This window comes from Budorcas taxicolor, chromosome 8 (assembly GCF_023091745.1).
Source record: "Budorcas taxicolor isolate Tak-1 chromosome 8, Takin1.1, whole genome shotgun sequence".
In the NCBI taxonomy this organism is placed as follows: domain Eukaryota; kingdom Metazoa; phylum Chordata; class Mammalia; order Artiodactyla; family Bovidae; genus Budorcas; species Budorcas taxicolor.
The window spans coordinates 77,741,871-77,884,341 of NC_068917.1; the positions used below are offsets into that span (position 1 = coordinate 77,741,871).

At 44.8% G+C, this 142,471-nt stretch overlaps 5 protein-coding genes across 12 annotated transcripts in view; 3 read left to right on the forward strand and 2 right to left on the reverse strand.

The window, feature by feature from the left end:
- Positions 1-4,876: 4,876 nt before the first annotated feature.
- Positions 4,877-12,216, forward strand: SPINK4 (serine peptidase inhibitor Kazal type 4). Its single transcript, XM_052645404.1, has 4 exons — positions 4,877-4,937; positions 9,637-9,677; positions 10,489-10,601; positions 12,171-12,216. Exons 1-4 carry the CDS (start codon positions 4,877-4,879, stop codon positions 12,214-12,216), a joined length of 261 nt encoding a protein of 86 aa, XP_052501364.1.
- Positions 12,217-19,361: 7,145 nt separating this feature from the next.
- Positions 19,362-31,608, reverse strand: BAG1 (BAG cochaperone 1). The gene is made up of 8 exons (XM_052644542.1): positions 31,514-31,608; positions 30,833-31,395; positions 28,845-28,973; positions 27,494-27,576; positions 25,868-25,981; positions 23,177-23,284; positions 22,052-22,114; positions 19,362-21,563 (listed from the first exon to the last, which is right to left on the reverse strand). Exons 1-8 carry the CDS (start codon positions 31,606-31,608, stop codon positions 21,474-21,476), a joined length of 1,245 nt encoding a protein of 414 aa, XP_052500502.1. The 3' UTR covers positions 19,362-21,473.
- Positions 31,609-31,610: 2 nt separating this feature from the next.
- On the forward strand, positions 31,611-45,201 carry CHMP5 (charged multivesicular body protein 5). Its single transcript, XM_052644614.1, has 8 exons — positions 31,611-31,769; positions 32,576-32,680; positions 34,093-34,139; positions 36,492-36,585; positions 36,720-36,791; positions 41,357-41,465; positions 43,269-43,381; positions 44,517-45,201. The coding sequence occupies exons 1-8, from the start codon at positions 31,701-31,703 to the stop codon at positions 44,565-44,567; spliced, it is 660 nt and encodes a 219-aa protein (XP_052500574.1). The 5' UTR covers positions 31,611-31,700; the 3' UTR covers positions 44,568-45,201.
- Positions 45,202-54,380: 9,179 nt separating this feature from the next.
- NFX1 (nuclear transcription factor, X-box binding 1) lies at positions 54,381-118,026 on the forward strand. Of its 5 annotated transcripts, none has more exons than XM_052644610.1 (25): positions 54,419-54,479; positions 57,219-57,284; positions 57,969-58,967; positions 68,158-68,316; positions 69,669-69,746; positions 73,314-73,419; positions 76,143-76,214; positions 77,792-77,931; positions 81,113-81,212; positions 81,296-81,513; positions 86,914-87,011; positions 90,500-90,572; positions 94,932-95,014; positions 96,029-96,137; positions 100,913-101,032; positions 103,266-103,345; positions 105,625-105,855; positions 106,717-106,790; positions 107,580-107,681; positions 108,385-108,426; positions 113,618-113,716; positions 114,309-114,375; positions 115,761-115,906; positions 116,587-116,688; positions 117,709-118,026. In XM_052644610.1, exons 1-25 carry the CDS (start codon positions 54,455-54,457, stop codon positions 117,779-117,781), a joined length of 3,462 nt encoding a protein of 1,153 aa, XP_052500570.1. In that variant the 5' UTR covers positions 54,419-54,454; the 3' UTR covers positions 117,782-118,026. The 5 variants fall into 5 exon arrangements, with proteins under 5 accessions (XP_052500571.1, XP_052500572.1, XP_052500573.1 ...); XM_052644609.1 differs by having other exon boundaries at positions 54,437-54,479; positions 57,219-57,299; XM_052644611.1 differs by lacking the exon at positions 57,219-57,284 and having other exon boundaries at positions 54,381-54,479.
- Positions 118,027-129,676: 11,650 nt separating this feature from the next.
- AQP7 (aquaporin 7) overlaps positions 129,677-142,471 on the reverse strand; it is a 16,949-nt gene continuing 4,154 nt past the window's right edge. For 2 of the 4 annotated variants that reach the window (XM_052644825.1, XM_052644824.1), the window contains exons 3-9: positions 141,826-141,970; positions 140,360-140,477; positions 132,212-132,335; positions 131,703-131,840; positions 131,377-131,495; positions 130,960-131,177; positions 129,677-130,571 (exon numbers count right to left, since the gene is read on the reverse strand). In XM_052644825.1, the coding sequence (XP_052500785.1) occupies positions 130,322-130,571; positions 130,960-131,177; positions 131,377-131,495; positions 131,703-131,840; positions 132,212-132,335; positions 140,360-140,477; positions 141,826-141,866 (1,008 nt within the window). In that variant the 5' untranslated portion in view covers positions 141,867-141,970 and the 3' untranslated portion in view covers positions 129,677-130,321. The remainder of the gene's footprint in view (positions 130,572-130,959; positions 131,178-131,376; positions 131,496-131,702; positions 131,841-132,211; positions 132,336-140,359; positions 140,478-141,825; positions 141,971-142,471) is intronic. The other 2 variants (XM_052644826.1, XM_052644827.1) reach the window with 1 other exon arrangement.

The window sequence follows — 142,471 nt, forward strand, 5'->3', positions numbered from 1 at the left end:
AATGGTTATCAGTGGAGAGAGGGAAAGTGGGGGTAGGGGATTAAGGGGTACAAACTACTTGGATAAAATAAAGAGGCTGTGAGGATATATTGTATAGCACAGGGAAGATAGCCAACATTTTATAATAACTGTAAGTGAAGTATAGACTAAAAATTATGAAGCACTATGTTGTACACCTGCAACTTATATAACATTCTACATTATCTATACCTCAATAAAAAAATAAATTAAAAAAATCAAACCTTAAAAAAATCCAACAGTGAAACTTCTCCCCATCACTGGAGGATGAATGACTCCTTTGTAGGGCTGCTGAAGGAAGGCCTGAGTGGAAAAGGGGAGCGGACCCAGATGACCTTTAAAGTTTCTCTATTTTTACGAGATGACGTTCTTACATTAGGACAGGAAATCGTGGTTAAATATTTGCTCTGCCCAGCTAGTGATGGAAGAACAGCTGCCACCTGTCCCTCCATCTCTGAGACATACCTGAGAAGGGGCAGTAGGAGCTCAAAGCTGAGTTATGGACCTCGGGTTGGGCTTAGTTGCAGATGGAGGTTTCCATCAGTCTGTAGAGGTGACTGTCTGGCTGCCTGTGACCCCCAAAGGGGCTATTCTTGAACAAGAGTCCTTCGCATTGGTTCACTTAACTATTTTTTTCATCAGATTGGGTTAATTTTAATAGAAATACAATTAATAATACAAGAGTAGCCATTTTAAATTTGTTTCTGATCTTATAGTACTACTATGTTAGGATGAAAGACTATGGGGATAATAAATATGTTTGAAGCATCCCTACCATATCAGGCTTACTATGGGGAAATGTTTCTTTAACATTAGGATTCCTTCTTGGTATCTCTTCTCACAGGACTTGTTCTTTCATTGGAGTTACTCGCTTTAATTAAGAATTATAAGACGACACAGTGGGTATCATCACACTGAGAGGCAAATGACTGAAGTTTTTATAGACTTTTGTGTGGTAGGATGATGATGGCAAGCTCTAGCTTAATTTAGTAGATAAAACAGTTCTATTTCTTAATCATTTAATTTTTTGCAACCCATCTGTAGGATTAAAACCATTCAAAATAAAAAGGTCTTTAAAAAAAAGAAAACAACCTAAAACTTTGATTCATATATTTCAGGTTGGGGCTCCACACGCATAGTTTAAAGTTCTCCCCAGGGACATTTATTTGGCAGATGGAGCTGAAATCACTGATCTAAATGAATTAGAGGAATGTATATGTAAATAAAATTTAGTTATTCTTTTTATAAATCAGAAATTCCTTGAAAACAGATAAGCAAATATCTTATTCATAAATCCTGTATTGGGCTGGCCAACAAGTCCCTTTGGTTTTTAAGTAAAAATAAAAGACACATTGTTCATTTCACCAAGAACTTTATCGAACAACATATTCACTGTTTTGTTCCACTAGCTTCTGTCATTTTTTTAGGCAACTTCGTAATTTCATCTTCCCAAAACTTTTATCTTTTTGATCAAAGAACTGTTCCAGGTGCCTTTTACAATCTTTCAGGAAATTGACATTTTTTTCTATTAAAAGAATTTTGTAAAGACCAAAATAAATAGAAATTCAAAGTTGCAATGTCTGGTGAATATGGCAGATGAACCAGAACTTCTCCACCAGGCTGTAACAGTTTTTGCCTGATCATCAAAGAGATTTGCAGTCTGGCGGTACCCTGATGGAAGATTATGCTTTTTCTCCTGACGAATTCCGGATGCTTTCCATCCAGTGCTGCTTTCAGTTGGTCTAATTGTATGTGCTCAGTCTCTCAGTCGTGTCCAGCTCTCTGTGCCCCTGTGGACTGTAGCCCACCAGGCTCCTCTGTCCATGGAATTTTCCAGGCAAGAAGACTGGAGTGGGGTGCCACTTCCTACTCCAGGGGATCTCCTTGACTCAGGGATCAAACCTGAGTCTCTTGTGTCTTCTGCAGTTGTTGGAATTAATCATTTAGTTTTCCGGAAGAAGCTCATTATAGAGGACTCCCTTCCAATCCCACCATATATACATCATCACCCGCTTTGAATGAAGACAGGCCTTTGGTGTGGTTGGTGGTGGTTCATTTCGCTTGCTGAATGATCTCTTCCATTCCACATTATTGTACAGTATCCACTTTTAACTGCCTGTCACAATTTGTTTTAAAAACAGAACGTTTTCCTGATGTTTAAGTAAAGAGAGCTACATGGAGAAATACTGTCAAGAAGGTTTTTTCTCTTAACTAACGTATGTGGAACCCAAACATCAAAGCAGTTAACATAACCAAGCTGGTGCAAATTCATCACTTGATTTGGATATTTTGAGTATACTGGCTATCTGCCTTGTGGCACAAGATGACTTCAATTAATGTCTCGATTTAATTGCTATCAACTTCTACCCTTACTGTGGAGGGGTAAATTTCCAGTGAGAAATCTCCAGCATGGAACTTCCCAAACTACTTTTGTTTGATAAGTCACAATACCCTCTCCATACAAATATTTTTTGCATTTCAGTTGCATTTTTATCTTTCTTGAAATAATTGAGCAAATAGTATGCCAAAAATGTTCCTGTTTTTCTCCATCTTCAATATTAAAATGGCTGCACAAAAACTCACCTATTTGATAAGTTACTTTTTTAATGCAGGTTGATATGACAGCTGCCACAATACAATCTAACAAAATTGTTTTGAATGAAATTAAAGACAACTAGGCACTACTAAAGCTGGCTGGTGACTCAAGATGGTAAAGAATCTGCCTGCAGTGCAGGAGACCCAGGTTCAATTCCTGGGTTGGGAAGATCCCTTGGAGAAGGGAATGGCAACCCACTCCAGTATTCTTGTCTGGAGAATTCAATGGACAGAAAAGCCTGGCAGGTTACAATCCATGCATGGGTCACGGAGAGTTGGACATGGCTGAGTGACTAGCAGTGAAGTGAATGAAAGCCAGCTTAAGAGAAAACTGGAACAAATGTTTTGGCCAACCCAATATAAGTATGGAGAACTTATAGGGGAATTCCCTGGTGGTCTAGTGGTTAGAAATGGGCTTCCTGGGAAGAATTCTCAGTGGTAAAGAATCTGCCTGCCAATGCAGAAGGCTTGGGTTTGATTCCTGGTCTGGGAAGATCCACTGGGGAAGGAAATGCCAACCCACTCTGGTATTCTTGCTTGGGAAATCCCATGGACAGAGGAGGCTGGCAGGCTACAGTCCACGGGGTCACAAAAGCCTTAGCGACATGGACAACAACAACCGGTGGTTAGGACTCTGTGCTTTCACTGCCCAGGGTCTGGGTTCCATCCCAGGTTGGGGAACTAACATTCCATGGGTCACAGTCACACGGCCAAAGGAAAAAAGTATGGGGAACTTTTAGATATTGATTTTTCTTGAACAGAAGCTTATCTGATTTAAATGTAAATGTATGTAGACTACATGAGAAGCATGAGGTCATCTTCCTTATGTTTTATTTTGCCTTTTTCCCCTCTGTCAGTTGTGCCCTCTTTATGGTGCAAAATAAATAAATAAAAAGAATAATTTCTATTTACATTTATTCTCCATTTCATTCTCTACAAAATGTTTCCCCATCTGCTATCTCCAGTCTCATCTTCACAGCAGCCTGGGGAGGGAGACAGAGCCAGACTTATCATCCCCATTTTGTGGTGTGGCCCAGTATAAGGAAAGTGTCTTTTCTGAGCTCACAAAGTTGGTTAGTGTTGACACTGGCAAAGGAACCCCTGACTCCAGCCCCTTTTCTCTGCCTCTGACCAACTTCCAGTTGCTGCATTTTTTTTTTTCATTAATTATTTATTTAGCTTCTCTGATAGCTCAGTTGGTAAAGAATCCGCCTGCAATGAAGGAGATCTCAGTTCAATCCCTGTGTCAGGAAGATCTGCTGAAGAAGGGATAGGCTACCCACTCCAGTATTCTTGGGCTTCCCTGGTGGCTCAGCTGGTAAAGAATCCACCTGCAGTGCGGGAGACCTGGGTTCGATCTCTGGGTTGGGAAGATCTCCTGGAGAAAGGGAAGGCTACCCACTCCAGTATTCTGGCCTGGAGAATTCCATGAACTGTATAGTCCATGGGGTCACAAAGAGTCACACACGACTGAGCGACTTTCACAACTTATTTATTTGACTGCAACGCGTCTTAGTTGCAGCCATCGGAATCTTCAGTCTTCGTTGGGGCATACAGGATCTTTAGTTTAGACATGTGGGACCTAGTTCCTTGACCAGGGATTGAACCTGGACCCCCTGCACTGGGAATACAGACATTTAGCCACTGGACCTCCAGGGAAGTCCTGAGGATTTTTCATTCTCTTTTTTTGTCTTTTAAACAAATAATTTTTTTTTTTTTTTTTGGCTGTTCTGAGTCTTCATTGCAGTACTTCTCTCATTGTGACACATAGACTTAGCTGCCCTGTGGCATGTGGGTCTTAATTCCAAGACCAGGGATGGAACCCAGGCCCACTGCATTGGGCACTCAGAGTCTTAGCCACTGGACCACTTTGGAAAGTCCCAAAGTTGCAGCTTTTTGTTTTCATTTTGATCTCTCTCTCTTTCAGTATTTCTGAACTAGTTTCTCTCTGTTTCCCTCTATTTCAATTTCCCTCTCCCTCTTGTCTCAGACTAGAGTCAGCTTTGCAAGTCCAAACTTTTTCTCACTTCCAAAATCCACCATCAATAGCCCAACCCCTGCCCCAGGCCACTTGGAGCTCAGCGTCTCTGTAGAAAACAAACCCTTTCTTGATGCCAGGGTACAGATATTACCTCCGGGTGACACCTCCAGCTCTCCACCTGGCCTCAGATAAGATAAGGGTGGGGATCGGCACTATAAACAGGCCCCCATCAATCCCTGGCCCAGGCTCCAGCTCCTTCAGGTCACACAGCCCAGGATCAGCATGGCTGCCCGCCTGTGGATAGTTGCCCTGGCCTTGGCTGTTCTCTTCCTTGTGGACAGGGGTGAGTAGACGGAGCCTGGATTCTCTGTGGCTTGGTGTTGGTAGGTGAGCTTGGAATAGGGCTTGGGTTACCCCGTGAGGTCTTGGCTTTCTGCATAAACCTTCTTTCTGCACCCTGGGCTAGGAGAAAAGAAACCCAAGTTCCAATCCTACCTCTGGCTCAGAATTGCAAAAATCCTCTCCCCTCATGGCTCAGATGGTAAAGAATCCACTTGCAATATGGGAAACCTGGGTTCCATCCCTGGATTGGGAAGATCTCCTGGAGGAGGGCATGGCAACCCACTCCAGTATTCTTGATGGGAGAATCCCATGGACAGAGGAGCCTGGAGGGCTATAGCCCATAAGATTGCAAAGAGTTGGACATAACTGAGCAACTAAGCACACACACACACACACACCCTCCTCTCTTGGGGCCTCTGTTTCTCCAGTTGTGACATAGGAGGTTGTTCTAGTTCAAAGCGACCCCGAGCAGCTACTGGGCTAGAGATTGGGGAGGCAGAGGGAGACAGTCTGTCTCTAGGGAGATTGATAAGTCTACTGGTTGCAGGGTGCTGGGTGCTGAAGGAAGCCTGGCCGGGTCGTCTGGGCTCCCATCTGCTCTGATAGGCTGTGGCTGTGGGGCTGAGGCAGTCATGTGAGCGCAAGGGAGCCCTCGCTCTGGGCTGAACACATGCTTCTGGAGTGGGGCCTGCTCAGAGGCTGGGTACCTCTGCAGTCTCACTTCTGCTGGGTATCAGGCCTTGTTCTGGGCCCTTAAAACTTATCAGCAAGCAAAACAGAAAAAAGAGCTGCCCTGATAGATATTAAGTTTAATGGGGTAGGATGGGGAGAATCAACAACCTATAAGATAGGTGCAATGTATGTTAAACAATATATATTAAACAGTATTTAGATGGTGATAAAGGCTAAGATATGCAGATGACACCACCCTTATGGCAGAAAGTGAAGAGAAACTAAAAAGCCTCTTGATGAAAGTGAAAGAGGAGAGTGAAAAAGTTGGCTTAAAGCTCAACATTCAGAAAACGAAGATCATGGCATCCGGTCCCATCACTTCATGGGAAATAGATGGGGAAACAGTGGAAACAGTGTCAGACTTTATTTTTGGGGGCTCCAAAATCACCGCAGATGGTGACTGCTGCCATGAAATTAAAAGACACTTACTCCTTGGAAGAAAAGTTATGACCAACCTAGATAGCATATTCAAATGCAGGGACATTACTTTGCTGACTAAGGTCCATCTAGTCAAGGCTATGGTTTTTCCTGTGGTCATGTATGGATGTGAGAGTTGGACTGTGAAGAAGGCTGAGCGCCGAAGAATTGATGCTTTTGAACTGCAGTGTTGGAGAAGACTCTTGAGAGTCCCTTGGACTGCAAGGAGATCCAACCAGTCCATTCTGAAGGAGATCAACCCTGGGATTTCTTTGGAGGGAATGATGCTAAAGCTGAAACTCCAGTACTTTGGCCACCTCATGCGAAGAGTTGACTCATTGGAAAAGACTCTGATGCTGGGAGGGATTGGGGGCAGGAGGAGAAGGGGACGACAGAGGATGAGATGGCTGGATGGCATCACAGACTCCATGGACATGAGTCTGAGTGAACTCCGGGAGTTGGTGATGGACAGGGAGGCCTGGTGTGCTGCGATTCATAGGGTCGCAAAGAGTCGGACACGACTGAGCGACTGAACTGAAACTGAAAGGCTAAGAAAAAAACTATTGGGCAGGGTGATAGGGATTGAGAGGGGGTTGCAATGCTAATGCAGGGGACTTCTCTCTGAGAGGCTGATGTCTGAGCAATACTTGAAGGAGGTGGAGGCGTGAGCCATGGGTATATTTGAGGGAAGTGGTTTCCAGGCAGAGGCAACAGGCAGTGCAAAGGCCCTGAGGTAGAAGCATGTGTGGAATATGTGGAGTATGGCAAGGAAGTCAGTGGGACTCGAAAGGAGTGAGGGGCAAGGTGCAGAGAGACAGGAGATGAGATGATACAGGCAACTGTGAACTATAATGGATAAAGCCTTGAAAGTCAATGTAAGAACTTGGATCTTCCTGTGAGTGAAATGGGAGGTACTAAAGGGTGATGAGCAGAGTCATATGTTAAAAGGATTGCTTAGGCTGCTACCCTGAGAACAGAGTCAGAGAAGCAGGGAGACTCCTTAGGACATACCCAGACAAAGTCATGATGTTACAGGGTGGGTCTGAGCAGGACATCAGGAACACTGACCTCACGGTCAGTCTCACAGCCACTTCCCTGGCTGGGGACATAGACTAGAGACTGAAGCAATAGAGAATGGATCCGGAGACTCTGGCCCAGCACAGCCAGGTTACTGCCAGCCTGGCATCAATTCCCTGAGCAGTTCTCTTGTTGGGAACACTGAAGAGGCTGCCCTAAAGGGAGTCCTTTTGCCGAGTTCAGATTCCTGCCTGGGCTATATGAGGAAGGGAGAAGGAAACTTGGGCCAAGGTCAAGAGCAGTTAGGGGTAAATGCAACTTCCCACATCATCCAGAAAGAAACTGACACCACAGAGGGACCAGCATAAGCTGAGAGAGCCTGTTCCGGAAGAGTGAGCAGAGAGGAATGGCAGGGGCAGAGGGGCACAACAAGGAGGTGGATGAGGAAGTGGCCCAGGGGAAGTTTGGGATCATCTCACACAGTGCCGTCAACATAAGATGAAGAGTCTCAGTGGTCATGACACGGAGCCCTGGAAGGGCTTTATTCATTTTTTTAAATGCTTTCCCCCACCAACAATTACATACCATGAAATGCACACATCTTATCACTCAGCAAATCCTATTCAATGAGTTTTGATGAGGCATATACCTGTGTAACCCAGACCCCTATCAACAAATAGAACATTTCCATCACTCCAGAAATTTCCCTCATGCCAGTTCATCCCTGCCCCCACCCCACTCCCACCCCGGAGGCAACCCTGGCTCTGACATTTTTCCACCATAGATTAGTTTGCCTCCTCTAGAATGTCACACAGATGAAACCATACAGGATGCTGTCTTTTGTGTCTGGCTTCTTTGGCTCAGCGAGTTTTTGAGATTCAGCCATGTTGTTGCATGTTATCAGTTATTGCTTTGTTTTTACTGTTGAGTTGAGTCACACTCTATGTGTGTATCAGGGTTTATTCACTCGCCTGTTGGAGGACATTTGGACAATTTCCAGATTGGGTAATTATGACCTGGAGGCTTTTGAGCAGTGTGATGACAAGACTGGATTTGCATGTTGATGCCTAAACGGTGTACCAGTGGTGTTCCCTTCTTCCTCTCCACCTTGGAAATCTCTTGTAATAGCATCTCCAGAAAAACCTAAAACCAAGGGATGGTCACCCACCTCCAGGAATGGAGAACTTTCCACTTCTGGAGACAGCTTCTTTCATTAATGCACAGCTCCCATTGAGAGAACATTCTGGAATCCACACCAGCCTCTTTGCAGCCTCTTCTTGCAGATGGGCTCTGCCTTGTGAAGTTAAGAAAAGTTCCTCTCTCCTTGGGCCTCAGGACAGCCCTTCAGAGACTTCAGGAAGCAGCCTGCCCTTCTTAAGTTTTTATGGACCCTTTCCCTACACCTGTGGCCTTAGATCCAGCTCCATTCCATTCCCTCCTCCACCCGTCACACTCACCAGTCACTCAGCAATTTGCTGAGGTCTTGTAAGCAGTTCATCCAGACCTCAAAGGGCTGTGGGGCACAGCTGCATGTGTGGAGTGATAGAGCCATGGGAAAATCCAGCTCTGCCCTTAACAAACTGTGTTGCCTTACCTATGAACCTTTTTCACAGATTGGCCGAGTTCTCCGGGAAGCAGACCCTGGGATCTGTGTGTAGTTTGCTGGAGAGGGCTCAGGGGGAAACACCTGGGAGGGGAGAGGGACAGTGACTGCCATGCAGAGGAGCTGGGGTGGCCCTGGACATTGTTCTGAGATGAGGACTTCAGACCATTGTACCCAAATCACCCTGACATTGGATGTGGGTTGTTCCTGGGTAGGAATGCCACTTTGGGCAAGGCAGCTCCATTCTCCGAGGGTAATTCCTAGAAAAGCACTGTGAGCAGCCCATGCTCCTGGCAGCTGAGGAAATGTGTGCCTCAGTCCTGTGGTGGGATCTGGGTCACAGACCTCGGCCTCCTCTCCTCCCTGTTACACAGCCGTGAGAAAGCTCTGAACAGTAGTCAAGATCATGTATTATCAAGGCCTGGTACATAGTAACTGAATTATTTTCTTTTTCTTCTTTTTTTCAATATTTGTCCTTCGGTTAATTTATTTTTGGCTGTGCTGGGTTTTCATTGCTGTGCGTGGGTTTTCTCTAGGGAGGCCACTCTTTGTTGTGGTAGGCAGGCTTCTTGTTGCGGTAGCTTCTCTTGTTGCAGAGCACAGGCTCTAGGCGCGGGGCTCGGTAGCATCAGCTTGCAGACTCTAGGGTGCATGGGCTTTAGTAGTTATGGTCCTCGGACAAGCCCAGTGGGATCTTACTAATGAGAAACAGACTAGACTTTAATTTCCATAATTCTAGGCTTTCTGTCCAAGTTCTGACAATGTCATGTGAGCTTTCTGGGAGCCCTGTCTGTGACTCACTCACTACCTTTCCCTGAGGTATTCCAGATTGGGTGGTGGCTGGGATAGGTCCCTGAAGAAAGTGTCCTCAGACTCTGGTACCTGGGGCCTAGAGCCAACATCCCCTAATTCTTGTTTCTTTGCCTTTCAGAGGTGTCCGGTTCGGCAGATAAGTTGGTTTTCTGGAGAATGGTAAGGCAGCTGCTCTTTCTGGCCCCAGGGCTGCTGTCCCGGACTTCCTTCTCAAAGGGGAGCCCTCTCATCCATACTGGGAGACAAGGGATTTTCTTCTTTACGCTCCTTCTCAGACACCTTCAATGGTGCCACAGTGGCCAGGGCAGCCTCCTGAAGCTGCATGCTTCCTAGCTTAGCTCTTCCAGGCTGAGCAGGCCCAGCCAAAGTCTACACAGCTAATCAGTGCAGAATGCATGTCTCTCAGGCCTGGGGCCTTCACTGCTGCACAGCACTGCCCCCCTCACTCCCCACCCCTACCCCAGGCCCCCATCCTAGTCCTGACCCTCAGGGCTAGCCTGAAACCCTTTTAGACAGAGCCTCAATTAGGCCTCCAGCCTCCTCACACCAGGGGCCTGATAGTCATGCAGGCCAGGGTGAGTTCAGGAGCCTCCAGAGAGGCAGGCTTCCTAGGAATGATGGCTGGTTCTCTTCTTGGGTCCTCAATAAGACCAGAATTTCTGTTAGACCCTGTGAAGAGTTGTGAGCCCATGAAGACAGGTATTCACCTGACAGCCCGCATACTTGGGCTCAGCAGATACAGGTACATCCTTATGCACACAGCTGCAGCCACACATGGTCAGGCACACACACACATACACACACAAGCAAACATGCCATGGGGCCCTGCATGCTTGGTTTCATGTTCTTCGGACCCATACTGGGGCCTTCTTGAATCTGGCTTCTCCCTGGAGCCCCCTCAGCCCTGTTCCAAGCAGAGCCCCTTGGTACTTCCTGCCTCCGAATCCCTGAGTGTTTCTCTCTCCCACAGCCCATCTGTGAACACATGGTAGAGTCTCCAGTCTGCCCCCAGACATATGACCCGGTCTGTGGCACTGATGGGGTCACGTATGAGAGTGAATGCAAGCTCTGCTTGGCTCGGATGTAAGTCCACCCCTGCATTCCCCCGGGCTATCTTGGGTGGGCTCCATCTGTGGTGCATACGAGTATGAAAGGAGCAGGACCTGACCTGTCTCCTCCTTTACTCATACTTGGCCTGGGACAAGTCCTCCAACATTTGCTCATAACAGAATGAGCGCGAGTAAAATCAAAAGAAGGCATGTGGTTCCAAGCAGAAAGCCCACTAGTGGGGTATTGGGGGTGAGGGCGGAAACCCTGGGTCCTTTTCCTTGTTCTGCCCCCGACTAGATGACCTTACTTGTTCATTTATTCCTCCAGCCAACAATTATTTATTGAACACTTACTCTGCTCTAGGCACTGGGGATACAATAGGATATAAAAAGCTAGACAGCATTACCAGCTCCTGGGGGCAATGGTCAGTCTAAGACAGAAGCCAAGCTGACAGTCAGGCAATTGCAGCACAGAATGCTAAAGGCTCAGATGGGGGTGCACAGGGTACTGTGGGTGCCGGGCCAGGGCAGGGAAGACTTCCCAGGACAAGGGACATCTCAGTTTGGCCCTGAGGGATAAGTAGGAACTAGGTTGGAGAAAGAATCAACAAGGAAAGGTAATTCCAAGTAGAAAAATGAGTTTGGAAAGATCTAGAAGAAAGTTTATATTGGAGGAAAAATAAGAAGTTGGATATGCTAGAGTATAAAGTGTAAAGGAGAATGGGGGAGAGACAAGAAATGAGTCTAGAGTGAGAAGGCCAGAACATGACCTTGGTCATCAGATCTCCTATTTGGTTTCATTTCTTCATTCATTGGAGAAGGCAACAGCAAACTACTCCAGTATTCTTTCCTTGAGAATCCCATGGACAGAGGAGCCTGGCCGGCTACAGTCCGTGGGGTTGCAAAGAGTCAGACACGACTGAGCGACTAACGCACTTCATTCATAAGATCTTGCGCTGTCCAGCACTAAGTGAGATCACAGAAGAGAAGTTGCTGACAGTTGCCAACACTCTAGAGAGATGGGCAGGAGAGCAGCAAGGACACTGTCCTAACTTAGAAAAAGATCATGATAATTAAAGACTCATGCTTCCATTGGGAGTAGAACCCACAGGCTGTGAGATTGGATGTGAGGGGTCGGGGTGGGTGGTGGGCAGGAAGGAAGCAAGAGCAACATGCTGGTTTCTAAATTGTAGGCTGGGGCAGCTGGGGATGCCATGTTGGTGGGGGCTGGGGGTGTGCAGCAGGCTTGTGGGGTAATGATGTTTGTGGACGGTGGAGCCTCTGGGACATCCCAGAGGTGATACACAGTCAACAATTGCATGAACAGGCCTGAAGTTGAAGACAGAGGTCCAGGCCAGACAGATATGCAGCCAGCAGCACATAGAGGTGGTTGAAAGCCCAGGCAGCTGAAACCTCCCAGGGGGAGGGTTTACATAGCAAGAACAGTAGAAGGATATGCCCAGAGAGACCTGGGATCTCCCCTGCACTGTACACTGAGTGGGCAGAGCTCAGCAGGGAGTCGGGACAGACTGGGCCGGGGTTCCTGAAGGGTATGTTACACATCCTGAGGAGCTGACCTCATTCTCGTCTGCTGTGACCCTAGAAAAAACAGACAGGACATCCAGATCCTGAAGGATGGGAAATGCTGACCCCTCCAGAGCCTCTTAAGCCGTGAAGCTTCAGGCTAGAGAACCGTGGTGGGCGCGCAGGATGAGACATGAAATAAAGATTCAGTTCAACCCAGCCAATGGCTCAGTGTTTTGGGGGATTCTGGGAAGGCAGAATTCTGGGGATTCTGGGAAGGCGGATTCTGGAGGATGGGGGAATTTGGCCCTGTCTTCCCTACTCTGAATCTGATGTCCTCTCTATCACTCTGAGGGCTCCTCAACCTTGTCACACGTTCCCCTGGAAGTCCCAGGTATCTTCTGCCTTCTTGAGGGGGTCAGGACTGTGTACAGTGCTCCTGTGAGCCCAATCTGGCCTGTCACTTAGGTCAAGAACCTAACTGAAATTTGTACTCTCTCCCACTGCAAGGCCCAGCCTCAGCCTTTGAGAGGCTCCCACCCCCCTCACAGCTTTCTCCCTGGGCTATACCAGCACCCCGAATCTCACTCACACACATGCATACAGACCCGCACACATGTCAACACTACCATGGCTGACATTCAGGCGGTGTTCACCATACATCTGACTGCTCATTACAGTATTGCTCTAGGTCTATGACTGATGACAACAGATGCTCCCCAGGCCCTGGGGTGCCCTCCTGCTCCCTGGCCACCCACAGCAAGAGGGCTTCCAGACCCTGTCTGCTCTCTTGGTCAACACCCACTCTCGTTGTTAAACATGTTGACACTGGACACACTGCACACAGGGCTCACAGGGACACGCAGCTTTCAGGAATCCACCATAGACAGAGATCCTGTGGGACATGTCAGGGACCCCCACTTTCTTGGCCAAGGCTTATAGGAGGAGCCTCTCTGGTAGAGGTGGTGGTGGTGGAAGAAGGCTCAAAAGGGGCTTGGTCAGGCAGGAGTAGCATCACACAGACCCTGACTCCTGCTCTAGGGTAGGCAGCAAGAGCAGGAAACGCTCAGTGGGAAAATCCACACTGCGAGCAGAGTGGGGGCAGGGAAGACGGGACCCATCAATTCCTGGACCACTAAAACGGGAACCTAGGCAGGAATTGTTGACAGGTCTGCAGGGGCCAGGGCCCCAAGAGGCCATCTGTAAGGTCCTTCTACTGCTGGTAACTTAAACTCGTTTCCTACCTGCATAGGGACGGTACAGGATGAAGTTTGGCTGTGACAGACCAAAAAGCCAAAATAACAGTGGTTTCAACAGACAGAAGTTTTCTCTCACACACAGACCTAGGTAGTATGCTGATTTCATGTTGCTTGTATACTGTTACTCTGCCATCCGTATCAGTTTCCACCCCACTGCTCCAATTCCAGTAGTCATGTCTACATACAGGCTGGAGGGGTGGGGAAGGGCACTGTATGCCTCTGACAATGCTTCCCATAAGATGCATGCTGGGGACTTCCCTGGTGGTCCAGTGGTTAAGACTCCACACTTCCAAAGCAGGCAGAGCAGGTTTGACCCCTGGTTGGCAAAATAAGATCCCTCGTGTCAAGTGGTGCAGCCAAAAGATTATTAAGGGAAAAAAAAAAAAAAAGATGCACACACTGTCTACAACCCACTGGGTCAAATGTACCCTCTTGGCCATACTAGTGCAAAAAAGACTGGGAAATACTATTTTCTCTGGTTGGCCATGTGCTAAGCTGAAAATTAGTTCCCTCAGTGTAGGAAGAGAGTGGATACTGTAAGTCTCTACTCTAAGTGACATGTAAGTCTCTACCCTAAGTGGGAAGCCCCTCTTACACTCAGGTGATGGATCTCAGCCAAGCTTCTCCCTAGTGACCCTCTCCTCCCTTAGGTTTCCACTCACAGGATGAGGGATCACAAAGGTTAAGCAATGTGCCAGGACATCACACAGAAAGACCTAACTCTCCACTTTCAGTTCAGTTCAGTTCAGTTGCTCAGTCGTGTCCGACTCTTTGTGACCCCAAGAATCGCAGCACGCCAGGCCTCCCTGTCCATCACCAACTCCCGGAGTTTATTCAGACTCACGTCTGTTGAGTCAGTGATGCCATCCAGCCATCTCATCCTCTGTTGTCCCCTTCTCCTACTGCCCCCAATCCCTCCCAGCATCAGAGTCTTTTCCAGTGAGTCAACTCTTCACATGAGGTGGCCAAAGTACTGGAGTTTCAGCTTCAGCATCATTCCCTCCAAAGAAATCCAGGGCTGATCCCCTTCAGAATGGACTAGTTGGATCTCCTTGCAGTCCAAGGGACTCTCAAGAGTCTTCTCCAACACCACACTTCAAAAGCATCAATTCTTCAGCGCTCAGCCTTCTTCACACTTCAACTCTCACATCCATACATGACCACAGGAAAAACCATAGCTAGCCTTGACTAGACGGACCTTAGTCAGCAAAGTAATGTCTCTGTTTTTCAATATGCTATCTAGGTTGGTCGTAACTTATCTTCCAAGGAGTAAGCGTCTTTTAATTTCATGGCTGCAGTCACCATCTGCAGTGATTTTGGAGCCCCAAAAAATAAAGTTTGACACTGTTTCCACTGTTTCCCCATCTATTTCCCATGAAATGATAGGATCAGATGCCATGATCTTCGTTTCCTGGATGTTGAGCTTTAAGCCAACTTTTTCACTCTCCACTTACACTTTCATCAAGAGGCTTTTTAGTTCCTCTTCACTTTCTGCCATAAGGGTGGTGTCATCTGCATATATGAGGTTATTGATATTTCTCCCGGCAATCTTGATTCCAGCTTGTGCTTCTTCCAGCCCAGCGTTTCTCAGGATGTATTCTGCATGTAAGTTAAATAAGCAGGGTGACAATATACAGCCTTGACATATTCCTTTCCCTATTTGGAACCAGTCTGTTGTTCCATGTCCAGATCTAACTGTTGCTTCCTGACCTGTATATAGGTTTCTCAAGAGGCAGGTTAGGTGGTCTGGTATTCCCATCTCTTTCAGAATTTTCCACAGTTTATTGTGATCCACACAGTCAGAGGCTTTGGCATAGTCAATAAAGCAGAAATAGATGTTTTTCTGGAACTCTCTTGCTTTATTGATGACCCAGCGGATGTTGGCAATTTGATCTCTGGTTCCTCTGCCTTTTCTAAAACCAGCTTGAACATCTGGAAGTTCATGGTTCACGTATGGCTGAAGCCTGGCTTGGAGAATTTTGAGCATTACTTCACTAGCATGTGAGATGAGTGCAGTTGTGCAGTAGTTAGAGCATTCTTTGGCATTGCCTTTCTTTGGGATTGGAATGAAAACTGACCTTTTCCAGTCCTGTGGCCACTGCTGAGTTTTCCAAATTTGCTGGCATATTGAGTGCAGCACTTTCACAGCATCATCTTTCAGGATTTGAAATAGCTCAACTGGAATTCCGTCACCTCTACTAGCTTTGTTTGTAGTGATGCTTTCTAAGGCCCACTTGACTTCACATTCCAGGATGTCTGGCTCTAGGTGAGTGATCACACCATCGTGAATATCTTGGTCATGAAGATCTGTTTTGTACAGTTCTTCTGTGTATTCTTGCCACCTTTTCTTAATATCTTCTGCTTCTGTTAGGTCCATACCATTTCTGTCCTTTATCGAGCCCATCTTTGCATGAAAAGTTCCCTTGGTATCTCTAATTTTCTTGAAGAAATCTCTAGTCTTTCCCATTCTGTTGTTTTCCTCTATTTCTTTGCATTGATCACTGAGGAAGGCTTTCTTATCTCTTTTTGGTATTCTTTGGAACTCTGCATTCAGATGCTTATATCTTTCCTTTTCTCCTTTGCTTTTTACTTCTCTTCTTTTCACAGCTATTTGTAAGGACTCCTCAGACAGCCATTTCACTTTTTTTTGCATTTCTTTTCCATGCGGATGGTCTTGATCTCTGTCTCCTGTACAATGTCAGGAACCTCCATCCGTAGTTCATCAGGCACTCTATCTATCAGATCTAGGGCCTTAAATCTATTTCTCACTTCCACTGTATAATCATAAGGGATTTGATTTAGATCATACCTGAATGGTCTAGTGGTTTTCCCTACTTTCTTCAATTTCAGTCTGCATTTGGCAATAAGGAGTTCATGATCTGAGCCGCAGTCAGCTCCTGGTCTTGTTTTTGTTGATTGTATAGAGCTCCATCTTTGGCTGTGAAGAATATAATCAATCTGATTTCGGTGTTGACCATCTGGTGATATCCATGTGTAGAGTCTTCTCTTGTGTTGTTGGAAGAGGGTGTTTGCTATGATTAGTACATTTTCTTGGCAAAACTCTATTAGTCTTTGCCCTGCTTCATTCTGTGTTCCAAGGCCAAATTTGCCTGTTACTCCAGGTGTTTCTTGACTTCCTACTTTTGCATTCCAGTCCCCTATAATGAAAAGGATATCTTTTATGGGAGTTAGTTCTAAAAGGTCTTGTAGGTCTTCACAGAACTGTTCAACTTCAGCTTCTTTAGCGTTACTGGTTGGGGCACAGACTTGGATCATGGTGATATTGATTGGTTTGCCTTGGAAACGAACAGAGATCATTCTGTCGTTTCTGAGACTGCATCCAAGTACTGCATTTCGGACTCTTGTTGACCATGATAGCTACTCCATTTCTTCTAAGGGATTCCTGCCCACGGTAGTAGATATAATGGTCATCTGAGTTAAATTCACCCATTCCAGTCCATTTAAGTTCGCTGATTCCTAGAATGTCGACATTCACTCTTGCCATCTCCTGTTTGACTACTGCCAATTTGCCTTGATTCATGGACCTGACATTCCAGGTTCCTATGCAATATTTCTCTTTACAGCATGGGACTTTGCTTCTATCACCAGTCACATCCACAACTGGGTATTGTTTTTGCTTTGGCTCCATCCCTTCATTCTTTCTGGAGTTATTTCTCCACTGATCTCCAGTAGCATATTGGGCACCTACTGACCTGGGGAGTTCCTCTTTCAGTATCCTATCATTTTGCCTTTTCATACTGTTCATGGGGTTCTCAAGGCAAGAATACTGAAGTGGTTTGCCATTCCCTTCTCCAGTGGACCACATTCTGTCAGACCTCTCCACCATGCCCATCCGTCTTGGGTGGCCCCACAGGGCATGGCTTAGTTTCATTGAGTTAGACAAGGCTGTGGTCCTAGTGTGATTACATTGACTAGTTTTCTGTGATTATGGTTTTAGTATGTCTGGCCTCTGATGCCCTCTTGCAACACCTACCGTCTTACTTGGATTTCTCTTACTTGGACGTGGGGTATCTCTTCACCGCTGCTCCAGCAAAGTGCAGCCGTTGCTCCTTACCTTGGACGAGGGTTATCTCCTCACTGCCGCCCCTCCCGAAAGTGGAATAGCTCCTCTAGGCCCTCCAGCACCCTCGCAGCCACCACTCCTTGGACGTGGAGTTGCTCCTCCCAGCCGCTGCCCCTGGCCTCAGGCGTGGGGCAGCTCCTCCCGGCCGCCACCCCTGGCCTCGGGCAGGGGTAGCTCCTCTCGGCTGCTCCTGCACTGTCGCAGCCTGGCACTCTCGGCCGCTGCCCCTGACCTCGGACGCGGGATAACTCCTCTTGGCTGCCGCCCCTGACCTCGGACATGGGGTAGCTCCTCTCGGCCGCCGCCCCTTGGGCATGGAGTTCTCCCAGCTTCTGCTTTACAGGTGTGGAAACTGTGGGCCCGTCTCTGGGAACCACCCTGCAACCTAAGTGTGGACTCCCAAAGCCCCATTTGCAGCATGTGACCATGCTGCCCTGGCCACTGCTCACTGGCCAGATTCTTCTCCAGGTTTTTAAAGTCAGAAATCAGGGAAGAGCGGCAGTTCCTCTCTGGTAGCAAAGTTGTAAAATACGCCAAGTGGGGACTGCTGGCAGCCATGTTTCCTACTTTGTGGGAGAAGCAGGACTGAGTGAATGATGCTGACGTGCAGAGAGATACAGACAGGGATTTCAGGCAGCATTTGTATTCCTGAAGTCCAACTGCCCTTGAATTTTCCAAAGTTAAATGAGATAACATCCTACCAACAAATTTTATGACAATCTCTTTGGAATAGGTTTCTGGTATTTTCAACTATGGCTTCCCTGTGGGCTCAGTCAAGAATCTACCCGCCAATGCCAGAGACCCAGGTTCGATCTCTGGGTCGGGAAGATTCCCCTGGAGAAGGAAATGGCAATCCACTTCAGTATTCCCTGATAGCTCAGTTGGTAAAGAACCCGCCTGCAATGCAAGAGACCCAGGTTCAATTCCTGAGTTGGGAAGATCTGCTGGAGAAGGGAAAGACTACTCACTCTAGTATTCTGGCCTAGAGAATTTCATGGACTGTATAGTCCATGGGGTCGCAAAGAGTCGGACATGACTGACTGACTGAACAACAACAGTTTTCAACTAAAAGTGTCCTGACTACCAGATGAAGGGCTTCTCACAGGGAGTAGCCTTTAAACTGTGCCTTAAAGGATAAGTAGAAATAACTGACTGAACAATGTACAGGAGAATCCTTCCAACTCTGTGAGGCTGAACAGTGTCCATGGGATCACAGAGCTGCATCTGTTTCCCTGCAGCAGGACTGATCATGTCCTGGGGAAATGGGCAACTGACAAGTACTCTCCCTGGGCAGAGATGCCCTGCAGATGTGCAGGTCTATGTGAGTGGGCCATGTCACTATCCTGCATGTCTGCTGGGCAGCTCATCCTCAAAGAATACAAGGACTATCGGATGCTGTAAATCCCTGTGCTGACGGAGCCTCAGTGGGCGAGTGCAGCAGTGGAAATTTCACTATTAATATGTGTGGTCAACATTTATTCAGTCTCCAAATATTTACTGAGCACCTAATATAAGCCTTGGAGAAGGCAATGGCACCCCACTCTAGTACTCTTGCCTGGAAAATCCCATGGACGGCGGAGCCTGGTGGGCTGCAGTCCATGGGGTTGTTAAGAGTCAGACACGACTGAGCGACTTCCCTTTCACTTTTCACTTTCACACATTGGAGAAGGAAATGGCAATCCACTCCAGTGTTCTTGCCTGGAGAATCCCAGGACTGGGGAGCTTGGTGGGCTGCCGTCTATGGGGTCGCACAGAGTCGGACATGACTGAAGCGACTTAACAGCAATATAAGCCTAACAATGTGCTTGAAATACACTGTTAACAAAACAAAGAAGTTCCTTAATCCAAGGAACTAGAGTTAAAAGGCAAATATTAATCAAATAATCCCACAAATAAATCATCGTAGACCATGATAAATGCTGTTTAAATAGTCACAAGCTGTGAGAGGACATCACCTGGGGGCTTGACATTCTCAGACAGACTATCAGAAACATCAGTAGGTGAGGTTTCTCTATGGAAGAGAGATTTACATTCTGAAGGATAAACAGCAGTCGCCTAGGACAGCGGCAGGGGTAGGGGTAGGGGAAGGATGGTGGGGAAATATCCAAGAACGTGTGCGAAGACTCCAGGGCGAGAGAGGGCTCAGAGCACCTGAGGACCTGAACTAGCCCAGAGTGGCTGATGGCACAGAGTAACAGGAGAGCGGGTCAAGATGAAAAGGGCAAGGACCTTGGCCTTTATCCTAAGAGAATGGGGGCCACTGAGATTTTTAGGCACAGGACTGACATTAATGAGATCACGATCATGATCACTCAGCTGCTCTATAGAGAATGAATAGAGAGGACCAGAGAGGAAGTACACAGACCAACCCAGGAGATAAACAGAAAGAGAAGAGAAAATGAGGTGTGAGCAACCCCATGTCAGTTGGGACAAAAATCAGTAAAGAACATTGGCTTGGAATCAAGCCGCCTAGTTTGTGTCCTGGCTTTGTCACTTATTCTATGATCCTGAGCAAATCACCTAAGCTCATCTCTAAAACAGGGGGAGTATCTATCTACCTCCTGGACTGTGTGAGGATTAAATGACTAACACACCTGAAGAACTTAGAATGGTATCTGGCACACAGGAACTTGCTGTGGCCCAAGACCACACAGCTACTACTTATAAACAAACAGGTAAATGCTGAACTACTCTGGTCAAAGTTGGGGGTGGGCCAATGGGACCTTGAGCCTCGGCCACTTGCCACCACTTTGTCCTAGGCCCCATCCACACAGCCCTCAATTCCTGGGGTTTCACCGACTCCCTCTCTGCCAGATAAGACTGGCCTCAGAGTGGCCTTTAGGAGTTATTCTCCTGGGCACTGTGTGAAAAAATGGGGGTAACACCAGCTGACCCATTTAGGAGGCCATTGAAGTACACAGACCACTCCTGACTTCTAGACTAGAATCTCAGAAGGCTTCTGTTTTTCATACTTGATCAACAAAAGAAAGTTGAAACACTCTTCTGGGATTTCCTGGTGGAGCAGTGGTTACAACTCCATGCTGGAGCATGGGTTAGATCCCTGGTCAGGAACTAAGATCCCACATGCAGTATGGCAAGTCCAAAAAAAAAAAGTTTTAACACTCTTCTGCTTGCTGATGTGTATATAAACTGCTTTATTTTTTAAATAACAAATGAAGGGGGAAAGGACCACAAAACAGACAGAAACAACCTCAAAGTAACTTGAAGAAAATGTAGATCTCAGAAGGGGATGGCTCGTAACAACGCCTCTGAAGGAACTCCTGAGAGGTTTATGGCTGCCCTCACTACCGGCCTGCTGCATTCACTCTGGCCCCTCACTGCCCGACGTAAGCCAGGGTCTGACCTGGTTGCAAGCAGAGACTTAGTCAACTCTGGATTCTAACCTTCTAGAGATGTACTTGGGTGCAAGGCAGTCCATATATCAACCACAGGCCCCACTCCAGGAATGAACCAGAGATCTCATGACCTATGGCTGATCAGGGTCACTGGGAGCTGAGGACAGGGTCATGAACCCACAGCCAGCTAGCTGTTTCAGAATCAGGTCACATGAGAGACACTCGGGCTACCTGTTCTGACCCATTCCTGACTTTCCTCACCAGACATGGGCTCCTGGTGATTCTGGTTTACACAGACAGGTTATGGGATCATAAGAACAAAAAGCCCTCATGGATCTGAAGACCAAAATGGCCGATAAACTGAGAACTACCTCAGGATACATAAGAGCTCTCACCAGCCCAAAGAAAGCACCCAAAGGTCCACAGCTGGGAAGACTTGGTCATGGGGGCACTCTCCAGACAAGGTGGGCTGTTGGACAGCACAGATCCACAGAGACAGAACGAGAAGCTGACAGGAGGCTAAAGATTGTACGGACGACACTTGTTCATTGAGGGTGGGTTGTAAGAGAAGGAAAAGGCAACGGGACGATTGCCCCCAGCAGTCCTGGGGAAGGCAGGTATTCCAGAGATGGCAGAGCTGGTGGGGCTGTTCCTCAGCGTAGCACGGCCTTCTCCGCCTCACCTCAGTCAGCGAGGGCCAAGTTTGTGGACTGCAGTCGCTCTGTCTCCTGGCAGATGTTCTGCTCCACTGTGTCACACTCAGCTAGGAAGGCCTGAAAGACACATGCAGAGTAGTTAGGGCCACTGGAGGCCAGCCAACCCATGCCAACCTTGGCCACAAGAGGGTCTCTGCCAAGCCACTCTGGGGAACCCCTGGGTGACTGACTCAAGCTAAACGGGTGTGTGGGGATGGAGACAGCCCAGGCCCCAGATGCAGGAGAGGGAAGTGACAGTGCTCTCGGTTAACGACCTCCAAAGGGCACTGAGGAGAGGAAGCCCTGCCACTGAAACAGCATGATTTCAGGGGACCCTGTTCCACAGGAATGGCACCTCCTAGAACTGCCCTGTCTGCTCCCCAGCAAACTTCTTTACCGATCAGGTTAATCCAAATTCAATTACAGGGACATGAAAGGAGCTCTTGTGTTCTGGGTTCATACTGAGAAGTAACAACTGAAGAGAGCCCCCACCACACAGAGCCCTACTTTGAAGAGATACATGCACTGATGCACGACACTTTGTGATGCCCTACCACACAACTCACCTGAATCCTTTTCACCAAACCCTTCCTTTTCATTCTACTGTCTTTGAAATTTTCTGGCAGAATCTATGGAAGAATAAGTTGACATATAAATAGTCCGAGTAAGTGAAAATGACATAGGAACACGTCAGAAACACCCATAGCACACCAAGCTGGCCACAGGTCACCAATGTGGATGAAAGGCATTTTCAGGAGTCACTTCCCTGGATCTCTGTCCTACACATCCCTTTCCATGGCTCTCACTCCATAAACACTCCTTAGCTCTCGAGGTCTGGACCATAGACCTATAGCATGGACTTTGTCCTTCCATCGTTTTCTGTGCATGGATACTGTGTCCTGGCTGGGCCACGAGCTCACTGTGGCATGAAAAGCATAGTGCTTTTCTGCTCTTCTTTACCACCCCCTATACCACCTCCCCTCAAGCATCCCAAGCAGAATAGTTCACCCTAAGAATGAGGTATCAGGGGAGAGACATGATCTCTCAAAGGGAACATGGCATCAATGATTCCTAACCTTATAGGAAACCTAATAGGAAACATCAATGATTCCTATTCCTAGCCTCCCAAGAGCTGGGTCTGACTGTCTTCTGTACAGGTAATGGGCCCAGTGGAATGTCAGACACAAGAGTGTCAGGAAAGTGACACTCTGTACTTCTCTGACCCTGAGACCATGGATCACTTCGGTCCCTGCTTTGTGAGGATTAGATGCTACTGTACGTGTGTGCTCAGTCATGCCCGGCTCTTTGTGCGCAACCCCATGGATTGCAGTCTACCAGGCTCCTCAGTCCATGGGATTTTCCAGGTAAGAATACTGGCATGGCTTGCTGTTTCCTAGAAAACTTGTCTCCTGCATTGGCAGGCAGATTCTTTACCACTGCACCACTTGGGAAGCCCCCTTAGATGCTACTATTACACATAAATAAAAATGACGAAAGCCCCATGTCAGTGAGGTAGGGGAAATCAGGAACTGTCTTCTCTTTCTGCATATTCACCAAAGACCTAGCAGTGTCCGGTACACTGCTCAATAGGTGCCCAGTACCCTCAGGCAATGAGTGTGATACAGAGAAAGTGAAACTGATTAAAAAGCCATCAAAGGAAACTAGCTCTTCTCAGCTGAGTATTTACTTACTAGTGTGTCAATCTCCTCCAAGATCTTCATAAACTGCTCGATCGTGGCTTTTACTCTCCTATCGAGTTTGCAGAGAGCTTCAGCTTGCAAATCCTTGGCCAGAAAACCCTGTGGAGGAATGATGCATTATTCCAAGTGTTTCTTTGAGGCTGACAGAAAACTCCAAGCCAGGCACTGATGAAGCAGCCACACCCTGAGTCCACGTTCCCCAACAGGCTGGGCCAAATTGCAGGCCCACAACTCCACCTCTTGGGAAAACAGAAAAGCCAGCCCTGGGCCTCCTCAAGCACTATAATAGGCTGCAGGGCCCTCTATCTCACGTGGCCTACTGGGGCCACAAATGCCTCCAGAGGCCTGGCTCTGCTAAAGCCCCCAGTCACCAGTGAATACCTGTACACAAGAGGCAGATATTAAGAGCACAGGGTTTAGAGTTTGATAGGCCTGGGCTTCAATTCTGACTGCTGTGTACTGGCTGGTGAGCTTGAGCAAGTCCCTTAACCTATCCGTGCCTTGCTGTCCTCATTTTTTAAATGGAGATCAAGGCTTTTCCTTGGCAGTCCAGTAGTTAAGATTCCATGCTTCTGTGCAGGGGGCACGGCTTCCATCCCACATTGGGGAATAAGATCCTACATGCTGAGCAGGCTGGCCAAATTAAATAAATAAAATAATACAATGGATGACTTCCCTGGCGGTCCAATGGTTAAGAATCTGCCTTGGGGGAGAAAAGAAAAAAAGAATCCACCTTGGGCTTCCCTATTGGCTCAGTGGTAAAGAATCCACCTGCCAATGCAGGAGACACAGGTTTGATCCCTGATCCCAGAAGATCCCACATGCCGGGGAGCAATGAAGCCCACATGCCACAACTACTGAGACTGTGCTCTGGAGCTCGGGAGCCACAGCTACTGAAGCCTGCACTCCCTAGAGCCTGTGCTCTGCAGCAAGAGAAGCCACTGCAATGAGAAGCCCAAGTACCGCAGCTAGAGAGCCGCCTCCACACGCCCAACTAGACAAAAGCCCACACAGGAATGAAGACCCAGCACAGACAAAAATAAGTACATAAAAAGAAATGTATATGTATATATGAAAAAGAATCCGCCTTGCAATGCAGGGGACGAGGATTCAATTCCTGGTCAGGGAACTAAGATCCCACATGCTGCTGGGCAACAAAGCCCACGTGCTGTAACTACTGAGCCTTTGCACTCCAATTAGAGAGTCCATGCGCCCCAATGATAGATCCCACATGATACAATGAGGATCCTGCGTGAGGCAACTAAGACCCAAATAAACAAGCAGCCAAATAAACAAAGGCAAAAAGAAAAAAACAAACAAAAAAAATAAAATGGAGACCATGACACACACATCCCAGAGGGTTACCATGAGGATAAAGGGAAATATAAGACCTTTAATACGAGTCCTGACACAAACATACTGCTAACAAATGGCAGCACTTATTTAATTGTTTTTATTAAATTATCTGTTTATTCCTGTTACTTAGCCTAATGATCAGTTAGCTGGTGACAACAGGTGGACAGCAGGGATCTCTGAGGATGTTTTCATCAAAGTCAAAAGCTACAGATGCAGATTTCACAACAAGTAATAAAATAAGCTACTGATTCCAACTGAAAGAATTTACTCTACCAAAAAATGAGAAATGGCCAAAAAAGATTTAAGCCCAAGGACATTCAAAGAAGCATTATGCATAATGTTAAATAACATTAGGTGATAAATAATAAATAATTGGTTAGGTAAACCATGATCCACTCATGTGATGCAATATTATACAAGTTTTGAAAAGGATGATCTTTTTTTTTCTCCAGTCAAGACATTTTTTCTTTATTGAAGTATAGTTGATTTTTAATACTGTGTTAGTTTCAGGTATACTAAGTATGATCATTTCTAATGACATGGGAAAGTGTTCAATTCCTTAAACCAAAGAAAGAACTATTTACAAAGTATACCTAACATTATACCAATTTTTTTAAGATTAAAAAAAACAGATTCCAGGTTTTAGTAATGGTTATCTTTGAGTTGGAGGTCTTAAAGGTAATTATTATTTTTCATATTGGTGCCCACACGTCTTCTTAAAAATTGTGTACAATCATTATGCAGTACCTTAGTAATTAAAACACAATCATACATCCATTAATGTTATAAAATGAAGAGATCAAAAATAAATACATGGTTTGAGGCCATAAGTAATTCTAATTTGGTTTCAGTACTATAAGGAATTGAATAGGATGACCCCTCGCCAATATCATGCTCAACTTGGACATTCTATGAATCAGTATTCTTTGCCTTGCCAAATACATTATAACTGACTAGACTGAGAGAAGCTATTTATTCTATTTAAGACAACACATTATCCTAGCATGGCAGGTGTTCTCATAGGAACACAAATGGATGCTGGCTGGGGTCTGTAAATAACAATAATGTGCTTACAAAGCACTTAGAATGTGTCAGCCTTAAACTATGTAATTGAATCCTCACAACAGCCCAAGAGGGAGTTACCATCATCACTCCCTTTTTTACAGAAGAACTTGAGACAAAGGCAAACTTGCCCAGTTACAGAATGGGAAGTCAGGGTCTGAACCCAGCGGGGGCTGAAAACAAAGTTTGCCCTCAAAACCACACATTTGTGTCTCTAGAGAATTCTTACAGAAGGCAGAAAGTCAAGTCTACCAGGAGAGTTACCTGCTGGATTCCAGCAAGGTCTTTATTCAGTTCTTCCAGCTGGTTAGCTATCTTCTCCACAGATTTCTCCAAATCTTTCAGCTTCTTTAGTTCAGCTTCTTCCTCTGGACTGTTCTAAAATGTTAAGAATAAAAATAAGTGAATAATCACCAAAATAGTAGCTTCTGTCAGAAAAAAAAAAAATCTGACCATAAGTGGCCAAACCACTCCCCTAGGAAAACATCATCTTAAACTTGCTGCTTCTTGGAAAGCAAGCTGGAGGATTATACACTAACGTTTTCTATCTACAAAGACACTAGACGAGATAGAAGGTACCAGGTACATGTTCTGGTGAGAGAGCCTGATGGCTTGGGTTCAGAGAACAAAGCTGATCCATGAGCCAGATCTGACCTTAGCCTGGGGCTGACCACCAACTGCCTCCAGACTGAAGCCCAGAGTGTTAACTAATTATAGTGAACGCCTAGCATGTGAGGAGTCCAGAAAGGTGAGACAGGCGGAATTTTATCCTTTCCTTAAATGGAATTCCTGAGCTCTCTCATTCAATATGACCATGATGACGATGCATACTTTCATTGAGCATCCCCTTTATGCCTGGCATCATCCTAAGCACTCTACCTGCATTATTATTTAAGCCTTACCACAATCCAATGATGAAATTGAGTTAACTGTAAAATAACCTAGGGTCACACAGCCCAAAGAGGTAAAGCTGAGACCTGAATGGGATTTGGCTTCTCACACCCCAGGACAACTCCAGCTAAGGGTGCTAAAAGTTTCTTCAAACTCAACCCTTGGGTTGTGCTCCTTTTTCCATCACCGTTCTTCCTGACCCTTGAGCAAAAAATCTAGACTATTTCCCCTTCTTTCAACTTCATTGGTAGCTAGCAGCTTTCTGCTTTTACACTGTCTCCCATTGTTCCCACTGTCTCCCCTTGGTGACCAAATCCTGAGTGCCAGTCTCCTGGCAGTTCCAAGTCTGCACTAGACTTTCCTTGCCTCCACATTACTAACCTCTGCCCTCTCTCCACTCTTGAATCAGCCACACCCAGCTTGAAGTAAGAGAACTTCATTTGACCAACAACTCCACTGTGTCACAATGTATTGCTGGCCCCAGGGTCTACTGTCCTCAACCCTTTTTGTCACCAACTGACTCTTTCTCCCTCATTTCTAGTCTGAACCTTTCTTTCCAGCCAAAGAGGATTTAACCTCACGGGAGATTTTAGCAAAAAGAATGGTTAAAGGAAGAGAGGGTTCCTGAAATTTCCAGAGTACTTATTTTTAAAATTTACAGGTTTGACAGTCTCTTGCAAATTCCTCTCCAAGTGAGCAGCGACTGCTTCAGACACCATTTTATCCAGACTGAAATTCCACCACCAGCACAAAACCCACATAATTGAGGAAATACAACCACTCCTAATTCCCAGGGTGAAAACCCTAAAGAACAGAAGCTGAAGGAAATGAGAATAAAACTGGTAACTCCACTAAACAAACAGTAACTACATTTGTGTGGCAAGCACTACTACACCAGTGCCAAATCTGAGTCCCCAGTTTGGCCTTCTAAACAGACACTCATGTATAACACCTTAGTCATTTGGCTCTGAGGTATTTCTGGTAGAAAACACAATCTACCTTTTTCCCAATTAACATAACCCGGCAACCATTTTGTATTCCAAGTGCTGACAATGGCATCTCCATTTCCTTCAGAGATTTTCCTGAAAAAAGAAGACAGATATGTCAAATGTAACTTGTACAACAGTGAAAATAGACTCAGCAAGGGTATAGGAAATAGTATGTTCACTATTGAGAAGAGGATGAGTTGGTGTAACATTTTTAGAAGGTTTCTTGACCCAATAACTTCACTTCAGATATTGATCCTAACAAATAACTGGACATGTGCCTGAACAATAACTATTACACAATCATTATTATTCATAACAGTGAGAAACTGGAAAGTAAAAAACTCAGGAATAGGGGACTGATTACTATACATCATAACCACGGAAGACTTTGTAGGCACTAAAGCTCATTTTTCAGGAAACTTCAATGCCACAATATGTGCTGATGACCAAGTGTTATAAGAAGATCACAAGAAATGATCCAGTTTTATCCACTACAGAAACAAAAAAAAAGCCACAAATGAGAACCCACACTTCAGGATGCCAGGACAAACAAACAAAGGCTGGACAGAAATATACTGAATTGTTATGAGGGGTTTTATCCAGGAGAACATTTTCTTTCTTGTGTTTTCCTCTATTTAGAAACATGAATTTCTATTGCCTTTATAATTGTAAAATGAAATGCTTTTAAAAAGAAAAAAGAAGGAGTTACAATATGAAGCATAAAAGTAAATGCTTCCCATCACTAAATTCTTTATGATTGGCACCAAATTGGATGAATTTAGCTTCATCAGATACAAAATAATGGGTTCTCATGGGAATGAGAAGACCAGAGAATGGGGATGGGAGTAGGTGTGTCCTGGCAGAAATCACCATATTCCACTGGGCCTGCTACATCCAGGTCCTTTAAACTAGTCTGTTCAGTACCTTCTCTGTGTCAGAACTAGGCCAAGCACTGAAAACACAGAAGTATCTCTGCCCTCATGTATTGTACCAGAGAAACTGGATGTTTGGTGACTATGGAAACAATTATTTAATAGTAGTTTCAATACAAGCTGTGCAGAAGTGGAGGGAGTGCCACAAGAACACACACTGGGAAGAGGATCTAACTTAGCCAGGGAAGACTGCCCGTGTGCCTCATCAAAAATGGTGAGGTTTCCGCCACCCTCATGCGACTTCAACTCTAATACCTGTGCATGTGTTTGCAAGTGTCCACTACATAGTAGGTACTCAACAAATATTTGTTGAAGGAATGACAGAATTAACAAGCAAATAAGAACTGTCCTTGATTGAAAACCTAACCTTACTGTTAGGTAAGGTTAAATAGTTTTAAATAGGCTCAGAGCTGGAAGAGAAAGGCTTACCCTTAAATATGAGTTTCTGAAAAGGCAGCGGAACCCCTGTAGCCTCTTCAACAACCTGGGCCAGGTCTTGGACAATTGGCTCACTATTGCCTTCTTGTGGGGTAACTTGAAGATCATGCTTCTCATTGCCTGGGAAGAGAGAAAAGTGTTCAAGAAAACACAAACCAATAAACAGAGGCTGACACTTCATTTTCCCAGCCTTTAAGACCTGCTCAAGGATTTTTGTCTCCTTGGGAATTGTTACAGGAACTAATTATATCAGTGATATCAGCTAACATTTTAAGCATTTAACATGTGTAAGGGGCTGACTAGACTTATTTTGGAGAAGGAAATGGCAACCCACTCCAGTATTCTTGCCTAGAGAATCCTGTGGACGGACGAACCTAGTGGGCTGTTGTCTATAGGGTCGCACAGATTCAGACACAACTGAAACAACTTAGCGTGCACGCATGCATTGGAGAAGGGAATGGCAACCCACTCCAGTATTCTTACCTGGAGAACCTCAGGGACAGAGGAGCCTGGTGGGCTGCTGTCTATGGGGTCGCACAGAGTCAGACATGACTGAAAGGATTTAGCAGTAGCAGCAGCAGCAGGCTTATTTTATGCATAACCTTAATTAATCCTCAGAACAACCCCATGAAGTACCCATGAAGCTAGTATTACCTATTATTCCCCATTTCACAAATAAGCAAAATGTGAGATCAGTCCAGTTAAGACTTGCCTAGTGGGACCCATCTCTACAATCAAAACTTAACCTCAGATCTATCTGATTTCAAATTCTGTGCTTTTCTTTAAAGCCATCTGCCTCCTCTGACCTGACTGTCCTATCTTCTGTGTTGTACTGGGCGAGGAACTGTTTCTATCTCCTTTGCTATAATGGGAAAGGAACTGCTTTTCTTCCAGGTCTCTCCCACTGGGCACACCTGGACACATACGGTTGGTGCCCAGAAAATAAATGAGGGGGACTTCCCCGGTGGTGCTATGGATAAGAATCTGCCTGCCAAGGCAGGGGACACAGGTCCAATCCCCAGTCCTGGATGATTCCACATGCCATGGAGCAACTAAGCCCATGTGCCACAACTACTGATGCCCACATGCCTAGAGCCACCCCAGTGAGAAGCCCGCACATCTCAAGGAAGAGTAGCCCCTGCACGCTGCAACTAGAAAAAGCCCGAGCAAAGCAACGAAGACCTAGTGTGGCCAATAAATAAACAAATGAGTGGAAAAACTCAAACAGCAGAAATTTCTTTTTGGAGCAGAGGTGCCAATTCTTTTCTGGATATGTGGACAGCAAGGGTGTAGCCTGTGTCCAGTGCATCACGCCAAGCCTTAAGCCTACTTAACAGCCATGAAGTCGGCAGGACAGGTGTTACCAACTCTATTTTGCATAGAAGAAACCAGATGCCTAGAAAGGAGACATCCCAAGGTCACCCAAATGTGCAGAATCCTGGTCTCCAGATTCTTGAGGCCCTGGGGTCTCCCCTAGTTGGTTCTGAGGAAACCTTATGTACTCAGCTCCCTGGAGAACCGTCTTTGCCTAGTTCTGTGTCAACTCCAACAGTAGACAGACCCCAAGGGTGCCCAGAGTGTACGCTGGAACCCATGCCTCACTCAAACAGCACACATGAGTTTTCACTCCTGCACACAAGTAGGTGTCCAGATACACAGCAGTCATAGACAACATGGCTAAATACAAGCCAGGCACAAAGGCCCACAACAACTGTGCAGGCATACCCTAAGACATACAACTAGGACCACGACGTGAGGCATCAAGGATCTAACAAATGGCCTGAGACAAAATACACCTGCCACGTGGAAAGGTGTGTTGACAGACCAGTAAAAAAAAGAAAAAGGCGGTCCCACAAGATCCCACTCTTCTGGACTCCAAAGACAAGGACACACACTTCGGGAGGGCACGCGACCAAACCCAGAGACCCCGCCGGACTTTCGCGGCCCAGCACGGAGCCCACCCGGCAGCCCACGCTCACTGTGGGTGACGGTCACGCTGAGCCCGGCTGCCGCCATTTCCTCGCTCCCGGCCACCTCTTCGCTCCGGGCCACCTCTTCGCTCAGGGCCACCTCTTCGCTCCGGGACACCTCTTCGCTCCGGGACACCTCTTCGCTCAGGACCACCTCTTCGCTCGGGGCCACCTCTTCGCTCCGGGCCACCTCTTCGCTCCGGGCCGAGCGAGGCCGTGCTTTCTTTTTCACCCGCGGCCTGCGAGCGCAGGCGGCGGCGCCTCTGGTGGATCCGGCATGCCCCCTGGTCACGCTCCGGACGGCTGATTTCTGGGAGGGAGGCGGACCTCGCTCGGCTGGGGGCACCGACTGGCGCGGCTCCCGGCCCGGCCGAGGCGCGCGCCGCCGGGGACCCAGCCGCTCCCGGTCGCCTCGCGGTCTTCGCGCGCCCCCGCGCTCCGCCAGACCCGCGCTTGTCGCCCGCCCAGCGATGGTAGCTAGCGTGGGGCCCTCCACCCCAGTTCGGCTACTTCCCCGCCCCTCCCGGGCGTACCGGCTCCGCCCCTCGGAGCAGCCCCGCTGCAGCCGGGCTCTATCCCTCTGAAGCCGCCCCCTACCCCACCCACTCAGCCGAGGCCCCGCCTGGCTTATCTGGGGCCACGCCCACGCCCGCCACCGGAGCCACGCCCCCTGCTGACTCTGTCCCTCACCTCCAACTTCCCGGAGCTCCCCTTCCCCGGAAGATCAGGCTGAAAATCCGGAAAAAGGATCGGGAAACGCCAATAGGCACATTGCGCTTGCGCATGGGGGGCCGGAAGTCAAGTCGGAGAGGGAGGTGACTCTGCTTCCGTTTCTGGTTTTGCTACAGTGTTTAGGTTTTCTTAGCGGCTGTCCAAGATGAACCGATTCTTCGGGAAAGCGAAACCCAAGGCTCCGCCGCCCAGCTTGACTGACTGCATTGGCACGGTGGGCACTTAGACTTGCTAACTAGGCTCAGGAACCCTGACACCCCTTAACCCGTCCACCCCCGACTTCGGCGTCGACTCCTGGCTCCCGGGCCCATTACAGCTTAGCTCTCTCCACCCCACTTTCGTTCCTGTTACCCAAGTCATTGCTGACGCCACAAACCAGGGACCCCTAACCCATCATTGTTTAACCCTACTTGCGCCCCACCCCCTCTGGTGCTCAGTGCCGCGTCCACTCGGCCTAGACACCCTTACCACCTCATCCAGCCCTACTCCTCCCTCCTCTTCCGTCCCTCATCCTTCTCCGACGTCAGGAATCTCGGCTTGATATCCTAGCTCAGTATATCTGTAACCCAATCCTGGATCTGTTACACAAAATTCAGAACTCTAGCCCCTGTCATTAGGCCACCACCTTCTATCCAAGTGAATGGCGTTAGCTCTACAGCCCTAGCCGAGGTCCACTGGGCAGTAGCTCATTTCACACACTTTCTAATTGAGCCCTCTGCTGGCCTAGTCTCCAATTCTTGGGAAATTTCGACTCAGTCGAGTGATTCTCAAATTCTTTTTCTGCTCAAACACTTGAAGACGCCCCTGGAATATTAGAATCTAGGGGGGTGGAATACAGTTTAAACCCCGCCCCCCAGGATTTCGGAGAATCCCGCCTCCCCACAATTAGGAATTGCTGTTTTCAACCTTCACCATATGCTCTTTGTTTTTCCTTTCTTCCTCTATTCATTCCTCTCCTACCACTTTTCATGTCAATGTATTGCAATAACTTCCACTGCCTTTGATGTTTTTCCGCTGAAGGTGGACAGCAGAGCAGAATCCATTGACAAGAAGATTTCTCGGCTGGATGCTGAACTAGTGAAGTATAAGGATCAGATCAAGAAGATGAGGGAGGGACCTGCAAAGGTAAGGTAGACAGCTCCTGCAAAAGTTGTGACACCTTGATTTGAGTACCTGTGGAGGTAGGGCCTGTGGTAAGGGCTGGTGAGAAATATAGAAGAGATGCTCACAGTCTAGTAAAGCGAAAACACATGTGATGTTGTATCCTTCAGGGAGGAGAGTTTGCAGCGGGATATGAGAGGAAAACTGGGCCTTGACCTGGTGGAGAGATGTTGATCACACATCCAGAAACATGTATCTGGGAATTAGCATATTCTACTGAGAAGGTGGCAATCTGGACAGGACAGGCTGGGCCTGCTCAGACTAATGAGTTGCTTGGCTGGTCAGGTTAGGTAAATATAATAGACTGGTTAAGGAATAGAATGTTGGGGAAAAGTACTAGTGTTCTGTTAATACCATCACTACCTACTAGCTGTGACCTTTATAAAGTCACTTAATTCCTTATTTTCCTCTTCTGTTAAGGAAGAAACATAGAGTGGTGTATGTATGTGCATGGATTTGAGCTGCCTTTTTTCTCCCACCCCATCTCTGTAACTTATTAGGCATTTAAGTGAGAGCAAGTTACTTAGCATCACTGAACCTCAGTTTTCCAATCTGTGAAATGATAATATCTACTTTATAGCATGAGATTAAACAAGGTAATTCATGCGACCTATGTCAAGGTAATTCATAGCACTATGTCTAGTACATAGAAGGAGTCAGTAAATGTTAGGTATTATTATCATCTGTGAAGTAATAATACCTGCTTTTCTGTCTTCATTGGAGGAGACAAAGTGATTTATGAAACAGTATAGAAAGCGAAGTGACCAGAGGATTTTCTCTGCCATCGTAGCTGGATGGCATGGAGTGAAGAGTGACCAGAGGCAGGACAGCCCACCTAGACTTGAGGAGATGAAAGCCTAAACCGTGGTGGTAGTCACGAGAATGACATGAGAGGAATCAATTTGAAAGTGAGTTCTGAAAGTCTAACACGATGACAGTGCATGAGGAGACAACAGAGAGAGGAAAGGTAGGGTTGGTGTGACAGTGTTCAGCCTAGAGAACTGAGAGACTGGTGGGGCCGTTGTTAGTCATTTTCAAGGTGATAGCAGGTTGAAGAGATTGGGCATGGTGAGTTTGAGTGGAGAGCAGACTGTCCAAATTTGGAATCTCTCTAAGGCACCTGAATATACAAAACTGGCCCTCTTGGAGTAGAAATAATATGCCCCAGAAAAGGAAATGTACTGAGATGTGTGATGAAGAGACTGAGATGGGCTAGAGCTTAGAGCCCGCTTGGGAGGTAAACCGTCCGGGAGCCACCATGGCTATTGCTTTGAAGATGAGAGGAAGTAGGTATGTGAGTTTGAGGATATGGGAGGTTTCTTTTACCATTTGTATATTTTCTGCTTCCTTTCATTAAAATCTATTTTTCTTCCTAGAATATGGTCAAGCAGAAAGCCTTGCGGGTTTTAAAGCAAAAGCGGATGTAAGTTACATAAGTATAATCTCCTTTCCTCTAACAGGTTTAACCAAAAGGGAAATGGTCTTCCATTCCTTTAGATTTTCATACTGTTTTATAAGGGCTTCCCAAGTGGCACGATAGTAAAGGACCCACCTGCCAGAGAGGTAGACATAAGAGATGGGGGTTCGATCCCTGGGTTGGGAAGATCCCCTGGAGGAGGGCACAGCAACTCACTGCGGTATCCTTGTCTGGAGGATCCCAGGTACAGAGGAGCCTGGCAGGCTGTAGTCCATAAGGTTGCAAAGAGTTGGACACAGCTGAAGCGACTTAGCACGTATGCACCACTTTATAAGCATTCTTCAGTTAACTGCAAATTTCATTTACACAGTTAACTAGAATTTCTCCCCCTGCATGTTCAGCAACATCTGTTGCGCCACTGTCCATTTAAATAGAACTTTTTGCTGTGATAGGAGATGTTTTCTGTCTGTGCTTGTCAGTACAATAGCAGTTAGCCACGTGTGCCTATTGAGCACTTGAAACGTGGCTAGTAATGACTAAGGAACTTAAGGTCCAGTTTTATTTAATTTTAACAATTTAAGTAGCCATGTATGTCTAGTGACTTCTGTATAGACTTCCCAGATCTGTAGAGTTTGACTCTCCCATTTATGTAATTAGGATGTGCCTTTTAAAATTTCATTTGTTTGCCTGTAAAATTGGGAAACTTAAATATTTGTTCCCTCCCTTCAGAAGATTTAGCAGTCCTTAATTTGTTTTAGGTGACTATGTCCCAGTGTTTGAGCAGAAATCCAGCATTATCTTTGGTTCTTAACCTTGTGGGCTCTCCAGCTGATGAGACCTTCTGCAGGAGTGCAGGGGTCAGGTGGAATCAGCTGATAAAGAGCAGAAAGATTGTTGGTATCTCTATTCTTGTTTACAAAATGACTTGGTATAAAACATCAGATACCCTCTTACTCCTTTCAGATTAGACAGAGTTAGAAAATTATGATGCCTAGAGCAATGAGAGTGTGTAGTAAAACTGTTACCTCCTAAATTGGTAGCATCGCAATTTTTTAATTTAAAAATTTTTATTTAAAAACTAAAATTTATTTATTTTTGGCTGCACCAAAAATAAATAATAAGACAAACACCAGAAAGGTCTTTGTTACTTTGTGTGGGCTTTCTCTAGTTGCGGAGAGTGGGGGCTTCTTTTCTGTGCAGCGCGTGGGCTTCTCATTGCAGTGGCTTCTCTTGTTGTGGAGCACAGGCTCTAGGCATGAAGACTCAGTAGTTTCAGCTCACAGGTTCTAGAGAGTGGCTCAGTACTTGTGATGCATGGGCTTAGCTGCTCCACAGCATGTGGGATCTTCCTGGATCAGAGTTTAAACCCAAGTCCCCTGCATTGGCAGGTGGATTCTTATCCACTGGGCCACCAGGGAAGTCCAGCATTGCAATTTTTAAGTAGCTTTTTTTTTTTTAATAAAAGAATACATGTTCATTGTGGAAATTTGGCAAGTACATAAACATGAGTAGAAGAGAAAATTCACCAAGATTCCTATTGCCAGGAATAACCACCTGTAAAACCCTAATTTCTTACAATTTCTTTCTCTGCTTGTGCATATATGGCATATGTGCATATAATCTTTTAGAAGAAAAAAATGATATGTATTATATCAGTTATCCTTTTCTACTTAGTGTTGTAGCACAAGTATTTTTGTGTTTTTGGAAACATATTTTTTTAATGGTGTGATAATATTCCACCACCATTTGCCTACATCATTGACCATTTTTCTTCTGGTTGAATGGTTAGATGGTTTTCAAAGACTGTATAAAGATTATTGTGAGGTAAGTCTTTGAGACAGTATTATCAGTTCATGTAAAACTTCATTTAAAAAAATAGTTGGAGTGCCAAACAATATATTAATTTTAGATAAATTACCTATTTATGGATACAAGATTAATAAAATACCAGTCCTCAAACAGTTCGGTCTACTGGAAAAAATTTCACCTTATATACGAAGAACCTTACATGTAGTCTTGCTCCTTCCCCCTAAGAATTCTACTTCTGAGAATTTAGCATTGAAAATAATCTAAAACATAAAAACATATATTAAGACTTCTTAGCAATGTAGAAAACAGCAGTAATAATGTTAAGTGGAAAACAGTGTTACAGTTACAGTACATTCCAAGGAAGAAGATTGGAGGAACGTCAAATGATATTTGTTTAAGATGGATTAAGTTGTTTTTCTCATTTTTTCTGTATGTTTGTTAGGGTTTGTTGTTGTCTTTAAGAAGGTTCTTTTATCTAGCATTAAAGATACTTTCTTCCTTAAGAGTTCTATCTGCTTCACATTACCATTTTCATTTGACTCTGAAAAGGTACGAGCAACAGCGGGACAATCTCGCCCAACAGTCATTTAATATGGAGCAGGCCAACTACACCATCCAGTCATTGAAGGACACCAAGACCACGGTACTCCCAAAGCACTTTTTCCCATGGTTTCATTTTATTTTTGTACTCCTGTGCTCTTTTTCCTATAGTTTTTAAAAGACAGTTTAACCATCATGGCTTCTTAAGAAATGGTATGTTCTCTTTCCTTTTTTTAGGTTGATGCTATGAAATTGGGAGTAAAGGAAATGAAGAAAGCATACAAGCAAGTGAAAATTGACCAGATTGAGGTGAGATGTGTGCTGGTTTCTGTAGGAATGTACACTGGTTTCTCAAAGCATCCAAATGAATGTGTATGTGATGGGAAGAGCCCAGGAGAGGGATGGAATCTTGGGCCTCCCGTTTACTAATGGAGTAACTTTGGGAAAGAGCATCAGAGGTCCTCACTGTTAACCTAAGGATCCTAATACCACATGCAGTTATTATGCTGCTGCTGCTAGGTCACTTCAGTCATGTCCAACTCTGTGCGACCCCATAGGTGGCAGGCAGCCCACGAGGGTCCTCCGTCCCTGGGATTCTCCAGGCAAGAATACTGGAGTGGGTTGCCATTCCCTTCTCCAATGTATGCATGCATGCTAAGTCTCTTCACTCGTGTCCGACTCTATGCGACCCTATGGACAGCAGCCCACCAGGCTCCTCTGTCCACAGGATTCTCTAGTCATTATGAGGGTGAAATAAATGAGCTGGTGTATCTAAATGCACAATGACTGGCACATAATAAACGCCCTGTTTCCTTTTACTACTAACTCATTTAATGATCTTTAGTCTTGTTGCCTCAATTATAAAGTAGTGATGTTGCTGCTCATCTCCCAGGATTGTCCCCAAGTAACACTTGGGACAATATATATATTGATAATATATATAAAGTGTTTAGCATGGTTCCTGGTATAGAATTGGTTCCCTTTTCTAGTAATTCTCTCTAGATTCCCTGCCCACCCCCACCCCAAGTTTTATTGAGATACACTTGCTATAGAATATAGTGTAAGTTGAATGTGTACAGTGGGGTGATTTGAAATATATAGTGAAATGGTTACCACTGTAAAATTACCTCACATAATTACTATTACTTTTGTGATGAGACTATTTAAGGTTTACTCTCCTAGCAACTTTCAAGTATTATTAAATATAGCTGTACTTTAGATCCCCAGAACTTAGTCATCTTCTTTTTTAAGGTTATATTTCATTTATAGTTATTATAAAATATTGACTGTGTTCCCTGTGTTGTGCAGTATATCCTGATAGCTTATTTATTTTATACATAGTAGTTTGTGCCTCTTGATCACCTCCCCCACCATCTCTTGAGGTTTTTAATAATGTCCCGAAAATTAGCATTTCTTTTTTGAGATCATGTTTTAGCTGGGGTGGTCAGCCCTAGGAGCTCAGCATCTCTTAACTCTGTCAGTTGAGCAGCCTATTTGGCAGACAGGATTAGCAGAGGGAGTGGTGATGGTCAGAGGAGAAGGCGTCTCTGCACATACAATAGTGGTCTTTCTCCCTAAACACTAAGTAGAATGTCTCTTTCTAAGAGGGCAGGGACTCAGTTTTGTTCACTATTCCCAAGTGCCCCAAACAGTACCTGGCCTTCAGTTTATTTAATAATTGGTGAACAAATGAAGGAGAGGCTATTCAGTGCCATAAAGCGGTTCTGCCCCATTTAATCAGGGTTTGTTAGTTGAGTTCTTAGTGTGTCTCCAGCATCTTACTGATTCTGCACGGTGTTCCCTGATAGTTCCAGTCTTCAGTAAGTGAAGGTGTTCTTCCCATCTTGCTGTTTTCCAGCACCCCTCCTTATACTGCTGGGACCCTCTCTAATCCACCACCAGTTTCTGCTTCCAAGAATTCAGGCTTAGTGATAGAGATTCACTGAGAAAAATGTTCTGAGTATGCTTGCCTTATTTGTATCATATTATTTGATAATCAAACACAATGAACTGAATTTTATTTTCTACTTTCAGGGTTCCTTGTGTTTTAATTAGTGCTGTTTAATGAACAAAACAGAAATTTTGGTATTTCTGGTTTTCTCTATGTTTCTTCGTCTTTCACTTGTGGTTGTCTGGCTGTCTCACCACCTGATTTTCCTTCTCCTATCCCCTAATACAGCAGTCCCCAACCTTTTTGGCACCAGGGACTGGTTTTGTGGAAGACAGTTTTTCCACGGACTGGATGGTGGGCAGTGGTTTCAGGATGATACAAGCACATGACATTTATTGTGCACTTTATTTCTATTATTATTACATTGTGATTTATGATGAAATAATTATACAGCTCACCATAATGCAGAATCCATGGGAGCCCTGAGCTTGTTTTCTGCAACTAGATGGTCCCATCTGAGGGTTTTGATATGAGTCTGCAAGCAATTGATTTATTATGGTCTCCGTGCAGTCAAACTTCTCTGCTAATGATACTCTGTATTTGAAGCCACTCGCCAGCCCTAGCATCGCCACCTTAGCTCTACCTCAGATCATCAGGCATTAGATTGTCATAAGGAGCGTGCAACCTAGATCCCTTGCATGCACGGTTCACAGTAGGATTCATGCTCCTATGAGAATCTAATGCTGCTGCCACTGATCTGACAGGAGGTGGAGCTCAGGCAATAAAGTGAGTGATGGGGAACAACTAAAAATACAGATGAAACGTCACTTACTCACAGCTCACCTACTGTGAGGCCCAGTTCCTAACAGGCCATGGACCAGTACTAGTCTGTAGCCTGAGGGTTGGGGACCCCTGCCCTAATAGACTTGCTTGCATAATACGTGGAGAGCCCGTTTCTTTCTTAACTTTTTTGATGTGTATGGGTGTGTGTTTTTGACTGGGCTGGATAATTTGAATCCCATTTGTTTTCCTAAAATATTTCACTTGAAAAGCATTTTTATTGTTTTTTAGTGCTCATTTTGGAGAAGGAAATGGCAACCCACTCCAGTATTCTTGCCTGGAGAATCCCAGGGATGGAGGACCCTGGTGGGCTGCCACCTATGGGGTCGCACAGAGTCGGACATGACTGAAGTGACCTAGCAGCAGCAGCAGCAGCAGCAGTGCTCATTTTAAAACTTTGCCTCTACATGTGTGTTCTCCTATTTCTTTTTTATTTCCCAATTTCTGTGGTCCAGTCTAGTGCTTGTATTTGTTTTGTATTGCTTTTGTTTTTGCAGAATTGAACCTGCTAATTCTTCGTGATGATTTTTTTCCTGTGCCTATCCTGGAGTCTTGCTAGAAATCCTACTCTTTCTAATAGGATTATAAGATCCTATTAGATATAAAAAAATTTCAGATCACTCTGAAATTTTGGGTGACTTATCTTGATATGTAAAAGTCTAAAATAAGTTCAACTTGATTAGTTGTGTTATTTTCACCCTCTTAATTATTGTTTCAGCCAGTGCTTCTCTGTGTAGCAGACTGTTAAAATATATGCAGTGTGGTAGTTTGGTACTTGGAAACAGAAAGCATTTTCTTTTTAAAAAAGTATTTTCCTCCCTTTTATTTTCTATCCCTTATATGGAAAAACAAACCTCTAATTTGGGGGTGAAGAAGGAGTTTTAAAAATGTTTCACATTGCTCTGGAAATTCTGAAGAATAAGCAATGTTGATTTAGAACCTCTGCCAGAGTCATTCCCCTCTGTGTGGAATTTTCAGCATATGAAAAGATTGTTCTGCACATCCTAAACATAAGAGACAATATATAATATGAAGTGTTTAGTGTTTGACACATATTATGACATGTTATTACAATAAATCATTACCTGTGAAGAATGACTATTAATAACCTTATTTTATAGATGAGCAAATTAAGCCTAAGAGACATTACTTTTTATTGAATATTAAATAAAACTTTTGAATATTGAGTAAAACTTTAGCTTGGTTATGTTTAACCACAGTCTGCTCTTCTTACCATTGTACTAATTGCCCTTTATTACGTTGGACCACTTCTCAAATGGGTTTTACATTCTTGGTGGCCCTTTAGTTGGAGAAGGCAATGGCACCCCACTCCAGTACTCTTGCCTGGAAAATCCCATGGACAGAGGAGCCTGGAAGGCTGCAGTCCATGGGGTCGCTGAGGGTCGGACACGACTGAGTGACTTCACTTTCACTTTTCATTTTCATGCATTGGAGAAGGAAATGGCAACCCACTCCAGTGTTCTTGCCTGGAGAATCCTAGGGACGGAGGAGCCTGGAAGGCTGCAGTCCATGGGGTTGCACAGAATCGGACACTACTGAGTGACTTAGCAGCGGCCCTTTAGTAGTTTCCTAGTTAAGTACAGACAGATTATTCCCAGATGATTTATGCCCTCAGTCCATTTTTCTCACCATCCTTGTCTCAGATATCAAGCCTATCCTGGCCCACTTCTGTTTCGCCACGTAGGGTGGGCCCAGCACAACTTGTTGCACTATCCAGTTGTTTCTGCTACTGCTTCCTTACCCTCCACACTGCAGTCAGTTTTTGGCTGACTCGAGAAGCATAATTTGCTTGTCTCAGTTACCTTCTTTTCTTTTAACTTGAAGATTTTTGATAATGTAGATGTTGCTTGATTTCCTGTTTCAAGCAAACTTTCTGTAAAGAGAGAGATGGGCATCTCTTCTTACAATAGCAGTTTGATTTTCCACGAAGCATCTTAAATTCAAATGCAAGGTTAGTAATTCTGTTCTTTATTTTTCAAGTTTACATTTTTACCACCAAAAATAGGGGAAGATTACGTGGTCCATGGCTTGTTTCTAAGATTCAGGGGAGAGAATAGAGACCGGGTAGTTAGAGAAAAATGGTAAGAATTGAATAAAAATCCTGTCATCTATATTTTTGTAGGATCTACAAGACCAGCTAGAGGATATGATGGAAGATGCAAATGAAATCCAAGAAGCACTGAGTCGTAGTTACGGCACCCCAGAATTAGATGAAGATGACCTCGAAGCAGGTAAGTTATAGGAAAAGCAACGTATATGTAGCCTAGCATCTGAAAGGAACAACTGTCAGGGATTTTTTCTCCCAAGCATTAGAGAAAATTTCTGTGAGGGTTCCCTGGAAGTTCGTCTGTGGTACAAGCTCTGGGCACAGAGCTTGGGCGGCAGCCACATCAGACCGGCATACCTCACCAACTCTGAGGTGGACAAGCTCTGAAGGAACATCCGGGCAAAGGCCTCCACTGACCTGGTGCTTGGTAACCAAACACTGTCATTCCCTGCCATTTTCCTTTTGATTTTTTTCTCTTCATTTTCCTGCTTGAGTCCTCTTCCTCCGAACAGTAAAGCCGATCAAGAAACAGTAGTTGGCAGATACTGATATTTAGTGTGCACCAGTTACTATATGCCAGGCCCTGTGTTAGATGCTAGGGATTCAGCGTTGAAGAAAACAAACACCATCCCTGCACTCCTAAACCTTCTCTTCTAGTTTCTAGTAAGAAACTGCATGAGTTATAAGAGCACAGACTGACGGAAAGTAGTAGTATGGGGTACCATAGGAACATAGAGGAATCCAACCTAGTTGGGAGTCAGGGATAGGCATAGGACCCGAAGGATTAGCAGAGGTTAGCAAGATGAAATGGAAGGGGTTGTTAAGAAGTGGCCTCATGGAGGGTTGTTTAGAAACTGTTGCTGTAGTCCATTTAAGACATAATGGTGCCTGAGACTAAGGCGGTGGCAGCAAAGACAGGGAGAGGTGGACATACTGAAGAAATTTTAGAAGGTTGAATGGACAGGACCTAATGATTGATTGATTGATTGGATGTGGAGATAGAGGGAGATGTCAAAGATGTTTGTCAGTTTCTAGCATGAGTAACTGGGTTTTCTGTTGGATGATTGCCCTGTCCCATTACTACCAATCTCCGTGTTCTTGTTTTGACTAGACCTCCCCTGCCCCTTCTCTCCCCTGATCCTGTTTATTTCTGTTTCCTTATTTCTCATCTTGGGTTTCCTCTGATGAGTTTCCGCCTGCTGTTGCTATTCCCCTGGTCACTTCCGACTTTGTCATAGACTTAGTTTTAAAGCCTGATCTCATGGCCTGGTCACTCCCTTTACAACAATCTCATGCCTTCTCTCACTGGCTGTTTTCAAGTTCATCAGTAAATGGAAAAGAATTTTTTACATTTGTTATTGTCAGGATTTTCTAATTTGAATTGGCCTACTAATAACTCTACAGTCTTCTCATGAATATTAGGGCCTTATAAACCTGTGGGAAATAGTTGTTTTATTTTTGTTTTTCATGGACTTTTTTACCACCCTAGCTTCCTTGAAATAGCCATCTTTTATTTTGAAAATAGAAATTAATAATCCCTTCTTTGTTTTTAAATTTTCATCTTATTTCAAATAATTTGGCTGACTTTCTTACCATTAACTGCCAATTTTCTTTTTTTCTTTTTCTTATTTATTTTTTTAATTAAAGAAATGTATTTTTGGCTGCACTGGGTCTTCATTGCAGTGCACAGGCTCTTTATTGCTGAGCACAGGCTTTCTCATTGTAGTGAACAGGAGCTACTCTGGTTGTGGTGCACGGGCTTCTCATTGTGGGGGCTTCTCATTGCCAGCCACGTGGGCTCAGTGGTTGTGGTGCATTGGCTTAGTTGCCCTGTGGCGTGTGGACTCTTAGTTCTGAGACCAGGGATCAAACCCGCATCCTCTGCATTGGCAGACGAATTCTTAACCACTGGGCCACCAGGGAAGTCATCCCTAGCCTCCAATTTTTTTGCTTACATTTTTTTGAAATGTTGACTGTTTTAACTTAGAGTTGGATGCACTGGGCGATGAGCTTCTGGCTGATGAAGACAGTTCTTATTTGGATGAAGCAGCAGCTGCGCCCGCAATTCCAGAAGGTGTTCCCACTGACACGAAGAACAAGGTGAAAGCTTTTTCTGTTCATATTTTCTGTGCAGAATGGTAAAGACTTTATGCTTAATCATCAGCCTGGGAATCTAAAAGGTATTAAGAACAAGGAAAGACTGTCATTATTTTGGGAATCCTTTAAAGCCCAGTTTTCTATGTTGGACTGTGGTTAGTCTTCCCCTACTTTACCCCCCGTTCCTCCTTGAGCCTGGAGTTGTCTTAATCTTTTTCTTCTGCCCATGCCATCCACACCACTCTGACCACTTGAAGGTGCCAGTGCATAGGTTGTTTTTTCTCAGCATTCCTGAAATCATTTTTATTAACACTACCATAGCTCATCTTTTTAAATCCCTGGTAACAGGTTCCTGAAGCATGTATGTTATTTCCATGTTTAGAAGATCACAGATTACTGATTTAAATGTGCTGTTGAGCTGTGATTTCTGAATTGATAGTCACTGCCTGTGAGTGCATGCTTAGTCGCTCAGTCATGTTTGACTCTTTGCGACCCCATGGACTATGGCCCACCAGACTCCTCTGTCCATGGGATTCTCCAGGCAAGAATACTGGAGTTGGGTTGCCATTCCCTTCTCCAGAGGATCTTCCTGACCCGGGGTCAAACCTGGGTCTCCTGCATTGCAGGCCGATTCTGTCTGAGCTACCAGGGATGCCCAGTCACTGCCCAGAAGTCTGTAGTAAAAGTATGATATGGCAGTGACTCCTGTCCTAGGGCACCACTCCTTCGAGGATTGGTGAGGCTACAAAAGGTATTGGTTCACTTTAGGGACCAGAGTGAAAGTGGGAATCTGGAGGCGAGTGCTCACTCCGCAGCCTTCACTCGACACTCCTTAACTCCTGGATACTCGCAGCCCCCTCTCCCCTTTCAAGGTTTACTCTAAAGTTTCTCTCTCTCTCTCTCTTCCCTTACTCTGCAGAGTCATCCCTTTTGATCCCTTTCATTTCTTTTCCTGGTTTATCACTTGCTACTTTACCTCTCTTGAAAAAAAGGTTGTTCTCATCTTCTCAGTGAGATTTTTGTTTTCATTGATTAACCACTTAGAAATAAATTTTGACCACTAAATGTCTGAAATCAGTTTTTTTTTTTTTAAGTCAGTTGGAAAGTAGTGACACTGAACAGTTCTTTCTTTTCACAGGATGGAGTCCTGGTGGATGAATTTGGATTGCCACAGATCCCTGCTTCGTAGACTTTCATCATTCAAGTATATCGTGTAAAATAAATGCGTATTCTGGGACTGGGGAATATTTATCTTTCCAAGTTTGCCATAACAGATTTAGGTTTCTTTCCTTTCCTTGGAGGAAAAGTTAATTATTTTGCTTTTTTTTTTTTCCTATAAGAGACTCATTGCTTGGAGGAGGCTTTCTTGATACTAAATTTTTATTCCTTTTCTGTTATGAAAGACTAACTTAAAATTATCATTGGATATGTCCATCTTAATTCCTTAATAATAATAATTTTGAAATAAAACCAAGGAAATGGAAATCTTTTAAGTTCTGTGACAGCATATCTCCACAATCTCAAACTGACCTGATAAATCGATGGCAAAGATGAGAATGGTGGGACTGTCCATATTATGATTCAAAACCGTTTTCTCTTGTGGTGTTATAGGTTGGTTATAGTGATGGCCTTTTTAGGTGAGTTTTGTTCTGTCTTGTGAGTATATCATTACTGTGTCCAGTATTGGAATGGAATTATCACTACTGTACCATGGGTGGATATTTTGATTCTGTGGTTTGTTCAGTATTACAGCTGACTGGTAATCAATAATGAATATTTCTTGATATTTAATGTATAGGACATTTATTTATACTCAATAAATATTTTTCAAAAGGATATTATTTTAAAAATATTACCTCAGCTTGAAACCTCCACTACAGAAACCAAGTTTAATATAATTTTAATGTCAATTCCTCTTAAAAACTACAGAAATCAAATTTAACTGGCAGCATTGTGGTGCTGTGGTTGATCCTCAGCCTTTTTGACACCAGGGGTTGGTTTGGTGGAAGACAGTTCTCCCATGGGGGCTGGGGTGCTGGGGTGGGGTGGTTTCAGGATGACTCAAGTGCATTATGTTTATTGTGCATGTGTACTCAGTCGTGTCTGACTCTTTGCAACCCCATGAACTGTAGCCCAACAGGCTCCTCTGTCTATGGAATTTTCCAGGCAAAGAATACTGGAATGGGTTGCCATTTCCTCCTACTCCAGGGGCTCTTCCACACCAGGATTTGAACCCGAGTCTCTAGCATCTCCTGCCTTGGCAGGTGGATTCTTTACCACTGCATCACCATTTATTGTGCCCTTTATTTTTATTATTAGTAAAGCAACTCCAGATCATCAAGCATTGGATCCCAGAGGTTGAGGACCCCTGGTGTAGAGGAAAGAGTAAGGAGCAAATCCAGGCTTGGGCCCGGGGTCTGCATCTAATAACTCTAAGTAGCCTACTCACACCTCTCAACTTCTATTTCCTTACTAGTAAAATCATGGTTACTTCATGAGGCTTTTGTGAGTAATAATTGAGTTAATTGCCTTGAGTACTTTGTTAACTGCCAAAGGTATTATTAACAGTATGAGGGAATTATTAATAATAAATTAATAATTATTAACATTAAAAACAGGGGTTGGGAGTTCCCTGGTAGTCCAGTGGTTAGCACTCAGAGCTTTCACTACCACAGCCCTTGATATAGTCCCTGGTCAGAGAACTAAGATCCTGTGCAGCCAAAAAAAAAAAAAAAAAAAACCCAGGGGCCTCATTCCTGTTTTGGGAGGTGCCTGGAGTGCTGCAGTAAGTCCAAATTCTCGCCAGATTTCAGGATCTTAAATGACCCATCCTCCCTTCTGCCAGCCTCGCTGGGGGCCTCACAGTGTCACTTGCACCAGCCTTTCGTGTGTCAGCAAAATCAATAAACATTTCTTGAACACCAGCTCCGCAGAGTATACCAACCCAGGGGATGCCAAGAACAGTCACAGCTCCTTTCTCACAACTTTACTGTCTTGTTATAGGTGAGAATGGAACACGGATGTAACCCTTTCCCACCCCACCAACCTCACACTTGCAGAAAGCTTCCAGTGGCACAAACATTACACTATTCATTACCTTCTTGAAACCTTCCTTGGCTTCCTGACAAGTTCTCACTCAGCCCTTTAGATATTTCTTCCATTGTTGTTCCTGTCTTGGACTTCTTAGTCTTCATAGTTTCCCTGAGATACCTCATGCCCATGATTTTAACTATTACCTATGAACTAATGACTCAAAATAACTCACTAACCCAGACCCCTTTACTTATTATTTTCAATTCTGGGTATTCCTAATTAAATGTCCTACCACTACCTAGAACCTAACATCCAAGTTAAGCTCATTACCTTGAGCTCACAGTCAGCATTCTTGCTGTGTTTCATATCTTGGTACTGTTCAATCTCTGACCCATATATTGCCAGTTTTAATAAGTGATATTTAGTCCTCCAGCTAGACTTCTTTAGTACATTGGATACCAGTGAACAATCATTCTATCAAAATCACTCTTCCCTTGGCTTTTGTGATGGTACTCTCTCTGGTTCTCCTGTTCTGACTATTCCACTATTCCTTCTAAGACTGCTGGCTGAAAGCCTCATCTCTCCAGCCCTGTAATGTTAGTGTTCCTCAGGAGTCTAGCCTTTAACCACCATACTTGTTTGTTTGCTCACTTATATTTAATAATAATCTCAATTATTCTCATGGCTTTAACTGTGGACTTAGAAGGCTATACAAATCTATACTTGTATCCCTGGTCTTGCCCCGGAGTTTCAGAATCCTATGTATATCCAGCTATCGCCTGACAGTTATTTGGATGTTCTAGAAGCCCACAGACACTTTACATTCAAATGGCCAAGACACCCATTGTCTCTCCCCCCAGACCTGACTCTCCTGTTTTGTGTGCCTCAGCTAATGGAACCATTATTCTCCATCATTCAAAACAGAAAGCTCTTGAGTTGTCCTTGATGCCTACATTTTGCCTCATCCTACATATTTGATTATAATTATTAAACTCTGCTTTTAACCCCTTAATGTTTCTCAAATCCAACGCCTCCTTTCCTCTCACAGCTGTCTTTGGCTTGGACACCCCTCACGTAGTCTTCCCAGATAAATGACCTGCTTTCTCCTCTTGCATGACTTCACTTCTTTGAGTCCATTCATCACACATAGCTGTACTGATCTTTCTAAAATACGATTCTGACCATATCATTCTCTTACTTAAAGTCATGGTTCCTGACACCTCCAACAAGACGTAAAAAGCTGAGTTGGCCCCCGTCTCTCTGTAATGGTTTATTGCGTAATCTCTTCAGAACAGAATTCTCTTTCATATAGAGCAGCAGTCCCCAACCTTTTTGGCACCAGAAACCAGTTTCATGGAAGACTAAATCAGCTCCACATCAGATCATCAGGTGTTATATCCCAAAGGTTGGGGAACCCTGATTTAAAGAACTGCTTCCCTGATTACAAATGAGTGATTATTGTGAAAATACCAATTAGAGTAGCCCTACTTTTATTTCTCTCCTATGGGAGTGGGCTTGTAACCAGGCTGTGCCTATTGAAGTTCGTATCCCAAATTTTATAAATGGAAACTAGGGGAAATGTTTCCTTTTAAATGTATATCTATCTACCTACCTACCTATACATATATATATATCAATCTGATAAGTTTGAGATATTGAGTCTAGAGAGTAGCCAAGAGGCAGAATGAAAGAATCCTCATGCCACTGAGCCCTGACTTCTTGAGATTCTCAGATGGCTCCAAGTCTCTGCAGCTCTTCCTTTAGCTCTGTGAGCTGAGAATTCTGCCAACAAACGCCCTTTTCTATTTAAACTGATTGGACATGGGTTCCTGTCACTTGCTAGTAAGAGTCCTGAAAATTTTCTCTGTAGCATCTGCTTGTTAGGCTCTTAATAACTGTTTCCAGTTCCCCTGCATCTGCCATACAGTCATGATTCTCTGCCTCTGCTGTTTCCCCTCCCTGGAGCTGTACGTGAGCAATGGGTTCATGTGCCCTTGGCACAGAAAGTCAAACTGACAGCAGGTATCGGCAGCAAAATCAGGGTTTATTGCAGGGCCAAGCAAGGGAGTGGGAGACAAGTCTCAGATCCACTCCAGCTTGATCTTTGAGTTCCTTTTTAAAGGAGAAGAACAAAGGAGCTGGGGTTAATCATCATTTTGTGACTTTTTTTGGCTGTCCTGCACAGCATGTGGGATCTAGGAAGCATGATCTTAAGCACTGGACCACCAGGGAAGTCCCTTGTGACAGGTCTTAACTGTAGTTTTCAAAAGTCAGGATACCTATGGTTTAGGAGTCTCTGGTCTGGTGGTCCATGACCTGGGGGGTGGGGGCGGTTGGGGTCTATTAGTTCATTTCGCCCTGGAAAAACAACCTGAGTCTGTATGTTAATGATGTTTTCGACAACATGAATTTTAGTCATCTGACTCTGGTTGAATAGTGTTCAGTTAGCACGGGATTGAGGTCAGAGGGAACAATACAGCAACAAGGTTTTGGATAGAGAGGTTAATCATAAACTCAGTAGGGGAACTGGACTTGGTTTCAGAGGTTCCTTAACACCTTTGTCATTCTGCTAATTCTTGCAGTACTGGAAAAGACCAAAAGTGAGGCCCTGGTCTTTGTCAATCCCAGTGAATTTATCTAAGTGGAGAGGATAAATGCTGTGGTGAGAATCCCAGGGATGGGGGAGCCTGGTGGGCTGCCGTCTGTGGGGTCGTACAGAGTCGGACACGCCTGAAGCGATTTAGCAGCAGCAGCAGCAGCAGCAGAGGCCCTCTGGTGGTCACTGCTGTAGTTCCCACCAATTAGCATTGCTGTCAGTATCTTACCTGTTAACCATTACAAGCAGAATTGAGGGCAGATGGTCTCCTTACATTGTAATCTAGCAGCTCTGGGAGTTTAACAATGGTGGAGGAGATTAGAAGATCCAACAGAGAGAAGTTTGGCTCTTCTACCTTTTTTATCCGTATCCCTTAGTTTTCTTTTTCTACATTCTTGTATCACCGAAGGCAGGCTTCCACGGTGGCTCAGTGGTAAACGGTCCGCTTGGCAAGCAGGAGACTCGGGTTCAGTCCCTGGGTTGGGAAGATCCCCTGGAGAAGGAAATGGCAACCCGCTCCAGTATTCTTGCCTGGAGAATTCCATGGACAGAGGAGCCTGGCAGGTTATAGTCTGTAGGGGTGCAAAGAATCAGACATAACAGTGAGTAAACAGCAGCAGCAGCGTATCACCTACAGCAGCGGTCCCCAACCTTTCTGGCACCAGGGACTGGTTTTATGGGAGACAGTTTTTCTGGGGAGGGGGGGTAGGGGGAGGTGGAATAGTTTTGGTTTTAACCTGCTGCTTACCTCCTTCTGTGTGGCCTGGTTCCTGACAGGCCATGGACCAGTGGCGACTGGGGACCCAACCTAGGGAGCTTGTCTGTATGTTTGTTTTATAGATTCTCATGTAATACATCTAGATACATTGTGGGCACTTGAAGTTTTAAAAGCTCCCCAGGTGTTCTCGTGTGTAGTCAGTGAACCACTGCCCAAGGGTGCCTGATTAGGCTGAACCTGTTTTCAGCAGTCTGATGCCATAAATTTCTGCAACAAAGAAAGTGAAGTCGCTCAGTCGTGTCCGACTCTGAGACCCCATGGACTGTAGCTTACCAGGCTTCTCGGTCCATCAGATTTTCCAGGCAAGTGTACTGGAGTGGGTAGCCATTCCCTTCTCCTGGGGTTCTTCCCCACCCAGGGACCAAACCTGGGTCTCCGGCATTGCAGGTGGATTCTTGACCATCTGAGCCACAAGGGAAGCCCATTAGCTAGCCTACACTTGTTCATAGTATTACCTATGCTTCTTTTATTTTCATAAGCTGGGGAATAATGTCCCTTCTTTCATTCCTAATTTTGGTAATTTGAATTTTCTTTTTTTGTTTTTCTTGGTCAATCTAGCTAAAAGTTGGTCAATTTTTATGTTTTTGGTTAATGAGTCAACTTTGTTGATTTTTTGCTATTGTTTTTTGTATTTATTTCATTAATTCCTGCTCTTTTATTATTTCTTTCCTTGTACTTGTTTTGGTTTAGTTTGCTCTTCTTTTCCTAGATCCTTAAGGTAGAAGATTAGGCTTCTGATTTGAGATTAATTTATTGATAAATTTTTTCAGAGCAGTTTAGGTTCACAACAGAATTGAGCAGGGAGTATAGACAGTTTCAGCATATGCCCCTGTCCCCCCCCCCCACAACCCCCCCCACTATAGACATCCTGCACCAGAGTGGTTGGTACATTTGTCCACCCATGGACCTACACTGACTCCTCATCACCCTCAGTCCATGGTTTACATTAGAGTTTACTTTTGGTGTGTACCCTCTGTTGGTTTTGATAACGTATCTATTATAGTACCATGCAGAATTATTTCTCTTCCCTAAACATTCTCTGTGCTCTGTCTCTTCATCCTTTCCTGCCCTCTAATCCCTGGAAACCACTGCTTTTTTTTTCACTGTCTCCATAGTTTTGTCTTTTCCAGAATGTCATATGTAGTAGTGGAAAACTACAGTATGTGCTTTTTCACATTGCCTTCTTTCACTTATTATTTGCATTTAAGTTTCCTCTATGTGTTTTTCATGGCATGATTGCTCAATTTCTATTTGGTGCAGAATAATTTCCCATTGTTTGGATTTCTTTTTTAATGTAAGTATTTATAGCTATAAATTTCCATCTGAGTACTGCTTTCGTTGCTTGTCCTAACTTTGTATGTTGTGTGAAGCAGTGTCTGTATAGGTAAGGCAAGATAAATGCTTGCTTACTTCCATTTGTTTACGAGTTTGGGGAATAATGAGGGGGTTCTCTAGTATGCCAGTTATGAATTATTGACCTTCAGTTCCAAATTTATCCTTTTTGCCTGCTCTGTGAAATGGATTTGGGCACTTTAAATCTTTATCCTTTACCAGCTGGCAGGTATTAAGCTTTGTCAGTAGAGGGCAATAGAGAGATACTGCAGGAGGAAAGGCTTTCTCTTCCTGTTCTAGTGTTTGGGTTGGACAGGCTAAGGTGCTGTGGGCAGCTTCCCCAGCGTCTGGTTCCTGTACCTGGTTTCTTCAGTGTATAGTGGCCAAAAGCCAGCAACTTCTCCTGGCACCCTCCTCAAGTGGCTTCTAGGAGAGTGCCTCTTGTGAGACGCCTCCCCATGAATGGCTTTCCCCAGCACCATCTAAGGTAGATTTCCAACCACTTCCATGCAGCACCACAGTAGCTTACCTATCTAGGCATCACGGGCACATCCCTTCTAACAAAGTCCACACCTCAGCTCTGGGATGATCTTCACTGGACAAAGTCTTCAAAAAAAATTAAATAAAACTTTCCCTGTTCAAATTACTGTATGATTCCTTTTCTTCTGCTTGATTCAGACTAATACAACTGGTAATTTCTGTAGGAGACAGTAAGATTTTTTGTTTGACGAACTGTCAAAATTAAGGATTTATGTTCAGTAAAGGAATAAATTAATGGATGTAAGAGAAGACAATTGAAATGTCTAAAACTGACAAAACATACAAGTCTTGTATATCTACAAAGTACAGAAAACCATCAGCAAGAAAAATCGAGCAACCCCAACAGAGAAACGGCAAAGGATGTGACTAAGCAACCTAAAAAGAGAAACTCAAAAAGTCACTAAGAAATGTTCGGACTCAGTAATCAGATAAACTCAAATCAACAAAACAATGAGATAGCACGTCATGCCTTTTGGTTTAGAAAACATTTGGAAGCTGGATAAAGGTTGTCTCAAATAGATCTGCTCTCTCCTGTCAATCACATTTGCTGTCGCTTTAGTTCAAAGCCACCATCATCGTTCATATTAGCATAATAGAAAAATGTAAATTTTCTCCCCACTTCTAGTTTTGCTCCCCTACAATTCACTCTTCCCCTGAGAGTATGAGAAATCTTTAAGGGTAACTCAGATAATGAAACTGAGTGCCCCTAAAACCAAGTTCCCTTACCCAGTTTATGATTAATCTCTCTATCCAAAACTTTAGTTTCTTGTGTCCCCTCTGACCTCAGTCCTGTGCTAACTGAACACTAATTAGCCAGAATCAGAGGACTAAAATTGCTGTTGTCAATATCATTGTTAATGAATTAAAATTGCTATTATGTATCATTAACATACAAACTCAGGACAAGCTGAGCTTCCCAAGCCGTGGACCACCAAGCCAGACACTTGTAAACCAGAAATGTCTTTGACTCTGGAAACTATGATTAAGAAATGTCACAAGATGATGATTAATTCCACCCTCTTTTATCTTTCCCTTTAAAAAACAAAAACTAACTCAAAGACCAAGTTGGAGTGGATCTAAGGCTTGTCTCTCACACTCTTGCTTGGGCACCCTGCAGTAAGCACTGTACTTCACCAAAGCCTGGTGTTAGTGGACCGACTTTGCTTTACATTGCATGAGCAGACCTGTGTTCAGTTTGTTAACTACCATTTCTTTGCTTAGAACCTTTTAACTTCCTGTTGCTCTTGGAATAAATTCCATGCATTGGAGAAGGAAATGGCAACCCACTCCAGTGTTCTTGCCTGGGGGGGGGGGGGGGCTGGTCGGCTGCTGTCTATGGGGTCGCACAGAGTCGGACATGACTGACATGACTTAGCAGCAACACTTCAAGCCCTTTCCTTCCTCCATAGCTTTCGCACCTGCTTCCTTCTGCTATTCCCTCTGAATTTTCACATAGTTGATCATTCTCATCTATCCTTCTACTCAAAGAAGGCTGGCCACCTTTTACGGAGCAGATCCTAATCAGTCACTGTTACCCTGCTTATTTCTTTGACAACCCAAATCACCAGTTTGTAAATAAACTTAGTTTTAAAATAATTTTTGTAGTTATTTTTGGCCACAGGGGCGTATTTCCTTTCTGCACCTTCCATTGCCACACCTGGGCTTTCTGTTTGGGGGAGGGTGGGGCTGGTCTCTTACTTCATTTGCTTGGGCTTCTCTTTGCAGTGGCTTCTCTAGTTGCGGAGCACAGGCGAGTAGGGCACACCAGCTTCAGTGGGTGCCAGCACTCTGGTTCAGTAGTTGTGGTGCATCAGCTTAGTAGCCCAGAAGCATGTGGGATCTTCCTAGACCAGGGATCAAACCAATGTCCCCTGTGTTGACAGGTGGATACTTAAGCACTGAACCACCAGGGAAGTACCACATTACTTAGTTTTAACCTTCCCTACTAGTCAATGCACTTCACTGAAGGCAGGGACCTTGTTTGTCTTTTTCACATTAACCTCCAGCAGTTAAAGCAATGCCTAAAAGTATGTGAATGAATGACTCTTATTTTGTGTTCTTGGGGAAGTCTAGAGCAGTGAATTACTTTACAAATGCAGATGCTTCACGCTTAAGTACTGTATTCTCTTTAGTAGAGCAACAGCAAAACACACAAATGAAAAAATTCCACACACTCAAAACATTTTGTACTTTAAAAATGATCGGTGCCCCCAAACTTGCCCCCTCTCACATTGAGTCCCTCTGTATCTACTTTAGTATTATCATCTGCTCTTTCAAGTCCTTTATCATTTCTAATAAATGGGTTTTTGTTTCTCAACTGATTTGTAAGAGCCTTTTATCATTTGTTTTGCAGACATTTTTTCCCCTTTCTGCCTTTTGACTACTTCGTCTTTGTTTTAATCCTAAATCTGATCCACTCTAGTAAGGAGGTGCGGTCTGACCTGACTCCAGAAAATCAGGCAAGGCTGGTTAGGTGGGAGGGTTAAAGGACACGCTAGCAGGAGAGAACAGTGACTCTCAAAAGGAAAACAACTATTGATTGTGCAAGACCGAGCATGCTTACCCTCCCGGGATCTTGGCTACCTACAGCTACTAGTACCCTGCTTCAGCCCGGCGCCGGGCGCGTCTGTTTGACGTCACCGACGCTCCGCACAGTTGACTCAGGCCGCGCAAACTCCGTGGCCGTCTACCGCGCGCGCAGAAGCGAATTTTCTCGCGGCGCCGGAAGTCCAGGGCACATGACCGGGTGACAGCGCTCGCTGGCCTGCAGAGCTCGCTTTAGGTGTTGCGGCACGGGATGGCGGAGGCGCCTCCTGTCTCAGGTACTGTACTGGCCCTCGCAGGACTGGGCCCCTCTAGGGGAGCGGAAATTGAGTCAGTGACGAATCCTAAGGCACCGGCCATTCGTATCGCGAGAGTGGCACGTACAGGGGTTGGGGATAGTGGCTCGGAAGGGCCAAGCCACGCGCGTCGTGCGTACCGAGGTCTTAACCATCCTTGGCTGGTGGCGAAGCCCGGCAGCTGGGTTTCCAAGGAGAGTCGGTTTGTCCCGCTGAGTCGATGCGGGTGTCCCGCCCTTTCCAGGGCTCATCCCGGCCTTCCTGGGGCAGTGATATCCGACAGGCGGGCGTCGGCCCGTGACGGTGGCTAGCTCTCGACGCGCGGCGGGATTGCTCGCTGCGCTTGAGATGTATTCGTGCGTCCTGGGGCAGCAGCGCGGGCGCGAGCCGAACACTCGTGGTTTCCAGCCTCAGCTTGCCATGAGCTCGCAATGTGAAGGCTCGTTTTCCTCATCTGTGACTTGGGAGTAAATAAATCAATTACTGTGAAGGTTCCCGCCGCTACTGTACGTGTTACACAATTGTTAGCTTACTTCCCCTCCCAGAGACAACTACACATAGAGACAACCTCATCTGGCTGTCAGTGTAACACAATTTCCAGTTACTTCAGGGTACCTTGGATCTTTGTTTTCCCAACTCTTTGGACAGTGACGGAAAAGGAGCATTTAACATAGTGATCTCAGCGCACACAAATATAAAAACGAACCAAAAATTTCGGGAAGCAGTGGTTTTCCTTATTATCTCCAATATACTCTATACTGTATATTTCATTTGAAAAAATTCTTGTCACAACCCACTACATAATTTGATTTCATGATCCACTCTTTCTGAAAAACAGGGCAGCAATTTGCAGCATGAGGGTCGTGAACAGTCATTAATTTGAGTCTTAGTTCTGCTGCCTACCAGCTGTTGGGGTACCAAGAAGCCTATATATGTATTTGTGTACTTGGTGGCAGGTAAAATGTATTTGTTACCGTGGATCTTGGTCAAAAACGTTGGCTAACACACTGCATTGGTGTACCCTAGTCCATTTGTTTGTTTGTTTACCCTAGTCCTGATTTAGGTATTCATCTTGGAGGGTAGGGACCACATTTAGCCTGGTGTTTTGTTTTTCTCCCACTCACTCTTTTCCCAGATCCCCTAAATTGGATCCCTTGGTCTTCCTATCCTGCATCTGGCCCATTTCTGCACCATTCAGTGTTTGAAGCAGAAATGAGTGGGGCTAGTTGTGAATCTTATTTTTGGCCTCTGGTGTTGCTCTCCAGGTTACAACCTCTGTCTCATCTATTGAGGCAAAGTCTGGTAATCCAAAGACCTCCCCACTTTGTCTCCTCTGCCTTAGTTTGCTTTGGCCTTAGTTCCTATTCCGTGTTCTTATTTCAGCATTATCTCTAGCCCACACCTCCATCCTCACTCCAGTGTAATTCTCTTACCTGCTGTTTTCCTGAAACACCAAGGGGTATCTTTTTACCCATGGATAGACTCTCCAGTGCCAACTTTGTCTCTGGACTTTATAATCTGCAGTTGGATTTTCCCTTACTCTGCTCCACCCACCTGTAGGTCACCCACCATGTTATTATCTTGGATCTCTAGAACCACTTGCACTATAGCCAAGCCTTGGGGATGAGATATCCTATTTAGTAACTTCAGCTGCTCAAAATAGTGAAAAAATAAAGGTGTCTCAGATTTTTGTGTCCATTTTCCTGTGCCATTTTCCCCTTCCTCGAATCCCTGAATGGTCTGAGGGCTTTGTCCACTACTTCACATTTGGTGGAACACATACTTTATATGAATAGATGCTGCTCTGTCTAGATTCTCAAGCTGAGTCAACTCTTTGCTGGTTAACATGAAAACACCCTCTTCGTATCCTTTAACCTGGCTATTCTGGACTGCTTTACTGACCTTTTTCTGCCCCTCTTACAACCTTGCTTCTTAGAGCAGGAGAAAACTACACAATACCTACTTGGTCTAATTTACCCATTCCCCCCTCAAGTTCTCTCTTATGTATCCAGAACACCTTCTCTGCCACCTTCTGAATTTATCTAATCCTCTTGCCATTTTGTAAGGCTCTCCAACCCCATCCTCAGAATCCTGCCTGTGTGAAAGCTTTGCGGACAAATCCTGGATTGAGTGAGAGGTTACCTTTATGATCTCGCTCAGTTCTTAAGTATATGTTTCTATGGTACCTGCTACCCAACTTCTGTCAATGAAGTGTAATTTAAGAGCGTGGTCTCTAGGGTCACATGGCCTGAATTCTGAATCTGCTCTGGAATACCCCTTTGGCCTTGGAGAAGTTCCTCTTTACCGAGTCTCAGTTTTCTCATCAGGAATGTAAGGATTAAATGAATTAACGTATGCAGAGTGCTTAGAATAGTGCAAGTACCTAATAAATGTTAGGGCTTATTATTAAACCTGAAACTCGCAGGCTGTGCACTGAAGCCTTTTGCGGTCAGGTCTGTTTCAGATAGTCTGTAATCTTAACGGCAATAATAAAGCACTATTTTAGCCACTTTATACTTGTTACTAACCTTGCTTTAATCTTCATAGCAACTCTTTGATGTAGGGATTCTTACTATTCCATAACTGGGATTAAATAAATTGCATAAAAACACAAGTGATGGACAGGGACTTAAATCCATCTCCCAGGCCCTGCTGATTCAGAGAATATTTTATATACTAGGCATAGTCTGACTTTGCTACTATCTGGTTTTGTATCCTTAGGCGAATTGTTTCATCTTTGGACTTCAGGGACAAACTTGACTACAAGGAAGCATGTGCCCAGCGGAGGTGGGGGATGGATGAGTAGGTTGAAGGGGCATAGGCTTAATTTTTGAGACTCTGGGATTCTGACCGTATTAACAGAGGTTATGTATGGAAAACCTAAAATACATTTCAGGGGGGTGAGGTGGGATGTATTCTTCCTGCTGAGTACATCTATGTGAAGTCTTCACTTAAATTCCACAATGACCCTTTGAAATAGTATTATCAGCTTTTGTCATGTATGTGGAAACTCAGGCTAAAAGCAAGCAAATGATTTTCCTGAGCTAATACTATAAACTGGAGGGTCAGGCTTTAAACTAATTTTCGCTGACTCCAAAGCCTGTTAACTTAATATTACGCAATGCTACCTTAGAGTTTTGAAAGACCGCATGGAACCTACCGATTGATATCTCATCCCCGAACTGTTCGCTGACCTTACATTTCTCAATAGAAACAAACACATTTATAACTAATGCCTGATAGCCCAGGTGAACAGTTTTACTTAGCAGTTCAGCAGTGGCTGTCGGTAAGGCTGCCAATCAGTCTTCCACAAGCAACTTGAACCCACCACCTTCACAGAAAACACAGGCCTTATGCGGAGACTATTTTATACCAAGTCCTTAGGAAGAGAACTCTTAGGTCTGGCTTACAGTCTCTGGGGCTTCATGAGTGACCAATTAATTACTTATGTGTCTATTTCTTATGTCCTAGGTGCTTTTAAGTTCAATACGGATGCTGCTGAGTTCATTCCTCAGGAGAGAAAAAATTCTGGTCTGTACTGTGGGAGTCAAAGGAGACTAGATCCTAATAGAATTGGTAGAAGAAATTACAGTTCACCACCTCCCTGTCACCTTTCCAGGCAAATCTCTTATGATGACATCTCTGCTGTTCATCAGCACAGTTTTCATCCTTCGGGAAGCAAACCTAAGAGTCAGCAGACTTCTTTCCAGTCCTCTGTTACTAACAAATCTCTCAAGAACCATGGCCTTCAGAATCAACCTTGGCAGAAATTGAGGAGTGAAAAGCAGCATATCAGAGTCAAGAGAGCACAGGGACTCACTGACCAGACCTCAGATGCACCTGGCCTAGAAAGCGTGGCCAAGTCAGAGAGTGGGACAAACCTCAGAGAGCACAGTCCTTCCGAGAGTGAGAAGGAAATTGTCGGTGCAGATCCAAGGGGAGCAAAACCCAAGAAAGCAACCCAATTTATATATAGCTATGGGAGAGGACCAAAAGTCAAGGGGAAACTCAAAAGTGAGTGGGTCCACAGAATGACTCCCAAACCTGAGGAGGCAGGACCTGAAAACACCAAACCAGCAGGGGTTATCCACCCTGACTCTTCAGATGCTTCCTCTAGAAAAGTAGTAGCGGATGGGGCCAGACGCGGCGAGCAGAGAAGACACCCACAGAAAAGGTCTCCCTGGGAAGTGGAGGGAGCCAGGCCACGACCAGGCAGGAATCCACCAAAACAGGAGAGCCAACGACATACAAACGCAGGGTCCAGAGACAACATGGCCTCTGTTCCGAAGGATGATCTTAATGAAATGCCAGCAAAGTCCACCTGTGACAGGGGGAACTTGGCAGTCGTCAGCAGGTCTTCTAGAAGGGCTGACCCAGAGAAATGTGCTGTAAGGAGGCAGGATCCTCAGGTAGCATCTTTTCCCCGAGGCAAACAGAACCACATGCTAAAGAATGTGGAAACACACACAGGTAAGCCTACCTAAACGGGTGGAAATGTTTTCTTTCTTACTTTTTTTTTTTAATTTTAATTTCTGAATTGGTAATACACTCATACAATTTAGAAACCAGAAAATATAAAAAGGTACACAGTAGGAAGTCTTTCTGTTCTTGTTCATCGTCTGCTTGGGTCCTGCCACCACCTGCTCATCTTCCCAGGAGATAGCCACTTACTTAGTTTTCATATATCATAAAAGTGAAAGTGTTAGTTACTCCATTGTGTCCAACTCTTTGTGACCCCATGGATTGTAGCCCACCAGGCTCCTCTGTCCATGGGATCGCCCAGGCAAGAATACTGGAGTGGATTACCATTTCTTTCTCCATTATATATTATAAGCAAGTACAAATAAGGAATGTTTTTCTTAACAAATAAGGAAATTAGTAAGGGTTTTAAAAAGCACAGATACGGGTGATATAGATGTTTGGCTACAAGATTTTTTTGAATTGTCAAAAAACAAGTAGGGATGGTAATGTCTCTACTACTAGTTCCAGCCTGTGCATCATCTCTTGTCTGCTCGGTCGCAACAGTTCCTGACTAATCTTGCCATCTCCAGTTTCTCTCTTTTAGTTCACTTCTTACATTAGCATCAGAAAGTGGTATTTCTGGGACTTTCCTGTTGGTCCAGTGGTTAAGACTTTGAGTTTCCACTGCAAGGGGCATGGGTTTGCTCCCTGGTTGGGGAACTAAGATCCTGGATGCCATGCTACACAGTCCCCCCAAAAAGTGATATTTATAAAACACTTACGGAGCTGGGTCACTCCCCTGCTTGATTCTATTCACTTTTTCTCATCACCTGCAAATTCTGCCTTGCACAACAGCCTCTGCTGCTGCTGCTTCAGCCCCCACCACATTTTATTCCCTGGACTCTGGTATTGTCATCTTTCCACACGGTTACATATGTGGTCCCTTCTGTCTACACTGGCTACTAACTACTCAACTCACTGGGGAATTCATACTCATTATCCCCTTATTTACTTATGGCTGTACTGGGTCTTTGCTGCTGCTCAGGCTTTTCTCTGACTGTGGAGGGCTGGGGCTGCGCTCCAGTTGCAGTGTGCAGGCTTCTCATTGCGGTGGCTTCTCTTGTTGTGGAGCACGGGCTCTGAGGTGTGCAGGCTTCAGTAACTGCAACTTCTGAGCTCTAGAGCACAGGCTCAGCGGCTGTGGCACCTGGGCTTAGTTGCTCCAAGGCATGTGATAGCTTCCCAGACCAGGGATTGAACCCACGTCTCTTGCACTGACAGGCGGATTCTTTACCACTGAGCCATCAGGGAAGCCCCATACTCATTTTTCAAAGGCTGTAGTTTAGTCACATGTCCAGAAAACATTTTCTCACCTCCGCAGATAGCACTGATCTTTGCTTGCCTGGTGACATGTCTTCCCCATCCACATACATGCTTCTGTTGGAGCACTTAGCGTCACCACTGGAAACCATCATTTGTTCACATATCAGTGCCCTCCACCAGTTGACATGTTCCTTGAAGGCAAAGACTAGCTTTCTCTTCATTGTTATATCTCTGTTGCCCAACACAGGTCTTAGAACACAGTAGTTACTCAGCTCTGACTGTTAGAGAGTTCTTCTTTACATTAAACTGAAAACTTCTTTCTGGTAAATCCTTTCTGTCCCCTCGTTCAGCTTCTGTCCTCTGGAGCTACACAGCAACTAGTCTCTCTCCTCTCAGCTTCCCTCCTACTCATGGCAAGTCAGTTCTTTGCAGTATTGAAGACCCTTCTTATTTGCCCTGAGTATATATTTTATCCAGGATAAGTAGGTTCATTCCTCCAGCTCTTCCTCACGGACCATGCTGGTCTCCCTCCAGTTTAATGTAACATACGGCCTAACACACGAAGCTGCCCCCTGCCCAGGCCTGTTTTTACACAAGCCTAGTGATCTAGTTCTCGTCTGCTTCACCAGGCACTCCTTGGGACTTTGATGAGTGTGAACCAAGGCAGTATTATACCAGATTTGGTTATGAATTCTCAATTCAAGGCTGGTTAGTAGTTTCCTATTGCTTCATAACGAGTTGCCCCAAATGTCATGGCTTAAGGTAACACAGCTTTACTGTGTCACAGTGTCCATGGACCAGAAGTCTGGATGCGGGTTAGCTGAGTTTCTACTCAGGGTCTTAGAGGACTGCAGTTTGGCTAGGGATGCAGTGTTTTCTGAGGGATGGGGTCTTCTTTGATGCTCACTGGTTGTTGATAGGATTTAGTTCTTTTTAAAAAATGTATATTTTTTAATTTATTTGACTGCATCATGTCTTGGTTGCAGCACATGGGATCTAGTTCCCTAAACAGGGATCGAACTCCAGACCCCTGCATTGGGAGTGTGGTATCTTAGCCACTGGACCATGAGGGAAGTCCCGATAGGATTTAGTTCTTTATGGGTACAGAATTGAGGTCCACATTTCTTTTTTTTTTTTGGCAGCACCACATGGCATGCAGGATCTTAGTTCTCTGACCAGGGATCAAATCTGTGTGCCCCCTTCAGCGGAAGTACAGAGTCTTAACGCTGGACTGCCAGGGAAGTCCCAAGGTCCCCATTTTCTTGCTGACTGTTCGCTGGGGGTCACTCTCAGCTCTGAGGGCCGACCTGCAGTTCCTTACCACGTGGTTCTTTTCACAATATGGTAGTTTATTTCTTCAGGGCCTGCAGGAAACCATCTGCTCCAGATTCTTTACATGATTTCTGTCTTTGATCACTAGACTCTTTAAAAAGCACTCAGTTGATTAGATCAGTTCCTCCCGTGCTCAAGGGGAGATTATCCAGGGCATGCACACCAGGGCTGGGAGTCTTGGAGGCCATCTCAAGTTCTGCCTAACGAATCTCTTGTGGCATCACATACCGTCATTTTCTTGAGACCTCTTTATTCATTTTTATTGAGTAAATGCTTTGTGCCAAGCACTGTTCTAGGTACTAGGAATACAGCACTGATAGCATTTACATTCCTGGCAGGGGAGACAGGCAGAAAGCACTTAAATATTTTAGTCAGTCAGGTGATGATAAGAACTAAAATACAAGGCAGATTAAGAGGACAGAGTAACAGGGGTGCCAGTTTACATAGGTTGGTCTCTTTCATGAGGAGGCATTTGAACAGAGACGGGAAGGAAGTGCAGAAGTGCGCCACATGGCTTTCTGGAGAAGAACATTTTAAATAGAGAAGCAAGTGTAAATTGGGGTGGGAGGGACAGCGTTGTGAGCAGTGAAGAGGTGGGTAGGAGAGGAGGTCAGAAAGACTGCAGAGGCAGGGCTGTGTGAGGCTCTGAGATTTGGTTCTGAGTCAGAAGATGAGACGCAGCTAGGAGGCTGGGAGACTTTGTGGGGAAGAGATGATCTAAAGTGATCACCCAGCTTGCTGTATAGGGAGTAGGCTCTAAGGATGCAGGTGGATGAGTTAGGAGGCTTTTGCAGCAATTCAGGTACTTGATGGAGACATGGATTAAGGTAGTAGTGGTAGAAGAGGTAAGAATTGGTTAGATTCCGGGTGTGTTTGGAAGATGAAGTGGACAGGATTTACAGATAGATTGGATGTTGGATGGAGAAAAACGAGAGGAGTCCAGGATGTTGTGCTTGAGCAGTTCAGAAGGCAAGATACCACTCACTGCGGTGGTAACGCTTGGGAGAGAAAGCGGTGTTTTGTTTTTAAAGTTTTTAGTTTGGAATAATTATAAACCTACAGAAAGATTGCAAAAGTAGTACAGAGTATTCCCATATATTCTTCACCTAGCTTCCTCTAATGTTAACATTTTTGTCGAAACAAGAAATTAACACTAGTACCATGGTGTTAACTAAACTTCACACTTTGTGGGTGGTGGTTTTTTTTTTCTTTGCAAGGCTTGCAGGAGCTTAGTTCCCCAACCAGGGATTGAACCCAAGCCTTGGACTCTAACCGCTGGACTGCCAGGGGTTCCCCCAGACTTTATTTGGATTTCACCAGTTTTTCCTTTAATATCCTTTTTCTGCTCCAGGATCCAATCCAGGATACCACATTGCATTTAATCAGCATGTGTCCTTAGCCTCCTCCAATCTATGACAATTTCTTGTTGGAAAAGGTGTTTTTGCATATCTTTTGCTTTGTCTCCTCCTTGTTCAGGAAAGATAAAGAATTTGCTTAAATTTGTTAGAATTCAGTTGTCTACTGGACAATAGATCTGTTAAGTAGAGAGTCCGATATAAAATTCAGGGAAGAGAAATGGACTAGAGACTTAAATTTGGGCATTGTCAGTGTACAGATGGTGTTTAACGGACTAGAGGAGGTCACCTAAGGTGTGAGTGCAGTTAGAAAAAGAGTGAGGATGGAGCCTACTTCATCCTGGCTGTAAAATGAGCATCCAGTAAGGGAAGTGGAAAACGAGTAAACTGAACTAGGAGGTGAAACGTTCTAAACACCAAAGAAAGAAACTCAAAGAGGAGGGAGTGATCAGTTTTGCCAAATGCTGTTGATCAGCGCAGAAGGATGACTGCATACTGACCGTTGTATTTGGCAATCTGAAGGTTGTTGGTCTTGCTAAGAGCGGTTCTAGTGGAGCAGTAGAGATGAAAGCTTGATTGGAATGGAGAGAGGCTCACCCTAGATACGCCTCCATGGCTCTTTGAGAGCCGCCTTTGTTCACCCTCACTCTGTACTGAGGGACCAGCACTGCCTGGTCCTCCCAGCTGTCTGGATCCCTCATTCTGCGGTAACGAAATCCCCTACGTCCTTAAATTGTTTCAGCTGTGCCCCCTCTTAAATGACCCGTGGCCTCCTCTCGGGTCACCCCTTTCCTTACAACTTTAGAGCCTGCTCTTTTCGCTTATCCCACTCACCTTAGTTTCTGGAAGATGGGAAGACCACACTCCTTCCCCAGGGTCATTTCTACACTATTTTTGTTCTACCTTTGTATCATTTGAAGCTAATGCTACAGAACCTTTTCTCTCCATCACCTTCCACGCCTCATCTTTGTCATCTGTTAGCCTCCAGACCTCCCAACCCTCATTTATTAATGCATCTAGCCTCTTATCTTTTCTCTGCCCCAGTGGTTTTCAAGGTATAGTCCACATCAGCAGCCGTCAGCAACACCTGGGAACTTGTTAGAAATGCACATTTTTAGGCCTCACCTCAGACTCGTAAACAAAAATTGTAGGTATGGGGCCCAGTAATCTCTTCTTTTAAGAAGCCTCCAGGTGATTCTCATGCAGTTTCAAGTTTGAGAACTACTGATTTACCATAAATCCTGCTGTTGTTCTGGGTGACTTGAATGGTCATTTGGGTTTTTTGATCTTGTCAACTGCAGTGACCTACACATCATTCCTCCTCCACATCCACTACCAGGGAAATGACCCTGGGGATGCCCCGTCTCTGCAATCCCAGCGTCCTGTGTGCTGCCTTCTGACCACAGCCTCCTGTCCTTTTGGCTCTCCCAGTCTCTTCAACGCACTGCCAGTTCTGTCAGTCTCCTTCCCTTCTTCATTCCCCACTTCAGGCTGGACCTTGCTGTATGTCATTTGAAGTGTTGACCCTTCTGCCAGGACATTTTGAGGAATCCCAACCCTGGATGGTTGCTGCATCCAGCTTTTCTACCCTGTCTGGGTGACAGAACGCCATTCCAGGAAATTGTGTAACAGTACAGACTCGGTGCTCATTCACCCTCTGAGGGAAGCCTTCCTGATCACCCTTATTTCAAACTCTTAATACTTCCGCCACCCGCCTCTCACTAATCTCTGCCTGGCTTATTTTTCTCCATAGCACTTGTCACTATTTGTTGATACTGCTTATTTTCAATATTCATTTGTTTATTGGCTACTTTCCACCATAAGATGGCAAACTCCCTAAGGGGAGAAGATTCTTTTCTGTTTTGTTCACTGTATATCCTTAGTGTCTAGTATTGGGTTGGCCAAAAAGTTCATTTGGGTTTTTCATAAGATGTTACAGAAAAACCCAAGCAAACTTTTTGGCCACCCCAATACATTGTTGCTTCTCAGTGAATATTTTTAAATAGTGGTCTCCAGTTTGGGCTTCCCCCAGTGGCTTGGTTATAAAGAATTCATCTGTAGTGCGGCAGCCACAGGAGATGTGGGTTCCATCGCTGGGTCAGGAAGATCCCCTATAGGAGGGCACGGCAACCCACTCCAGTATTCTTGCCTCGAGAATCCCGTGGACAGAGGAGCCTTGCAGGGTACAGTCCATTTGGTTGCGAAGAGTCGGACACCAGGGAAGTGAAGGAGCATGCGTGTGCGCTCGCTCACTCCATCCAGCTCAGTTGGCTCTCATTGCCCACTTCCCCTTAAATGACCTTGGGCAGCTGTCCTTCCCATTTTCATTTAAGACTACTACAAACCCTTCCCACACTTATTCAGACCTTCCTGACGTTCACTGACCTCCCGACCTCAGCAGACCTCCTTGCCTTTTACTTCGCTGAGGAAGGGGAGGTCATCACTTAAGAAAGGACTTACTTTTCTCAACTTTTTGCAACTTCAGAGACATCTATGCCTGTTCTTCCTTTTCTTTCATTCTGAGATCTCCTTATTTCCTTTCATCAACCTTTTTACATCTGCTCCTCCAAGTTCTCTTCCTGAAGCTCTTCCCGAGTCTGGGGAGATTCCCAGGGAATCTTCCTGACCCAGCAGTCGAACCCACGTCTCCTGCATTAGCACACAGATTCTTTATCACTGAGCCACCTGGGAAGTCCACCTCTGTGCTGTACTGACTTAAAAACCTTTACCTGCAGCCCGTAAACTCTGCCACAGGCCTTAGACTGACACAAATAAACGTGATGCCTGACATATACTTCAGACTCAGCAAGACCATCGTAAACACATTGATCATGCTTACATTGCTTTTTAAAAACAGCTGCTTTAAATAAGGTGGCTTACTAAAGTTGATAGGTAAGTAATTTTACCTTTCTTTCCACCATCCAGATGTAATCAGCTTTGACCTTTTGATCTGTTTCCTTAAAGAATTTTTCAGTGCTCAGTTTTACATAGTTGAAATCATATAATATAAGTTTTATCCTTTTTTGCTTATTATAAATATTTCCCACTCATTAAGTAATTTTGGTAAACTTTAAATTAATGTATATATGCCATAAATATATATGCATTAATATTTAAACAGTCTCCCCCCCTTTTTTCTGATATATTTTAAATTAAATTCCAGATATCAGATTATTTCATCTTCATGTATTTTAGGTTACATCTCTTTTAATAATATGGCCATTTTCTTACATAATCACAGTGCCATTATTGTGCTTAACAAAGTTAGTGATAATTCCTTGAAATCATCTAATACCCAGTCTACAACTGAATTTCCCTGTTTGCCTCAAAAAATGTCTTTTTACAATTGGATTTTTCAAGTTAGGATTGTTTTAGGTATATTGTTTTTAATAATTTATTGGTGTATCTGAGAAGTTTGTAGTCACTTCTACAGAGAGGTCTCTGTTCTTCTGATGACTTCACTGGGTTGTTACTCTCTTTACTGGCGTGCTGTCAAAGTCTAAGCATAAAGTACACAGCAGCCGTGACTGAGGGATGGTGGAGAAGCTCTAGTGGGAGGGGGCTTGGGAGTGAAGAAGGGCCAGTGTCAGGATGGGCTGCACCCAGCCCGGACGAGAGTCTTACACCTGAAATGTGATAGTTCACTGGCACAGAGCTATTCGTGGTTAGTGCCCTGTTTTACATGTGTTACAGATTTTGATAAAACTGAAATGTTGGTGAAAGAATTATACTGTCTCCCTTTCTAGTGTCTTTCTAGAACCTTTTACAGTCATTTATTACTTTCTTTTATTCATACAGCAAGTATTATTGAGTGCCTTCTATGTATAGTTAGGAAGTAAGGTAAAATAAGTGAAATATGTGATATTAGACCTAAGTGATAGGAAGAAGACGAGAGAGAGATGGCATGCTTAGGGGAGTGGGTTCCAGGTTTTAAAGTGTGGCCAGAGACTGTCCTGTTGAGAAGATCATATTCTGAGTAGACACCTGAAGGGGCTGAGGAGCTGAGTTGTGCAAATGGCTAGGCAGAGAGAAGGACAAATTGTAAAAATCTCCCTGCAGGAATCTCCCTGCCAGTTTGGGGCTAGGAAGGAGGCTGGTGTTGTCTCAGAGTAGTGGCCTAAGGAAAGAGGAGTCACAGGTGAGGCCTGGAAGATGGTGAAGGGCATTATAAAGATTTTGGCTTCCAGAGGCACCTGATGGAGGAACCTTTGACAAGTTCTGAACCGAAGAGTGTATCTTCTAATTTTCATTTGATGGGCTCCCTCTGGTGGCTGTGGTGAGAATAGCCTGAAGTGGGCAAGGGCAGAAGTAGACTAGTTGGGAGGCCATTGTAATAATCCAGGTGAGTGGATAGTGGCTTAGACCAGAGTGTTAGCAGCAGAGGTTGGATTCTGGATCTGTTTTGAAGGTAGAACCAGCAGGATTTGTGAACATACTGAACATGGGATGAAAGAGACATGGGAAAGGCTGGAATTTGTAGGATATTCAAAGTTGACAACTGTCACCACTTAACTAAATGTATGTGCATCCTAGTGGTCAGATTTCACTGTGACTGGACTTAGAAGCATCACAGTAGTGATTTCTTAACAAGCAATAAATTTAATGAATAAAAGAAACAGTAAAATAAAAAGACAGTCTTCAGGGTAAAAATTGTAGTGTTCTCAGGTATGTTCCATACTTCACTTAACCTTTCTACGTGCTTTAATTCTAACTCAGTGCTGTTCTGGAATGGTCAGTAGGCATTTTCTATAAAATTCACCCTAAGTATAAGTCTCACTGACCATTCCTATGCCCCAGTCAGCTTCATATATGAATGTCTCAAACTTAAATCTTGCTCTTTTATGGGCTTCCTCTTACCTCCAGAATCTTCCAAATGTAGCATGGTAACTGGTAGGAAATATAATTAACTTTGTTATCCAGAAATATTAACCTATGCAAGGTAGGATATCCCTGCTTTTAAGAGAGAATCTGATTCCTTGGTTTTTGTAATAGAATTCAGTTTTATAATGTATCCATCTGTGTCTAGAGCAGATCAGTTTCCCTTTCATCAGTCACTTGCAGTATCTTCATTCCAGGCTTTCTCCAGAGGAAAAGCACTACCTCAGAAACTTTACAGATGCCTTGCTGATCCTTGGTTGACTAAGGACTGTTTTTCTGTGTTTGAGTTTCTCTGTTTTGTTTTTAAACAGGTTCTCTGATTGAACAGCTCACCACAGAAAACTACGAGTGCATGGTGTGCTGTGAGCTGGTCCGTGTCACCGCCCCAGTGTGGAGCTGTCAGAGCTGTTACCATGTGTTTCATTTGAGCTGCATAAAGAAATGGGCCAGGTCTCCAGCATCTCAGGCAGGTCAGTCATTTCTCTCTTCTGAGTAGTTTTCCTCATCCATTTGGTATGTTCAGGTTTAATTCTCCTTGAGTATTTTATCTGCAGGGAGAGTATGTTGTCCTGAGTACATATTTTGGGTGACCATTATTAAGCTATATATCTTAAACCAGCTAAACATAACACATTAAAATATACTTAAGGTACAACATAATCAGTGGCTTTTACTGAAAATGTTTGTTTTATCCAAATAGCAACTATAGAGAACAGCTTTTTAAAAATTGAGGTATAGTTTATATACAATGTTACGTAACTTTCAGGTGTACAGCATAGCTATTCTCAATTTTTAAAGGTTATATTCCGTTTATAGTTACTATGAAATATTGGCTATATTTCTTGTGTTGTACTGTAGATTCTTGTGTTGTACTATAGATCCTTGTAGCTTATTCATTAGAAAAGATTTCTTGTACAGTTTGCTTTAGAAAATTTATAGAAAGCAATATTTAATTTACTCTTAGGATTTTGAATTTGCTATAGCTTTAACAAATCTTCTCCATAGTATTTTGTGGGCTTTTCCTGAAGTTATAGTAATATTTAGGGATAATCCAAATATTACTAATTATATATGCTTTCTGAACTTTGGCTCTCCTAATTTAAAACATTTGGGTTTTCCTGCATGTACGCAAGTTTTTTGGGGCTTCCCTGGTAGCTCAGCTGGTAAAGAATCACCTGCAATGCAAGAGATCCCAGTTTGATTCCTGGGTTGGGAAGATCCCCTGGAAAAGGGATAGGCTACCCACTCTAGTATTCTTGGGCAGGATAATGCGAGTATTATTAATAATATATGCTTTCTGAACTTTAGTGCTTCTAATTGAAAACATTTGGGTTTCCCTGCATGTACTCAAGTATTTTATCCTACCTTTTTTCCCAAACCAAGGTTCAGATGATTACTTTGCTATTGAAAGTAATAGAACATTCTCCCGCAAAATAAAAAGTCAATTTTATGAAATGCTGGAAATGTTAACTAAGACCATGGTGATAATCATACTGTAATATATAAATGAGTCACATCAATGCGCTGTGCACCTTAAGCTCACACAGTGTTATGTGCTGATTCTATCTCAGTTTTAAAAAGTAGGATGAAATGCATACCTACTTTATTCACAGTATTTGAAGTCCTTATAAATATAAGCCTAAATCCAATATTTAAGCAAAGCATTCAGTATTGTGAATTTGTTTCTTTAAAGTCTGATCCTTAACATGGAAACTACTACCACTGCTTAGGTATCAATGGCTTTCTGTAGATTTAAAATGTTTTAAATTACATGTGCTTTTGTAAGGAATTTATTTTGACTTCCTCTCATTTTTCTTGACAGATGGCCAGAGCGGTTGGAGATGCCCTGCATGTCAGAATGTTTCTGCACATGTTCCTAATACCTATACTTGCTTTTGTGGTGAGTTTGTTTTTTTTTAACATACAGTGATGTGTTTTGCTTTCACTTTGTGCATTGCGCCTTATTTCCCAGCACAGGAGAGGCGGTGTGCTGGGCATGCTTTAGAAGTTACTAACGAGACTTCAGAGCTACAGCGTCTGTAAGACATCACATGCATGTTGTCTGCACACAGCCAGAGTCACAGGCCTTTGTGTTCTTGGCACACTGTTCTGGAGATAGGCCTTCTCATCATGCCCACCAGATCTCCTTGGTCTTCTCTTTAGATCAGAGCTGATCAGATGGCAGAAGTGGGTACAGGTTGCTTCTCACCTCTTAACTGTAACTCACTTTGAAATTCTAGATTTGAATAACATGAATGAAGAGTAGTGTGAAGTGTACTTTATTTAATCCAAGAAATCAGTTATTGGCCTTTATAATAAAGAGAGATTTTCTGTAAGCCAGCATTACAAACTCTGTATCCTTCTGCTCTTCCTCTTTATGGAATACTTCTTCCTGTTTTGGAATAGCTTGGTTCTTCCATGTGTTAGGAAAAACACTTTCTGTGATCCAGATGCTTGTATCTGTTGCTAACATATTTCCTACATGTCTTTTCTCTCTCTCTCCTTCCTGCCTGTCTTTTAATGGCTAGACTTTACCACCTGATGGATAGGGAAGCCTGGTGTGCTGCAGTCCATGGGGTCGCAAAGAGTCAGACACAACTGAGCGACTGAACTGAACTTACCATCTGGCTGTTGATTTCTCAGATTATATTTCTTAACCATTTTTCTCCCTCCTTAAACTACTTCAGTTTTACTTCTGTCCTCATTACCTCTCTGAAACTGTATTCAGAAGTCATCGATGACTCCCTTCCTAACCAAATTCAGGGCTGATTTTATAAATTCTTAAATTTTTTGGCCACTCAGCAGCCCTTTTTACTTTTGACCATTCGCTTCTTGAAATGACTAGCTCTGTTTCTTTTCTGCTTGCCCTCCTTTTTCTGATTAATTTGCTCACATTTTTCTTTTCTTGTTAGTTAACTGCCAGCTTCCACCAAGAGTTGGTCACTGACCATCAACAGTTTTTAACTTCTAGACTCAACCTCTTTGTGAACTCAGCTATCTTCTTTTCTTTAAATCCTCATCCACTGTTTCATTCAAGATCTTACCCCAACCGTCCTCTTCAAAGAAAACCTCTATTTCTCATCTCCACTCCCACTTTGGCCACTCTTATCCAGTTCTGCTGGTCTCATGTTTCATTGTGAAAATCTGAGGCTTAGTAGATACTGAATTAGTATTAGTTGAAGGAATGAATATTCTTGAATGTACTCCCGGAAAGGCAGCAAGAGATCAATTGTAAATTGGACAATTAAGACCAATACCAAGGCTTAATTATTTTAAAGGATTTTTAAACATGAAGCACCATGATGAGATTTAAAATCTTGTTAAAGCCTTCACTGACAAACTGTATATGAGAACCTAAGGAGGTAAAAGAATGTAAGGGTGAAGGTCAAGATGATCTGAGTGACTTTATTGAGAACTTATTAACGTACCAGGCACCATGAAGAAACAGAGGAATGAGACTATTAATTGACTTCCCAGAGGTTAGAGGCTAAGATTTAAGACACAATTAACTTGCTGTTCTACTTGAAGTACAGAGCCTGTGGTTTCTGGCTGGATGATAAAGGGGGCCTTCATGAAGGAGGTGATATTAAAGGGGCTTGGAAATGGGCTTGGAAACTAGGTTTAAAACCAACAAGGCTTAGAGTCTGTTGTGAGGAGTCATCCAGTTATGGAGCCCAGGGTCTATGAAGGTGGAGGAGTAAGAGATGACTGGAAAGGTAGGGGTGACTTCTTCGTGCCAGGCCTAGATGTTGGGACTTCATTTATCAGGCTGTGGGAAGCCACTGAGGACATTAAAGTGATTCTTTATGAAGATCAGTCTGGCGGCAATGAGTAAAGTATTTTGGGACCTAAAGAGTTTGGGGACTTATAATAACTCAGGTGAAGAATGGTGAAAGTCTGGAATGGGTTTTAGAGTGGGACAGAAAGGAAAGAGTGTAAAATTTCAAAGGTAAACAGGAATTAACAACAGTGGGAAAGGAAGGAACCCAAACGTGGCTCCAGAGTTTCACGCTTTTGGAAATGGTGATACCAAGAACAGAAACGGGCAGGTCAAGAGAACCAGGTTTGGTGGAGACAAGTGAATTCAATTTAGAAATGTTGAGTTGGAGGAGTAAGACAACCAGTGAAAGGTGTTCTACAGGAAGTGAGGAATATTTGAAGAAAGATCAGGATTTAGGGATGATAGTCGCACTTGAGAGCAATAGATGAGACACTAGTAGGTGAAAGGGTAATGAGGGAAAAGAAGTCGATAATGCAGAACCCTGGCAGGTGAAGGGGAAAGAACCACCTTTTAGAGTCAGGGAAGGAGGTGGGGCCATTGGAAGATGTAAGAGAAAACCTGGGCACCATGTTGGAGCAAGAAAGCACAGAGTCAGGAAGGTTTTTCTGATAGTGTGGAGATGAGGTTCTGGCCAGTAGAGGAGGAGCAGGAGTTGAGGTGGAGGGAGACGCTGTGGGAGGTATACTGTGCAGGAAAATTGACAAGATTTGGTGATTAAACAGAATATAGAAGAACAAGGAGGATGACTCTAGTTTTTGAGTTTGTGAGACTCTTGACCGTGATGGTGTCACTAATAGAAGCAGGGACCCCTGAAGAGGTTGGGGCCTAAGAAGAAAGATGCCGACTTAGTAGATACATAGGCAGTTTGAAGTGACTGAAACCTCAAGCATGGATGTTCAGCAGACAGACAGACATGTGCGGCTGAAACTGCGGATTCAGGGCAATGTAGAAAACAAAGATTTAGGACTCATTGGCCTTTAGGTGTATTGAACCTCACAGAAATGAACAAGATTTCTGAAAGAGACTGGCAAGAGAGAAAAGCAGAGGCCAAGGATCAGGAATTGGCTTCATTTAGGGTGTAAATTGCCCAAGTGAGAATAAATTCCTCAAGGTCGAGGGGCAGTCCCATGCCTCTCAGTTTTACTCTTCTGCCCATGCACTGAGTTCGTGAAAGAGGCTTACTAAAGATTTTTTGAGTGATTTGATTATAAAACTGTAACCCTTTTATGCCTGTATTACAACTTTAGAATAGGCAAGTTCCTGCTACGCAGGGGAGCCTCCGTTCTTTCCATCACTGCTGCCTCCCCGCCAGTGCTGTCTTCACCTATTTCCTCTCTCTGGTTCTTAAAGTAGATACTCTGCTGTCAATTCAAAGACCCATTTATAGAAGGACTTATTTTAAAGGATTGTTTTTAAAATCTTAGATTAAATTAGTGAAAGTGACATATTCATAAGTAAAAATGACTGGTTTGTCTTTTCCAGGTAATCCCAACTTTATCATACTCAGTAAAGCTTTTGACAAGTAACATTACATTCAACTTTTTATTTGAGGATAATGTGTTTATTGAACTAATGAAAACCTCACTTACGTTTCATACTGTCTGGTTATATTGTGTGATTTCACTGAAGTCTACGGGATAACAGTTGAAATTAATACCAGTAACTCTCTGATCCGATATGTTTTAGGCAAGGTAAAGAATCCTGAATGGAGCAGAAATGAAATTCCACATAGTTGTGGTGAAGTCTGTAGAAAGAAACAGCCTGGCCAGGACTGCCCACATTCCTGTAACCTGTAAGTTGGAACTCTAGACTCCTGGGGATGAGCACTTGCTGTGTGCCAGGTACTCTACAAAAGTTGACTCGCTGAATCCTAACCATAGCCCAGTGATGTGTAGATATTTATCATCTCCATTTTACAGATGAGAAAAGAAATGAACCATAATAAACAGTTGATCAGTTACAAATCAATTTCTACAGACTGACTTCAGATGTAGGTGTAATTCCTGTGTTCATCACTTAACAGTTATGTGATGTTGGACAAATTACTTCTCTGAGCCTCAGTGTCTGAACCTGCAAGGTAATAATGATATGATCAAAACTAGTTGCAGAGTTCTATGAATATTAAATTAACACACTTAAGAGGCTTGGCCCAGAGCCTGGCACATGGTAAGTAGTCAAAAATGGTAACACTTGCTTTTATCACCCAAATCTAAGAGTAATACAGACACCAGAGTGTTGCTTCTGCTGTTATCTAGTTTTCTGTTGCAGGAACAGGAGTTGGTTCAGAGGTCTTGTGATCACCATGTGGGGGTGGTGCTGGGGACCGTCAGTGGGAGAGCTGTTCAGACTGGTCTAAACAGCATGGTCTGCCATCTGCTGAGCAGTCAGCCCCTCCTCTTCCTTTGACTGCTTTCCTAGATCAGAATCCAGAGACTCATCTATTCCTTCCCTCAATTGGCATTTTGAGTAAATTCAGTAAAAAAAAATTAACCCCTGCATGAATTATCTTTCTGAAGCCTTCAATAGAAATGGGCCCCTGTTGTGACTATCAGAGGACACCAACTGTGATGCAGACCAGATGGTCAGTCATTAAAGGAGCATTTTAAAACACAAGTGCCCAGTCTCTGCCTCAGAGCAGTTAAACCAGAATCTCCTGGGGTTGGGTCTAAGCTTTGTAGTATTTTTTGTTTGTTTTTTTAAAAATTTTATTTAATTGAAGGATAATTGCTTTACAATATTGTGTTGGTTTCTGCCATACATCAACATGCATCAGTCATAGGTACACATGTCCCCTCCCTCTTGAACCTCCCTCCCTCCTCCCAACCCATCCGACCCCTCTAGATTGTCACAGAGCACTGGTGTGAGCTCCCTGGGTCATACAGCAAATTCCCGCTGGCTGGCTGTTTCTCTTGTGGTAGTGTATATATTTCCATGTTACCTTCTCTGTTCCACCCTCTCCTTCCCCCTCTGTCCACAAGTCTGGTCTCTGTCTGCATCTCCATTGCTGCCCTCTAAATAGGTTCATCAGTACCATCTTTCTAGATTCCATATATGCATTAATATACAGTATTTGTTTCTCTCTTTCTAACTTCACTCTGTGTAATAGGCTCTAGGGTCATCCATCTCACTGGAACTGACTCACATGCATTCTAAGCATTGTAGTTGTAAAAGCTTTCCCAGTGATTCTAATATGGAGCAGTGTTGTGAACCATTACTCTTTAAGTCCAGGGATTAAGTCCAGGCCTCGAATGTTTGAAATAACCTGGAATCGTCCACACCTGACCAACAGTTTGTCTCTCAGTGTAAAGTTATGTAAATGTCCAGCCATGAAAATAATTTCATCTGAAAGTGTTGAGGCATATCATATGGAATGTAGCTATTGAATAATGATACTCATCCTTAAAGAACCATGCTTAATCTTAGTCTTCTGTGGTTCAGTCTGTCCAAATGGGTCACCTTAGGAGATTGGGCACATGTTTCTAGATTGTTTTCAGTGTTTAAAACTGATTTAGTAATAATTATTACTGATTTAGGAGTTACATTAACAAATCCACTCAGGCACACCTGATGTTTATAGCAAATTCTGGTACCTACTTGATGAATTCAACTCGTCTCTGATTGGCTTGTAACTCCCAAAGGATTGTGATTTGCCATCACGTAGATGCTACCTCCTCCCACCTCCCCTGCCAAGTTCCCAAAATGTTTTAAATAGCGATATTTCTGTGTAATAACCAGGGGTGTCTGCTTTGAAGAGGGTAGTATTTGTTTAAACATATCCATTTTGTTATTTTTTTCCTTTGGTCTCTTTTTATCATAGCTCCTATTTAAAAAAGTTCTGTTCAGAGGCCTGATTCTGACCTACAGCATATCATTGAGCCCAGTCCTTTCCACGAGTTCCTCTCCCCTTTGCTACTCACCAGCAGGCCTCCCCTCACCCTCGCCTTCTTTTCACTGTTTGCGTTGTTAGCCCATCACCTGTTAGCACTTCACTAGCGGATGAGAACATGTCTGTACTTCTCATGGACCTAGCAGATTTGAGGTCTGTTACGCTGAACAGGGAAGCCTGCCGTGCTGCAGTCCATGGGGCCGCAAAGAGTTGGACACAACTGAGTGACTAAACTGAACGGAACTGCACATTGATTGAGTTCTGATCTTCTAAAGGACTCTATTGACCATCCTGAGTGGCCACCTCTTTATCCCTACACACTGCACTAAGTGGGCCGAGACCATATTTAGAAATGCTTTCTTTGACTGGTCAGACCCAAATAAGACCAATATTTTGACCTGGGCTTTTTTCTGGTTAAATATTCTAAAATGGTACTGCTATCAATCCTTTCTATATAAAAAACATTGTTGGTGTCTTTGTTTAAATAGTTCATCAACTTTAGGTAAATACTAAAACATTTCATAGTATGTTTATTTGCTGCCATATTCACAGTCAGGCTCAGTTGGGGCAGCTTTGTTCAGGGTTGGATACATAAATGTGATTTATTCATCAAAACTTTTCTTTTTTAGTCTGTGCCATCCAGGACCTTGCCCACCCTGCCCTGCCTTTATGACTAAAACATGTGAATGTGGACGGACCAGGTAAAGTTAGACTTGTACTCCAAAAGAAGACTTCCGTTTCCACACTGATGGTTTATGTATGAATTTCTAAAATGAAAGATTAGTAGGTAGGTGCAAATAGTATTTATTTACTATCATTAATACATGGTAGGTGTAAATAGTGCTTTTCTGTAAATAGTAAATCCTGTGCTGCCTTAATCCTGTTTTGCACTCTTTTAAGTGATTAAAAAGTTATAAAAAGTGAGATTATCATTTTAAGTGAAATACTGTGGGACTTTTTTCTTAACATCTTCAGTGGATGAAAGAACCAGGAGTTGAACCCCAGCCTGCTAAGGTTCAGCAGGCAAGGATCATTTATCTGTGCCTACCGTAATATCTGGTGTCTAGGGGGTTTTCAGTGAATATTGTTGAAAGAAAGAATAAGTGGCCCCCAGAGCCTGCCCTCTTTTCATTACAGTGCAAGTTATGCTCAATCAGTGAAGGGACCATTGGTAGCTGCATAGCTGTGGAGTGCCTCTGAGGTCCAGTGAAGACCATACAGTGATTCCTGAACCACAAGATGAGATGGAATAGTGCAGATTTTTCAGTGATAAACATAAGTGTTTACTGAACTTACAAGAGTAGCAGTGTAGCCTGAGAGTCACATGCAAGGCCTTCTGGTCAGAAAGCCCAGGTCAGATTTGGGCTCTGCCACTAACTAGTTGTTGACCTGGGCAAGTTGCTGTCTCCTGCTGAGCCTCATTTTTCTTATTTTCTTATGGTAGAAATAATAATGTCTTCCTCAAGGGGTTGATATTAGCTGTGATGCTGAGCACTGGAAACTGACCATCTATGTATGTAACAGTGACTTTTTAAAACAAAATACATAGCTGAAGTGAGAGTAGTGGAATAGAATAGAACTTTTTGTGGGAGAGTAGATTGCAAGCTCTAAACCATTGCCCTGAAAAGAAACCTGAAGACAATTGTGTAAGAGCAGTGGCCTCATATCCTTCTCTGGCTAATAGGTCAGCGAAATCAGGATGTTTATTAGAACAAAGCCAGAATTATTTCCCTTCCTGAATCAAAGTCACATACAGTATGTTCTTAAGTACAATATTAACAGCTGCCGAAAATGCCAGAGTGCAGGGTCCCAGGAGAATGCCATTGTGCTTGCATTCCAGGAATATTCGTTAGAACTACATCTTCCAACTTCTCCACCCAGATCTGTAAGATACTGTGGGAGCTCCAGGCTCTTTACCGTCCTGCATGCTGCTTCAACTCAGAGGAGAAATCACAGTGTAACACATACTTAGGCCCTCAATTCCTCTCTGGCCAGAAAATAGGGGACAGAGAAGCAAAGGAGGAAAAAGAAAAGTGGAGAAAGGAAGAGTAATTGAGGGAGTGATTGGAGGAGGGAAACAGAAGTCGGAGAAATGGGGCCCATCGAGGTTTAGTAGGTTTTGGGGAAGGGTTAGTTTAGCTGTCAAACAGGACCTCAATGTCCAACATTAGGCTGCTGCTGCTGCTGCTAAGTCACTTCAGTCATGCCCGACTCTGTGCGACCCCATAGACAGCAGCCCACCAGGCTAATGCCGTCTTTATGTTTTCTCTTTTTATAGGCACACAGTTCGCTGCGGTCAGGCTGTCTCAGTTCACTGTTCTAACCCTTGTGACAATATTTTGAATTGTGGTCAGCACCACTGTGCTGAGCTGTGCCATGGGGGTCCATGCCAGCCTTGTCGGGTCATATTGAACCAGGGTAAGTGGTGAGCACACCAGCCAGCCCTACTTAGGGACTTTTTTGGAACCTTATTTACAGTTGTATTGATGACATGGATTTTTCTCAAGCCTGTATTCACAAAGACTCTATTAGGTCTGTTATCTTGGGTAGAAAGAACTGGAGATATATGAATGATTGGATGGTTTTCATTATTTTGGTCACATACTAGTATAGGTCATTGTCCTATAGAATTTGGACAGTAGGTTTTTTGAGAACAAATTTGAAAGACCTGATTTTAAGGCTGATAAAGTATTAGTAATAATGACATTGTGGTTATTGGTATAAAGGTAGACTAGTAGATTCTAACAATAGAGTCCAGAAATAGACCTCAGTATATTATAGTCAGTTTATTTCAGCCAAGATATTAAGTTAATTCAGTGGGAAAAGGAGTCTTTTTACAAACGGTCCTAGAACAACTGGATGTTTATATGGGGAAAAAGTGACCCTCAACCCCAGTCTCACTCTTTACACAGACATTAATTCTATATGGATCTTGGACTTAAATGTAAAACCCAGGAACAGTTTCCAGAAGAAACTATAAAAGAATATTTTCATGACTTTGGGATCAGGCAAAGATTTCCTAGAGCAACAAAAAATGTTAAATTGAACTTTATCATATTAAGAAATTTCTGTTCAACAAAAGACAACATTAGGAAAATGAATAGATAAATCACAGATTGTATGCAGAATATTTAAGGTACCCCTTCTAAAGAAAAACAGAAAGATAGTCTCCTACAAATCAACTTGAAGAGGTACTTCACAAAAGAAAATAATTATAAATGGTCAATAAACACATAGAAGATGCTTGACACCTTTGAACACTAGGAAACTGTAAAGTAAAGGCACAGTAAGAGTAGAATAGTATAACCACTTTAAAAAACAGTCTAAGGAATCTCCCCAGTGGCCTAGTGGTTAGGATTCTGCGCTTTCACTGCCGTGGCCCAGGTTTAGTCCCTGGTCAGGGAACCTAGGTCTCACAAGCTGTGTGGTGCAGCCAAAAGGAAAAAGAGAATAGTGTAGTAGTTCCTTTAAAGGTTAAACATAGAGTTGCCATGTGACTGCAGTTCTACTCTTTGGCATATACCCAAGGGAAATGAAAATATATGTCTATGCAAAACTTCTAAATGAATGTTCATGGCAGCATTATTCATAATAGTCAAAATGTGGCAATAACGCAAATACCTATCAACTGATAAATGAAATAACGTGATATATCCATAAAAAGGTGTATTACTCAGCCATGAAAAGGAATAAAATATTGATACATGCTATGAAGTGGATGAACCTCCAAAATATTATACTAAGTGAAAGAAATGAGTCTCAAAAGACCACTTATTATATGCAGTGTTTTGTTTATGGGTCCTCTGGGAAGAAGGTCCTGTTTGTTCTTAGTTCCAAGAATAGTTGTTTGCCCTCAAAGATAATATCTTAGGAAGCTGGTAAACTGACCTAATGTCCATCTTTATAGTGTGTGCTTTTTAGCTATGATTCATTCTGTATCTTTTCCATTATTTTCCTTTTTATTTTCACATCTTTTATGTTCTCTTCATTTATCTCATATATTCTTATATGCTGCATTAAACCTATTTTGAGATAAGGCAGGAGTAAATGTATACTGGCAGTTTGGTCTTAGCAGTATAGATTGTCTTTGATCTGGACCATTTTTAGCTCTTGATTCATATTGGACTAAATGACACTTTTTTGTCAGATTTGTATGGATCCCAGTCTCTTCCTTTCTGTTTTTGTGTATGTAGCTGATTTTTTCAAACCCAGTTGAAGACTTTTTGTTTGTCCATATTATATATCTGGCGAAGTATTTAGGCCATCAGCATAGTGGCTGTATCAACTTATATTCCCACCAACAGTGTAGATGGGTTCCATTTTCTCCACACCCTCTCCAGTATTTATCTGTAGACTTTTTGTCTCAAGGTGTTTTTTAGTTTCTGTTTGTTGAGGTTTATTTTGTTCCCTAGTATTGTCATCAGTCCTAGAGAATGTTCGTGTGTGCTTGAAAAGAATTGTCAGTTTTCTGACCCTTGATTCTTTGGTTCATAGCTATCTTATACCTCTGGAAAAAAGAAGTCTGTTCTATTTGAGCAGACACTTCGCAAAAAAAAAAAAGCCTGCTTGCACAGTCTCCCTCTTGCTAGGGTTTTGTTTACCAATTTGTTGATTCTGCCAATCTTGATTGCATATCCTGCACCTATAATTCATCTAATAAGTAAATCTTTATTTAATGAGTTTTAGAACAGGGAATGAAACTGCCCATGTATTTACTGGGAGAGTAAATATATATTTTAAAAATCAAGCATCTTGGTTAATATCTTTATTGATAAAAAGTTTTCATTATAAACTAAAAATGTAAAGTGACCCTTATCAGAAAAATTATCTAAATTGATGAAATTTAGTCCTTACCAGACTTTGTTACATATTAGTTAGAAACCAACTCTTTTCTTGTTTGCTTTGAAAATAACTCCTTAAGGGCAGCACATAAAGCAACCCATTATTTCTTCAACCGACAGAAAAATCTATAGATATTAGGCTGAGTTCTCTGTATAGTCAATAAAAGTCTCAAGTTCTTTGAAACACTTTTTACTCAGTATCAGGACTCAGACATGTTTACTTCAAATTTAACAATAGTAGAATACAGATTAGTAAGGATTTATATTGTATCTATCTTAAAGTTTCTTTTTAGCAGCAGACACTTTTCCTAAGCACCTTATGTGAACCACAAGATACAAAGTATTAAATCTATGCTGCTTGGTTGAAATGAGGGTGGAATCCAGTCATCAATGCCTCCATAATTATCCCGTTTAGCTTCCATCTTCTGTGACATCTCCATAGGACCCCAGGGAGCCTCCTGATCCATGGTTTCCAACCATGGCCTTATGGAGCAGTCTGTTTCACTTTAATGCTCATGTTGAGGTGTGCTACAGGTGTACCATGAGATGTGTTAAAATTAACAAAACCTTCTAAATTTTTTTCCTATGGTAGAGCTCTTAGGTGGGGCTTAGAGCTGCTGTATGAGCCACATTTACTTCTGTGCCAGGTCTGATCAACAGTAGTGAGTAGGATTTTGTGTCTTCTTATAGATTGCTTAGAGTATTTTAAGCACTTGTGCAGATTACTAATCTTTCATTTTTGAAATTGTGTCTTCAAGTATGCTACTGTGGCAGCACTTCCCGAGATGTGTTATGTGGAACAGACATAGGAAAGTCTGATGGATTTGGGGACTTTGGCTGTTTAAAGATATGTGGCAAGTAAGGTTTTACGTTTTTCTCAGTTACAATAAAGCTATATTTAATGCAACAGTTCTGTAATAATGTGTTGTTTTTCTTAACAGGGACTTGAAATGTGGGAACCATACATGTTCTCAAGTGTGTCACCCTCAGCCCTGCCAGCCATGCCCACGGCTTCCCCAGCTGGTGCGCTATTGCCCTTGTGGGCAAACTCCTCTCAGCCAGTTGCTGGAACTTGGAAGTAGTGGTCGGAAGACATGCATGGATCCTGTGCCTTCATGTGGAAAAGTGTGCGGCAAGCCTCTGCCTTGTGGTTCCCTAGGTAACTAGTGGGCGGAAAGTTTCTTTAAAATGTAAACGTAAATATTTGGCAGCAGTGACTACTTAAACAAAATAGTATTTAATTCCAATTACAGTATCAGAGGTTTTTCTAAATAATATGATCAGATTTGTGTGGTTACTTTTTCTTTCCTTCTCAAAATATACTTGTGAAAGCTCACATTTGCCCGAATGATCTTTCTATTAGTAATTCAGGTATTGCCAACTCAGGACAGTTGTGGTTAGATACTGTTTTGTTGGGGGGGTGGGAGGGGGAGGTTGGGGTGTTTATGATTTCCCTTAGCAGCCTATACTAGTATGAATGCCAGGTATCCTTTTAGTAATTTAAGGTTCGGCAAGTGTTTAGAAGCATTTTCGTATAATAGAAACATTTTAACTGGGTGAGGCGTTTTAAGAACTGAAATTTTAAGTGACTTAAACTTTATTCATTTGAACCACTCAAGAAACATCTTTCTCTTCAGATAGGTTTCCCATCTAACTGAGAATAACACCTCCTGAAACTCATTTTGAAGAGACGTTTTTCTAAAATTTACATTACCTTCTTTCTTTGAATAGAGGTTACTGAAGATAATTTCTTTCCCCTTATTTGACTGAATCATCATTTCCCTGAACCTCAGTTATTGTATTCTACTGAATACACTGATTCCCTCTGGGCTTGCTGAGTTTTTTCAGGTATTTCCCCATAGCAAGGTGCAGTTTGACTGTTTTACTTAATTGTTAAACCTTTTGGTTGTTTATTTTCTTGTGAATGCTTTCAGTATGCCCATCTGCCTACCTTTAGTGACTGTCCGTTTCTTCTGACTTGTGGGCTTCTGATTACTTGGATATAGAAACCAGAAAAGTTTTGTTGAGATTAGCTATAAAGCAATAGTCTGAGCTTCTGACTGATACTTTCTGAGGCAGTCCTTGGGATATCCTTGGGATATATGCATGTACAGTTTTACAGTGAGTTGGCAAAAAGCTGCATATTTAGAAAAATGAACCTGAGCAATTGGGTCTGTATAAAAGAGGTGTTCTGTAACTATCTGTGGTAAAGATAGACTCTTTTAAGTTTGGCTTCCATTTTTCCAAGAAGAAAGATTGCACATTTCTTCCAAGTACCAGTAGGAGCACCCTACCTAATTCCTTTTCTCAATCTGACTTTAAAATTATGTAGAGAGAAGAAATGCCCTTTTCTCTTATTTTAATACACTTTAACCTCGTCAGGAAAATCGGTTGTCTATTGCTTCTCTGTGCCTACCAGGAAAATGTGTCTTCAGATAAGCCCTGTGAAACAGAGATCAAATGACTTGCAAATCCAGAGAGACGGTAAAGATCTTCCCATTTCAGAAAGCACATGGGTCAGTTTCGTAAGAGCTTCGTATATGACTAGATATCCTGCCCTGATGCTCAGATAGCTCGTTGGCATGGAGAGAAAGAGGAAATGTGAAATGGGTACTGCAGAGGGCCTTGAGCAAGAGGAGGACAGTAACTGTCAGTATGAGCAGACCTGGGGGTGGGACAAGACCCGCTCAGGAGTTTCAAGAGTAACTGCTAAACTTCGGCAGAGTTTTAATCATGGAAAGGTTTTAAGGAGCTAGGTGAGTTGGATTGAGAAGCTCAAAGAAAAGCCTATAACTAGCGGTAACTCATGAGCGGTGGATCTCATGTTTATTCAGGCCTGGCTTATCTACAGAAATCTTGTTTAGGTCCATTAGTATCTCACCCAGTAGGAAATTTCCATCCTAGTCACATAGCTTTAGTACAAAAGACTAGGTGGTATTCTGCTTTCGGGATGGTAGCCTGAGGAGCAAAAAAGCAAAGCTGGGGAAAACGATTTTTAAAAAAAGCAAGCAACCATTTAAAGTCTCTGGAAACTGTCCTGCACACATAACTCCAATGAAAAAATTTATATTGAAGAAAACCTACTAAAACTGAGTTAAGAACAGCAAGAGTCTGTGTTCTCTGAATCACAACCTACTCCCTCCTTCCCTGCCCCTTCCCAAATCAGCTCAGCTAAAGGATGGGTGTGCTCAAGAAATCAGGGCTTCATCCACCCTCAGTTCCCAGTCAAGGGTTACTTGCTAGGAGGAGCAGACCATCAGCATTTCTTATCCCCCCAACTCCAAGTTGAAAAGGCTAAGCTTCTAGTAAGCACAACTACCAGGTTTGGGGTTCCCTTCCTCCATACTGGGCAATGGCACCCCACTCCAGTACTCTTGCCTGGAAAATCCCATGGACGGAGGAGCCTGGTCGGTTGCAGTCCATGGGGTCGCTAAGAGTCGGGCACAACTGAGCGACTTCACTTTCACTTTCACTCCTCCATACTGGTCACACATAGATTGGAAGCCCTATTCCAGTCACAACAGGCAGGAGTACTGGGGCCTCAGTCACCGTCACCCCCGTTCATTTGCAGGGCAGAGGTTTCACAGCGTGAGACACGAGCCAAGAAAACTAGAGGCTGTTGTCGCACCCAGCACCCAGTGACTGAGTGACCTTTTCCAGCGGGAGAGACAGTCCATAAGGAAAGAGAGCTCCAAAATATGCCCTAAAGGAACTGAGTTTAATTTGAAAGAGAGTGTGGAGAAGTCAGACCTAATGGCCCTTTCGAAAACAATAGTTCCTCTTAATTAAGAGCAGCAAGCTCAACTATAGGCCACCTAGTTCACCAGAGAGAAGCAGGGAAGGAGATACCAAGAGGAACCATCCTGGGGTCAGAACAAACTTCATAGACTTGCCTCAAAGACTACCTCTGCCCAAATTTTATTGGATCAGACTGCTGAGCAATTTATGCCCCAGGACGCTGCAGTCAGCCAGCAATTAGTGAAGCCTCAGAACTGAATGTAATACTAAGAGAGGCAGCCAGCTTATCAGAAGGATCAGGGAAAGAGACGGTCAAAGAGAGTCCTGCTGACACCATTGTCTTCCCAAGGTGACAGTACACATGCCTAGGGTTGTGCCATCAAAAGAATGACACCAGTGTCTATGTACTGTGATAGACATAGACTTCGCTAAAATAGCCTAGTGAGCAAGCAGACAGGCTGTGAAAAGAGGACGCAGTATCCAGAGTTACTGCAAACAGCAGATTGCCAAAAATGTTCAGTTTCCAACAAAAAAATCACAAAGTATGCAAACAGAAAAAAAACCCCATGGGTAACAGAAACTTTCAGTTTTCTGTGAGAGTGATCAGTGTCAGATTTAAAGCTGTCAAGGTAGCCGTTATGAATACATTCAAAGAACTAAAGGAAACCATGCTTGAGTTAAAGGAAGGTACAAAGGCAGTGTTTCATCAAACAGAGTATCAGTAAAGAGATAGAAATTATAAAAATAGAACCCAAAGGAAAATCTGGAGTTGAAAAGTCCAGTAATTAAAATCAAAAATTCATCAAAGGTACTCAGCAGTAAATTTGAGCTGGCAGAAGAAAGGATCAATAAATGTGAAGATAGATCTGTGTTAGATAATATAATCCCAAAAACATAGAGAAAATGAGTAAAAATGAATAGTGCCTCAGAGAAACATGGGACACCTTTAAGCACATCAGGAGAATGGTGAAGCACCAGGAGAGGAGAAAGGAGCAGACAGATATTCAAATGCTGGTGGGAAACTTTTCACATTTATTGAAAGACATTAATTTGCACATCCAAGAAACTCAGAAACTCCATAGGATAAATTCCAAGGCACATAGTGAAAGTGCTGAAGGCCAAAGACAAGGACAAAAAGCAGGTTTGAAAGCAGCAAGAGAAAAATGACACATTACATACTAGGGAACCACTATAAGATTCACAGGTGACTGCTCATCAGAAACAGTGGAGAACACTATCACAAGAGGGAGACAGTGAGACGTCCTATTCAAAGTGCTGAAAGAAAAAAATTACCAACCAAGAGTCTTATATGCAGCAAGTCTTTCAAAAGTGAAAAAATCGAGAGTTCTCTGCTAGCCGATCTACTTTACAGTAAATACTAAAGAGAGGCCTTCAGGCTGATACATGTAAATCCACAAGAAAAAACAAAGAGTAAAGTTAATTACATAATCATAAAAGAAAGTATAAGTGCATATTTCTTCTTTCTCAAGTGATTTAAAAGCGATAGTATAAAATAATACATATAATAATTGTGTCATTAGGTCTATAATATATAGAAATATATCTGACAATAACAGCACAAAGGGAGTAGGTGGAATTAAGGTTGTATTGCAGTTAAAGAAGTGATATCAGATGGTAACTCAGCTCTTCAGGAACAAATAAAACCAGTAACAGTAAATAAGATAAATAGAACAAATTATGTTATATACTTGCTCTCCTTTCTTTTTTCAGCTTCTTTAATAGGCATAACATTATATAAAGCAATAATTTTAACATTGTACTGTTAAATTTAGATGTAATATGTATAGCAGTAATAGCACAAAAGAGAAGAGAAAATAGAGCTATATGGGTATAAGGCTTCTATATCTCACAGGAATTAGGTTTGTATACATCCGAAGTCCACTCGGATGTGTACCACTGATAAGCTCTAGAGCAACCATTAAGAAGATAACTCAAAATATAGTAGAAAAATGCCACTATTGGGGGAAAATGTTACAGTGGAGAATATTCACTTAATGTAAAAGAAAACAATGAAGAAAGATTATATTAACAAACAAGCCATGAGACATAAAACTAAAAGTAAAGTGGCAGATATATATCCAGCTATATCAATAATAACATTTAGGTAAATGGATTAAGCAATTAGATAAAAAGACATTATCAAAATGAATTTTAAAAAGAAGCAACTATAATGCCATCTTCAGGAAACAGACTTCAGAGTCAGAGATACAGTTAGGCTGAAGGTAAAGGGATGGGAAAAAAGCATCATGTAAACAGCAGCCATGGAGAGAGACTATGGGTGATCCCTGGGGAGTCCACGAAACAGGACTTGTTCTGAAGCCTAGCTTAACAGAACAAGTGGCAGGCCGCCTATCACCAGACATTCATAGAACTTAAGTCAGTGAGATTATGGATTATGGTTTCTGGTTATTTATGATCCCTAGATGATTTTGACTCCCTAGAGTCAAGAGTACTTCAGCAAGTCACCCATGGCTACAATTTTAAGGAGATCCGAGTCTAATTTGGAGACTTGAGTCTCAATAAAGAGTCAGAAGATCTCTTCTTTGACATTCACAGAGTACCTTGTGCCCCAAAGCATATTCCTGTGACTAATGCTGGGGCCTTTCCTTGCTGGAAAAGGCCCAGCTGGCCAGATGGGGGGAAGATAAGGCGAGAAACATTAACAGCATCCATCTTCCCTCAGCTCTGGTGATGGAGTTACAGGGCACAGAGGTGGAGAACCATTGTGGCTAGTGAATTTGGGAATCTGAAAATGAGCAATTGCAATTTTCATCCCCAGCTCTTTTTATTTTTATTAAAGATTTCATTCATACCTGTGAAAAGCTCTGTCATGAAGGAGACTGTGGACCATGCTCTCGCACATCAGTTATTTCCTGCAGATGCTCTTTCAGAACAAAGGTAAATCCTACACAATGCTAGAGTTGTTGCCACCAGTGCTTTTTATTAATCAGTTGGTGATGATGGGAGGGAAGGAATCGAAATAACCTCAGGCTTATTCCTGTTACACTGTTTTTGATTCATTCAATCCAACCAGTATATACCAACATCTACTGTGGATCAGTTGTAGAATACGGATGAAGGGGTCCAGCGTGCAGGACTCAGAGGCCACTGATAGGCTTAGGGCCCATATACAAGTCGCTCGACTAAATACGAGTGTGCCAGTACTAGATGCCAGAAGAAAGAGCAGTAGCACCACTGAGAGCAGTCAGCTCACGGAGAAGTTAGAGGGGACACAGTCCACAAGATCTCCCTCACTTCTGACTCACTGCAGGAGTGTAGACAGTTGCCAAATGAGTCCACATGACCACCTTCACCTCTGATACCGGCTGCAGTCCAGTGGTCCCCAAGGCTACCCTCAAGGTTTATTTGCTGCAAGAACTCACAGAACTCATTGAAAACTGGTGTATGCTTGATTACAGTTTACTACAGGGAAAGAATAAAGATTAACATCAATCAAAGGAAGAAGTATGTAGGGCTGAATGCAAGATAGCACCAAATATGAAGCTTCCAGTTGTCCTCTCCCTGTGGAGTTGGAACAGTGTTACTTTGTCGCCACCAGTGTGTGGCTGTATGTGTGGAGTATTGCCAACCAAGGAAGCTCACCCACCCAAGCATGGGTGTTCAGTTTTTATTGGGGCTCCATCGTGTAGGTATGGTTGACCGTCCATGTAGCTAGTTTCAGCCTCCAGTCCCTCCAGAAGTCTGCTAACACTGTGTGGCCCAAAGCCTACACCTGAAACCACATCATTGGTCTTATGGTATGGCCAGCCTGCACCCTAACTCGTATCAGACTTTGTGGTGACCCAAGGCCCCAGGCAAACAGTGAGACTCCTGTCAAGCATGATATTCCAAGATTATCTCCCAGAAGCCAGTAGCAAAAGCCAGACCTCTCTTCAGGTAATGTTAATTCTTCACCATACAACTGTTTTGTCAGTTTCTGCTTTCTGCCTGGGGCAACCTTGATTGGACCATGTGTTATAAAAAAGTCATCACCGTTTTGGAATTGATGCACATTTCTGTTTCTGTAACCAGAAGAGGCAGGAAACTTTGCTGTGGAAGTCTTTGGGTACTTTTACTCATGGAACATACTGAGTGTTGATCTGCCTGGCTCTCTGACATACTTCTGGTCATTTCAGTGCATAATTAGCACCTGTCCCAGCAGAGCACAGGCTGGAGTAGAGACAGAATTCTGAGTCATTGATACTATTTGTTAAATACAGCCCACAGTCTGGATAGCAGCTGACTTGCAAATTGATTCTGAGGATGTTGTCCATAAATTAGGAGCTAGCTTAATAGGCAAGTTTCCGAATTAAAGGAAAGAATGTCAGAGTAATTAGTGCCATTTACATGAGACTGAAGTTGTGTGAAGATGCATAGGGTTTTCTTCTGAATGAAATCATATAATACATAGGATAGTAAAGATATGTTGAATGTCACATACAGGACCACTTTATGCTTTGTAGATACCAGCTTGAAGGCTGTGAGATACTTTGATTTAGGAATCATACATTTACTAATGCCTTGAGGTGCTCTTTGTGACCAAGAATTACAAACAGGATGCGGATACACGACCTAGACATGACTCCTGCCAGTTTGCTTTTCTCCCAGCAATCTCTTTCTCTCTCTGTGTGCTTTTTAGCTTCTCATTCACTCTGTGACCTCACTCCCTCGAATAGTGGACCCCATGGCAGTGAGTGTACTTTTGAAAGTTATGTGTAAATTAAATTTTTGCAAATAAAAGTCTTATTTTAAAATTGCTGGAGGAGCTCATCTGTTAAACAGTTTGACAAAGTGAAAGATCTCTTTGAAACACTAATAATCACCTCATTGTTCAGCCAGATTTTTCCTGAAGTGTCCTTTGTAATGGAATGGGCTTTTCCATGGAAGTGAGTTTTCTAGGTAAATAAAAACTTAATTTCTTAAAGCTTCAAAGGTTGTTCTCTTTTAACCCCTTTGGTAGGAGTCTTTAAGAAACGTATGCTGTATCTTTCTACCTCTTAACAAAGAATGCTGTGTTTATGTTTTTATTGAAATTCATACATATTATAGGGAATTATGGGAGCTCTGCTTTGCCCACAGGTGTAGATACCGCTCCAGCATATCATTTCTTTTTTTCTCTCAGCTCTAAAGAGCCTCATATCTTGGGGCGGCTAGCACCTGTCAGGGAGAATCCCTTCCCATTCCCTGGAATGAATGAGCTCTGGCAGCTGCTGGGGTCTCAGGGTGGGGGCTACCTCTGGCCAGGGTCATCACGCACCAGCACAGACTCCTAGGCTGGCTTCACCAAAATTGTTACCAAACACAAATTCACGTACCTGAGGCACACTGAGACCAAACAAATGAAACTTTGCAGTATGGAGCAGAGGGAGGTTTACTGTAGGGTCAAGCAAGAAGGATGGCCTGTGCTCAAAAATCTCCAACTCCTAGCGTGTCATTTCTTAATGTTTTTCGGTGTTCATGTTAACTAAAGCAATCGCTCAAGCAGTTTCCTGAGTCATCTTTGCTTTATATCTCTAGAGAGCGTATGAGGAGTTTCTTTTTATCTTAGAACCCAGCCAACTCACTAATTTACTGGAAACGTTTTTCTAGCCAAGAAGCTTCAGTTTCTTAGACAGCTTCATGTCTGTTATCAACTCTAGCAGCTGCTCCTTTTTTTCGAGGTCATTTTCACAAAGAAGAAATGTTTTTATCGTGTAACTTATTTCTGAGTATATTGCAGCCTGTCCATGACATCAAAGCCCAAATTTGGACAGAGATGCTGGGCAGCCAGCCAGACACCCTCTCTCCCAAGTGACTCGCTCGTCACACAGCAGCCTCACCATGCATGTTATTCAGGAAGATGCATCAGTAAAATTACATGTGATAGACTTTTGAGGCTGTTCACACATAATTCAAACCAGGGTAATAAAATTTTGAATGGCCAAGGAGTTCTGCATCCCACTTTGTTACAGTTCAGCAGCATTGCTGTGGTACTCCTGAGTGTGTAGAGCTGTTTGCCCCTGCATCATATGGTACTGATGATTACATATTTTCAATCCTTATATCTTCTTTTTCTGTCGATACGCTTGCCGGACAGTTATTTCTCTTTACTCTGCATACCCTTAGTAGTTTTTGTTTCCATTCAGATTTTATAATATGTAATCTACTTGTGAGTTTGGAGGTCAGACCACAAAGAGTTTTACAATTATATTTTCATGAAAAGTTGTTAGACCTGGGGACCTGTTGTGAGTAAAGAATGCAGGGACTGGACTGACCCAGCTCCAGATAGTGACTGCCAGAGAGGTCCTGGGTATTTGGGATATGCATGTTAGATTCAGCATTGTACTGCAGTTGTGTTGTTTTGTTTATTCCTAAAATAGTTACTCTTCCCTTTTCTTTTTCTGTAGGAGCTTCCATGTACCAGTCTCAAAAGTGAAGGTATGACTGGGAAGGGGTGTGATGGAACTTCTTGGGGTGAAGGTAATTTTTGCATCTTGACAGGGAGATGGGTTATGTGTTTGTTAGAATTCAGTGAAGGTACTTTGTACATGTATGTAACTTGTTGTTATTGTTGTTGTTTAGTCACTAAATCCTGTGGGACTCTTTGCAACTCCATGGACTATAGCCCACCAGGCTTCTCTGTCCATGGGATTTCCCAGGCAAGAATACTGGGTTGAGTTGCCATTTCTTTCTCTAAGAGATCTTCCCAGCCCAGGGATCAAACCTGCATCTCCTGCTTGGCAGGGACATATCCTTACCACTGAGCCACCAGGGAAGCCCGTAGAACTTATCTCAAGAAAAAAAACAACAACAAACAACCATGAGTTCTAGTTAAAGAAATGCTATAAAATATAAGGGAAATATATTCATGTATGTAGCTTGCTTTGAAAAACATCCAAAATTAAGATAAACTGATAGTTGAATAGAAGAATAAATGTGGAAAACTACGTGTAACTACTGGTAGAATCTGGGTAATAATCATATATATATAGGTGTTCACTATAAATTTGTTTCAACTTTCTTATATGTTTGAAAGTTTTCATGATAAAATGTTGGTATAGGAAGAGAAGGTAAATAGCACCTAATGAACCAAGCTTTGTAAAAGCTGACTCTGATGCTTGATCTTCTTGTGGTTTGATAGGCCTGTTGGATACTTAGAACAGGGTGACTCAGCCAGCAGCCTTCTCAGCCTTCAGACCTAGAATATTGTTTCTTCCTTTGTCTTTGATCCTGATATTCCACTTTATTATGGTTCTACCCTTGTTTTACTAACCATCATGTAATTTTTGTTTAAACCACCTTAGAACTGTTTTGGAAGTGATAGAAGATAAACTTACACAAAATAAAAGCTCTTTTTCTGGTCAAGAAGAAAGCTGTACTGGTTAGGGTGCTCCTGGCTATAGGTATCATAAAACCCAAGGAAAAATGACTTTAGCTCTAAGGAGGTTCTACTGTTTCTCGTAATAGGAAGTGTGGAGGCAGAACAAGTCCAAGGTTGGTGAATTCCAAACCCAGTGATTCTAGGACTCTAGTTCAGCTTCCTATGATTTTCTTGGTTTTCCCCTCATAGGTATAAGTGAGCTACAGCAATTTCACACATTGTGTCCTCTCCCAGTGCATCTAAAGGAAAGAAAGAGAGATTCTTAACCTTCTTTTCCTTCTTGAGAGCAAAGAAGACAGCCCCGAAAGACCCTCAGTGTACTTTATCACATGTTTCTGCCTAAACCCTTCTGTCACAAAGGGAATGGAATTACCATGATAGTCTAGACTCTTCAGTATAATGGAGGAACACATAGGTGCCTAGTTTCTAAACAAAATTAAGTATCTGTTAGCCTGGGAAAGGTGGACAAGGCTGAATATCTGCCTCAAATATCTGAATACTTGAAGTAACCAAAAGTAACTTCCTCAAAACCACAGTCAAAATTTTGGTGATTAAAAGGCATAATTTGAAAACTTACTGTATTATGTATTAGTACACTTTTTAGTAATTTAAAATATTTAATAAGATGTTAAATATATGAAGTAGGAATACACCCTCACCCCCATTTTCCCCTCCTAGTTCTACTCCCCTGATAAAACTACCTCATTAATTTGTCAAGGATGGGTTCAGATCTTTTCTATATTCATACCAATGTATACATGTGTTGGTATGGTTTTATTTTTCCCCTGAACTTAAGTTCTTAGTAAACATACTGTCTGGAACTTGCTCTTTTCCCCCTCCGCAATATATCAAAGATACTCTTCCATGTCAGTATGTATAGCTCTCCCTCTTGAGGGCATTCTTTATGTGGATATGCCATTTAAACAGTTGAGCGCCTGCAACACCTTTATTAAGATAAAATTCACAAAGCATACAGTGAAACATTTTAAAGTGTATTATACAATTCAGTGGCATTTAGTGCCTTCACAGTGTTGTAAAACCATCACCTCTATCAATTCTAAAGTGTGTTCAGTATCCCAAACGGAAACCGTTGATTTTCACTCCCCCTTACCCCAACCCCAGGCAACTGCTAATCTGCTTCCTGTCTCTGGATATAATTCTGAATTTTTGATATAATATGTAACCTTTACATGTTGTCTCTAGCTTCTTTCACTTAGCATGTTTTTTAGGTTCATCTGCCTTGTAGCACATATCAATACTTCATTCCTCTTTATGACTGAATAATATTCTGTTGTATGTATATACCATAGTTTGTTTATCCATTCATCTGTTAATGGATGCTTAATTTTGTTTCCTTCTTTTGACTATTGCAACTAGTACTACTCTGCACATTTGTACATAAACTTTTATTTGAGTTGTTACTGTTGTTCAGTCACTAAGTCTTTGCGACCTCATGGACTGCAGCACGCCAGGCTCCTCTGTCCTCCACTCTCTCCCAGAGTTTGCTCAAATTCATGTTCATTGAGTCAGTGATGCTACCTAACCATCCGTTTCTCTGCTGCCCCCTTTACTTGAGTACCTGTTGTAAATTCTTTTGGGTATGTACCTAGGAGTGGAATTGCTGGATTAGATGTTGATTAGAGGTAGAATTTTTAAAAGAACTGCCATCACACTATTTCACATTCCCACCAGTAATGTGTGAGGGTTTGTTTCTCCACATCCTCTCCAACACTTGGTATTTTCTGTTTTTTTTTTTTTTTACTATTATTATTATTACTGTTACTGTCGTCATAAGTGGGTATGAAATGATAAATCATTGAGGTTCTGATTTGCATTCCCTAATAGCTAATGATGTTGGACATCATTTCATGTATTTGGCCACTGGTATATCTTCTTTGGAAAAGTCTGTTCCTTTATTCCCTGTTTTTATTGAGTTGTCTTTTTGTTATTCACTTGAAGAGTTCTTGATACATTTTGGACCCTAGACCCTTGTGAGATAACTGATTTGCAAGTATTTTTTCCCATTATGTTGTTGTCTTTCCTTGATGGTGTCCTTTGATGCACAGTAGCTTTTAATTTTGGTCAAGTTTAATTTATTTTTCTTTTGTTGCTTGTGCTTTTGGTGTCCTAGCTACTTTCAGAAGTGTATCTGTAGGGAGGACTCCTTAAAGTGGAATTACCACTTAAATTTTTTTTTGGCTGCACCCAGCGGCCTGTGGGATCTGACCAGGAATTGAACCTGTGGCCCCTGCAGTGGAAGACAGAGTCTTAACCACTGGACCAGCAGGGAAGTCCCACCATTTAAATTTTTGATAGATACATATGTAGTCCAAAAGTTTATCCTCCCATCCACTGCATGTACCTTTTCTCTACACCTTCACCCAGTCTTCCTATTTCCTTTTTTTCTTCCAATTTTATTAAGATATAATTGACATATAGCACTGTATAAATTTTAAGTATACAGCACAATAATTTGACTTACATACATCATGAAGTGATTATTATAATAAGTTTAATGAATATTCATCATCTCATAGTTGCAAAATGAAAGAAATAGAAAACATTTTTTGTCTATGATGAATAGAACTCTTAGGATTTACTCTTTAACAACTTTCGTATATAATATACAGCAGTGTTAATTCTGTTTATCATGTTGTACATCACATCCCTAATACTTAATGTATCTTGTAACTGGCAGTTTGTACCTTTTGACTCCCTTCATCCAATTCCGCCTCCCTCACCTCCTGCTTCTGATAACCACTAATAGGATCTCCTTTATGAGTTTGTTTTTGAAATATAATTTACCTACAACACTATATTAGTGCCCATTACACACAACATAGTGTTTTTTTTCTATACATTTCAAAATGATTGCCACAATAAGTTTAGTTTCAGTGTGCCCCCATACAAAGATATTACTTAGTTATTGACCGTATTCCCTGCACTATACATTTAATACCCATGAATCATTGGTTTTGAAACTGGAAGTTTCTCTTAACCTCACTCGCCTGGTTTCTTTCTTCCCCCTACCCCTCTCTTGCCACCATCTGCTTTCTCTCTGTATCTAGACTATTCCTGTTTTGTTATGTTTGTCCATTAGTTTCCACATATAAGTGAAATCGTACAGTATTTGTCTTATTTCAGTTAGTATAGCTATGTTCTAGAATCATCCATGTTGTCAAAAATGGCAAGATTTTTTTAATGACTGAGTAATATTCCACTGCATATATTCCACATCTTCTTTATCCATTCAGCTATCAATGGACACTTGAATAGTCTTCCTGTTTTCTATTTTTTCGACTGACAAGTGAAAAATTATCTTTTTTAAATATGCACTTTCACCATAACTAATTTGCTTACATTGTTACATTTGTATTTCTTCAGCTTGTAGTCACACAGATACTTGTTGAATGAATGTTCATATCCTTTGACTTTTTTTTCTTCTTAATTGTTCATAGCAGATGCTACATTTATGTGCGACAAGAGGTGTAACAAGAAACGGTTATGTGGACGGCATAAATGTAATGAGATATGCTGTGTGGTAAGTGGATCGATCATTAGGTACAGTCAGATTGCATTCATCTAGGGACTGGGCTTCTGGAAGCCTCAGCCGTCTAAGAATGCAGCCCAGATTTGGAAATCACTGGGAGAGGCCCCTGAGCAGCAGTCAGAATGCTGCCAGAGAGACAGGCTGGGCCTTTTTGGTTCTCAGCCAGGTCAGGAAGTCGGCCTGTAGCACCTTGGAGGAAGAAGAAAGAGGGCCTCAGGCCCCAGAGCCCAAGACCGCTGGATGAGTGTGTAGGCATCTGCAAGAGACTGTGTACTGTTGCCGCACACAGACTCGCCTGGTCTTAGCAACTCAGGATTCAAGTTTTGTATATTCCTTGGGTCAGATCAGTGGGCACAATGAGAGTGGCAGTTTTTAAAGGAACAAGTTTCAGTTATCTGAAATATTCACGTCTGTGCAACTAAATAGAGGAAGCATTACCTGGCAGTGGGTGCTGTGTTATTTTGGGTGTGTGAACAAGGTAACACAGTATACTAATAGTAAAGTACATATATACACACATATGTATATATATGTAATACGTAATTGTTATTTTTGGCATTTATATTGACAGTGTGAAGAGTGATAAAGACCTATTTATAAGCCAGTGTTTGAAAGTTTAAAGACTTCTTATTGAATACTTCAGACATATATAAAAGCTGAGAGAAGTATGTGTCATATATGCCCAACATCTGTCTTCAGTAGTGATCCACTTATGACTAATCTTGTTTCATCCACATCCCCACCTACTACCCCTCCCCTGATTATTTTGAAGCTAATTGCAGACCTCATGCAATCTGTAATTGTGGAGAGCTTCTTTGTTAATCTTGTTGATGGAAAATATAAAATGGAGATAATTTTATAAGCAAATATAAATAAATCTCTTAGGGATTCCCTGGCAGTCTAGTGGTTAGGACTCCACTTCAGGGGGCACAGGTTCTATCCCTGGTCGAGGAACTAAGATTCCAGCATGCAAAAAATTATATATGTATAAACCTCTCTTCCTAGGATAAGGAGCACAAGTGTCCTTTGATTTGTGGGAGGAAACTCCGCTGTGGCCTTCATAGATGTGAAGAACCTTGTCATCGTGGAAACTGCCAGACGTGCTGGCAAGCTAGTGAGTGTCTTCACTGTATACTTTATCATAAGAGTTTTCTAGATAGTCAGGCATGATAGATCCTGGGCAGTTGACTTTCTTAGATTCCTGAATTAATAAGCCTTAGTATTTCAGGACCTTGGTTTTTTTAAAAAAGGAGTATTAAATCTTTTATTGATTGCTCATGATAATGGATGATACACAAGCTTCATTCCCATCTAGAACTATCTGGTGCCATAATTCAGTTTAGACATATTACATTGGATGTGCCAACAATCATATTAATAACAAATTCCATTACTAACTCCAGGTCACAAAACAGTAACTGTCAGTTCACCTACACCAACGTTTCTGAAGATAATGGCTTCTCCACCCAAGCCAGTTGTAAATAGATTTCTAATGAAACCTGGCATCATCCTAAAGGAATTCTAACTTCATGCTGTTTGGGAAATTTACCAAAATGGCTTCAGAATAGACTAGCTTTACACAGCATATTTTTTAAAAAGACATTTATTCAGCATCACAATCAGACTGTTATATTTAGCAATCAACAGCATGGGTGCAAAAAAAAAAAAAAATCTGCATTAAAATCCTTTGTTGGGGAGAAAAAAAATCTTTTGTTGGGATGCTTTACAGTTTCCACAGAACAGAAACTAAAATAACCTGTTATACAATTAGTCACAAATACAGTCCTTGGGGGGGTTTTGCCCATATACATGAGTAGTATCTAAAACATGTTTTCTTTGTTGCAGCTAAGCCCTGTCACCATTGTGCGTGGCTGAGCTCACAAATCTGTTGTAACTTGTAGCTTTCCTCTCACTTCTTTGGCTCTGGCTCTCCTCCCCTGCTAAGGTTTGTTTCCTGGCAGTAATTAAAACCTCCTGCCACTGTTATAGCTCCTGCTGCTGTTGAAACCACCATAGCCACCTTGGTTTCATGGTTTGGCTAAGTATTGGCTGCCACCACCATAGGGGCCAGAACTTCTGCCTCCAAAGTTTCCTTTTCTCATGGGTCCAAACTTTGAAGATTGAACCTTGTAATTGCCAAAATCACTGTAGCCTCTACCGCCTCCAGAATTGCTTCCGTCATTATCAAATCTATTATAGCCATCTGCACTGCCACCATATCCACCACCAACACAGTTGCCACCAAAGCCACCTCCACCACTAAAGTTTTCTCCATGACCAGAGTTGTTCCCACCAAAACTGCCTCCAAAACCACCACCAAAGGCTCCAGAACCACATCAGCCTTTGACTGGATGAAACACTAGCCATCTCTTGCTTAGATAGGGCTTTCCATACTTCACGGATGTGACCATTCACAGTGTAGTATTTCTCAATGACTGTCTTGTCTACGGAGTCATGGTTATCAAAGGTTATAAAAGCAAAGCCTCTCTTTTTCCCACTGCCTCAGTCAGTCATGATTTCAATCACTTCAGTTTTCCCATACTGTTCAAAATAATCTCTCAGGTGATGTTCTTCAGTGTCGTCTTCAATGCCACCAACAGAAATCTTTTTCACAGTTGAATGGGCGCCAGGTCTTTGAGAATCTTCTCTCAAGACGGCCCTCTTGGGTTCCACAGCTCACCCATCCACCTTGTGCAGCCTTGCACTCATGGCTGCACCCACCCCCTCCACAGGCAAATGTGACAAACCAAAGCCTCTGGAGTGCTTGGTATTTGGATCCCTCATTACCACACAGTCTGTGAGCGTTCCCTGTTGCTCAGAATGGCTCCTCAGTCATTGGTTGTTTCAAAGCTCAAACCAGCTGCTCAGGCTCTTTGGGAGACTCTGACTGAGAGTGATGGCAGTAGAAGGGGAGACTTCAGTAGTGCTGACTCGTGGAATCTATGGGCAGAAAAGCTATTGAGACTTCAAAACAAGTAATTGCTCGGTTGTCCCTTAATCTTGGGTTGTAGGCAGTGATTCTAAGATGGGTCTGTTTGTGTTATATTAAAAACTCAGATTCCTTAATATACTACCAATCTCATCAGAAAAGTCTTGGGAAAAGTATTAGGAAGTTGTCAAGCTCTTAGTGGTAAGTGCATATTTTCCAAAATTCTGTTTTCACTTGAAAGCTTGAGTGTTATCATTGGCAACAAAGTTGGTTTTCTTGAAATGACAGGCTCACTGTTAATTTTTTATTAAGTATCTGCCAAAATAACCGAGTCTAAATAATCATTTGTTGGTTACTTTTTCAGGCAAAATGGTGTGTTATGAAAAAAAGTTAATTCAGCTCAGAACTCAAAAAAGTGCAATTCTTTAAAACGACCAGTGGTCAGACAGCTGTCTATCTCTGGGCTCCACGTCCATAGACTCAACCAACCATGGGTTGAAAACATTCAAGGGGAAGAAATTCTAGAATGTTCCAAAAACAAAACTTGAATTTGTTTTCTGCTGGCAGCTGTTTACATAGCATTTATATTGTATTGGATATTATAAGTAACCTAGAAATGATTTAAAATATACAGGGGAGCCATTATGCAACCTAAAAACTTAAATGTTAATGTGAATTTCATCTACCTGTTTACACTTGACTATCCCGTGCTTTCTCCTGGAAAAAACTGGTAGAACATTTAAGTAGCTTCATAGTAGTAGTTTCTACACTACTATAGAAAACCATATATGTCATTATTCTGACATATGTGTGTAAGCCAAAAGCAGTATATGATCCAATTGTGCTTATGTTGAAATCCATAAAAATAATTCTGTGTTTATCTAGTCTTATAGGACATTTCTATTCAAGATTATACTTTAAGATGCATCCATATTTTTGTAAACAGCTGGGTTTCATACATCTTCACTGCTTTGTAATATTTGATTCAGTAAATATAACATCATTTATTGATCTGTTCCTTTGTCAAAGGACATTTGTGTAGTTTCCAGCATTTTTTTACTGTTAGTGTTGCTGTTATGAACCTTTTACATGTGTCTTCTTGTACACTTATGTAATAATTTTTCTAAAATTTGTTCATAAGGGTAGAATTTTTGCTTTTTAGGGCATGTAGGCATTTAACTTCACAGGATAATGTCAACAGCTTTTCTGAAATAAATCCAAAATTATAGCCCCCCAAAAAAAGTATACAGGAGGATGTGCATAGGTCGTATGCAAATACTGTACCATATTATATAAGGGACTTGAGCATTCTTAGATTTTGGTATCCATGGGAGTCCTGGAACCAGCCCCTCCCCACCCAGGACACTGAGGGATGACTGTATTTTTGTGTGCAGCAAAAGTGCTTTAAGCAGATATCCTACTTTGTTCCACAGAATATTAGAAAGACATGTATATAAGGGTTAAGATTTTTTTACTTCTTCATCAAGGACTTAAGTGAACCTTGCATTTTTTGTCTACTATAAAGTGGTTACAGTTTGGTGCTACTGCCTTGATTTGCATGAATGCCTTTGGCAGTATTTCCAACAGTTGCTTTTGTACCATCAGTGCAAATGTCAGCACAGTGAAAAAAGCAAATAGTATCTGAGTATTATTATGAAAATAACTGACCTCCTGGACTCCCTGAAAGGATCTCAGGGAGTCGTAGGGGTCAACAGAACACACTTTGAGAACTGCTCCATTAAAAGATCAGCCTGGATCACAGTTCCCCAACATACCTTCTCTGGAAAATACTAGATCTACCATATTTCAAAAAGGAGTTGAGTCAGTGCTTTGTTATAAATCCCACACATGGAGTTCCATAAAGATAAGTTATGTAGCCTCTTACTCTTTACCTGTTTCACATATATTAGCCCTTGCCCACAATATGCTTTCCAAATAGGTAGGTCAAAGGTTGGTATTCCCTTTTGACCAAAAGGAAGAAATCTCAGAGGTATTAAGTTACCTGCCTACAGTCCTTGTGCAAGTGAGGAGTAGATTCGGGTCTGCTGCTGCTGCTGCTAAGTCGCTTCAGTCGTGTCCGACTCTGTGTGACCCCATAGATGGCAGCCCACCAGGCTCCCCTATCCCTGGGATTCTCCAGGCAAGAACACTGGAGCAGGTTGCCATTTCCTTCTCCAATGCATGGAAGTGAAAAGTGAAAGTGAAGTCTCTCAGTCATGCCCAACTCTTAGCGACCGCATGGACTGCAGCCTACCAGGCTCCTCCATCCATGGGATTTTCCAGGCAAGAGTACTGGAGTGGGGTGCCATCACCTCCAGGTTCGGGTCTAGAAGTCTCAATTTCCCACTGTATTTACAGGACCCTTTCCATCACATTATATAGCCTCTGTTTGTTGGAGGTATTGACTGGAGAAAAGCATTGAATGGAGGAGTCCTGGAGGGCCTGGGCTTCTGACTCTTGGTCCCTAGTTGAGAACCATGGCTAAAGACCCGGCCTCCAGCTTGGACCAGAGTTGAACTAACTTCCCTATGGGTCTGAGGCTTAGGAGAGCTCACGACACAGTCAGCTGCTTGTTGGCAGTCCCCTGTGAGTTTGCTGAACTTAACTAGTTATCTGTGGCTTTCATAATCTCTATCCATTTTCCTAACCAAAAAGTTAGGGGAAAAAAAGGATCTGTATCTCTAGTGGAAGTCTTCTGTAGGTCATTTGTTTATAAAATACATGTAAAACTGTCTCGGATTACTCATGGACTTCAAAGGTTGTTGCAGGTAAAAATTGAATGCTTTGCTACCAGACAACTTTAATAAAAGAAAAACTTTTTTTTTTTTTTTAGAAAAGGCAGCCCCTAAAAATTAGCCTCTAAAAATACAAGCCCCCTCCCCCACAAAAAAGTGTGTTTGTAGTTATCTGTGTGCAAATCTCAAACTCATGAAGGTTTGTTTTACCTGCTGCTTCACCAGGTTTTGATGAATTAACCTGCCACTGTGGTGCATCAGTGATCTACCCTCCAGTTCCCTGTGGCACCAGGCCCCCTGAGTGTACCCAGACCTGTGCCAGAGTCCATGAATGTGACCATCCAGGTGGGTCCCATCTGCTTGCCTCCACACCTCACAGCCTGCTCACACTGTATCATTTAGGATGTTGCATGATGGTCTTCAGGGCTTCCCTGGTGGCTCAGCAGTAAAGAATCTATCTGCAGTGCAGGAGCCATGGGTTCGATCCCTGGGTGGGGAAGATTCCCTGGAGAGGAGCATGGCAACCCACTCCAGTATTCTTGCCTGGAGAATCCCACAGACAGAAGAGCCTGGCAGGCTACGGTCCCTGGGGTCGCAGAGAGTCAGACACAACTGAGGGACTCAGCACAGCACATGATAGCTTTCACTGCTTTCAGGTCACACCGTCGTGGCTGCTGCTTGTTCCCTGGGCTCAGGTTGCTTCTGTGAAGAGGGGTCTGTGATCTGGGCCACAGCTGGGAATGACAGTGCTTTTCATTGCTTTACCATGTGGGTGTCAAACACACCCAGAGTGTCGGGAGAAGCCCCAGCTGGTCTTGTCTTCCTTTTTGTGGCCTCCACTTTTGGTGCATGTTTCAAAGTGAAGCATCTTTTTATAAAATTAAAAGTAACTTCAGTTTTGTTGTAGATGCAACATATATAGAAAGAAAGAAAAGTAAAATCAAAAGATTGAAATTAAATCTTATGTAACCTTTTAAGAATTATGCTGTCCTGTGTATTTTTCAGACTTCCCTGGTGGCTCAGACAGTAAAGAATCTGCAATGCGGTAAATCCGCCTGCAGTGCGGGAGACCTGGGTTCAGTCTCTGGGTCGGGAAGATCCCCTGGAGAAAGGGCATGGCAACCCACTCTAGTATTCTTGCCTGGTGATTTTTCAGGGCCTTTTTCCATGGGCAAAAATATATATTTGCATTATTTCCCTAAAATAAAAGTGGAATTTTATTGAGCTTATTTTAAGTAATAGATTTTTTTCTCTCTTATTACTGTAATTTTAATCTGTCTCCTTATCAATAAATATTTTTCTAGATGATAGTGGGGTGTCCTGTTACATGGATAGGCCATAACTGATTCAGTCAGTCTCATATTGCTGGACATTTGTTTCCAGTTTTCCTGTGATAGACTGCTGTAGACACCAGACCAGTAGCTACTTGACATCACCCACTTTCCTTCCAGTCTAGTCACTGGCTTTCCCCTCGGACTGTATCTGGCCCATCATTTCCTTTTTTGTCACGTCCCAGAGGCAAACCTGATATAACTTAAGTCATCAGATTTGATCCTTAGAGTAAATCTGGCCATATGATTGAGACTGATGAAACAACCAGTTCTTAATTTTTTTAAGAGTGAAGAAGAATTCAGTAAATTCCTTATGAAGTGAGAAGTCCCTCCTTCCCTGGAGACCTTAAGATGACCCTCCCAGCTTAGCTTGTGAGTGGTGTCCATGCCACTGTGAAGTTAATATTCAAGCAGACACTCAGCACACTCACTCGCACTCACTTCTTTATAGTCACTTGTAGATGTTAAGATGAAGTCCAGATCCTGCTGATGAATGTCCATAGTGAGAACTTAGCCATTTGTGATTTGTTTTGTTTTAGCCTGCTTTCATTCAGCATTCACTTTTCCTGAGCATTTGTTGTATATCCAGCATGCTGTCAGACATAGAGGGAAGTTCAGAGGAAGAAAACAACCCAGGACCTGGAGGGGGCTCTGTTGTTTCTGGGAGGAAGAAGATGGTAGTTGAGTACATTTGCCACAACCAGCCATTGCATGAAGATGGGGCAGATAGCATTGCAGCAAGCCATCTGCCTCAGAACCAAGAGGTCAGGGAGAGCAAGAGAGCTCAGGGCAGGGAGGGGTCAGCCACGGAAGGCTTCGTTGTAGGGGATGAGTTTGAATGAACTGCCTCTTTCAGGCAGTAGAGACATTGAAAGGAGTCAGAGGAAGCATGTTAGATGAGGTAAGTAACCAAGATGTCTGAGCAGAGGGGAGCTGTGTATGGTAGAACCACAAGCATGACTGAGTAATGTGCACAGACCATGTGGCCATGCCTCAGGACACGGGGTGGGCCAGCTGCCCCCTTCTCTGCTTCTGTGTTTCTCTCCCCTCGGCTCATCTTTTTCCCATGCTCATCTTTCAGCCCTTTAATATAAAGCCAACTACTTTTACTTTCCAGTGACCATTTTTAAAAGTTCTTTTAGCTCCTAAATATAAAAGTTCCATGTCAAATGCTATTATAATATGTATAATAGTTTGTGTGGTGTTATTTGAACATAATTCCTGATTTTTCCTTTCTCTTTCTCCAGTGTATCATTCTTGTCATAGTGAGGACAAGTGCCCTCCTTGTACTTTCCTCACTCAGAAGTGGTGCATGGGTAAACATGAGGTAAGCTTTCTCTCAAGTGGTTCATTGTTCCAACCAGAGATTTATGGTTGGATTTCGTTAAGAGGATTAGCCTCACTGTTTCTCAAAGTAAATATGCTCCAAAGAAGCAGAGATTTGCTATTGCCACTTTTTTTCCTTTTTTTATCATTGAGGTATAGTTTGCATAAAATAAAATTTACCCTTTTTAGCATGCAAGTCTATGAGTTTTGACACAAGCAGTCATACAGTCATGTCACCACCACCACAGTCAAGACGTGGAACAGGTCATTCACCCCCACATACTCCTTCATGTCCCTTTAGAATTACTGTCCCCTTTCCTCCAGCGCCGGTAATCAGTTATCTGTTACTTGTCCTAACAAAGTCTGTTGCCTTTTCATGAGGTCGCATAAATGGAACCAAGCAGTCAGTAGCATTCTTAGACTATTCTGCTCTCATTTTTAGTCTGGTTACAGTGAAATGAGACTCAGCTAGTAGGCCCTGAGAACATGAGCTGTATTCAGAGACGGCGTCCAAGTTAGCTAGCATGGGGAGGGATTGCCAGTCCGGGAAAAGTGTTAACAGTGAGAACATCCCAAGAGTGCAGGTGGGCTCCCTGCCAGTTACCACCAATCCTTCTCTCTACTCCCTTCACAAATTTCCATCCTGCTTACGGGCCAAATGCCTTCCTCCCCACTAACCTCCCCCTCCCCACTGCCACTACCATGAAGGATTTTCATGCTTATTCTTAGCATCTAAGCTGTATTTGGCACTGCTGACTATAGACCCTTTGAAACAATTTTTAAATTTCTTTAATTTTAAAAAGGCATATTCATTGTAGACTGTTAATATAGTTTTGCTACCCAGAAATACTCTTTAACATTCTGGTGTGTAGACTTCAGGCATGTGTATCACATATTATCCTCTACTGTATGAAGATTATACTGTTTTGTAACCTGCTTTTTTTACTTCATGACACGTTGGCCAACATTTCTTGAAACTCTTGACAACTGTGACAGCATGCTTTCAGTATTCTTATCTTGATGGACATATTTTTCTCCACTTATTTCCTGTCAGAGGTTCTCAAGTCATAATCCTTAATATTTATTCTTCCTCTGAAAAATCTTACTTCCTCTAAGAGTAACCATTATGAGAGATCCATGTGTTACTGTTGTGTTGTTGGACTTCAGTCAGCAAATATTTACTGCATGCCTGCTCTGTACTAGGCAGCTGGCTGGGTTCACGTGACTGAGAAATGAACCACAGGGGCTGGCCCTGCCCTGGTGGAGCCTTCATTGTGGGGCAGAAAGCAGATAAATGAGCAGTCGATTATAGGTACAGCCGTGTGGGGAGTACAGAGTACTGAAGGGACCCCTACCCAGGGAAGGTCTTCCTGGAGGAAGTGACATAAGTAACCTGAAGGACGATGAGAAGATAGGCAGGTGATGTGGGCAGGAGCAGCACAGGGCACAGCGTGTGCGCGGATTAGCCCAGTGGTAAAGTAACGGAGCGTTAAGTGACTGGGAATACCTTCCGCCAAAATACCGAATCCACAGCAGGGATGTGCTAGACTCTGGGGCCCTCTTCAAGATTACAGGTTATGCCTCATCAGAGTCGAAGTATACTTCTCTCTCTGAGGTTCTTAAAAGACTTTGAGCGGATACATGAGAGTAATCTTTGGTCCCGCAGGAGTAAAATCCCAGCATCTTTTTCCTAGAGTGGGGAATCCTGGGTGAAGGCAATTTCTCAAGAAAAAATGACTTGATGGTTCCATGGCCTGTTGCCTCTAAATTTTTTTTAATGACGGAGCTATTTAAAACTATGGAGACCAGGGGTTGGGAGATGTGAGGAGAGCTGAGTATTTAATTACATAAAACTGCCCTGCCAGCAGCGGAAACCATGAGCCAAGGGTGCCCCCACCCCCGGGGTTTCTGTCAACTCAGTACCCTAGCTGTTTACAGAGTTAGAAGATCCCCTGACCCTCCCAGTTAGTCATAGCATTTTCAGATACTCCCTAGTTATCTGGTTGCACATGCCTGTTACTCACCTTGGGAAGTTTATGTTGCAAGTCACACTCAGCTGCTAAAACAAATCCTTTCAAACCATAACAAGCATTATTATATAAAGCTCAGGTTTATTTTCTTTTCAAACTAACCTTTCAGACTTTGAAAATCAGCCTGATTTAAAAAAAAATTTTTTTTTTTTAATATACTGATTGTGAACGTTCAGAAATGTTTAAGTAGGAAGTTAAAACCCACCCCAGATCCTGAATGGAGATGAGAACCCAGCTACTTCTCTCCTAGTTACGCAGCAACATTCCCTGTCACCTGGTTGATATCTCTTGTGGACTACCCTGCGGTGCCGCGCTGCCGTGTGGGATGCACAAGTGTCAGAGGCTCTGTCACAAAGGAGGATGCCTGGGGGATGAGATCTGCAAGCAGCCCTGCACCGCCTCCAGAGCCGACTGTGGCCACCCGTGCATGGCGCCCTGCCACCGCAGCCTTCCCTGCCCGGTGACCGCCTGCAAGGCCAAGGTGCGGAGTCCTGGCTCCAGGTGGGGTGTTGGCTGTGGTCCTGGCACTGCTAGTGAGTCTAGAACTGCCTGCAGAGACACCTCAGCACACATCCTAATCGGGGGTCGTTGGTTACAAGGAACTGCAGGTTAACAAAGAGAAAGGTGGACTTCTGTCTCCCAAGCGTGAGATGGCCTTTTAGTTCAGAAAGAACCCACTGCCACCTGACCAGTCTCTGCCTCCCTTTGATCGAATTCTCAAGAGAGACTCTGATTGCCCACTCCATTCATTCAGCAAGTATTTAAGTGTCTGTTTTGTATAAGATGTTACACTGTATAGATGCTGGAGCTCTACCAGTGAACAAGAGACACATGGTTCCATTAGTCAGATGGATAGATACTAACTAGTTACTCAGGTAATTACCCGTGACTCTGCTAAGGATTGTGAAGTAGTTACACCCTGGCAGGGGTTGCACAGGAACATGCGAGTGGGGGACTTAACTGTTCTGAGGGATGAAGCAAGGTCTCCCCTGAGGAAGTGAAAGTGGAGGGATGAAGTGGAGTCGATCAGACGTCGGCTGGTCCTGGGTCAAGTGTCTGGTTTGGTGGTAGAAACTTCATTCTAGGCCTGCCCCTTTGGGCAGGATTAAGGACAGGAATAATTCCCAATAAGGGGCACTGTAAACCTGGCACTTCCTCCTAGCATGTCAGCCACCGCGTTGTCAGTTTGCATGTATGGTTAGCTCCTCCATCCTGGAGAGGAGCCTTTCCTTGTCTCTCTGTTCTCTGCCAAGGTTTGATTCGAGAGAGGCTTTAAAAACAAACCTGCCCATTCACATGTTTTCCGTGGGGTGAAAGCTGCTCCATGTTCATCTTATTTCAGATAGAGCTGCAGTGTGAATGTGGACGAAGAAAAGAAATCATGGTTTGCTCAGAAGCATCCAGTACTTATCAAAGGTTAGTGCTACTTAAATGTTAACAATTGGTAGGTCTAGGTAAAGGATATACAGGAGTTTATTATAGGATCTTTGCAACTTTTAAGGAAAGTTTTTAAAATAAATTTTGAGTGTAGTTTTTCAGGTTCAGAGGAAAAGTACTGCTTTTTGTACCTTACTACCTTCCCTAACCTGAATTTGTAAACCATTTTATTTCTCCTCCTCCTTCCTCTCTCTCTACCTCTGGTCTTATTTCACCATGAGATCAGAAGGGAAGATGCCCTGAGGTTGCATGAATTGCTTTCGTGTCCCACCGTTTGTGGTGGCACAGCCAGGCCCTGTGCTCCTATTGGAGTGTGGGGTTTCTGGCTGTTCTGTGGGTTGTCTTTACAGCCTCCTGAAATCTTGGGATCTGTGTGGTCACATAGGGATCTGAATACAGGGGTGGAGATGATAGGATGGATGGATGAACAGGTGCAGAGATATCATCTTGGAGATGCAGAGATGTGTCATAGAGGTGGGACTTCGGAGTGTGCAACATCAGATTGACTGTGAATACCCACTGAGTGCCGGGCATTGGCCTAGATGTTCAAGGGGGTGCTAAGGAATTGATTACCTCTTTTTCTATGGAGCTGTTTAGACTGAGTGAGATACCACGTAAATGTGTGGATAGTTACAATAAATGGGCTTCCAAGGCTACACAGATTGTCAAGAGGTAGATTTTTCTTGAAAGACATATTTTGTGTTCCTGGTGTGAGGAGAGTCTCGTGAAACTGCAGTGCCTTTCTTCCCTTTCTTTTTTGTACTTCAGAATAGCTGCTATTTCCATGGCCTCCAAAATAACAGACATGCAGCTTGGAGATTCAGTGGAGATCAGCAAGTTGATTACTAAGAAGGAAATTCACCAAGCCAGGTAATTTAAAAAATGTGTAGCTGTGCCTTCTTTCTCGCATTAGACTTAATTTCCAGAGGGCAGGAACCATTCACTTGTGTCAGTCCCTACAGTAAAGCCTTGCACACACAGTATTCAACAGACCTCTGACGTTAAGAGGCCACACCCACTCCAGTGCAGTGAATCCTACTCAGGACACAGCTAAGACCAGAGGAAGCATTTCTGGGCCTCACTCCAGATAGTAGCCAGAGAAAGCAGAGACCTGGGCATGTACATTTTAACCTGCAAGAGAACAGAAAGGTGGCTGTGTCAAGAGAGGGAGAGGGGGCTGTCAGAGGGCTGCTGGGAGCATGTGGGGAGCTGAGCAGCCTTGGGACACTGAAGTCCTTCGAAGGCCTGCCCACCTGTCCTTGAGAGGGACCTCATCCAGGCATTGTTTGACCATCCAAGAGCTTATTGCTGAGTGGTGATGGTGGTTTAGTCACTAAGTCGTGTCCCACTCTTGTGACCCCATGGACTGTAGCCTGCCAGGCTCTTCTGTCCTTGGGATTCACCAGGCAAGAATACTGGAGTGGATTGCCATTTCCTTCTCCAGGGGATCTTTCTGACCCGGGAATTGAACCCCAGTCTCCTGCATTGCAGGCAGATTCTTTACCAACTGAGCTACTCAGAGTAGGAGCTGTGAAACCTGCCCTCTCACTTAATTTTTTCTTTGTTTCTCAAGGCTGGAGTGTGATGAGGAATGTTCAGCCTTGGAAAGGAAAAAGTAAGTAGTTTGAACTACGGTTTATCTAATTGTCTTTGAGCTCTGTGAAGTTAGTGGGAGGGAGCAACCCTTCAAGCATTCATTCAGCACCTGCTCTGAGTCTTTTGCTGCTATTGGGGAGCAGAAGAAATTCAATCATCAAGAATTGAAGTGCCTAAGGATAAACCAGTTGGGTGATCTCAGCATGTTTCTGAAACATGAGCTTAAGTGGTTTCGGGCAAGTATAAACATTACATGCCCCACAGCATACTAATTCAGGGACTGGCAGACTTCCTGATTCCAGTGGAGATAAGAGGCTTCAAATTTTTTAATGAACCTTTATGTTGAAGTATAACATACATATAGATCAAAACTATCCAGATCAGTGAGTCATCACAAATTGAATACATTGGTGTAATCAGCAATGAGGTCAAGATATAGAAAGTTTCCAGAAGCTGTTCTTACACTCCACTGAGATATAACCTGTATCCTGACTTCTGACAGTTTAGATTATTTTGTCTGTTTTTGGACTTTAAATAATGAAACCATGTGAGTGGTATTTTTGTCGGGTTTCTTTCATTATATTTGTGATACTCCTTTTGTTGCATATAGCAGTATTTTGTTGGTTTTCATTCCTGAACAATATTTATTTTATTTTAATATATCATCACTTATCTATTCTATAGTTAATAGATTACGTGTTGTTATTGGTATTGGGCTCTGTAAAGAACATCCTTGTACTAGCTTTGCTGTATATATGTACTCATTCCTATTGGATAATAAACTCAGAAGTAGAATTGCTGATTAATAAGGTACGTGTATTTTCAGCTTCTGTTGATTCAGCCAGTGTTAAAAATGGTTGTACCAAGTTATACTCCCATGAACAGGGTCGTATTTCCCATGGCTCTCGGCTTGTGTCAGCACTTGGAATTGTCAGTCTTTTAAACTTTAATCCATTTTTGTAGATGTATAACTGGATATCACTGAGCTTTTAATTTATGTTTCTCTGATGACTGGTGAGGTTGAACACCTTTTTGTATATTTATTGGCCATTTGGATATCCTCTTTTGTGAAGTACCAGTTCAAGTCTTTGCTTATTTTTTAATTGTATCATCTTTTTCATATCGATTACTAGGAATTCTTTATAAATTTTGGATATGAGTCCTTTGTTTTATTTGAGAAGGAAATGGCAACCCTCTCCAGTATTCTTCTTGGGAAATCCCATGGGCAGAGGAGCCTGGTGGGCTACAGTCCATGGGGTTGCAAGAGTCAGTCGTGACTTAGCAACTAACCACCACCTTTATATTTTTAAGACCCGGCACAACCAAAAATAAATAAATTTTTTAAAGGAGAATAAATTTATTTTTGGTTGTGCTGGGTCTTCATTGTTGCTTGTGAGCTTTGAGCTGTGGCTAGCAGGGGCCACTCTACATTGAGTAAGAGTAGGTTTGTTGCAGTGCATGTATTTCTCATTGCACTAGCTTCTCTTGTTACGGAACACAGGCTCTAGAACATGGCTTCAGTAGTTGCAGCTCACAGGCTTTAGAGCACAGGCTTGGTAATTGTGGCTCAAGGGCTTAGTTGCTCTGACGCATGTGGAATCTTCCCAGACCAAGGATTGAACCCATGTCCCCTGCATTATCAGGCAAATTCCTATCTTCTGTACCACCAGGGAAGTCCTGTTTTGTATATTGTTGTTTCTCACACTCTGTACATTCACTTTTCACTTCCCAAATGGTGTCTTAATAAATAGAAATTTCTAATTTTAATGTAGTTCAGTTTATCAATCTTTTCCTTAGTTAATAGTACATTTTATAGCTTGTTCAAGAAGTATTTGTCTATCCTGAGGTCATATTGGTATTCTGTGTTATTGTCTAGGAACCTTATTTTACCTTTCACATTTAGAACTATAGTTGACTTGGACCGATTTTTTTTTTTCTAATCATAGTATAAGGAGGGTTCATGATTCCATTATTTTTTTTTCAAACAAATGTTCACTTGACCAATATCGTTTATCAAGAAATCCTTTTCTCAGTTTGCTGCAGTGCCACCTTTGTCTTAAAGCAAGTAGTCATGTTGCATATGGGTTATTTCTGAGTTCATTCTGTTCCATCGTGTTAGTATCACATTATCTGAATTATTGTACCTTTATAACAGGTCTTAAAAAGTGGTAGCTTATCTCTTCAAACATGGTCCTTCTTCAAGACTGTCTTTCTCGGCCATTTGCATTTCCATTTAAATTTTAGAAATAGGTTATCAATATCTGCAAAAAAAAAAAACCAACTGGGATTTTGATTGAGCTGGTATTTATAAATCAGTCTGGGAAGATTTGGTACTTTGTAATATTGACGCCTCTCGTCCTTGAGCAAAGTATATCCTTACATTTAGTCATGTTTTCTTTTAATGATATTTTTATAGTTTTCTGTATATAGATTTTGTACATCTTTAAGTAGATTTGTTCTTTGCTGTTTGATGTTTTTTGATGCTATTATAAATGGTATTTTTTTCTTGTTATCACTTTAAAATTTTAATTCTCTAATTGCTTGTTGCTGGCATGTAGGAATACAGTTGATATTTGTTGACCAGTGTTCACAACCTTGCTAAATTACTTATTTCTAATAGTTTATCTGTAGCTTCTTTTGGATTTTGCATGTGCACAATCATGTCCTCTTCTAATTTATTTCTAATTCTTAACTGTTTTCTTTTTCTTGGCATATCACACTGGGTAGGCCTCCAGTACAGTATTGAATAGAAGGTAGTGATAATAGATATTTCCCTACTGTCTATGATGTTTGTTGTAAGTTATTTGAGTATATTCTTTATCAGATTAAGGGGCATTTATTCAGTGCCTGACAAACTTTCTAGTTCCAACAGAGATTAAAGGTATAGTTCTGTGAAAATGTCTATATTTGGAGAATTTAGGTGAAGAGTATGTAGGAGTTTATTGTAATTTTTTTTGGCTGCACTGGATCTTTGTTGCCGTCTGTGGGCTTTCTTTAGTTGCTGTCTGTGGGCTTTCTCTAGTTGTGGTATAGTTCTGTGAAAATGTTTATATTTGGAGAATTTAGGTGAAGAGTATGTAGGAGTTTACTGTAATTTTTTTTGGCTGCACTGGGTCTTTGTTGCTGTCTGTGGGCTTTCTCTAGTTGTGGCAAGCAGTGGCCTCTCTTGTTGCAGAGCATGGACTCCAGAGTGTGCAGGCTTCAGTAGTTGTGGTCCACAAGCTTAGTTGCCCCACAATGGCATCTTCCCAGACCAGATTCGAAGCTGCTCTGGACCACTAAGGAAGTCCCATTGTAATATTCTTGTAACTTAACCATTCTTTGAAATGTTTTCAAGATAGAGTTAAGCAGAAACAGATAAATGCAGACAAGTGCAGTCTTGTTTTACCTAGAAGTGCAACTTTGAACAATTGTTAACATTACCTTTTTAGATGATTAAATGTGTAGATGGTAGTATGATTAATAGCACTCCCCAAATTTCCTTTGGTTTGACCCTTATGGTAACTTTGTAATAATTTCTATTCAAAACTCTTGTCCTTTAAGAACTGTCACATTGTTCTCTGCTGCAGTCCAGAGATTTCAAAAATGCTGTAGTGAATGCATAGAAGGCCTCCAAAACACGGAGATGCACCTTTGTGTAGTTGAGACAGGATTGTACAGCAGTTAGAGCCAACCATAGCTCTAGAGTTAGACTGCCCAGAATTGAATCTTAGTTTTACTCACATAGCTGTGTGACCTTGGACAAAACACACTATCCCTCTAAGCTTTCATTTTCCCATGTATCTGTGAATAGTGAGTGATAATAATAGTATCTACCTCCCTGAGTTGTTATGAGGGTTAATACATTAAAACTAATGATATACATGAAACTCTTGGCACAAGCCTAACACATAGTAGATGCTCAGTAAATGAAAGTTATTGATTAGAACTAGCTATTTCTGAAAGCCTTTTGAATTTCTCCTCAATCTTCGAACAATGACATAATGACCCTCACTATATAAGGATTCTTTCTTACTCACAGACCTGAAAAAAAAAAAAGACACGTGGATTTGAAAAGGAAAATGCCATCTAAAGTTGCAAATACATGCTCCATTACAGAAATGGAAAACTGGCAGACCAGATTCATCCCACAGTTATGTTTTATTGGTGTATACATTTGAATTAGTGGCCAACTAATCAAAACATTAAAAGATCTCCCCCTCTAGGAATTCTCTTGAAAATATGAAAGCTAAACCGCTGGTAAAAAATTAGAAAACCTAACAACAATAAACCAAATTCTTATGGGCATTAAGCTTGTAAGAGATCCCTGTCTCCTTGTAAAGGAAAACTGTATAAATGCTAAACTGAATTTTAACTATCTTAAAAAAAAAAAAAAGGACATAACCAGGTGTTGGTGAGATGGCATAAGACTCACACAACTGCCAGTCAGAGCACAAACAGCGTTGTGGACCCCTTGGACCATGATGATCTGGGTCTCAGGTCCATACTATTTAATGCAGTTATTGCCACACCTGGAAACATTTCCCAGAGAAATAATCTTAAAAGATTTTTGCTCAGAGATATTGTGTTACTTATCATATTGAAAAACTGGGGGAGTGTTACAGGAACCTAAATGGGGAATGCTTATGTAAATTGTGGGACATATAAAATTAGAAGATTATGCAGCTGTTAATACAGGGAGTGTGAAAATCAAACAGTAATATGAGAAATGCTAAAAAAGATTCAGAGTTTCACGTACTGCTTAAAATTACAGAAGGAAAGTATGAAAGGAAGTGCATTAAAATTAACGCAGCACTTATGTTGTTAATGGAATTCTTTATTTTGTAGACTTTCTGTAGAGTGATGTTAATTTTAGTATTCTCTTTCTACTTTATTCATCTGATGTTCAGGTGAAACCTCAGGACATCTTTCCCACTGACCATCCCCAGTGCATGCCCTCCCTCACCCTTCTCTTCACCAGACGGAGAGTCTCCAGTGTCAGCCTACAGCTTGCTCAGAACCATCTAGATATATCTTACTTATTTTGTTCTGTGAAGACAATTCAATATCTTGTCCCAAGTTGTTCTTATTCTCCTGAATAATCAGGTTTACTGAAATGAGATGATTAATGTATAAAAAATATAGAACCTGGTGGGCACTCTGTTACTATGAGATAATTTTCCTCCCCTTCCTTTCCTTTCCTTTCATTTACACACTTCACTCTCTTTCAGGAGGTTAGCAGAAGCATTTCATATCAGTGATGATTCTGATCCTTTCAACGTACGTTCTTCGGGGTCAAAATTCAGTGACAGTTTGAAAGAAGATGCTAGGTATGTGACTTGATACCTACTTTCTTAAGTGTGGCTTACCAGTTGTTTCCTCTTTTAAGATATGCAGTCCTCTGTGGTTGAGCCAGTTTATATATTTCTATATCTCTTATAAGAAATTATATGGTATTTAATAAGTCATTCTCTTGGTTTCTCAAAATGTCCCATTGAAGAGTTGAACTCGGGAGGTGTGTGTGTGTGTTTGGCCCCTGTGATAGGAGCTGGGGCCCTTCAAGGGTTGGACTAGCTTGCAGTGAAGGGCCTCTGGCCACGTTCCACCTCTGCCCATCCAGGTCTCTGTCACACGGGTGGTCCTCACTTGGGTGGTAACAGGTCTTATTTTCCTCTTGTCTCCTGGCCCTCTGATGACTGTTTCTCTTTCTGTCTTCTCTCTTCTCATAATTGTTTTCTTACTACTTTCTCTTCCTTTGTTCCGTCACATTCAGCCTTCTGTTATCTGACAGTTCCTGCCTGGCCTCTGCAATTTTCCTGCCCACATTTTCCATTTTCTGCACTGTATAGGCAGAGGGTGGATGGAAGGGATCTCAAAAGAGCAGAAACAAACAAAATTAACTGTGGCTATTTCTCATTTCAGGAAGGACTTAAAGTTTGTCAGCGACATTGAGAAGGAAATGGAAGCCCTCGTGGAGGCCGTGAATAAGGTTGAAATCAAAATATCCAACTCTACATGTTTCTAAGGCCAACTTGATTTAAAAAAAAGAAAAAAACAAGTCCTAGAAACACTGTCAGTGTAAAGTAGTTGTAGGAAAAAGTCACAGCTGCCTTGAGGATCCTTACCTTTCTCCAAAGCCCAGCCATTATAGCATTCATGGAAGCTCTAGCCTGGTTCAAGAAAGATACCTGCAATAATATTAAATGTAAATACACATCCTAGCCCTGTGCCTAAGAATGGGAGGAGACACTCTGGATGAAGGGGGTTCAGTAGGGATACTTAGGAAGACATGCTAACTCCTCAGATCTCTGATGAGCTTCCCTGGTGGCTCAGTGGTAAAGAGCCCGCCTGCCAGTGCAGGAGATGCAGATTCTCCCTGGGTCGGGCAGAACCCCTGGAGGAGGAAATGGCAACCCATTTTATTCTTGCCTGGGAAATCCTATGGACTGAGGATCCTGGTAGGCTACAGTCCATGGGGTTGCAAAAGAGTCCGACATGACTGAGTGACTGAGTACGCACACACAGAGATCTCTGAAGGACTGTTGTATGATTGGACTCACTGGTTCTTATTACCCCAAAGGCAGGAAAGAATATGTTGGGCAAAGATATAAAGTTGAAGGAGTAGAGTTGAACAGTAATGGTATCAGTTCCTTCAAGAGAGTGAAGCCTGTCCTAGAGACAGCCGGAGATGTCGAGGAGGTGGCTTTAAGTGAAAAAGCCCCTCATGTAGTCAGCAGCGGCCAGCCCTGCGGTGACTGCGTCTTCATTCAGAGGGCATGTGAGTGAGGCAGAGATGGCTCCTTTGGCTCAACATCTAATGAAAATAGGTTTCCTTCCCGCTGTCTACTCGCCCTCTGCCCTGCCTCCCTTCTGTTCCCACTTCCCAGCAGGATACTAGCACAAGGGAGAAAATGGAATCATTGTTCCCCTCCTAATTCGGAAACCTGAGCAGATGCAGTTCTGTGCTAGCATGTCTCTGTAAATTCAGAATTTTTAGTGTGGAGTGTACAAGTGTTTTGTAACTCTTCGGTTTACTTAGTCGCTTCTTGATAAGATCACTCCCCAGTTAGAGGCCCTGTGGGGGCAACTGTTGCGCTGCCCATGTTCAGTTCACTTGCCTGCTGTCCCCTTGGTCCCAGCCAGCTGCTGCCACGTGGCTCACAGAGGAGATGCAGGAGTACATCCCGTGCCCTTCCCCGCCCCTGACCCTTGCCCTGCAGGCAGTGAATTGCTGTGCGCCATGGGCCTCCCATCCCAGACTCAGTCACCTCTTCATTGACCCAGGCTGTTCCAGGACAGTGGGAAGGACCTCTATAGGCATAGCCTGTTTTCAAAATGCTCTTTACCAGTCAGTCTTCTTTTTCCTCCATACAGGGGAAAAATAGTAAGAAGAGCCACTGCTTCCCTCCCATGAACAGAGACCACCGCCGGATCATCCACGACCTGGCCCAGGTGTATGGCCTGGAGAGCGTGAGCTATGACAGTGAGCCAAAGCGCAACGTCGTGGTCACTGCGGTCAGGTGGGTGGATCTCGCCGTCACAGGGGAAACTGCTTGGTGGGGGACACTGGACCTGAGAAGCTGGGCTGGTCAGTGACGAGTGCAGGAGGGCTGCACTAGTCATTGGTGCCTCCTTGGTCCTGGCCTTGGGCTGTTGTTTTTCTTACTTCCTTCTTGGGAAGATTAGGTGAAAAGTCTGCTTCTGGGCCAGCCATTCTGACTGATCTAAGGCTCTGAACCAGAGAGTAAAGCCCATGCCTCAGACCTCAGAGCAGACATACCTAGAGCATATTTCACATCAGATCCATCCCTTGTTCCCTTGTGTCCTCCTGGCATCATGGAAACAGAAAGAGTGCTGGCCTGGGACTCAGGGCATCCTCTGTGAAGAGTGTTTGCCATTAGAGGAGACTGAAGCAGAGGCAAGGAGGGGACTGCAGGACCTAGGATCACTATCCGAATCTGGAGGAGTTAGAAGAACCTCCAGATAAAGAAGACTCAAGTGAGATTAGAGGAAGAAGGTAGTGGGCCCAGCAGAGGTAGATGAAAGTGGTGAGGATTAATCAAAGGTGACAGGTCATATCAGAGAGAGCCCTGCAGCATCACATTAAGAGTCAGGGATTCAAGACAGCTGGATTTCTAGCTGTCTGCCTGTCTCCACAAACAGTTCTTACTTTTAACTGCTTTGTGTTCTGACTTCACAGAGGGAAGTCCATTTGTCCTCCTACCACACTGACAGGTGTACTCGAAAAGGAGAATCAGTCTCGGCCTCCGCCACCGATTGCTCATCACAGACAGACAGACAAGTAAGGATTCTTTAGCTGCTTCCCAAAGGGCCCTGTCCAGAGATCCCAGCGAGGAGTGAATTGCCCTGGGCTGCACTAGTCATTGATGCCTCCTTGGGTCTGGCCTTGGGGTGTTGCATTCAGATATATGATGTTTGACTGGGATGCCAGACACATTTGTTCATGCCAGAGGGGTCCCAGATTTGCTGTTTGTAATGCCTGTTTGCCCTCCAGGGAGCAAAGTCACTAGCCGTAATTTCCATGGTATAGATGGTGACACTGGGAAATGGATTCAGTCTGCCATACCAGGTGATGTGGGAACATCTCACAGTTCACAACAGTTACTCTGGAGACAGAAGTGGGATTCTAGGGGGGCGTTGGCAGTGAAGGGGGAATCTTTCGTGTTTTGCTCTGCTTACATATGGTTTGAACCATTTTTCCGTATGCTCGTGATTAAAGAGAAAAGAAAACCGCATGAGCAAGCAGCAGGTCTGGTAGGTGTTTTCTCAGCCAGGAGCAGAGAGGGGTGGTCATATGCCTTCCCTTCCCAGGAGGGGACTAGCTGCCCTACGGGACAAGGCCACCTAGCTGGAAGCTGTTGGGAACCTAGTGAGGTCTCTCCTCCTGCCCTGGCCTTCCACACAGAAGCTCTCCAGAGCCTTCTACACCTCTGGGAGGGTGGGTAGGGAAGTGTACAAGGTCACCAGGAGGGTCCTAGCCATGTCTGTTCCCTTGGAACTGATCGGGATAGCTCAGTGTTGCCCACTGGGCACAGCGTCAGCTCAGGACCAGCCCCACTCCCACCCTGGGGAAAGACTTTATTATGGAAAAATTTTAGAATAGAAAGAATAGTGTTAATATATTAATATAAACTCCTGTGTGCCCTTCACCAAATTCCAACAGTTACTTGCTCATGTGGACCGCACTGCCTTAGCAGAGTCTCACACATGGTAAAGAAGCTGACCCTTCACTTACTGAAACCTGCCTGAATCGGTCTCCCTCAAGCAAGAAAAGGTTGCTCATTCTGTGTTTGCTTTTCAGGAATCCTGGGAGCAGCAATTTACAGAAGATAGCGAAGGAGCCAGTAATTGACTACTTTGATGTCCAGGACTGAGGAGATCATGACACACTTAGGAAAAAAAAAATGATTGGGTGTGATGGAGATTTTTTCCCCGCAGATAAATCATGCTTGTTCCCAACTGCCTGGTGGACTCACAGCTCACCTACTGTCTTGACCTTGATACATGCAAACCACGATTGTGTCAGAAATCCCCTTGTCCTCTCTGCTGTGTGTAAAGTGTGTCACTGTCTCACTATTGCCAGATCTCTGACTGGATGATCACTAGCGATTCAGTTGAATTTGCACAGGCTCCTCACACCATCACCGTGATTGCTCTGAGGGTTGGGGGAACATAGGACTTGATTTTAGTCAAACCGGAATTTTAACCTGAAATGTCGCTTAGTCATGGCCTCAGATGTCCGTCCAGTTACCCATCCTCCTCCTGACAATGCCTTGCATTTTTAATCCAAAGTGATCACTATCTTCGAAAAGACAAAAGCTAACTTCTCAGTCCAAAATCCCAAACAGTGGCTTGGTACACCATATCTGAAGTCAGGTGTGCAGTTAAACCCAGCTGTCTTAGCTGAGTCTTTTGCCAAAAGCTCTGCCTGGTCTACCTAGCTAAACTTATCTGAGTGGTGTTCAGCAGCATCAGTTCAGACCTAGGAGAGGGCTCAGGGGACCTGTCTTCCGGAATCTACAGGGGCCTCTTCGCATTGAGCCTGTGCGGTGACAGGTTCCCTCTCTACCATGATGATGGAGGACATAGCATGAGCTCCTCCTCCCACTGGTTCACACCGCGGCCTCTGTGCACTGACCTGTGCAGGCATAACCCTTCCTCTCTGGTTGAGAAGGAGTCTCCTGGGCACCTACCTTTCCCATGTCGCTTTCTCCTAGGCCTGCAGCAACTGCATTGGTTTTCCCTGTCTCTGAGCTCTGGACTTCTGTTTGCATATTCAGAAAACTATGTGAATGGTCCAGGGCTTATGCCAGCACGCCCCCAGAGGCGTTCTTCAGGCTCCTATAAGGCAGGTGTGGCGACAGTCATGTTAGTTCAGCCCTCTTTGCGTTGGTACCTCTTCAACATGGAGGCCAGACTTCCAGCAACTTCGTTCTGCTCCAGAGAAGCCACAAACCCCAGAGCAACAGAGGGAGAAATGAGAAGTGATATCACAAAACTGGCACTTAGTTTTACCAGGAAAAGCAGGGCTGCCCTTTGGTGCTGACCCAGGGACTCTGCCTTGAAAGACATCAGGTCCAGCAGGAGGGGTGGGAGGGTGGGGACAGGTGACTGGAGGGAGGAGACAGAGCCACACCTCTCCCTGAGCCTGTTTAGCAGAGAGTCAGTGGCCCCGCACCCAACAGGGGCCTCATAAGCATCTGTTTCATCTTTGGAGCAGTGGGTTGAGTGGGTGAGCTGTACTGCGAGAGCATCTCCACACCAGCAGGAGGTGGAGACCTGATCTCAGCTTCCAGCTCTGCCATGGGGCACCCTGCTGCTGCCTGATGGAGTGGAGCTAGCGCCTTCCTCACCAGAGTCCTGAGGATTAAATGAGATAGTGTACATGGAGGTGCCTAAGCTGTTACACGAGCTGAAACTACAGTGTTCGGAAAATATGTAGGCCTCTTTCTCCATCATTCCAGCCAAGTAAAGGATTAGAATGCTAGCCACCCACTTACGGTGAACACATGCGTCCCTGCCCACGCCGGGCTGTGCTTGGCTGTGGGGAACAGACATGGCCTGCTCTTTTGCACTTAGTAATCCAGAGGGGGCCACATACCAGAAGAAATAGAGTGAGAGTGTTTGGTCTGGCACAGATTGGTCATCAGTCTGTTTATTAAAGGCTGAGGAGCCGTACAAGGAGTTTCTTGTGGCATGCTAGGAGGGAGTCAGCCCTCATGTCTGGGGGAGCGACCTCTGGATGGGGAAGGAAAACAGAAGAAAGCATTTGAGCTGAGTCTTGAGATGGCAGACTGCCATTTGGAGGAGAGAGGCATTCCAAGTGAAGGTAAAGGGCCTGAGACAAGCTCAGGGCTGTGGTTTGTGGGAGTTTTGAGGAAGGGTTGGTTGTCCAGAGTGGGCAGACGACTGGAAGGACAGGTGAAGAAGCTGGAGAGGTGGACGGGAGTCAGTTTGTGGGGAGCCATTGAGGGATTCTCAACAGAGCATCACAGCTGGACTTAAAACTGAGGGCAGGAGGCGGCAGAGGTCTTTTGTAAAGGCCCGGATCCTGCAGGCTTTGTGAGTTTCTGGTGTGGCTACCCCAAGTCTGCCCCGGTAGTGTGGACTAGCCCCAGACAGTAAATATGGGCATGAGTATGACCCTGGTCTTGACACTTCATAGACACTAAATCAGAACTTTATAGAATTCTAACATGTCAGAAAATAATATTTTTGTATTTTTCCAACCATTTAGAAATGAACTATAACTCGTGGGTTGTATTCAGTATAGAAGTAGGCAGCAGGCTGGCTTTGGCCAGGACCTTAGTTTGTCCACCCTGTTCTGGAGCAGCCACTCAGAGGGTGTCAAAGGGTTTAGTGGGCTGAGGCAAGAAAGCAGCCCAAAGCTGCCAGAGTGATGCAGATGAGAGGAGGAGGTGGTGGGAGCTGGTGCTGCAGAGGGGAGAAGTCAGGAGATCTAGGAGGGAGCACAGGCTGCTGGTTAGCAGGGAGCCAGACCCCCTCAGCATAGGGGGGCTGGTTCTCATGGGTTTGGTGGATTCCCCACTAAGCAGTGCCCTTAGACCAAATCTTGCAAATCTAAGTAAATTACACTGTGTGGGCTAAAAGGAAAAACACCTCTGCCTCTTACATGAAGGAGGGGACTGTGGGCATCAGGACCCCACTTTTGCTCCCTGAGAATCCAATGGTATCTTCCTGCCCCTCCAGCTCCAGTCTCCAATGGGAGTTTGCTCTTGGGATCAGAGCTTTCCAGAGGGCCAAGTTCTTCACTCTGGAATTCGGCCGGCAGGGCTGGTTCTACTCAGCAGTGGTACCAATCTGGTGTGCTGTGAGAGGCTGTGTGCAGAATGGAGATGAAAGCAGTCCTCCTGATGCAGGGTCTGGGATTGCTCCTGGCCGGGCCAGAGCAGGACAGGCCAGGGGAAGGAATGTCAGTCCTAGGGGTGCTGCTGCTGCTGCTAAGTTGCTTCAGTCGTGTCCAACTGTGCGACCCGATAGACTGCAGCTCCGCCGTCCCTGGGATTCTCCAAACACTGGAGTGGACTGCCATTTCCTTCTCCAATGCATGGGGGAGGCTGAAACAGTGGCCCTGAGGTTTAGGTTTGGGGGGTCCTTCCCAAGTGGTACCAGTGTTGCTTCATGCCTGGAGACCTTCTTCTCTAAGGAAAGCCTGCCAGTTTGCCCTCTCTTCCAGAACTGGTGGGGCAAGGAGGGACAGGCCAGAACTGTCACAGACCTGCCTTCCTTCCTCAGTCCCCTCACGCGCCCTGCCACACCCATTGGGAAAGTTCCGCAGATGCCCCATAGTGTCTCCCGTGGCCTTTTAGCACTCACATATCCCAGGGTGTTCTCCAAGCCAGACCCACCCCAGTCTGAAAAGACCCAGCCAGAAGGGACAGGGCTCCAAGGGCTGTGTGCCAGGCCAAGACAGGAATCCAGGCCTGGGGTTCCCCAAGCTAGGCCAGCAGAGGGGACTAGTCCTCAGAGGATCTCTTCCCGGAACAGAGTTCCGGTGGAGTCCTGTCCTCAGCCCCAGCTTCACGCGCACAGCCTCCCGGGACACCCACTGCAGAGAACTCGGCTGGACCACCAGACCCAATTGTCTGCCTCCGCTCACTCTGCTCCTGGGCAGTTTGCTTCCAGTGTCCAGGCGCTGACTTTCCCGCCTGTCAGCTGAGTAGTAGTAGTTCCAGCCTGTGTACTGCCCTGGGCCTTTGGGAGGAGAGTGGGTTGGCAGGGTCTGAGGGGTCGGAGGGGTTGGAAGGGTCTCCCAGTGTCATGTGGCAGCTCAACATGGTCAAGCCTCTGGAGCCTGTCCCGGGACTGTCTCTCAGGCATAGGGAGGGAAGGGACAGCCGTCGTGAGGCTGCTCTGGCAAGGGCTGGGGTTTTCAGTCACCTGCCCCCTTATACCACTACCACCGCCTGCCACATGGGTGAGGGAATTGGGAGTCTTTACCTACCCACACTTTCCCAAGAATCTCTTCTAATAGTGAAGAACTATTAGCTTCTAATAGCAGAAGCTTCTGAGTGAAAGCTGCTAATAGCTATTGAGCACTTGTAATAGCTTTCAAGCACTTCTGATACACCAGGCTCTATGCTCATATCTTTTACTCCTCAAAGCCCCATGAAGTGTGTATCATTATTTTCTGTTTTACCTATGAGGAAACTGAAGGTTGGAGAAATTAGGTTGCTTGCCCAAGATCACTCAGTGAATTGGAGATCTGAAATTCCTACTAGCTCTGACTCCAAAACCTGTGTCTCCCGGTTCCACGGACAGAACAGTGGCTGTTCACACAGCTCATTCTGAAGTCCCTGAGACTGTACAGCCAGCAGATCAGGACAAGTGGGAGGGAAGCTTAGACCACGTCCCAGGGTAGAGACTACCCTGGGATGAGGCCTTTTCGTGGCCATGAGGGGGCAGTGTGTGTCCCCAAACTGGGGCCAGGGGATTACTTACACTTTGCCTTAGGAAAACACTAAAACTTTTTAGATGAGTTTATAACTGGTATCTTTTAATTTAATCACCTTTTCGTTTCTCTTTTTTAAAATGCTGTTTCTCTCTGCTTATTGGTATACATAGTATAAGCACAGGAGAAAAAAACATATCTAAAGTTTCAAACACCTGAAGGGAGACCCTCCCACACAGAGAACAGCCAAGGCAAATGCTCAGTGGTAGAAAGATGCCATGTACCTTGAAGGGAACAGCAAAGCCGCCAGGCAGTAGCAGGATGAGTGAAGGAGAGAGTAGCAGGGGCCTTTAAGTCACTGGAGACTTAAGGCCAAGGTGTGAATGATAAGATCTGGTTCGTTTCCGGAAAATGTTATCCTAGCTGCTGTATTGAGACTAGACTGTGTGAATGTTCACAGTCGCTCAGTCGTGTCCGACTCTTTGCAACCCCATGGACTGCAGCCCGCCAGGCTCCTCAGTCCATAGAAATTTCCGGGCAAGAGTACTGGAGTGGGTTGCCATGTCCTACTCCAGGAGAATCTTCCTGACCCAGGGGTTGAACCCATGTTTGTTGCATCTCCTGCACTGGCATTGGGATTCTTTACCACTGCACCACCTGGGACTCGGAGAAGGCAATGGCACCCCACTCCAGTACTCTTGCCTGGAAAATCCCAGGGACGCAGGAGCCTGGTGGGCTGCAGTCCATGGGGTCGCTAAGAGTCAGACATGACTGAGTGACTTCACTCTCACTTTTCACTTTCCTGCATTGGAGAAGGCAATGGCAACCCACTCCAGTATTCTTGCCTGGAGAATCCCAGGGACGCAGGAGCCTGGTGGGCTGCTGTCTATGGGGTCGCATAGAGTTGGACACGACTGAAGCAACTTAGCAGCAGGAGCAGCACCTGGGACTGGACTGTAGGGCTGAGTCAGAACCAGAGAAGGGGCTGGGAAAAGTCAGAAGGCCACTGCTGTAATCCAAGAGCAAGGTGACAGTGGCTCAAACCGAGGACTCTCAGAGGTGGTTGGATTCTAGACACAATTTGCAGGTCACACCTAAAGGATCTGTGGACAGATGGGATGTGGAGTATGAGAGGAGGAGCCGAGATGACTTCAAAGTTTGGGACCTGAGAAATGGAAAGATTGAATGTGCCTTTTACTGGGATAGGAAAGTCTAGGCGGAGCAGGCTTATGAGAGGAAAATCTGACTGGGAGGCAGTTGTCCATGAGACTTTGAAATCTGGAGCAGGATTGAGCTGGAGATCTAATTTGGGGAGCTGTTGGCATCCAGTGGTATTTAAAAAGCCGGTGAAGTCATTTTGGGAGGGAAAGTGAAACAGAAGAGTCCAAGGATTTTGCCCTGGGCACTCTGTCATCTGGAGGGCAGGGAGCTGAGGACAGGGCGAGAAGCAGAGACTGCCAGAGCCAGAGCTGGGCCCGAGCTATGTGACTCAGTGCTACAGGGCAGTCCTGTAAGGCGAGCGTCTCTGGGACATTTTTCCACGTTGCCCAGGAGGGTATGGGCTTCCCTCATTTGTCCTTACTTGTTTGAACTGCCTGAGGGAAGGGACTGGCCCCAAACCACAAGTCAGGTAAGGCCCCATAGAGTTCAAGTTCCTGGAGTTAGGGGAGATGACAGACCTTGGCCGCCTCCTCCCCTTCAGCCATCTCTGAAACACCGTTTTCAGAGGGACTCCACAGTCTCTCCCTGGGCCACCTCGTCCACCTGCAAGCTCTTACCTGCCTGCCTCGGTTTAAAAGACCCTCTCTAGCCCGGGACCAGGCCTTTCCCTAGATATCCCACAAGTACCTCTAATTCAGCACACCCCACCTCCAGACTGCCCCCTGGTGTCTCCACCAACCAGTCTCCCCAAGCCAGTCTCCCCTGCCCTGGCCCTGGGCCTCCATTAGGAGTTCATCTTCTCGTTAATGTCCCCTGACCTGGGACCAGAGGAACCAGGGCATATGTGGAGGAAGGTGGGGGGCAGCAAGGGCAAGAACACATCCTTCCAACAGGAACCCCCGTCTGAGGAATCCTCTTTATCAGCCAGCAAGGGTTTTGCCGGGTCCCTGGAGGACTCAAAGGCTCAGCCTTGGACATATGACCTCAGCTACGTGCCTGGGTGTACCTGCCCCTGAACTGTATGTCTCAGCCTCTGAGCCTCCACCACTCACTCAGGCGCTCCCCCACCCCTGAGCCAGAGCTTCCCCTCACACACCCTCCAGTATCCGCCCGCTGCCACCTTGGCTTCTGAACACAGACACAGGGGGAGACCATGAACTCTGGTAAACTCTGCTCCAACAATGCCAATGGCAAACCTGAAACCTAAAGCACCTCACTCCTCTGGGCCACATGATCCCCATTTTGCAGATAAGGAAACTGAGACCCAGAGAGTTTCAATAACCTGCCAGAGCTTGGTAAGGGCACTTGAATGTTTGGGCTTTTCACTTATATACACTGTACTTGTTTGTTTTTCAATGCTTCACTGTTATTTTAATTGTGTTTTAAAAATAATTTTATTTTTGGCTGTTCTGGGTCTTTGCTGCTTGGCTTTTCCCTGGTTGCGGTGAGTGGGGACTCACTCTCTAGTTGTGGTGGCATGCTTCTCATTGTGGTGGCTTCTCGTGGCTCCCGGGCTCCAGAGCAGAGGAACTCAATAGCTGGGGCTCACAGGCTTAGCTCCTCTGCAGCACGTGGGATCTTCCCAGATCAGGCATCTAACCCTTGTTTCTTGCATTGGCAGGCAGATTCTTGACCACTGAGCCACCAGGGAAGCCCTTAACTGTATGTTCTATTCACACATCTACAGAATATATTTCACAGTTTAAAGACCAAACAAAGCCCAGTAGAGATCATATCAACAAAGGACTGGAATCGCTACTCTGTGCCCCTTGCTGAGCCAGCCTCCCCAGGCCCCAGATTCCTCGGGTGTCAGATGGGTGTGATGACATGAGGACCGCGAGACAGTGTGGAGTGGTAACAGCATGCTCCCTCCCCACGTGCCAGGCTGAGCTCATTCCATCATCCCAGCAGCCTGGGAGGTGAGTGCCGTTACATCCTGTCCTACCTAAGCTCATACAGCCAGTGAGTGGCAGAGCAGCCATTTGGACCAGGAGGGCTGGCTTCATTGTCTGTGTTCTTAGATGCCATAGTTATGAGTCCTGCACATGGGAGGGTGGGTACAGAGCTCTAGACCCGCTCTGGGTTCAGCATAAGGGTAGGTACGGAGCCAGGGCAGGCTGTGTGGCCACAGCCTTCTCTCTCTGCAGTTGCCAGCATCAAGGTTCAGCCCAAGATGGCTCCTCCCACCTCTCCCAGGTGTGCAGAACCTCATCTGAGGAGGAGACAGTGAGACCAGGCAGACCGAGGTGCCACCTGAGTGCGAGTGGGAGAGCAGCAGGCCAGGCAAGGAGTAAGAAGAGCCTCTTCCCAAAGCCAGGCCCACCAAACTGAGGACCAGACCTTCATTGGCAAAGCCCTGGAGAAGCTTGGCCTGGAGCTGATGGCGTTGCAGGGGGGCGGCGGGGGGGGTGTTCCTTCTTGTCCCATCCCTGTGCACCTCTCAAACAGCCTCAGCCAGCCTGAGGCAGGGAGCAGTAATGGGGTTGTGATATGAAGCTTTAAGTGCTGTAAGAAGTCAGAGCAGGTAGGCTCCTCAGATGCCAGGAGGTCCCAGCCTCATATACAGACAGGGAAGCCGAGGCCCAGAGCAGGGAAGGGTCCTGTGTGGGTCACACAGCCAGTCCATGCCGGCCTGGGACTAGAAGAATGGGAGAGGAGCTAGGGCTCCTGTAGCTCATATCCCAGCCTGGCTCCCAGAGCTGAACGTATGTCCCTTGGAAGTCCAGCCAGGGAATGCTTTCAGGAGGGGCTGTGTGAGCAAAGCCAAGAGCAGGGATAGGCACCATGACACCTGCCCCACCTCATCTTCCTGCTTCCCTCGCTCCCTCCCTTCCTTTCCCTCCTGCCGTGTCACCTGCCTCGCTCCTCCAGAGACCTCCCTCACCTCTGGTGCGAGCCTTGGCCTCACTTCTCTCCAGGCATGGGCTCCATTCACCCTCCCCACTCACTTCTCTGGCCTTGTCTTCTGCTGCTCCCCGACTCTTGCCATCCCAGCAATGTCCCTTCCATGCTCGAACCTTCAGACCTTGGCGCTGGCCATTCCCTCAGCCTGGCACGCTCTTCCCCAACATGTCCGCATGGCTCACTCCTTCGCTGTCTTCAAGTCTCTACTCATTTACCTCCAGTCTTCACATCCACACACACTTCCTATCCTCCTTTTCCACTTTTCCTGCTTAGCATGTATCACAAACACACATTTTGCACAGAATATCGGCTCCAGGAGAACAAAGACTTTTTTAAATGCTTATATCCTTAGCTCTAGGATGGTGTCTGGTTCTCTGCCAAGAGAACGAAGGGGTCTGTGCCATGTGCCCAGAAGTGCTGTGACCAGGTCACCTGAGCCTGACACTGGGCTCAGCATCAGCAGGAGGTTCTAGGCAGTGGGCCGAGTATCGGTCTGAGGCATAGCTCCAGACTGCTGGAGGGGTTCTGGGGGGACCCCCTAGCTGGCCTGCCTCCAAAGCCACCTCCCGGACACCTGAGGATGCCAGAAGGCTGCAGTGGTCAGTGGGGCAGAGAAGGGTCTGTATATGCCCCTCTCATCTGTGACTGAGGCCTTAGGGTCACACTGCTCTGGAAGGAACACCAGGGAAGAAAGTCGCCACCCTCCTTGTGTTCACGGGGTCACCGAGGCTGAGAGGGGGAGAGATGGGTCCAGGGTCACAGAGGGAGGCAGCTGACTAACACTTCCAGCTGTGGGGCCCTCCCTAGACGCTCCCAGGCCCAGTCCCTGGCTCAGTTCCTCCCACGTGGAATGTCAGACTCACTCTTGTCTCTCCTCCACCCTGTGCCCCCAGCCTGCTAATGTCAGTGACCCTCATACCTGGCACTCTTCCTATCACCTGTTCTCATGCTATTGCTATTTCTTCATCTTTTAAAATAAATGATACCTTTGAATGAATATGTTTCACAGTTGTATAAGCACAATCACATAATGAACCCCCAAATTTACCCCAGCCCCAGAACTGGAAAATTATTACTAGCTTTCCCTACTCCCATGCTCCTCCCCATCTTAGCACTGTTTCTGTCTCCATGAAGGAATTATGCCTTTTCTTCTTAGTGAAAAGTTGGTCCCTTCTCTCAAGGAGTTTACTATCTTTTTAAAAAATCTTGGCTGTGCTGGGTCTTCGTTGCTGCATGTAGGCTTCCTATATTTGCGGCGAGCAGGACTACTCTTTAGTTGCAGTGTGCGGCCTTCTCTTTGCGATGGCTTCTCTTGTTGCGGAGCCTGGGCTTCAGGGCGCTCGGGCTTCAGTAGTTGCGCCTGCCTACGGGCTTAGTTGCCCTGCAGCATTTGGAATCTTCTTGAACCAGGGATTGAACCCATGTTCTCTGCATTGGCAGGTGGATTCTCAACCATTGGCCCACCAGGAAAGCCCCTTTCTTTTTTTTTTTAAAGTAGTTTCATCACATGCGTGCATGCTCAGGTGTGTCTGACTCTTTGAGACCCCGTGGACTGTAGCCCACCAGGCTCCTCTGTTCATGGGATTCTCCAGGCAAGAACACTGGAGTAGGTTGCCATTCCCTTCTCCAGTGGATCTTCCCAACCCAGGGATCAAACCTGGGAGTTTTATCACATATGTACACCCGAAGAATATATTGCTGTTTGCTTGTTTTTAATGGTATAATGTACGACATCACTATGCCTGCACGCTTTCTCCGTGTCATTACAGGTAGCTCCTGTACCTCACTTTTCACTGATGTATTGTATTCTGCCCTATGTGACTGGACTGCAATGTAAGTATGTCCCCTGTTGATGGACATCTGGGGTGTTTCCAGTGTCCCCTGACCTTGTGCCCCTCGTCAGCCAAACCTCTTGCGAGGCCCATTCCACCTCACCAGGACCCTGCTCGCTGGCCCTTCCTTCCCTCTTCCTCTGCCCCAGCTCTGTCCACACGACTGCAGTTTCCCCAGTCTCTACTTCAGCTCTTCTGAGCTCTAGACCACATGAAAGGCGTAATCATTTATTGAGCACTGACTCTGTGCCAAGCACCATCCTCAGCATTGTACATGTTTTGTTTCATCTGATATCCACATCAACACAAATGGTAGGTATTTTGATAGTATTAGACCAACTTTACAAATGAGAAAACCGAGGCCCAGCAAGGCAGAGTAACTTGCCCAGGACTACACACCTATTGCCCACATCCCACAGGCAACTCAAAGTCGATGTGTCTCCAGTATAAATTATCATCTTCCTCTTCAGACCAGTGCCTTCCCATTCTCCATGTTCAATGGGGACATCTCCAACACCCCAGGCCCAAGCCAGAAACTGGAAGGCAGCCCTGGGCCCTGGCCGGTCCTCACCCACTCCTCCCTCCAGTCTGAGCTTAGCCTGAGGCTTTTACCTCCTTGGTGTCAGGCGAATCCTTTCTCTGCTGTCCACCCTCCAGCGCTGACCTGAGCTGTCCCGCCGCCCCTCCTGGAACAGCCTTGCCCCACACTTCCTTACAGGCCCCAGTCTCCCCCTTTCCCAGCATCCTGCAAACTGCAGCTCAGGTGGGCTTTCTAAACCTCATCTTACCAGGTCCCCACCTCCAGAAGGAAAACCAGCGTCCTCTACCCACCCCCACCCCGCCCTGCCCTGTCTCCTCAAACCATGAAGTTTGGCATCCAGCTCCAGAAAGGACCAGCCCCTGACCCTTTGCTCTGTCTCATTCTCTAGGAAGCCATCTGTGGCCTCAGATCAAGACTGAGCTGTGAGGCCCCTCTGAGCCCTGCATGCAGCCCCTTCTTCACCCCTCAGCTCTTTCCTGTGATCACCTGTTCCCAGTAGGGGCTGTGCCCCTTGAAGACAGAGACCCAAACTTACCGGCAGAGCCTGTACACAGGAGGTGCTCAGTGGCTGTTGAAAGGCTAAAAGCAGAAGTAGGGACAAAAGCCATGGGTGTTGCTGCCTTCTGAGTCCCAGAAGCAGGATGATCCTCCCAGCCTGGGATCGGTAGACCCTGGCCACCCTGCCTCTGCACCTGTTCCCCGGAACCTCATGAGACCATTTCCTGCCCCCTGCCTTTTGACAGGATTTTCCTCTCTGCTTCTTCCTTTCCAACTCTGGAATTCCCCACGATGGGAGAGCTCTGCCCTCATGAAGAAGGCAGAGCCTACGTCTTACCTCCTCTCAGTCTACTTCAGGCATTTTCAGGGGTGAGGTGATTATGCTCCCATGGGGGAAAAAATTGGATCCTTGAAAGGGAGAGATTTTTTAAAATCTTACTTTTTTTGTATAAAGCAAAGATATATGTACAGTACACAAACATATACAGTATATCTGTGGTATTAAAATATCATGCAAGTAAGGGGAAAAAATGCCTAAAAGTCTCCTGAGGAGGGGAGACTAAGAGAAAAAAAAAATGTTGAGAAACTCTGATCCACACACTGGGGCCTTGCCTTGCCTGGTCCAAGGACTGGCCAGGACTGAAGGAGAGTCCAGAGTCTTCTCCCAGGGCAGCTCAAGGTTCCTCCAGGGCTGACCCCCCCATCTGCCAGCTGGAATCCGCCCCCATGCCATCCCCTTCCTGCCCTGTGCCTGGAAGCCCACCCTGCTGTGTCCGGACTCCTCTAATCTAGTCCTGTCTTTACTGAGGCCACTGATCGGCCCTTCCACTCACTCCCCTGGGGGCCACCCAGCTCCCAGGGCTGGCAGGAGTTGGAGGCCCCTCAGCTCCTGCCCAGCCTTGGGCTATAGCATAACCTGGGAGCTTCTGAGAGAACCCAGGAGGTAAGCCCCACCACAGGAGGCCCCCAAGAAGCGGGGTTGCCACTGTGGGACAAGGCTTTCTTTATTGGGGTGGATGCAGGGTCACAAATAGTCTTAGAGGGGCTCTAGGCAAGATGGAGTCACTTAAGGGTGGTACAAGACTGAGGATCTATCTTCGGGGTACACAGAGACAGGGGTGAGGGAAGCGACCCCGTGCTGGTGAGACACGGTCTTGGGCAACACAGATACTCTGTGGTCTTCAATCGTCGAGGGATTCTCCAGGACTTGGGGCTCCTCTGGCTTGTTGGAGCCAATGAAGAACAAGTAGATGATGGCACCACAGTAGGCACCCAGGGGTGGTGCCACCACCGGCACCCACCACCAGTCCTTGGTTCTGCAGGCAAAAGGCAGAGACCTGCTTAGGGGGCCAGCACCCAGCATGGCAGCTGTGTCTACCTCAGGCCAAGATGGGGGAAGGGGTGGCAGGGGGTGGAGAGTACAGGAGGAACCCCCATCCTAGCCCAGGAGTTGGCCCTGAACCTGGGACACTGATCAGCTTCAGCCTGATTCAGGGACAGCCGTGGGTCTGGGGCAGGGCTGACATTCAGTCTAGGAGCAGGGTCTGGAGGAAGGTCAGGACCCATTCCTGCCTCCCAGGCCACTGCGAGGGGTGGCAGGGCAGTGGAGGGAGCGGATCTCCAGGATGCTTCCGGGGCTGTTCCACCCTCCACATGCAAGGAACCCACAGGAAACTCCCAGGAGTGAGCTGGACCATGCAGTACCTGAAGACCTGTGAGCCCCAGCCAGCGAGGAAGGTGAAGAAGCGGGGAGGCAGGTCCCGGGATGGGTTGATGGCATATCCCGAGTTCATGCCCAGGGATACTCCGATGATGACAATAAGGATGCCGGTCACAATGGCCTGTGTCCCCAACAGTGTTGGGTTGTTCCCCTTGTCTGTGATGGCTAAGAGACATAGCTGAAGCATCCCAGTCACCACCACCTGGGGAGAGACACCGTGGCAGCACCTGGGCCCCCGGCCAAGCCCAAGGGCCTCAGCAGCGCCCCCTGCCCCCACCCGTGGCAGAGCCATGACTCTGTATTGTCCCATCCAGGGTTCTTGTCCGCTCCACCACAGGGGGCTGCCTGCTGGCCCCTTCTTGAGTGGCCTGAGGAGGACCACCCATGCCTGGACCACTGACCTCATCCAGGAAGCCCCTCCACAGTGTCATGTGGTCAGGAAGGTAGGTGGCAAAAATGTTAGCAGTGGCTGTGGGGCCGGTCGCCATCAGCTTTCCCCCCGAGAAGTCGATAATAGCGGCTGTGGGAATACAGACTGAGTGTGAACGTGCCCCTCGACTGAACCCCACCACTGTCCCAGAGATGAGGTGGTAGGATGGAGGGCAAGGAGTGCCTCTGAGACTCTTCTATCCCAGCATTTTCACAGGGGAGGACACGCTCAGCTCTGCCCATATTTCAGGGGAGGAGGCCGAGGCCAGAGGTGGGCTGCCCAGGGCAGGTCACTCACTGTAGAACAGGCTGTAGATGGTGGCCGCTGCCACGAAGGAGCCCAGGAACTGACCCAGAACATACACAGGAAACTTCTTCCAGGACATGCGGCCTAGTGCACAGCTGGTGAAGGTCACGGCCGCATTCATGTGGGCCCCTGCAGGGAGGGCCAAGGGTGTCGGCAAAGAAACAAACAACAATCAGTAATACCAGGAGCAATGACAGCTGCGATGATAATAGCGAGCATCTGTGAAGGGACGGTCCTCACAGGGACCCTGAGAGGCAGAAACCGCCGTCTCCATCTCCCCATGAAGCAAAGCAATGGGTGGAGAGTTCAGTCGCTTGCCTGAGAGGACCCAGCTTGTAAAAATGGTGGGTCAAGGGGGCTTGTGAAGCGTCTGGGCAGAGGAAAGTGGCCCGTGAGGGCAAGGCACCAGCTGACTTGGAGAAGGGGCTGGCTGGAAGGGGGCCAGAGGAGCCCATGGGGGACACCCCCCGGGCTTGTCGGCTGGGGCCCAGCCTACTCACCAGAGATGTTCCCCGCCATGTGAATTCCTATGGTGACTCCGAAGCCAAAACCCAAATTGACAGCGAGGTAGCTCCCGAATTTACCTCCTAGAACCATGTGGGCCACAGCACCGAGACCAAACACCTGTAGGAGAGGGCCTTGAGGGGACCACCCACCCAGACAGCCCTCAGAGGAGGGCTCAGAGCTCAGCTGGGGCTCCGTGCCTCCACACGCTAGGTCTCCCTGGCATTGCCCTTGGGGACCCCCTTCTGCCGTACCCTCCTCCTCCAGAGACATGCCTCCTCGTGACCTCGTCCCTTTGCCCCTGCCAAGGCCTGTCACAGCTGGCCAGTGGGAGCTGGGTGTGTGCTAGAGAAGGAGTCGGGTGAGGAGAGAGAGTCAGGCTCCCATGGACCTAGCCAAGTACCTAGACTCCAAGTCCACCTGAAGGGCTTCCAGAAGGACAGGGCTGGTGTGGATTGGACCCCTCAGAGCTTCTCAATCGTCAGCGTAGTCCAAAGGAAATTTTTTCAGGGACTCTGCAAACTTTCTTCTGGACTCTGCCAGGACCCACTGCCAACCCTCACCACGTCCACACGCATCAGCCCTGGAAGCCCACCCTCAGGCATCACCTCTGAACTTCTCACCCATCCCTAACCACCAGATCTCAGAAGACTCTCCCCACTGAGCCCCTTCACAGGGAGGTTAGAGACCTAAAAGGCGGCCCTTACTCAACCTCCCCCTAGCCACGAACACCCCCTCCCACTGCGTCTGTGCTGCCTTCCCCTCCAGCTCTGGCTCCTGTGCCTTCCTCTGGCTCCTTCTGCAGAGGCCTTCCTCCCTCTTGCCTGTGTCTTCTACCCTCCCCTTGACTGGCTCCTGCAGACTTGGGTCTCTTCTTTCCTTAAAGTAGAGCTTCCACCTCATCCCGGCCTCCCTGTCCAGCTGTGGACTCCTGGATGCCTCCTCCCATGTCAGTCAGGCTCTAGGAAGGACCCACTCAGTTCCAGTTTAGTTGCTAAGTCATGTCTGACTCTTTGCAACCCCATAGACTGCAGCCACCAGGCTTCCCTGGCCTTCACCATCTCCCGGAGTTGACTGATACTCATGTCCGTTGAGTTGGTGATGCCATCCCACAATCTCGGGTCCTCTGCCCCTTCCCCTGTCCTCCCTCCCAGCCTGGCTTCTGCTTCCCCCGTCACAGACACCAGTTCCCTTGTCCGAGGGCTCCAGCCTCTGGATTTCCCAGTGGTCCCTTCAGGCATCGGCTCACTTGACTGTGCTGACTATTACTCTCCTCACCACTCTGCTTCCAGAAAGGACCTCCTCGTTGGCTTCCGTGACATGTCTCTCTCCTGGTTTCCCTCTTTGCTCTGTAGCCTTTCCCTCCCCACAGTTCCTTCCCACGTTCTTCATTCATCTGCCTCATAAATACAGATGATCCATGTCTTCTATCCCTGGCCCTTTTCATAACCCACCTCAGTCACTCCTGGGTTTTCTTACCAGCTTCAGATACACCTGATGGACTAATTCCCAAAACCTGCACTTGAGAGCCAGATCTCTTTTTCCAAATACCTCCAAGAAGTCTCCAGAGTGTTCCACAGGCATCTCAAGCTCTAAAGCTCACCATCTCTCAGAAAATGTGATCTTTGTTCCATATTCCCCCATCCCAGCCAAGTCAGAAACTTGTATGTTCTCCACCGCACACGGTCAACTCTGGTTATAGTCTCCCCAGATCTTACCCAGTCTCCTTGCAGCCAGAGTGACCTAACACAAAAATCTGACCATGTCTGTCTGCCTTTGGTCCAAACATTCCTGGCTCCCTTCCATTTCTAGGATAAAGTCCAAACGCAGTAAGTCACCATTTAAGATCCTTGATTTTCATGCCTTCTGCCTCTCAGTTTCATATTGGGTCTAGTATTCTCTATGTTGAACACTAGTGTTACTAATAATAGCATTATATGTGTTCTCAGTCACTCAGTGATGTCCGATTCTTTGCGACCCCATGGACCACAGCCTGCCAGGCTCCTCTGTCCATTGAATTTTTCAGGCAAAAAGACTGGAGCAAGTTGCAATTTCCTACTCCAGGGGATCTTCCCTATCCAGGGATTGAATCTGCATCTCTCACACCTCTTGCATTGGCAGGTAGATTCTTTACCACTGTGCCACCTGGGAAATCAAATAAATTACTACTATAAAAATAATAACCATTTGGGCTTCCTCGGCTGTCGGTTAAGGCTCCGCGCTTCCATGGAAGGGGGCATGGGTTCCATCCTTGGTCAGAGAACTAAGGTCCCACATGTCATGTGGTGGGCCAAAAATAAACAAAGAAAAAAGTATAATAACCATTTGTTGAGCACTTACTATGTGCCAGGCACTGGTAAGCAAGTTCTACCTCTCACCTCCTTTAACCCTTAAACCTGTTTACACATTAGGTATTATTATTCTCCCCATCTGACAGATGGGCAACCATAGGTTTAGAGAAGTTGGATGGCTTGTCTCAAGTACACATCTTGGGGCTTCCCTGGTGGTCTAGTGGTTAGGAATCCACCTGCCAATGCAGGGGACAGGGGTTCGATCCCTGGGTTGGGAATATCCCACATGCTGCAGAGCAACTAAGCCTGTGTGCTACAACTACTGAGCCCGCACGCAGCAACGACCAAAGCCCATGTGGCCTAGAGTCTGCTCCCCCGAGAACACCTCGCTTGCCTCAACTAGAGAAAGCAATGAGGACTCAGTGCGCCAAAAATAATAAATAAATAAATAAATCTTCTAGAAACGAAATAAAACCAAAAACAACAAACACATCTTGCACATGGGAAGCCAGTTTTCGAATCTAGGCAGTTGCCTATGCCAGTCTCAGAGAAAACGACTGGATTGCTCCCTTCATGCCTGGCTTTCTCGTGCCTCAGTGTTTTGCGTATGCCACTCCCTCCCTCCGGAATACCCGATCCTAGATCCTGAAAAATTGATACTCTACTTTAAGGCCACATTCAGATGGCACCACCTCTGAGTACTCTATGTTTTGGATGTGTTGTCTTTGAGAGACCTCTAGATGTCCAGACTGCTGGAAATCAGAGTCTAGATCTATCATCCTATATGATGGCCACGAGCCACACGTGGCTATTATGTACTTGAAGCTGAGATCTGTAAGTGTAAGGTACACAGCAGATTTCAAAGGCTCAGGAGGAAAAAGAAAATGTAAATATTAAATAATCGTATATTGAGTACATGTTGAACTGGTAACATTATGGACATGTGGGTTAAATACAGTAACTATTAAAACTAATTTCACCTGTCACTTTTTACCTTTTTAATATGGCTACTAGAAAATTTTTACATTACATATGAGGCTCATATTGTATTTCCCTTGAAGAGTTCTGGAGTTTTTGAAAAAAGAAATACCTGAAGAATTGTGGACATGAGTTGAAGCCATCAGGGAGGATATGAAGATCCCTAGGAGAGGATGAACCTAGGGCTGAACGTCAGGTCAGCTCTCAGGGGTGGGCGTTAGAAACCCCAGCAGGAGCTGCCGTTGAAATGGAAGAACAAGATGTCCCTGGTGGCACAGTGGATAGGAATCCGCCTGCCAATGCAGGGGACAGGGGTTCGATCCCTGGTCCAGGAAGATTCCACATGCCTTGGGGCAACTAAGCCCATGCCCCACAACTACTGAGCCCGTTTGCTGCAATTACTGAAGTCCAAGCGCCTAGAGCCCATGTTCTGCAACAAGAGAAGTCTCCGCAATGAGCAGCCTATTCACCACAACTAGAGAAAGCCCACATACAGCAGCAAAGACCCAGCACAATCAAAAATTAATAAGTCTTAAAAAATAAAGAAATGGGAGAACAAAGAGACAATGTGCCCTGTACCCCAGAAAGAAGCAGTTTCCCAAGGAGGGTGTGGCCCACATGGTCACGTGCTGCCTCTGGGTCAAGCGTGAGAAGGCCTGGAAAGCATCCCATTGGATGTGACAACCCAGGGTTCTTAAGTAGGTGGGGAACACTGTCTCATCAGGGCGTGGGGTCAGAAGTCAGGTGCAGAGAGCGGGAGGGGAGGAGGTGGTAAGGAAGAGCTGAAGAGACCAGTGGAGACATCTCTTTGAGAACTTGCCTGAGAAGGGAGGGGGACCAAGTGTGGTAAATAAAGGGGCTCGCAGAGAGAAGTGGGGAGTGTTCTGTGTTCTGCTGTTTTAGGAAGGGAGTCTTGAGTGTGCTAAGGTCAAGAGAGGGAGGAGCAGGAGATACAGAAGAGAGGAAAGAAGCGAAGTGCCTGAGGAGCCTGGGAGGTGGGGGATGAAAAGGAGTGGAGGCTCCTGCCTGGGGGAGGGGGCATTAGTGGACCCACAGGGAGGGGAGGTCTGATGCGTGAGGAGCCAGACACACATGACAGTTCTCTGTCAGGCTGGAGACCAAGCCATTTGCTGATGACAAATGGCCGGTGAATACATTAGATCTGGGACAGTCTGAGAACCAGTGCACTAGCCCAGATAGGGGAAGGGAGAGGCCACTGAGCAGGGCCTGCTGGGTCCCACAGGAGCCCCAGGACAGGTGCAGGGGAGCCCAGACGCAGGCCGGCTTCGGGCCAAGGGTGGGGTGAGGATAGAGGACAGGGGCAGAGGGGGCATGGAGGTGGGGAGCTAGGCCAGGCCAGGCTGACAGATTCGGGGTAAAGAGATCCAGGCACTGGAGCAGCCATGGAGGGTTTGAAGAGCAAGGTCCCCATTTACAAGTAGGAGCTCAAATCATTTACTAAAAACAATGAATGAGTGAATAAACCCCCTATGCTCCCCTGTGTGTCAAGGTTGCCAGCTGGCAGCCCCTGGACCTCATCTGTTCAGCAAATGTTTTGTTTGATTAATTTGGTTTTGATGCACAGAAGTTTCAGCTTCTCTTGCAAAATCAGAATCTCTGTCAACAGCAGCCGGCATTCCAGGTGATGTGGCGATAGTCAGCCAGAGTGGTGGCAGCCACGTCCTCACACAGGTCAGCACTCTGCCGTTAGCCACAGTCCCCACCTCCCTCGATGATTCTCTCAGGCTCCGACAACATGAGTTTTGCAGCCTCTGCCCTATTGCTCACAACCCCAGCTGGGTTTCCAGGGCACTGATAGCCCAGCTCCTCCCCTCCCTGGTCAGTGAATGTGGCCCAGCCTGTCCAGGTGCCTCCAATAGCCACAGGCCCAGCCTGGAGGACAACACCCCGAGGCTACAGAGTGGAACAGAGTAGAACAGTCTGCTTCCTTCATGTTGCTGCAATAAATGGGGCCCAAGGTCACTCTAGCTTTTCTGGCGAAACCTTCATGCTGATGACTCATTGAGCTTCTTATCACCTGCGAAAGCCCCTACTTCTTGGCACAGGCCTGACACCTAAAAATAACAACACCACAATGTCCCCTGTGAGCTTAAATCTCACAAAGTTCTTTTACATGTTACTTCCCTTCAATCCTCACGGCAACTGAGTGGTAAATGTTTCTGTTCCCAGGGAAAACAAAGGCCTAGAGAGGGGTCTTGAACTTTCCAAAGCCTGGACCTGAGGGCCTTCCCTCGGCTGGGAGAGAGTTAGAAATCCAGCTAAGGTAAGAGAGCACGGAGATCATAGGTCAAGACCAGGATATTAGGCTAGACTGGATTTAATCTTAACTTAAAATGTGACCTTGGACAAGTGAGTTTGTCTCACAAAGCCTCAGTTTCCCCATCTGTGAAATGGGGATAATAATAGCATCTCCCTTATAGGGCTGTTATGAGGATTAGAGAAAAAGCTCCACAGGAGGGCTTAGCATTATAGTGCCTGATATGCAGTAGGTGCTCAATAACAACCTCAGTAAAAGGAGGAGAACCGCCAACATGGGTAGTGGGCAGGCAGGAATGCATGTGGGTGGTGCCTGCTTTCCCTAGGAGCTCTCCCAGGAGGCACCCTCCCACCTCCACAGTGCCAAGGTCTAACAACCCTCATGGGGCTAGAATGTCTTGTCAGCAATTAATTACTTTGCCCTGAATTAAGGCAAGAGAGGGTCCAGATGCTGTCTTCGCGGCTCAGGAGGGCAGGTAATGGAGGAGAGGGAGACGGCGAGAGGCAGGGAGGGGAGGGCAGCTGAGAGAGTTTGTCAGCTTGAGAATCAACCAACACATATGAGCCACGTGTGTGCTGGGTGTCCAGCTCCAAATCTTCTTCACACAAGTCAGCCAGCTCAATATTAGCATCGCACTCACCAGTGAGAGAGCTCAAGTTCTGAACAGTTAAGATATTTATGTAAGCTCATACAGCTAGAAGACAGCAGAGCCAGCATTCAGACCCAGCTCCAAAGCTCATGGAGGCCCAGTGTCACACTGTTAATAATGTCTGGGGCCAGACTGGACATCAAGCCAGTCAATCCTAAAGGAAATCAACCCTGAATATTCATGGGAAGGACTGATGCTGAAGCTGAAGCTCCAGTATTTTGGCCACCTGATGCGAAGAGCTGACTCACTGGAAACGACCCTGATGCTGGGAATGAATGTGTGGAAGACTGGAGGAGAAGAGGGCGACAGAGGATGAGATGGTTGGATGGTATCACCGACGCGATGGACGTGAGTTTGAGCAAACTCGGGGAGATGGTGAAGGCCAGGGAAGCCTGGTGTGCTGCAGCCCATGGGTCGCAAAGAGTCAGACACAACTGAGTGACCAAAAGCAACAACAATAATGTCTGAGAAGACAGGCTCTGACCGCAGGGAGACCTGCCCACGGCCAGCTGATGACTCAGTGGCAGAATGATCAGGTACGAACCCAGGTGTCCAGAGTCCCTGGGGCAATGTGGGTCCCACTATCTCTCCTACACTGTGACTCAGTGCACAGACACTCACACGCGCACACACACGCTCATCCTCTCCCCTCCCCCCACCACCACCTCTGTCGTGCCCCCGAAGCCATTGTTCCCCTTCCCAGAGGCTAACCCTTCTTGTCACAGACCCAGGCCTTCATAAGGTACAAGTAAGAGTGGCCACAGCTCAAGGCAGAGGCTGGATGGGTGAGTGACTGGGCTGAGGCGGGACAGGGAGTCCCCAAGAAAACCCACATCCCACTTGCATCTGGATTCTCCCCTGTCATCCCCTTAAAGAGACCTCCCCAGTTCCTCCAGGACCTCCCAGGTTGCCATTCCCTACTACTCTGGGCCGTCCACAGCCCCCCACCCTGCTGACTGCTCCCCTTTCTTCCGTAACCTGGTCTCCCCCCACCTTCTCCTCCCACCTCTCTGGTCACCCAGGCCCTTCTGTGTGCGCTCTTCATTCTTCAGGCTCTGTCCTCAACTCAGTTCATTTTTCTTTCTATACGTTCTCATTGTACAAATTTTATAACCACTATTCATGTTCTGATGAAGTCTAACTATTTATGTCAGCCCAGACCACATTGCAGAGTTCCAGGCCCCTATACCCAGCCATCCCCACCCTTGAGATTCCCCCCACCGCCAGCAGCTCACCTGATCGCAGGAAAGCTGACCTCACGCTGAAATGGCCCCCTCAGCATCTACCCCACATCTGTTGCTCGCAGTCTCCTTTGTTCCGTCTTCTCTAACTCCCCTGGACGTGTGCTTTCTTCTCCATCCCTGGGCTAGACTGACCCTGGACTGATCCCTGGACTGATCCCTGGACCTCCACACTCTCTCTCTGTCCTAGGCCATCCCAACAGCTTCTTCTTGGGCTCCCCTCCCTCCAGCATTGCCCACTCTGCTTAGGCTCCACAGAGAGCCCAGAATTTCTTCCTAAAACCCACCACTGGCCATATCACTCCCCTCCTGGAAAACCTTCAGTGTCTCCCCATCACCCTCAGGATTAATTCTCAAAGCTTCCACATCCTCTCCAATCTCTTTACTATTTGTTTCCCTTCTCCTCACTCCCAGTCATGCCCACAATGCACCCAGCCACCTGTAACTCAGGATTTCACTTTGCCCCACATATTGTGAGCCCTTTCTCTCCCAAAAAGACTTGGTGAGAAAGACAAGTCCTTGTTTTTCTATGCTTCTCCCTCAGAGGCTGGGGAAGGGACAGTGTGATCCAGCTCCCAGAGGTGGGGAGAGGTCATGGGTTGCCCTTACAGAGCCCCACCTTTCTGAGGCCCCACTTTCCTGAGACCCCTTCCTCAGAGTCTGCTCACCCTGTATCCCCGCCCCCCCCCCCCCCCCCGCCCACTCACCATCATGACATATGTGCTGATGAACTCTGCCAGGAACTCTCGAACATTCTCATTCTGCCATATGACTTTCATCTTTGTTGCTGTAGGTGTCGAGACCACCTTGGACATGCGGGTGGACCTGAAACAGCAGCCGGAGGAGCCCATGGGCAGAAATGAGATCAGGTGCACTTACTGTCATGGCTGAGTTAATGGGTAACCCAGTGGCCTCTCCACACATGACTGCTCTTGCCCAGGGCAGCTGGTACCTCAGGGGTCAGAGGCATTTGAGAGCCCAGGGACATGGAGAGGGACTAGGGTTGGACATCCAGGTCACGTCCCTTCTTCCTCCTTCCAGAGACTAGACCACTGGGAAGGTGCACCCATGAGGTGAGGGTGCAGAGGGGGCAGTTGGGGAGCCTGTAAGTGCCATCTATGGTGCCAAAGAGCCTTGGGGGAGAAGCAGACAGGAGAGTAGAGCTCAGCTGTCTGCCTGCCTGCCTGCCTGCCTGCCTGCCTGCCTGCCTGCCCATTTGCTGGGGCCAGAGCTCTGGGGACACAGGCAAGGCATCAGGCAAGATCTGGCAACTGCGAGGCTCTGCAAACAGCACAGGGTGTGGCCGAGTTGGCTCCCGGGCTCTGTGAACAGCACTGAGTCCCGAAGCACACACCAGGTTCTGTCTCTGCAGCAAGGTCAGCATGAACAGATGCTTGTGAGTGAATGAGTGAGTGAATGAATGAACCAATGAAAGGGAAGGAGGGAGGAAAAGGTGGACTGTGTCTTACTCCCCAGCGTATTCTCAGTGTCCAGCATAGTGCCGGGCACGTAGTAGATGTGCAGAGTACACTCAAATGAAAAAACTGAGACTTCGTCGTTCAGTTCAGTTCAGTTCAGTTGCTCAGTCATGTCTGACTCTTTGTGACCCCATGAACCGCAGCAGGCCTGTTACTCTCCCCTAGATCCCCAGCACTCCCACAGTGCCTGACGCACGGTAGAATGTTGATAAATATTTGTTTGGTAAATGGATGATTGGATGGACAAATGAAAGAGTGAGTTAGAGGCTCTATCTTCTGTTGGGGCTGAGGGAACAAGACTTGAGTTTGGGGAAGGAGACAGCCGGGAGGCTCTGGAGGAGGAGGAAGAGATACCTGTTTGCAGCCTTAGTGCTTATTCAGACTGGTGACCCTCCCCTCTCCCATGCTGCCTGTCCCTCAACTTCCTCACCCTGCTGGGGACTGCCACAGCACCCCCACCCCGCCACAGCTTCCTGACTTTCCCCAGCCTCACAGCAGCAAAGAGTGAGCCCTGAGAGTGAGAAATGTAAGCCGGGCATGGACAAAGCACAATCTACGTTTCTGGCTGAGAACCCAAGTTCATTTCTCACCCACCCTAGTCCTTGTTCTGTCCTTACTTCAGGGAAACAAACCCAGGACTGAGCATATGGAGGGGGATGCAGCGCTGCCTGGACAGTCAGTCCACTAGTGCCTACCCAATTGCCGCTGCCACGCAGCATCCCATAGGTGTTCCCATGCCCCTGTGACTGGCCTCCTTGGCGCTGAGGAAGAGCCTGAGGCAGCAGGAATTCAAGAACAGTCCTGCGGGCTTCCCTGGTGGCTCAGTGGTAGAGAATCCACCTGCCAATGCAGAAGACACGGGTTCGATTCCTGGTCTGGAAGATCCCACATGCTGCTGAGCAGCTAAGCTCATGTACTCTAGAGCCCAGGAGCCGCAGCTACTGAAGGCTTTGTATCATACAGTCCGTGCTCTGCAGCAAGAGAAGCCACCACCGTGAGAAGCCCACAGACCGCAGCTAGACAGTAGCCCCCCGCTCGCTGCAACTAGAGAAGAGCCTGTGCAGCAACGAAGACCCAGCACAACCAAAAGTGAATACATAAACAAATATTATTTTTTAAAAATAGAACAGTCCCAGAAGGTTACACAGGAGGCAGCGGAGAGGCAGACAAAGCAGGAAGTCAGTGACACCAAGGGAGCCCTGGGACCCTGGCCTCCTCCTCCTCACCACACAGCAAGCACCAACAAACCAACGACCAAAGATGCAATGAGTGCCTAGAGTGCCAACTGTGTTCAGTGCACGTGCGCTCAGTTGCTCTTGTCCAGCTCTGCAACCCCATGGA

Coding starts and splice junctions, on each gene's coding strand:
- BAG1 (XM_052644542.1), bottom strand. CDS start 31,608: ATGCGCAAGCGCAATGTGCCTATTGGCGTTTCCCGATCCTTTTTCCGG. Junction 23,285..25,867: donor ACCTTGCTGGAATCCAGCAG/GTAACTCTCCTG, acceptor ATTCCTCCACAG/GGTTTTCTGGCCAAGGATTT. Junction 22,115..23,176: donor TGGAGGAGATTGACACACTA/GTAAGTAAATAC, acceptor ATTCTTCCATAG/ATTCTGCCAGAAAATTTCAA.
- CHMP5 (XM_052644614.1), top strand. CDS start 31,701: ATGAACCGATTCTTCGGGAAAGCGAAACCCAAGGCTCCGCCGCCCAGC. Junction 32,681..34,092: donor TGAGGGAGGGACCTGCAAAG/GTAAGGTAGACA, acceptor TTTTCTTCCTAG/AATATGGTCAAGCAGAAAGC. Junction 41,466..43,268: donor TGAAGATGACCTCGAAGCAG/GTAAGTTATAGG, acceptor GTTTTAACTTAG/AGTTGGATGCACTGGGCGAT.
- SPINK4 (XM_052645404.1), top strand. CDS start 4,877: ATGGCTGCCCGCCTGTGGATAGTTGCCCTGGCCTTGGCTGTTCTCTTC. Junction 4,938..9,636: donor TCTCTTCCTTGTGGACAGGG/GTGAGTAGACGG, acceptor TTTGCCTTTCAG/AGGTGTCCGGTTCGGCAGAT. Junction 10,602..12,170: donor AAGCTCTGCTTGGCTCGGAT/GTAAGTCCACCC, acceptor CTGTGACCCTAG/AAAAAACAGACAGGACATCC.
- NFX1 (XM_052644609.1), top strand. CDS start 54,455: ATGGCGGAGGCGCCTCCTGTCTCAG. Junction 54,480..57,218: donor GGAGGCGCCTCCTGTCTCAG/GTACTGTACTGG, acceptor TTGTATCCTTAG/GCGAATTGTTTCATCTTTGG. Junction 95,015..96,028: donor GTAATGAGATATGCTGTGTG/GTAAGTGGATCG, acceptor CTCTCTTCCTAG/GATAAGGAGCACAAGTGTCC.